The sequence below is a fragment of the Pelobates fuscus genome, chromosome 4, assembly GCF_036172605.1.
Source record: "Pelobates fuscus isolate aPelFus1 chromosome 4, aPelFus1.pri, whole genome shotgun sequence".
NCBI lineage: Eukaryota > Metazoa > Chordata > Amphibia > Anura > Pelobatidae > Pelobates > Pelobates fuscus.
Genome location: NC_086320.1, coordinates 389,990,645 through 390,134,823, shown reverse-complemented (window position 1 = coordinate 390,134,823; position 144,179 = coordinate 389,990,645). Strand labels below are relative to the sequence as shown.

Sequence of the window (144,179 nt, the reverse complement as noted above, 5' to 3'; positions counted from 1 at the left end):
CTCAGTGTTGATTACGAAGGTTAGGAATGAATCTGATGCAAGAATAGAGAATTATTTGGACGAGTTAAATGTAAAGGCAAGTGTGATTTGTTGCAATACTATGCAATGTGGATAGAGGGAATATGCAAAGTTGTTAAGTTAGTATGTGAAGTGATTAATGGCTGTAGGTAAATTGGTTGAATTCCGTGAGTTTATTTTGCATCATGCTATCTTAAAGTACATGTTTCCAGAGAGTCTGTTCATAGTTTAGTATTTCATTTTTGCATAACAGAATGTTGCTTCTCTGATTTATTTTGTTAGGCTGTAATATAGTGTAATGTATGTCACCTTTAACCCAACACAAGCCAGTACACTGATGAAGTCACTCCCTGACCCTGAAAAACAGCCCATGCCCTTTTACAGGGCAATAGTTCAGATCCAGCAAACTTACTCCGCCGCTTGGCGAGACTTACTGAGCCTTTGTGCCATTAAAGCTGGGGATGCCTACTGGCCTAGCATTGCCCGTCACCTCTGTACTAACTGGTTAGTAAGTGACACATGCTGTCCGGTATTGAGTTCTGTGATCAGCTTAAGACCTGGGCTAAGGATAAGCTTGCAGATCTAGCAGCAGGCCTTAACGACATTATTCAGGAAAAAGGTGAATCTGTAGAAAGATTTCATGCTAGGCTTTTCCAAGTGTTCACTGACCTAGGGTTTGAGCTCAGTAATAAAATACACGCTCAGATGCTTTCTGGTGCCTTCGTACAAGGCATCAAAGACTCTATACGTAAGGGTATTATTGCTGCCCGCCCAGAGTATAGAGTGGTTCCCCTTGATAAGCTGCTCCTAGTTGCCAGGGGCTTAGAAGCTGCACAGGTTCCAAGGAGACCCCATCCCACTCCCCTTATGGTATCACGTCCACCCATCCCAAAAGGCACTAAGCCTGCAGATGGAATCTGCTTCAATTGTGGAGAAAAAGGCCATTTTAGGAGTGACTGTCCTGCACCCCTTAAGCCCCAAAGATCAAACAGGCCTAAATCTGTCATGAATTCCCCAGCACCTCCTTCACCTGATTCATCCCAGGAAGACTAGGATATTGGCAAGCCTGTATCATTAACCCCTGATATGGCAGTATCTGCAGGGGAACAAGGGGGGGCATTAGCCACTGTCACTTTACCCATTGAAGGCCACCCCACCACATTCCTTGTTGATACAGGTGCAGCCCGAAGTGTTCTGCGAGAACAAGACCTGCCTGATTCTTCCTTTTTGTCCAATATTGATGTCTCCTGTGTGGGAGTGGATGGTCTTCCAAGACAAAGCCCATTAACTACTCCTTTGCGGGTTGGCAGCTGCCCTAGTCTGCTTGCCCGTTTTGTGGTGTCATCCACATGTCCCATTAACCTGTTAGGTGCTGATGTACTTTCCCGTCTACAGGCATCAATCACTTTCACACCTGATGGCCAAGTGGAATTATCTTCAGCCCTCTCTGATTCAGATACCTCAGCTTTGTGTTCCCTACCTTTGATGCTTCATCTAGAGACACCACAGGGTTATGCAGAAGGCATGAGAGAAAATTTTCCTGCATCCCTAATGAACAGTGTCCCTAAGACTTTGTGGTCCTCAGGCCCAGAGGACATAGGCCATCTGAAAGTCCCACCAGTGATGGTCAAACTCATTCCAGGGGCAAAGTTACCAAGAAAGTCCCAATATCCATTGAAACCTGCCCAAGCGGCAGCCATTACCAAACAAGTCCAAGCACTGCTGGAGAAAGGGGCTCTTGTTAAATGTGAATCTCCATGTAATACTCCTTTATTTCCTGTGAAAAAGAAGACACCCAAGGGTGAGCCAGAGAAATACCGAATGGTCCAGGACCTCAGAGCAGTAAATGAGGCAACAGTCCTGGACACCCCAATTGTGCCAAATCCGCACACACTCCTCTCTGGCGTTCCACCCTCTGCCAGATACTTCACAGTGATTGACCTGGCTAATGCATTCTTCAGTGTTCCCCTAGAACCGAGCTGTCAATACCTGTTTGCCTTCACACATGAAAAACAACAATATACATGGACTGTTATGCCCCAAGGGGCACAGAATTCCCCAAGCCAGTTTGCAAATGCAATGAGTATCATCCTTGACCCCTGGCAGTCTGACCATCCAGAGGTTGTCCTACTCCAATATGTAGATGACTTGCTCCTTTGTTGAGATGATGTCCCCATAACAGAAAAATGCTCTCTGGATCTCCTCTGTTATCTTGCAGATCAAGGATGCAAGACGTCTCTCATCAAACTTCAATTCTGTCAGCCTACTGTGATCTTCCTAGGCCACTGCCTGTCACATGGCACCAGACACCTCACACGTGACCGTGTCAGAGCAGTGTTGGCCATTCCACCTCCGAAGAGCACAAGTCCCTACATGCTTTCCTAGGCCTCATCTCATACTGCAGAGCCTGGATCCCTGAGGCCTCTCTACTCATGCAACCATTGTATGATCCTCTCAAATCTGACCCCTTCTGCCTGTCACCAGAGGCACTTGACAACTTCTACACTCTTCAGCGAGCAATTGCCTCTGCCCCTGCTCTTGGCCTACCAAATTATGACAAACCTTTCAAATTGTTTGTGTCTGAAAGACAAGGCCATGCTACGGGAGTCCTCACTCAACCACATGGTCCTGGCGGACGTCAGAGGCCTATTGGATTCTTCTCCTGTCAACTGGATATCGTGGCCAGAGGCACCCCTTCCTGCCTTCGTGCTGTCTTTGCAGCCCAAGAACTTATTGACTGTACTGGGGACCTAGTTCTTGGTCACCCTCTTACTGTTTTGGCACCTCATGACATTTCTGCAATTATTAACCAGGTCCAAATTAAACATGTCACAGCTGCCAGACACCTCCAAAGATGCCAGGTTTTAAACCCGTCCACTCTTCTGCCACTCCCTGAGGGGGGTACCTATTATGGATTCATCATGGACGAAGGATATGTCCTACTTCTTACACACACCCTGGCAAAACTGCTCCCCAATTTACCTCCCTGTGACGGGCCTGAATATGCTTTTTGCACCATGTGGTACAAACCAACCATCAGCCCTGAACCTCGCCATGAAGATGAACTTTTCCACTTGGTTGAGATAACACTCACCTTACAGGACTTCTACTATGATACTGAAGGTAACAGCATGACTTTAGTCCAACTGCCACATGAACTTAAACATCTGTACCATCATTGGGACACAGCCATTCCACATGTCCCTGTAACCAAGTCAAAGACTAAGTCATGGGGTGATCTTGGGCCCATGGCAAAATTATGGGCCACCATGGATGATTCACAACTTCAAGAAATAGGTGTTGCCAAGTATGCATCAACTGAACTGAACCTGTAAGAGCATGGCCACGTTACTTTCTGGAAGAAGAATTTGAAGACCTGGTCATACAGCATGACTATGATCCAGAAACCCCCCATGACTGCTTTGCACAGATGAAAATGGAAACAACGCACCTACCAACCGTGCATGAGGATCCACTAACAGATCCTGACATCACCCTGTTTGTGTATTGAATCATCATCTCTACCATCAACAAAGTCTGCACAAGAAGCTGAATTACAAGCTCTAACTTCAGCATGCAAGATCTCTGAAGGAAAACGCGCCAATATCTACACAGACTCAAGATATGCACTGGGCGTGGCTCATGACTTCGGACTGATTTGGAAAACAAGAGGATTTCTTACCACTGCCGGTACACCAGTCAAGCACAGTTTTGCAATCAAGGAGCTGATGGATGCCCTCCTACTTCCAGAAGAAGTGGCTGTTTTGAAGATAAAAGCACATGGGAAGTTGGACTCGGATGAAGCAAAGGGCAACCATCTAGCTGATCAAGCTGCAAAGCAAGCTGCAAGAGGACCACAGGAAGTGGAAAGAAGAGTGTCCAGAAATGAAGAAAGTCCAAGAAATGAAGAAAGTCCAAGAAATGAAGAAATTCCAAGAAATGAAGAAACTCCAATATTCACTCTGTAGACTCTTCCTACTGACCTAAGAATCCGACGGGAACAACAAGCTGCAATTGCCCCTGAGGAAATACAGAAATGGAAGAAGAAAGGAGCAGTCCTAAAAGATGGAGTATATTACAACAACCTCAGATTCTGTCTCCCTAAGAGTTTGTACCCAGCAGTTGTTCAATGGGCACATGGCCCTGCACACTTATCAAAAGATCTGATGAATGCCCTCATACAGAAGTATTATGAAGCTCCTGGAATTACCATGCTAATCAATAACTACTGCAAAGCGTGTCATCTGTGCTAAATGTAATCCTGGGAAAACAGCTAAAGTCCCCTCGAAACACCTGGCTAAGCCCATGTATCCATTCCAAAGAATCCAGATAGATCATATCCAGATGCCAAAGAGCGGCAATTATGAATATGCACTAGTGATAGTGGACATGTTCTCAGGCTGGCCAGAAGACTAACATGACCGCCAAAACAACAGCACGACGTCTACTTACAGAAATTGTGTGTAGATTTGGATTGCCGGAAGTCATTGAAAGTGACCAAGGTCCGGCCTTCACAGCATCAGTTACCAAATAAATTTGGACTGCTCTAGGAGTAACTCTTGCTTTTCACACCCCTTACCACCCACAGAGTAGTGGTAAGGTGGAGCGTATGAATGGTACCTTGAAAACTAGAATGCTAAAAATGTCACAAGAGACAAAAATGCCCTGGCCAGAAAGCTTGTCAATATGCCTGTTCAGTGTCAGACATACACCCAGGGGAAAGTCCTCATTGTCCCCTTATGAGATTCTATTTGGTACTGCACCCAGGCTAGGTTGCTATTTTCCCCAACAACTACAGCTTCAGACTGATGTCTTAGTAGATTATGTGACTGAACTTGCAAGTGCCTTAAACAAAATCCATGCCCAAGTTTTCTCTTCAATTCCAGATCCTGATTCTGACACAGGCAACCACAGTCTGCTACCCGGTGATTGGGTCCTAGTCAAGAAATTTGTGCGAAAACACACTCTGGAACCAAGATTTGAGGGACCATTCCAAGTTCTCCTGATCACCGCTACCTCTGTCAAGCTGGCTGGTAGGCCACATTGGATCCACGCTTCCCATTGCAAAAAGACACCCGCTCCAGAGGAAGCTGATTCCGCACAACCATGTACTTCTGGTACCTAATCCCCTTGATTGGTCTCCTTAAAGCCCAGCAGGTGGCCATCACTAAAGATGCTAGTGGGTACACCTTCTGGTATAATTCATCATGTACCCGTGTGGCCACCTTTACCTTTGATTACTGTGATATTGTAGATTGCCCATTTCCTAAATCACAGTTTCAAGCCATTTATAAAGATATACCACAAGCAAAAGACCCCTACATTTGTGTAGTTGACGAACAGTGGGGGCACGATTGTAACCATTGGGGGGCGGCGGGATGGAATACCGGGCCTGCCTGGGATTACAAACCAGAAAGTGCTTTATCAAAAGTAGATGATCATGGCAGATCCCTCCTCCAAAGAATGACTTTGAGAAAGCCTGGAGGAAGTACACCTATGAAGTTAATGATAAATATTGAACATCCTGGCCCAGAGGATGCTGGCCAATATGTAATGGGAATGTACTGGAAAAGGGGTTCCTATTATAAACTAGGACATTTCTACCTCAATGATATGTGCCACTCTCCAGAGTGGCAAGGAGCTGTACATATGGTCCCAAATCCGCTGAAACCACATATCCAGTCCTTTAAGGACATGATGGCCATTGCTAACCCCACTTTTGAAGACACCATGGCCGCTGAAACTGGATTTAATGACATTAATTTGTGGTTAGAGTGGATGAGATATAATGCCAACAAGCATAATAGAACCGCATGTTATGTGTGTGGTGGTGCCCGACCTCATCTTGGCACCGTTCCCCTAATCCTCCCTTTAGAAATAGAAGAGTGTTTCTTGAGCCTTTTTGCCTACCGCTATGATTTTAACAGGTCCCTCTGCGAAGCATGGACAGCAGAGTACCCTATCCTAGTAGGAGGTGTTAAACCCCCAGATGGATTTACCATCTATAAAGGTAATTACACTTGCTACACCATGTATGATGGGATCGGTAAATTTATGGGTAACTTTTCCAAGGGTTATTGTGCCACCTACAGAACTGTTCCTGTGCACCTGTTACAACACCATACTAGGTCACTAGGAGATATTTACTGGTTATGTGGGGATTTACAGTTAAGGTCTAGACTGGAGTCTGAGTGGTGGGGAGAGTGTACCTTAGTCAAAGTCATCATGCCCATCCACATTATTTCTGATAATCATCCTAACACTCATGATCCAACACACACATCAGCCAGAGTCAAACGTGAAACCCCAGTAAAAGGCAGTTTTGACCCACATGTTTACATAGATGCCATTGGGGTACCTAGGGGGGTACCTAATGAATTTAAAGCTAGAGATGAAGTTGCAGTGGGGTTTGAATCACTCTTCACTATAGTCACTGCCAATAAGAACCTTAACTGGATAAATTATATCTATTACAACCAACAGCGCTTTGTTAACTATACCAGGGATGCCCTCCAGGGTTTAGCCGAACAATTACAAGCCACATCCCAAATGACCTTCCAGAACAGACTGGCCTTAGACATGATTTTAGCTGAAAAGGGGGGTGTATGTAAAATACACCCCCTGTTTGCGTATCCATTTTTAGTTCCACGTGTTTACCGGCAAACACCGCTGTTCGTGCGCAAAATGGCCGCAAAGTCCCGAAATGGCGGCCACCTATTCAGCGCACAAAGAATTCGTGTGGAATAATACGAACGGCTGCATTCTCCGGTAATGACATTTCTCATGCAATATATATTCGTATAAATACACTGTGTTCGGTTATATTAACAGTCCAGACATACAGCATAGTCCTGTTACACCTGCTTTATTACCACTTGGATTACTGCTTGGGAATACTACAGCATTACTCATACTAGGTGGAAACCACATCTCTGGCGGAGGAAACCACTCTTCGCTCGGGATGGCCGCCACACCCTATTTCCCCTAGTCTGCTTCCCCCATTGTGTCCAGTCTCTATATCCCACAGTCTGTTCCACCCATTGTGTTCAGTCTCTATATGCCCCAAGAATCTATATCCACCAATTGTGTCCAGTCTCTATATCCCACAGTTTGTTCCACCCATTGTGTCCAGTCTCCATATCCCCCATTGTGTTCAGTCTCTATATGCCCCAAGAATCTATATCCACCAATTGTGTCCAGTCTCTATAACCCCTCATTGTGTCCAGTCTCTATATCCAGTCTCTATATCCCCCCAGTCTCTATATCCCCCCCGTCTGTATATCCTTCCAGTCTGTATATCCCACCAGTCTGTATATCCCCCTGTCTGTATATCCCCCCAGTCTGTATATCCCCCCAGTCTCTATATCCCCCCTAGTCTCTATATCCCCCCAGTCTGTATATCCCCCCAGTCTGTACATCCCCCAGTCTCTATATCCCCCAGTCTGTATATCCCCCCAGTCTATATATCCTCCCAGGCTATATATCCCCCCGTCTCTATATCCCCCCAGTCTGTATATCCCCCCAGTCTGTAATTCCCCGTCTGTATATCCCCCAGTCTATATATCCTCCCAGTCTATATATCCCCCCGTCTCTATATCCCCCCAGTCTGTATATCCCCCCAGTCTGTAATTCCCCCGTCTGTATATCCCACAGTCTGTATATCCACCCAGTCTGTATACCCCCCAGTCTGTATATCCCCCCAGTCTGTATATCCCCCAGGTCGTATATCCCCCCAGTCTGTATATCCCCCAGTCTGTATATCCCCCCCAGTCTGTATATCCCCCAGTCTGTATATCCCCCCTAGCCTGTATACCCCCCAGTCTGTATACCCCCCAGTCTGTATATCGCCCCCAGTCTGTATATCCCCCCAGTCTGTATATCCCCCGTCTGTTTATCCCCCCAGTCTGTATATCCCCCAGTCTGTATATCCCCCCGTCTGTATATCCCCCCCAAGTCTGTATATCCCCCCAGTCTGTATATCGCCCCCAGTCTGTATATCCCCCCAGTCTGTCCCCCCCAGTCTGTATATCCCCCCAGTCTGTATTTCCCCCAATCTGTATATCCCCCAGTCTGTATATCCCCCCAGTCTGTATTTCCCCCAGTCTGTATATCCCCCAGTCTGTATATCCCCCAGTCTGTATATCCACCCCAGTCTGTATATCCCCCCAGTCTGTATATCCCCCCCCAGTCTGTATATCCCCCCACAGTCTGTATATCCCCCCAGTCTGTATATCCCCCAGTCTGTATATCCCCCCAGTCTCTGTATCCCCCAGTCTGTATATCCCCCCAGTCTCTGTATCCCCCAGTCTGTATATCCCCCAGTCTGTGTATCCCCCCAGTCTCTATATCCCCCAGTCTGTGTATCCCCCCGTCTGTATAGCCCCCCCAGTCTGTATACCCCCCAGTCTGTATATCCCCCCAGTCTGTATATCCCCCCAGTCTCTGTATCCCCCCAGTCTGTATATCCCCCCACAGTCTGTATATCCCCCCCCAGTCTGTATATCCCCCCAGTCTCTGTATCCCCCCAGTCTGTATATCCCCCCCAGTCTGTATATCCCCCCACAGTCTGTATATCCCCCCAGTCTGTATATCCCCCCCAGTTTCTATATCCCCCCAGTCTGTATATCCCCCCAGTCTGTATATCTCCCCCAGTCTGTGTATCCCCCCGTCTGTGTATCCCCCCGTCTGTATAGCCCCCCAGTCTGTATACCCCCCAGTCAGTATATCCCACAGTCTGTATATCCCCCCAGTCTGTATATCCCCCCCCCAGTCTGTATATCCCCCCAATCTGTGTATCCCCCCAGTCTCTGTATCCCCCCAGTCAGTATATCCCCAGTCTGTATATCCCCCCAGTTTCTATATCCCCCCAGTCTGTATATCCCCCCAGTCTGTATATCCCCCCAGTCTGTATATCCACCCCAGTCTGTATATCCCCCCAGTCTCTATATCCACCCCAGTCTGTATATCCCCCCAGTCTGTATATCCCCCCAGTCTGTATATCCCCCCAGTCTCTGTATCCCCCAGTCTGTGTATCCCCCAGTCTCTATATCCCCCCAGTCTGTGTATCCCCCCGTCTGTATAGCCCCCCCAGTCTGTATACCCCCCAGTCAGTATATCCCCCCCAGTCAGTATATCCCCGCAGTCTGTATATCCCCCCAGTCTCTGTATCCCCCCAGTCTGTATATCCCCCAGTCTGTGCCCCCCAGTCTGTATATCCCCCCCAGTTTCTATATCCCCCAGTCTGTATATCCCCCCAGTCTGTATAGCCCCCCCAGTCTGTGTATCCCCCGTCTGTATACCCCCAGTCAGTATACCCCCCAGTCTGTATAACCCCCCAGTCAGTATATCCCCCCAGTCTGTATAACCCCCAGTCAGTATATCCCCCAGTCTCTATATCCCCCCAGTCTGTATAACCCCCCAGTCAGTATATCCCCCCAGTCTGTATAACCCCCCAGTCAGTATATCTCCCAGTCTCTGTATATCTCCCAGTCTGTATATCCCCCAGTCAGTATATCCCCCAGTCTCTGTATATCCCCCCAGTCAGTATATCCCCCAGTCTCTGTATATCCCCCCAGTCAGTATATCCCCCAGTCTCTGTATATCCCCCCCAGTCTGTATATCCCCCCAGTCTGTATATCTCCCCCAGTCTGTATATCCCCCCAGTCTGTATATCCCCCCAGTCTGTATATCCCCCCAGTCTGTATATCTCCCCCAGTCAGTATATCCCCCAGTCTCTGTATATCCCCCCCAGTCAGTATATCCCCCCAGTCAGTATATCCCCCCAGTCTGTATATCTCCCCCAGTCTGTATATCCCCCCAGTCTGTATATCCCCCCAGTCTGTATATCCCCCCAGTCTGTATATCCCCCCCAGTCTGTATATCCCCCCCAGTCTGTATATCCCCCCAGTCTGTATATGCCCCCCAGTCAGTATATCCCCCCAGTCTCTGTATATCTCCCCCAGTCTGTATATCCCCCAGTCTCTGTATATCTCCCCCAGTCTGTATATCCCCCAGTCTCTGTATATCCCCCCAGTCAGTATATCCCCCAGTCTCTGTATATCCCCCCAGTCAGTATATCCCCCAGTCTCTGTATATCCCCCCAGTCAGTATATCCCCCAGTCTCTGTATATCCCCCCCAGTCTGTATATCCCCCCAGTCTGTATATCTCCCCCAGTCAGTATATCCCCCCAGTCTGTATATCCCCCCAGTCTGTATATCCCCCCAGTCTGTATATCTCCCCCAGTCAGTATATCCCCCAGTCTCTGTATATCCCCCTGTGGCAGAAGCAGCCACCCGAAACTCGTATATTCAATGTTATGTGTCCCTAACTCCATATGTCAATGTATATTGTAGATTGTGCCAGCATGTTACGGAAGAACCGAGGTGCACATACCGTTATTGGGTCCGTGGGTGGCCGCCGTTCGCCTAATCTCCACGTGGCGGCGGCCATCTTAACTGCCGAACAGCGGTGTTTGGTCGTCGAGCGTCTGGAACTAAAATCGGACGCTCGACTACCCAGACACCGCTCAGACCTCCAGGATCCCCAAATCGTATGATCCAAACTGCCGAACGGCCCGCCGTTCGGTAGTTTGCATTCCCCAGTTTAGGGGATTCATCCGAACCAAAGATTGGGGTCGGATGGCTGAGCTATTCGGCACTTTCTAGGCAGTGAAGTAGACCGACTACAGGGCCAGAATCTATGGAGCCGTTTTCGGCTACTGTGTCCCTGCAGTCGGTCAAATCTTTAAATACCTGTAACTCCCGAACCCCTGGTCTGATCTGGGTGAAATTTGAATATGTTACTCACCCAGAGCAGACCTACCAGGGGACCCCTCGTGTATCCCCGTACCCCCCGTATTTAGGGGTCATTCAGAAACTGGGGAAAACTCGGTTCCCTCTAATTAATTTACCTGTTAATCTAAGGGGAGGAGAGGGAGGGGAGGTGATTGTGAGGTGATTGGTTGTTTTGAGTTACCTCCCTTGCATGGGAAAAAGCCATAAAAGAAATTGTGTGAATAAAGCTGACAGTTGACCTCCAAGCTATGTGTCGTCTAGTTCTTGGAGGGAAGGGATTGTAACCACGCTACCCGTTTGATACCTGTATTGGATTGCTGTTCCTGTCTACCAGCGGAGCTACTTTGGATCGTACCTCTACTCCGCTACAATTGGTGGCAAGCGACGGGATCGTACTACACAGCAAGAGGCATTCAGCAGGAATTAAAGGACTGAATGGAAACGGATTATACCCTCTTGAAACGGGATACGCTAAAAGAGTTACTGGAAGCGAGAGGGAGGATAGCAAGCAACAAAACAAAGGCTATCCTAATCGCAGAACTCATGGAAGGAGACAGAGTCGCAGCTGCTGCAGCTCCTCCAAGGGAGGGGGAAGAAACTGAGTTTACCAGAGAATATCGGGCCAGGATGGCTCTATTCTCACCAGCCATGGCAGCACAGAAAGCAGACCAGGTGTACAACGATGTACAGGCTCTCTTTATGCAGCGATCAGCGCAGGGAAGCGCAACATCAGCCCCCACCCCGCCAGCGAAAGCTAAAATACCGTACCAGGTATTCAAGGCGTTTAATGATACCGAGGGGGACATTGATGGCTATTTACAGAACTTTGAACTTTTGTGCCAGCTGCATGCCATTAGCCCTGAAGAACAGGTACGAGTGCTAGCGGGTAACCTATCCGGCCGCGCAGCAGATGCCTACCGAGCTATGCCGGCGGAGGATATCCGAGACTATCAGAAGGTAAAACAAACCTTGCTCGCACGGTATGCCATTACACCTGAAGCATACCGAACACAGTTCCGGGAATTACCCAAATCAGCAAAAGACTCGCATGCAGAATTTGCACACCGCCTACAACGGGCAGCTGACGGGTGGCTTGAGGCAGCCAAAGCCGTCACGGCCCAAGAGATCAAGCAGTTGATGATGCTGGAACAGTTCTACAACCGTGTGTCTCCAAAGTTACAGATCTGGGTAAGAGACCGTAAACCCCGTACTCTGCATGAGGCCGCTCAACTAGCAGATGAGCATCAGGACTCCCGGCGGGAACAGCAGTTCTCCAGTAGAGTGCAACCTACGCCCGCTGTTCCCCAGCTTACCCCAGCAAATCCACCCCGACCAGGGGGGACCTACCAGAACCAACCCCCCAGGTACAACAACCGGGCGTCTGTCCGGTGCCATGCATGTAACCAGCTGGGTCACATGCAACGAGACTGTCCCCAAAACCGGGCCAGGCCAGCCTGGACCCCTCAACGACCACCAACCAACCCCCGAGCGGCGGTACACTGCTATCAAGGCCGGCCCTGGGCTCAACCTTTCACCTCTACCCAAATAGAAGAACCCTTGGGCACCCTCCATGAGGTAAACCCCGTCCAGGCGGCCTCAGACAACCGCCAGGGCCACCGGCAAGTGGTCCATGTGGAGGGCAAGCGGCTGGAGGGGTTAAGAGATTCTGGGGCCACCATCACTCTGGTACGGAACCATTTAGTGGCCCCGAACCATCTCACTGGGGATTGTATTGCCGTTCGAGTGGCAGGGGGAGCTATCTACAAGGTACCCACTGCTAAACTACATTTGGACTGGGGAGCGGGGGCAGGACAAATTGAAGTGGGGATGATGCAGGATCTACCTGCCGATGTGATTTTGGGGAACGATTTGGGGGAGCTAACTTCCGCTTTTGTTACCCGGCCTCCTCCACAGGAAGCTTACCCGGTCGTCACCCGCCAACAGGCTCGCACCACGGCACCCCACCTTGACTCTGAGGCTCAGGTAAGCACAAACCCCCCTGATCACACTGTATTACCCTGGGCTGCCCCATTAGAATTTGGTAGCGAGGTCGCCCTGGACCCGTCCCTACAAGTTTACAAGGACAGGATAGATAAAGACCAGACTGGCAGAGAGGGGGAGAGATATGCTTGGGATAAGGGGTTATTATACCGGTATGCCGAAAAGGTAGTAGCCGGATCCATTCCTGTACCCATTAAACAGTTAATTGTGCCTCGAAAGTATCGACGAGAGTTAATGCGGATCGCCCACGACATTCCCATGTCCGGACACCTAGGGATCAGCCGAACCAAACATCGGCTATTACAGAACTTCTTCTGGCCCGGGATATCACAGGACATTAAGCAGTACTGTAATACCTGTGATACCTGTCAGAGAGTAGGAAAGCGGGGGGACCGATACAAGGCCAAACTACACACCCTGCCCATTATTGAAGAACCCTTTAGCCGGGTAGCGGTAGACATTATCGGACCACTGAGGCAAAAAAGCCCGTCCGGTAAGAAATACATATTGACCGTGGTAGACTATGCCACTAGGTACCCCGAAGCAGTAGCCCTGACGAATGTACACGCAGAGACCATAGTAGACGCCCTCATGCGTATATTTACCCGTATGGGGATCCCCCGGGAGATCATTTCAGATCAGGGTACCCAATTCACGGCTGAGGTCACGCAACAGCTGTGGAAAGTATGCGGGGTCCGAGCTATCCTTAATTCCCCATACCACCCCCAGTCCAATGGCCTCTGCGAACGGTTTAATGGGACCTTAAAACAAATGATCCGCACGTTCGTAGCCACTCAGAAGAACTGGGAGCGGTTCTTACCCCATCTCCTGTTCGCCTATCGAGAGGTGCCCCAAGAATCCACAGGGTTCTCTCCCTTCGAACTGTTGTTCGGAAGGAGGGTAAGGGGACCCCTAGACCTAATAAGGGAACACTGGGAGGGGGGAACGACCATTGACGGCACCCCTATCGTACCCTATGTGTTGGAGTTCCGGAACCGCCTGGAGGAATTGACCCGGGCTGTGCGCAACAACCTCCAGGCGGCCCAGACACGCCAGCGCCAATGGTATGATAAGGGAGCCAGGGACCGCAGCTTTCAGGTCGGCCAGAAAGTACTAGTCCTACGCCCTGTCCCTACTGACAAGCTGCAGGCTTCCTGGCGGGGCCCATTCAAGGTGGTAGAGCAGGTCTGCGATACCACCTATATAATCGGCCCCTGCGCCGGGACCGGGGACAGACGCATGTTCCATGTGAACATGCTGAAGCCCTACCACGAGCGCACAGAGGAAGTATCCGCCATCTGCGCCTCGGCTGCAGAGGACACAGATAACCTACCCCTTCCTGACATGCTGGCCCGAGGAACGCTACAAGAGGATCTCGCAGCCGTACAGCTAGGAGACCGCTTGAATCCCCAAGAAAAAGCTCAGGCCCAAACTTTAATTAGGGAAAAAGGAGCCACTTTTTCCAACCTCCCGGGGTATACCCCGTTAGCTACCCATCGGGTAGAAACCCTAGACCCGATCCCACTCCGTCAACCACCATACCGCATTCCCGAAGCAGTGAGGGGGAACATGTACAAGGAATTGAAGGAAATGTTGCAGTTAGGGGTAATTGAGCATTCCGATAGCCCCTGGGCATCCCCCGTAGTACTTGTGCCGAAGCGGGATGGAACTACCCGCTTCTGTGTAGATTACCGGAGGCTCAATGATAAAACCATATCCGATGCCTATCCCATGCCCCGGATAGACGAGCTATTAGACAAAATGGCTAGGGGGAAATACTTAACCACCATCGATCTGTGTAAAGGGTATTGGCAAATTCCTCTAGCCGAGGACGCCATCCCCAAGTCGGCCTTCGTCACCCCATTTGGCCTGTACCAATTCCGGGTCATGCCATTTGGGATGAAGAACGCCCCGGCCACCTTCCAGAGGATGGTGGACCGACTATTGGACGGGTTTCAGGAATATGCTTGCGCCTATCTAGACGACATAGCCATCTTTAGTTACTCCTGGACCGATCATCTAGACCATATCGGAGCAGTACTAGACCGCATCCGGGAAGCCGGACTGACCCTCAAGCCCAGTAAATGTCACATAGGGATGGCCGAGGTCCAATACCTCGGACACAGAGTAGGCAGCGGCCACCAAAAACCCGAACCAGCCAAAATAGAGGCCGTAGCTAAATGGCCAACCCCCCGCACTAAAACCCAGGTACTAGCCTTTTTGGGGACGGCAGGATATTACCGAAAGTTTGTACCTAACTACAGCGCCCTAGCCAAGCCCCTTACCGACTTGACCCGCAAGAACCTTCCCAAACTAGTAGTATGGGCCCCAGAGTGTGAGCAGGCCTTCCAACTCCTAAAAAATGCCCTTGTTAATGCCCCTGTGTTGGCTGCTCCCGATCCGACTAAACGCTTTCTCGTCCATACAGACGCCTCCATGTTCGGATTGGGAGCAGTACTGAGCCAGATCGGAGCCGATGGCGGTGAACACCCAGTAGCTTACCTCAGCCGAAAGCTTTTACCCAGAGAAGTAAGCTACGCCGCCATCGAAAAGGAATGCCTTGCCGTGGTGTGGGCCCTCAAGAAATTACAGCCCTATTTGTATGGACAAACATTTTCCCTGCTCACAGATCACAACCCGTTGGTCTGGCTGAACCGGGTGTCAGGAGACAATGCCAGGCTGCTGCGCTGGAGCTTGGCGCTTCAGCCCTTTGATTTCAATATCCAATATCGCCCGGGGAAGCTCAATGGAAATGCTGACGGGTTATCCCGGCAAACGGAACTAGACAAGTGATCTGTGGGTACTCCTCCAGACATCCCCAAGCCGATCCGTTGGGATCAGACTGTGTATGCTGGCTTGGTTCTGGGGGAGCATTGTGGCAGAAGCAGCCACCCGAAACTCGTATATTCAATGTTATGTGTCCCTAACTCCATATGTCAATGTATATTGTAGATTGTGCCAGCATGTTACGGAAGAACCGAGGTGCACATACCGTTATTGGGTCCGTGGGTGGCCGCCGTTCGCCTAATCTCCACGTGGCGGCGGCCATCTTAACTGCCGAACAGCGGTGTTTGGTCGTCGAGCGTCTGGAACTAAAATCGGACGCTCGACTACCCAGACACCGCTCAGACCTCCAGGATCCCCAAATCGTATGATCCAAACTGCCGAACGGCCCGCCGTTCGGTAGTTTGCATTCCCCAGTTTAGGGGATTCATCCGAACCAAAGATTGGGGTCGGATGGCTGAGCTATTCGGCACTTTCTAGGCAGTGAAGTAGACCGACTACAGGGCCAGAATCTATGGAGCCGTTTTCGGCTACTGTGTCCCTGCAGTCGGTCAAATCTTTAAATACCTGTAACTCCCGAACCCCTGGTCTGATCTGGGTGAAATTTGAATATGTTACTCACCCAGAGCAGACCTACCAGGGGACCCCTCGTGTATCCCCGTACCCCCCGTATTTAGGGGTCATTCAGAAACTGGGGAAAACTCGGTTCCCTCTAATTAATTTACCTGTTAATCTAAGGGGAGGAGAGGGAGGGGAGGTGATTGTGAGGTGATTGGTTGTTTTGAGTTACCTCCCTTGCATGGGAAAAAGCCATAAAAGAAATTGTGTGAATAAAGCTGACAGTTGACCTCCAAGCTATGTGTCGTCTAGTTCTTGGAGGGAAGGGATTGTAACCACGCTACCCGTTTGATACCTGTATTGGATTGCTGTTCCTGTCTACCAGCGGAGCTACTTTGGATCGTACCTCTACTCCGCTACACCCCCCCAGTCAGTATATCCCCCCAGTCAGTATATCCCCCCAGTCTGTATATCCCCCCAGTCTGTATATCCCCCCCAGTCTGTATATCCCCCCAGTCAGTATATCCCCCCAGTCAGTATATGCCCCCCAGTCAGTATATCCCCCCAGTCTCTGTATATCTCCCCCAGTCTGTATATCCCCCCAGTCTGTATAACCCCCCAGTCAGTATATCCCCCCAGTCTGTATAACCCCCCAGTCAGTATATCTCCCAGTCTCTGTATATCTCCCAGTCTGTATATCCCCCCAGTCAGTATATCCCCCAGTCTCTGTATATCCCCCCCAGTCTGTATATCCCCCCAGTCAGTATATCCCCCCAGTCTCTGTATATCCCCCCCAGTCAGTATATCCCCCAGTCTCTGTATATCCCCCCCAGTCAGTATATCCCCCCAGTCTGTATATCCCCCCAGTCTGTATATCCCCCCCAGTCTGTATATCCCCCCAGTCAGTATATGCCCCCCAGTCAGTATATCCCCCAGTCTCTGTATATCCCCCCAGTCAGTATATGCCCCCCAGTCAGTATATCCCCCAGTCTCTGTATATCTCCCCCAGTCTGTATATCCCCCCAGTCTGTATATCTCCCCCAGTCTGTATATCCCCCCAGTCTGTATATCCCCCCAGTCAGTATATCCCCCAGTCTCTGTATATCTCCCCCAGTCTGTATATCCCCCCAGTCAGTATATGCCCCCCAGTCAGTATATCCCCCAGTCTCTGTATATCTCCCCCAGTCTGTATATCCCCCCAGTCTGTATATCTCCCCCAGTCTGTATATCCCCCCAGTCTGTATGTCCCCCCAGTCTGTATATCCCCCCAGTCAGTATATGCCCCCCAGTCAGTATATCCCCCAGTCTCTGTATATCCCCCCCAGTCTGTATATCCCCCCAGTCTCTGTATATCCCCCCAGTCAGTATATGCCCCCCAGTCTCTGTATATCCCCCCAGTCTCTGTATATCCCCCCAGTCAGTATATCCCCCCCAGTCAGTATATGCCCCAGTCTCTGTATATCTCCCCCAGTCAGTATATCCCCCCAGTCTGTATATCCCCCCCAGTCAGTATATCCCCCCCCCCAGTCTCTGTATATCTCCCCCAGTCAGTATATCCCCCCAGTCTGTATATCCCCCCAGTCTCTGTATATCTCCCCCAGTCAGTATATCCCCCCAGTCTCTGTATATCCCCCCCAGTCTGTATATCCCCCCAGTCAGTATATGCCCCCCAGTCAGTATATCCCCCAGTCTCTGTATATCCCCCCAGTCAGTATATGCCCCCCAGTCAGTATATCCCCCAGTCTCTGTATATCTCCCCCAGTCTGTATATCCCCCCAGTCTGTATATCTCCCCCAGTCTGTATATCCCCCCAGTCAGTATATCCCCCAGTCTCTGTATATCTCCCCCAGTCTGTATATCCCCCCAGTCAGTATATGCCCCCCAGTCAGTATATCCCCCAGTCTCTGTATATCTCCCCCAGTCTGTATATCCCCCCAGTCTGTATATCTCCCCCAGTCTGTATATCCCCCCAGTCTGTATGTCCCCCCAGTCTGTATATCCCCCCAGTCTGTATATCCCCCCAGTCAGTATATGCCCCCCAGTCAGTATATCCCCCAGTCTCTGTATATCCCCCCCAGTCTGTATATCCCCCCAGTCTCTGTATATCCCCCCAGTCAGTATATGCCCCCCAGTCTCTGTATATCCCCCCAGTCTCTGTATATCCCCCCAGTCAGTATATGCCCCAGTCTCTGTATATCTCCCCCAGTCAGTATATCCCCCCAGTCTGTATATCCCCCCCCAGTCAGTATATCCCCCCAGTCAGTATATCCCCCCCCCAGTCTCTGTATATCTCCCCCAGTCAGTATATCCCCCCAGTCAGTATATCCCCCCCCCCCAGTCTCTGTATATCTCCCCCAGTCAGTATATCCCCCCAGTCAGTATATCCCCCCCCCCAGTCTCTGTATATCTCCCCCAGTCTGTATATCCCCCCAGTCTGTATATCTCCCCCAGTCTGTATATCCCCCCAGTCTGTATATCCCCCCAGTCTGTATATCCCCCAGTCTGTATATCCCCCCAGTCTGTATATCCCCCAGTCAGTATATCCCCCCAGTCTGTATATCCCCCCCCAGTCAGTATATCCCCCCAGTCAGTATATCCCCCCCCCCAGTCTCTGTATATCTCCCCCAGTCAGTATATCCCCCCAGTCAGTATATCCCCCCCCCCCAGTCTCTGTATATCTCCCCCAGTCAGTATATCCCCCCAGTCAGTATATCCCCCCCCCCCAGTCTCTGTATATCTCCCCCAGTCAGTATATCCCCCCAGTCAGTATATCCCCCCCCCCAGTCTCTGTATATCTCCCCCAGTCTGTATATCTTCCCCAGTCTGTATATCCCCCCAGTCTGTATATCCCCCAGTCTGTATATCTCCCCCAGTCAGTATATCCCCCCAGTCAGTATATCCCCCAGTCTGTATATCTCCCCCAGTCTGTATATCCCCCCAGTCTGTATATCCCCCCAGTCTCTGTATATCCCCCCAGTCTGTTTCCCATGCCCCTCATTCCCAGACAGTTCATATTGTGTTTGTTTCTGGAGGATTTGCTAATAAAGTTAAGCAATTCTCTCACTTGTGGGCGTTCCTTAGAGAATTAGTTTCTAGGCGTGGTCAGTTATGGAGCACATTAAGTATTGGTTGATTCAGCTGTCAATCAGATCGCTGATGACGCCTCCATCATTGCGCGGGCAGTGGGCGGAGGATTTCTATTGGCTGAGAACGAGTGGAATCTTTACCGTGTGGTAAACAAGGTATCAGCCAATCAGAACCTGGGAATGAATAGGGCGGGATTATCATGGTATGAGTGACAGATATAATGGCCAATCAGCGAGCAAAGGCGGTGGGCGAGTGTGAGGAAGTGAGTTTGGGGTCATAGGTAGTAACTGAGTGAGGCTTACAGTGAGAGTGAGTGGGCTTACAGTGAGAGTGAGTGGGCTTACAGTGAGAGTGAGTGGGCTTACAGTGAGAGTGAGTGGGCTTACAGTGAGAGTGAGTGAGTGGGCTTACAGTGAGAGTGAGTGAGTGGGGCTTACAGTGAGAGTGAGTGGGCTTACAGTGAGAGTGAGTGGGGCTTACAGTGAGAGTGAGTGAGCTTACAGTGAGAGTGAGTGGGGCTTACAGTGAGAGTGAGTGAGTGAGCTTACAGTGAGAGTGAGTGGGGCTTACAGTGAGAGTGAGTGAGTGAGCTTACAGTGAGAGTGAGTGGGGCTTACAGTGAGAGTGAGTGAGTGAGCTTACAGTGAGAGTGAGTGGGGCTTACAGTGAGAGTGAGTGGGCTTACAGTGAGAGTGAGTGAGTGAGCTTACAGTGAGAGTGAGTGGGGTTATAGTGAGAGTGAGTGAGTGGGCTTACAGTGAGAGTGAGTGAGTGAGCTTACAGTGAGAGTGAGTGGGCTTACAGTGAGAGTGAGTGAGTGAGCTTAGAGTGAGAGTGAGTGGGCTTACAGTGAGAGTGAGTGAGTGGGCTTACAGTGAGAGTGAGTGGGCTTACAGTGAGAGTGAGTGAGTGGGCTTACAGTGAGAGTGAGTGGGGCTTACAGTGAGAGTGAGTGGGCTTACAGTGAGAGTGAGTGAGTGAGCTTACAGTGAGAGTGAGTGGGGCTTACAGTGAGAGTGAGTGAGTGAGCTTACAGTGAGAGTGAGTGGGGCTTACAGTGAGAGTGAGTGGGCTTACAGTGAGAGTGAGTGAGTGAGCTTACAGTGAGAGTGAGTGGGGTTATAGTGAGAGTGAGTGAGTGGGCTTACAGTGAGAGTGAGTGAGTGAGCTTACAGTGAGAGTGAGTGGGCTTACAGTGAGAGTGAGTGAGTGAGCTTAGAGTGAGAGTGAGTGGGCTTACAGTGAGAGTGAGTGAGTGGGCTTACAGTGAGAGTGAGTGGGCTTACAGTGAGAGTGAGTGAGTGGGCTTACAGTGAGAGTGAGTGGGCTTACAGTGAGAGTGAGTGGGCTTACAGTGAGAGTGAGTGAGTGGGCTTACAGTGAGAGTGAGTGAGTGGGCTTACAGTGAGAGTGAGTGAGTGGGCTTACAGTGAGAGTGAGTGGGGCTTACAGTGAGAGTGAGTGGGGCTTACAGTGAGAGTGAGTGGGGCTTACAGTGAGAGTGAGTGGGCTTACAGTGAGAGTGAGTGGGGCTTACAGTGAGAGTGAGTGGGGCTTACAGTGAGAGTGAGTGGGGCTTACAGTGAGAGTGAGTGGGCTTACAGTGAGAGTGAGTGGGCTTACAGTGAGAGTGAGTGGGGCTTACAGTGAGAGTGAGTGGGGCTTACAGTGAGAGTGAGTGAGTGGGCTTACAGTGAGAGTGAGTGGGCTTACAGTGAGAGTGAGTGGGGCTTACAGTGAGAGTGAGTGGGGCTTACAGTGAGAGTGAGTGGGGCTTACAGTGAGAGTGAGTGGGCTTACAGTGAGAGTGAGTGGGGCTTACAGTGAGAGTGAGTGGGGCTTACAGTGAGAGTGAGTGAGTGAGCTTACAGTGAGAGTGAGTGGGCTTACAGTGAGAGTGAGTGGGGCTTACAGTGAGAGTGAGTGGGGCTTACAGTGAGAGTGAGTGGGCTTACAGTGAGAGTGAGTGGGCTTACAGTGAGAGTGAGTGGGCTTACAGTGAGAGTGAGTGAGTGAGCTTACAGTGAGAGTGAGTGGGGCTTACAGTGAGAGTGAGTGGGGCTTACAGTGAGAGTGAGTGGGGCTTACAGTGAGAGTGAGTGGGGCTTACAGTGAGAGTGAGTGGGCTTACAGTGAGAGTGAGTGAGTGGGCTTACAGTGAGAGTGAGTGGGCTTACAGTGAGAGTGAGTGGGCTTACAGTGAGAGTGAGTGAGTGAGCTTACAGTGAGAGTGAGTGGGCTTACAGTGAGAGTGAGTGGGGCTTACAGTGAGAGTGAGTGGGCTTACAGTGAGAGTGAGTGGGGCTTACAGTGAGAGTGAGTGGGGCTTACAGTGAGAGTGAGTGGGGCTTACAGTGAGAGTGAGTGGGCTTACAGTGAGAGTGAGTGGGCTTACAGTGAGAGTGAGTGAGTGGGCTTACAGTGAGAGTGAGTGGGGTTATAGTGAGAGTGAGTGAGTGGGCTTACAGTGAGAGTGAGTGGGGTTATAGAGTGAGTGGGCTTACAGTGAGAGTGAGTGAGTGGGCTTACAGTGAGAGTGAGTGGGTGGGCTTACAGTGAGTGAGTGGGCTTACAGTGAGAGTGAGTGGGTGGGCTTACAGTGAGAGTGAGTGGGTGGGCTTACAGTGAGAGTGAGTGGGGCTTACAGTGAGAGTTAGTGGGCTTACAGTGAGAGTGAGTGAGTGGGCTTACAGTGAGAGTGAGTGGGCTTACAGTGAGAGTGAGTGAGCTTACAGTGAGAGTGAGTGAGCTTACAGTGAGAGTGAGTGGGGCTTACAGTGAGAGTGAGTGAGTGGGCTTACAGTGAGAGTGAGTGAGCTTACAGTGAGAGTGAGTGGGGCTTACAGTGAGAGTGAGTGGGCTTACAGTGAGAGTGAGGGGTTATAGTGAGAGTGAGTGAGTGGGCTTACAGTGAGAGTGAGTGGGCTTACAGTGAGAGTGAGTGGGCTTACAGTGAGAGTGAGTGAGTGGGCTTACAGTGAGAGTGAGTGGGCTTACAGTGAGAGTGAGTGGGGTTATAGTGAGAGTGAGTGAGTGGGGTTATAGTGAGAGTGAGTGAGTGGGCTTACAGTGAGAGTGGGTGGGGTTATAGTGAGAGTGAGTGGGCTTACAGTGAGAGTGAGTGAGTGGGCTTACAGTGAGAGTGAGTGAGTGGGCTTACAGTGAGAGTGAGTGAGTGGGCTTACAGTGAGAGTGAGTGAGTGGGCTTACAGTGTGAGTGAGTGGGCTTACAGTGAGAGTGAGTGAGTGGGCTTACAGTGAGAGTGAGTGAGTGGGCTTATAGTGAGAGTGAGTGGGCTTATAGTGAGAGTGAGTGGCTTATAGTGAGAGTGAGTGGGCTTACAGTGAGAGTGAGTGAGCGGGCTTACAGTGAGAGTGAGTGAGCGGGCTTACAGTGAGAGTGAGTGAGCGGGCTTACAGTGAGAGTGAGTGAGCGGGCTTACAGTGAGAGTGAGTGAGCGGGCTTACAGTGAGTGAGTGAGTGGGGTTATAGTGAGAGTGAGTGGGGTTATAGTGAGAGTGAGTGGGGTTATAGAGTGAGTGAGTGGGCTTATAGTGAGCGTGAGTGATTAGAGTGTCATTACATGAGGCAGTGAGTGAATGTATACTAAGAGTGTGAGTATACTCAAAGTGAGTGTTGTACTAAGTGAGTGAGACACGGCTACAGAGTGCAATACGGAATGAGTGTGACAGACATTGAGTGAGTGTGATACTGAGTTAGTGCTATTTCATGTATGAGTTTGAGTGACATAAGCTTCTAAAGGAAGGTATAGGTTATCCAAACCACACTCCCACGAGTGACTGAGAAAGCATTGGAGATGGAGAAGGCTGCAGGACAAGGGGTGAGTGTGAGTGGTGGCTCACCGATTACTGGGGTACCCAGGGAGTCTGGGTGTGACCTACCGTGAGTGGGGATATAGAACATTTGTTCATTAAGTTTATCCAATAGGAGACTAACCTTTATTCACAGCCAAAGCAATAGTTTATTTCCTTGTTTACCACGTTAATGTGTGTGTAGTCTGAACTTAATGTCATGTGACTTTCACAACACGTTCACACTGCACCGTAGCAAATTGCACTGTGTCCCGGCTAACCACACTGCACCATGGCTAATAGAGGTGCATCTCAGTTAATCGCAGTCCACCTCGGCTAATCGCAGAGTGCCTTAGATGACCGCACTGCACCTCGGCTAATCGCAGAGTGCCTTAGATGACCTCACTGCACCTCGGCTAATCGCAGAGTGCCTTAGATGACCGCACTGCACCTCGGCTAATCGCAGAGTGCCTTAGATGACCGCACTGCACCTCGGCTAATCGCAGAGTGCCTTAGATGACCGCACTGCACCTCGGCTAATCGCAGAGTGCCTTAGATGACCGCACTGCACCTCGGCTAATCGCAGAGTGCCTTAGATGACCTCACTGCACCTCGGCTAATCGCAGAGTGCCTTAGATGACCTCACTGCACCTCGGCTAATCGCAGAGTGCCTTAGATGACCGCACTGCACCTCGGCTAATCGCAGAGTGCCTTAGATGACCGCACTGCACCTCGGCTAATCGCAGAGTGCCTTAGATGACCGCACTGCACCTCGGCTAATCGCAGAGTGCCTTAGATGACCGCACTGCACCTCGGCTAATCGCAGAGTGCCTTAGATGACCGCACTGCACCTCGGCTAATCGCAGAGTGCCTTAGATGACCGCACTGCACCTCGGCTAATCGCAGAGTGCCTTAGATGACCGCACTGCACCTCGGCTAATCGCAGAGTGCCTTAGATGACCGCACTGCACCTCGGCTAATCGCAGAGTGCCTTAGATGACCGCACTCCACCTCGGCTGATCGCAGAGTGCCTTAGATGACCGCACTCCACCTCGGCTAATCGCAGAGTGCCTTAGATGACCGCACTGCACCTCGGCTAATCGCAGAGTGCCTTAGATGACCGCACTGCACCTCGGCTAATCGCAGAGTGCCTTAGATGACCGCACTGCACCTCGGCTAATCGCAGAGTGCCTTAGATGACCGCACTGCACCTCGGCTAATCGCAGAGTGCCTTAGATGACCGCACTGCACCTCGGCTAATCGCAGAGTGCCTTAGATGACCGCACTGCACCTCGGCTAATCGCAGAGTGCCTTAGATGACCGCACTGCACCTCGGCTAATCGCAGAGTGCCTTAGATGACCGCACTGCACCTCGGCTAATCGCAGAGTGCCTTAGATGACCGCACTGCACCTCGGCTAATCGCAGAGTGCCTTAGATGACCGCTGTGGCGAAACCAACTTCGCCACTGTGAACTGGAGAAGCCTGGTTGCCCGCCTGCTGCCTTTGGACTATGGACCAGACTTTATGGAAATGTGATACCCCAGATAGCTATACCATGGAGCCTATTCATATAATGAAAGACTATGGGAAAGACTTTAGCTCCATGGCAATTGTACTGTGTGAATAGGATCTGCGCGCTATTCGGTAGTTTTGTGCGCTCAGATCCCAGCTATCTGGGGATATGTGAAATGTCTGTGTGTTATGGATAAAAAGTAACTTTCTGTATTTTAAAGTGGTTTTTATGTCTTTCTGTAACCATGTGGTTAATGGAGTCTGTCTCTGTGCTGGGAGGTAATTGGATTACTTCTCCAGCACAGAGAAGGAAGCTGGAAAGCTAGGGGTTTTAAAAGATACTTTACTAACTTTTGAACCCCTGGTCTGATCCATGCCATTTTTTAATATGTTGTTCCCCTGAATGGATTGATTGTGGATATGTATTTTTATGTGAATGTGATGTATGGTTTTAAAGTTATGAAAGTTGTGTAAAAGTATATTTTAAACTGTATGCAAAATGGGATTATGTGTCACACTAAGGTGAGGGGATGTGTGGGATGTAACATCTATGTCATTGGTTCTTTTATGCCTCCCCCTGGGTGTGGCCTGTATGTGTGAGTTGGAAATAAAAGCCAGGCTGGATGAGCCAGTCCTCAGTTCCTGTTTAACCCTCAAAATGAAGTGTCGTCTCGTTCTTGGGGGGAATTGGATTGTAAGCTGACTGCCAGGAGTGTAAGCGGATTGTATGCTTTTCTTGTTCAGCTGTTCCAGTTCGGAGTGTTATCTTGTATCCAGTTCGGGAGTTTGGTGTTCTGCAGTAGCTGTGCCTGTCTCTCAAAAAGAGGATTATCGCCTAAACGGATTTTATTCCCTTTTATGCTGAAACGGTCCGTTACAATTGGTGGCAAGCGGCGGGATCGTTCCTACAACCAGAGGGACAGCTACAGGCAACATCAATTCCTGGAGTACAAATTGAGGGCAACGCTAGTACCCGTACAGCGACCCTATCTACGAAGGAATTCGGAAAAATGGAGGAGAAGCTTCAAGATACAGTGTACAGTTACGTACTCCTGGGGTCTGGAGTAGTCCCAGAGGAGGACATGATGAGGTACAGAGATATGGCCAGAGCCAGATTGTGGGACGAAGCCCTAGAAGAAGTACAGTATTCACGAGGGGATCGGCGCCGCAGCAGAAGGCAGCGAAGTCTGGCTAGAATGGCAGAGCGGATGCCCCTCCTGAGAAAACAGACCACAGAAAAGTGGGTGACTAGACTCGAGATTCTAGTATATGCAGAACTGGCGCTAGACGACGCATACCAGGCGATACAATGGTACGCAGCTCAGTGTCTCCCCGAGATGGCAGAGTATGAGTTCCCAGAAGGCGGAGATTACACTGACCTTGGCCGATTTTGGGATAACATTGACGATGAGGACTTTGGGAAAGTGACCGACTCTCGTTTTTGGGACCTGTACTACGACCGAGAGGACATGCTGGGTCTCCCTAGCACTATTGACCTCGAGGCGGACCTACAGTATTTGGTCGCCGAGGAATGGAACCTGGAGGGGGATTACCTGCGACTCATCAATGAGGCCCGTGAAGCGACAACCGGTCCTCCTTCCCAACAGCAACCAGCGGTACCCGAGGTAGCAGATCTCCTAGACTGGTCCTGTGAGCAACCCCAGCAGCAAAGTGATATGCCAGGAGGGCAGTGTGAAGTGCAGGGAGAGGAGAGCAGCGTCCTCCCTCCCCAGCGGCAGGCTGAGTTACAGGGGGTAGAGGTAGTTGTTCCTGCCCCCCAGCAGCAAAGTGATATGCCAGGAAGGCAGTGTGTGTCCCAGGGAGAAGAAGGTGCAGTCCTTCCTCCCCAGCGGCAGTGTGTACCCCAGGGAGCTGATGGTGTCGTCCGTCCTCCCCAGCGGCAGTGTGTGTCCCAGGGAGCAGAAGGTGCAGTCCTTCCTCCCCAGCGGCAGTGTGTACCCCAGGGAGCTGATGGTGTCGTCCATCCTCCCCAGCGGCAGTGTGTAACCCAGGGAGCAGAAGGTGCAGTGCTTCCTCCCCAGCGGCAGTGTGTACCCCAGGGAGCTGATGGTGTCGTCCGTCCTCCCCAGCGGCAGTGTGTAACCCAGGGAGCTGATGGTGCCGTCCTTCCTCCCCAGCGGCAGTGTGTCCTGCAGGGAGCAGAGACAGTCAGTCTCGCACCCCAGCAGCAGGACAAGAGAATTAAAGAGGAGACCGCTGGTCTCCCTTTCCACCAGCAGAGAGAGTGGCAGGGAGAGGAGCCTGCTAACCCCCCTCCCCAGAGGCAGTTTACCGTCCAGAGAGAGGAGCTTGTTACACCCTCTCTCCAGCGGCAGCCTAACCCACCAAGGGGAGATGTTGAGCCCCGCAACTGTGCAGATGGGACCGTAGTCTCTGCACTTACAGCACCAGGGGTAGGGACGGTCGGTCCTGTCCCCCAGCCACAGAGCGATATATCCAAAGGGGAGACAGTCGGTCTCCAGCAACCAGGCTCCAACCAGACTACTCCCGTGGTAGTGCTGGCAACAGGACAGAGTACCGCTGGTCTCTGCCCCCTCAGCAACCCACCAAGGCAGCCTACCAGTCCCCCACACAGCCGTGGTGCGGCACCTGAACCTGGACAAGATTCTCCCTCACCCAGGTGTAGTAACTGTTTATTGTGGGTGGGCTGCTCTGCGGTTTCTGTTTTGTGGGTGGGTTGCTGGACTAACCAGGGCACTGACCGGCAGGAGGTCAGGTACCCTGTTAGTCTAATTGGTAAAGGGGAGAATTGTGGCGAAACCAACTTCGCCACTGTGAACTGGAGAAGCCTGGTTGCCCGCCTGCTGCCTTTGGACTATGGACCAGACTTTATGGGAATGTGATACCCCAGATAGCTATACCATGGAGCCTATTCATATAATTAAAGACTATGGGAAAGACTTTAGCTCCATGGCAATTGTACTGTGTGAATAGGATCTGCGCGCTATTCGGTAGTTTTGTGCGCTCAGATCCCAGCTATCTGGGGATATGTGAAATGTCTGTGTGTTATGGATAAAAAGTAACTTTCTGTATTTTAAAGTGTTTTTATGTCTTTCTGTAACCATGTGGTTAATGGAGTCTGTCTCTGTGCTGGGAGGTAATTGGATTACTTCTCCAGCACAGAGAAGGAAGCTGGAAAGCTAGGGGTTTTAAAAGATACTTTACTAACTTTTGAACCCCTGGTCTGATCCATGCCATTTTTTAATATGTTGTTCCCCTGAATGGATTGATTGTGGATATGTATTTTTATGTGAATGTGATGTATGGTTTTAAAGTTATGAAAGTTGTGTAAAAGTATATTTTAAACTGTATGCATAATGGGATTATGTGTCACACTAAGGGGAGGGGATGTGTGGGATGTAACATCTATGTCATTGGTTCTTTTATGCCTCCCCCTGGGTGTGGCCTGTATGTGTGAGTTGGAAATAAAAGCCAGGCTGGATGAGCCAGTCCTCAGTTCCTGTTTAACCCTCAAAATGAAGTGTCGTCTCGTTCTTGGGGGGAATTGGATTGTAAGCTGACTGCCAGGAGTGTAAGCGGATTGTATGCTTTTCTTGTTCAGCTGTTCCAGTTCGGAGTGTTATCTTGTATCCAGTTCGGGAGTTTGGTGTTCTGCAGTAGCTGTGCCTGTCTCTCAAAAAGGGGATTATCGCCTAAACGGATTTTATTCCCTTTTATGCTGAAACGGTCCGTTACAACCGCACTGCACCTCGGCTAATCGCAGAGTGCCTTAGATGACCGCACTGCACCTCGGCTAATCGCAGAGTGCCTTAGATGACCGCACTGCACCTCGGCTAATCGCAGAGTGCCTTAGATGACCGCACTGCACCTCGGCTAATCGCAGAGTGCCCTCGATGACCGCACTGCACCTCGGCTAATCGCAGTATGTCTTGGCTAATTGCAGTATGTCTTGGCTAATGCACAGGGAATTGAGCGAGTCAAATTATTTGGATATATCTGATAATAGTTGTTTGCAATTGAAAATGGGACAGTAAAAGGTCTCAAACATATGAGTATAAGCAGGGGCACAGTTATGGGGAGATTTGTAAGTGCTGAAGCTGAATGCAACTGGAAGATAGTTTAGAGACTGACAGAGGGGTGAGGTGTGAGAGTTGCTTTACATGAGGTAGTCTGGCAGTGGTGTTCATTACGGATCGTTGAGGGGCAATTTTGGGCACTTTTCAGACCAAATAAGCAGAGGGCTATAATAAGCAATATGGAAACAGAGACAAGCATCCTGGTGGCATCCTGAGAAATGGCAAGCACAAGGCATGTTTTAAGCGATAGGATTTGGTGATTAGATTTTATATAAGGGGTGAAGAAAAGATCAGAGTCAAAGAGCACACCAAGGCAACATGCCTTTGGGGTGGAGGTTATGATCGCTTTTTTTGACCTGTTTAAAAAAAAAAAAAAAGTAGGGCCAGATGAAGCCTTAGACAGTGGAAAGACAAGGAATACTGTCTTAGAGTTGAGATTTAGGACTCATGAAACCATCCAGTCAGAGACATGGTCCAGGTAAGAGAGATCAGATGAGTAGCGGTAGATCTGTGTATCATCAGTTTACTGGTGCTATTAAAGGCCATAGGATGATCTCCGGTCACCAGGAAAAAGGGTAAATTGAGAAGTGGTCCCAGTACAGGGCCTTTAGGAACTCCAACCGAGAGAGGAGGAAGTACCAGAGAAGGAGACATTGAAGGAGTGACAGAGAAATAGGAAGAAAAGCAGGAAATAGCGGTGTCTCCAAGGTCGTGAAGGGTAAGAAGGAGAAGCTAGTGGTCAGCAGTGTTGAAAGAGGCAGATAGATCAAGAAGAATAAGTAACCAATAATGGCCTTCATGGTTGTCTCTTGATCATCCAGTACATAGACAAGGATGCAGTATTTTCATTACCCAATATTGTTTCTCTTTGCAGACCATTGGGCAGCTGTTCTTGGCTCTTTATGAAATGGGCTTCGAGGAGGCGCAAGTCCAGGCTGCTTTGCGAGCTGGATGTTTCATGGTGCAGGACGCGGCAGACTGGTGAGCTCCACTAGTATAAGAGAGCCTGTTTTGGCAGAGTATTTCATTTAAAAGGACACTCTGGGCACCATTACCGGTACACCGTGCTGTAGTGGTTATAATGTTCGGATTCCCCAGATGTCTTCTTTCATCCCATTTAGGAACGTTTTAATGTAGTCGTTCTGGTATATATAGCCTGTCCCTGTAGGCTTTTTTAATTACTGTCTAGTAACCCCTCTAGTGGCAGTCACTCAGACGGTCACTAGAGGTGCTTCCTGAGAGACGTTCAACTTATTCACACTCTGCATGGAGGACCTGAATGTTCCTCATGATTCAATGCATTTCTATGAAGAGTTGCTGATTGGCGCGGTGTTTTGCCGTGCATGTGCAATAGCCTCCCGATGCTTTCCTCTGGGAACTTGATCTCTGTAAGCTCGTTTGAGCAGGGTCCTCTTCAACCTATCGTTCCTTCAAGTTTTCTTGTAATTGTCCAATTTATAGTTAAATCCCCCCTTATAATATTGTAAAGCACTATGGAATCTGTTCTAGCTATATAAAGGGGCAGAGTGTAGGTGGAGTAAAATCACCATTCCCTTTTCTGACAGGGGGGCCGGGGACTTAAGATGTGCTTTCTTAGCTAAAGTAACAGGAATACATACTTGTATTTGTGTCACTATAGTGTCCCTCTAACTGAGACTGGAAGACCCACGTGTTTTCAACAAAGCCAGGTTACTATCATACTGTGAATGATTTGACGGAGTAATGACACATGGAGCATGTGGCTGTCTACAATGTTTTTTTAATGCTGTCATCTCACATGAAAAGTTACTAATATCTAAATAAACAAATTCTACTCACCCCCACCAACTCCAAACATTTATTGGGGTGAGTAAAAGTGATTACTATGTGGACTGGATAGTGAGCTTGCACCTCAGTCCGGAGCTTACTTATACAGAGTTACACATATTAATGACTGTGATGGACCGCTGGCACTCCGACTGAGTACCTCCGCCAATCGATGCTCCTAGCACTTCACGAGGACTCCGAGCACTCCAACCGACACCATCAGCACTACGGACCCCACTTTGAGCGATGCAGCTGTGCCGGGGTCTCGCCGTGTCTCACCCACCCTGGATCCACGACCAAGATCCAGCTCCCAGTGGGTGAACAAATCAAGCTCTTACAAGAGCTTACTCTGGGAGTAAGTGATTATAGCAATCCCCAGAGTGTAGGTATCCCTTCTCCCAAGCATGTGCCAAGGCTTCAAGAAAGGTACAAGTAGGTCTGGTTTATTGAGGGCTACCTGCCCAGTATTTATGCAAGTGTCCACCAGGTGGACACTCCCCTAGGGGACCTGATGGAACAATGGGACACATATTGGATATCAGCCAATCACAGACAATACAAACAAAACAGTCCCACAGTGACATCACAATCCCTCCTCTCTATCCTGGAGATAATTGGGAAGTAATCAAATTATCTCCCAGGACAGACTCCATTAACCACATGGTTGCAAAAAGACATAAAATTACACAATGTTACAATTACTACATAAAACATATACATGCAACATATCCCCAGATAGCTTAGATCTGAGCGCACATTATTACCGAATGGCGTTCAGATCACCTGCATACAGTTCAATCGCCATGGAGCCAGTGTGGCTTCATATCAGTTATTCATATCTCCGTTTGAGTTTTTAATGATAAATATTAGGACAGCACAAAGAAAGTAGAAACACATGCTTTGACGTCAGATCCATTGAGTCTGCCCTTAAAGGACCACTATAGGCACCCAGACCACTTCAGCTTAATGAAGTGGTCTGGGTGTCTGGTCCAGCTAGGATTAACCCTTTTTTCTATAAACATAGCAGTTTCAGAGAAACTGCTATGTTTACATTAGGGTTAATCGAGCCTCTAGTGGCTGTCTCATTGACAGCCGCTAGAGGCGCTAGCGTGCTTATCACAGTGAGAAGATGTCAGCGTACATAGGAAAGCATTGTAAATGCTTTCCTATGAGACTGGCTGAATGCGCGCGCGGCTCTTGCCGCGCATGCGCATTCAGCCGAGGAGGAGGAGAGCTCTCTGCCCGGCGCTGGAGAAAGAGGTAAGTTTCACCCCTTCCTGTCCCTAGAGCCCGCCGGGCTGGATGGCGAGGAAGGCCTTAAACACTTACCTTTCTCCAGCGCCGGGCTCCCTCGGTGCTGGAGACTCTCCTCCCTCTTCTTCAGTCATCGGCTGAATGCGCATGCGTGGCAAGAGCCGCGCGCATATTCAGCCAGTCTCATAGGAAAGCATTCTCAATGCTTTCCTATGGACACTGGCCACTTCTCACTGTGAAAATCACAGTGAGAAGCGCGGAAGCGCCTCTAGCGGCATTCAATGAGAGAGCCACTAGAGGCTGGATTAACCCTAAAGTAAACATATAATAAAATCAGGAGAGAGAGTAAGCGCCAGATAACAAATAAGGCAGCAACCCTTGAAGGGAATCCCTCAAAAACCCTTCAGATACAAAAAGAGTGAAAAACAAAGATAAAGGTTGCACCAGAATAGACAACTAAAATATATAATAAAATATGGGGGAAATCCAAATGGAAAAACTCAAAGCTGGACAGATCTTACTTAGATCAGATAGTCTGTATAGTGCTTTATCAGGAACCGTGTCCTCGCTGTCCTTCCTCAGGGGAATCCAGTATTATGGAAAAAGATAAAACAAATAGAAAACCAAATAGTATGGTATGTCTAATAGGGTACAACAAATGATAAAAGAAGATAGTTGTAGCGGATGGCGTTGGACTGTCCTCAAGGGTTATGTTAAAAATGCAATTTGTGTGTTTATTTTCCTGTATAAATTAAATTGTATGTAGCATTCGTATGTTAGACCATCCCAGAGAGAAGTGTGTGCCTTATTAGGCTTTCACACTTCTCTAACCGCAGTTTAATTGGTCCAATCGGTACTTTTTAGATGTATCTGGGTGGCCGCCGTTCGGCATACGAACACGTGGTGGCAGCCATCTTACGCACGAAACCTCAGCGGTGTTTGGTTGTCGAGTGTCTGGAACTCAAATCGGACACCTTAATTACCCGAACACCGCTGAGACCTCCAGGGCTCTGTAACTCCCGAACGGAGGGGCCAACCAGCCCCTCGTTCGGTGAATTCAACGTACCGAACAAGGGGATTCATACGAACACCCTTTTATCAGTGGATGGCAAGGATTTATGTGTGTTTTATCTCCCGAACGGAGAACGACCGCAGGGCCAAAACGCACGGAACCCTTTTCAGCTACCACCTCATGTGCGGTCGGTCACATAACTCCCGAACCCCTGGTCCGATCTAGGTGAATTATATGTTAGTCACCCAGATCAGGGCTATCAGGGGGTGCCACTTAGATAATTGTACCTCACATTTTTAGGGTACATCCAGAAACCGGGTAAACCTGTGTAATGTGTAAGTGGATTATGTGTCACACTGAGGGGAGGAGATGTATGGGAGGTAACTACTGTACCAATTATTGTTAATCCCTCCCTTGCATGGGAGAAGCCTTTATAAGGAATATGTGTGATTAAAAGTTCAGTTCTGCTCCTGATGCTGTGTGTCGTCCAGTCATTGGTATTGATGTTGGGATATTGTTGGATTATTTTGCCTGCTGGAATTATTGACTTATGGATTTCTAATACTTGTTCCTGAGCCTCACTGGGATCTTAAGTGGAGATAACCTGTGTAATAGCAGCTCTCCGCTACAATGGTAATGCACTCACATGTGTTAGAGCTATGACTAGCTCTAGTGTGGAAAGCGTACAGCGGTATAATCCCCGCTTCTGGGATATAGTGCAGGCTTCTTCCTTCAGGGGGTATGTTCACCACTCAAAGAAAATAAAAAAGAGACGATCAATAGTGCTCTCTGGATAAAACAGTATTAAATAAAATATATAAAAAGGTACTCACAAAAGTGGAGCAGGCAAACTGCTCCCTGATAATAGCGTTGGTGGTATGATCCCCACCTCGGATTGCTTGGAGTCCAGGATAATAAAAATAGTAAAATGCCAGGTAAAAATATAAAGTATATAAAAGATAATTGGCACAATAAAAGGTGAACAAAAAATCTTTAATGAATAAAATACACAGTATAAAATATCCACAAACGCGTTTCGCCAAAAAGGCTTTTTCAGTATGGAATAAGACCGAATACCTGGCAAGGTGACTATAAATAAAAGGACAATAATTTAAAATTGTCGCCAAAACCTAAGGGCAACCAATAGGAATACAGTGGCTAATAAAATATATTAGAGCATTTTAAAACAAATTTTTTTTTTTTTTAATTCTTTATTTTTGTTATGTAACGATTAAGTAACAGGCAAGCAGATTTGGCCACGATAGCACAGATCAGCATATTAGAGGTTACATGTCTTGACAGAGACGTGGCATGCATGACAATTACACATTTTTCGTGAAGGTATAAGAGAACATTCGTTTGGTACAAACAATGAGTACTTATGTTATCGCTATGCTTAACAACCGTTTAGTTAATAAAAGAAGAGAAACATTACGCGCTAAGTATGTGCATCTAGATTGCTATTTGGGCACATAAGAGATCGTGCACAAGATTATCATTAGTTGTCAGGTTTATAAGGTACAGGCTTTTCTAGTCCTATGTGACAGTAGTCTGCAGTAAAGGTCATAACTGAATTACGTGCTAAACACATTAACATGTCTTTTAGATAGGTCTCTGAGTGTCTGATGGGGATGCACGTTTTAAAGGATCCAATAATGCTCAAGGGACACAAGTTAGCCCTGTGTGAGAGATCTCTAAGATGAGAAACACAATTGCTGAATCCTGGCTAGCATGAATAATTAATTATTACCGGCGGGTTGCCCGTAAGGCTAGGTAGGCAAGCCGATGTACAGCAGTGATTATGACATTTGGACAGACATAGTGTATATGGTTACCGGGTAAACTAACTGCGCTGAGTACATTGATTAGTGATAAGCTCTATTAAAAGAAAACACAAACGTACGCAGAGAGATCTATCACATTTTTTACCACTTGGCTTGTTAAGATGTTTGTATGGGTGGTGCAGAATGACAGTCCTGCCAACCAAAGTGAGTCTCTAAGAGGGCTGTACAGTCAAGTAAGTGTTCCAGCAGGGGTGGGTAGCCGGTGTTGCAGGTACTCTAGGGTGAGTCTCTCTCCCTCTGCGCCATTCAGCCGATGCCTCGTGTGGGTAGAGTGCAGACTTGCGCCAGTGGTTTGAGTGGGAGAAACGCTAGGGGTGCGTGGTTCTTTTTCTGGGTGCGGCATTCGGCTCGATATCCATGGAGAGGACTTCTTATGTGGTCTCCCCACCCTTCCCTGCTCCCAGCGCACACCCGATCACCTGATCTGTCAACTCCGCCGAGTGCTGCCGCCTGAGCTCGGGGTTCACCAGTATGTTGCCGTCTCCTGTTCGTCGTAGCGGCGGGGTAGTGCCACTTGAGTGTCTTCGGCGTTGGTCTGGGCCTGTGGTTTGGAGGCTTCTGCCGGATTGTTCTCCGTCTTCTTCCCGCCCTCCAGGCCGCACCATTGACCTGCTCAGGTGCTGCGGGTTGCCGTGTAGGTACCTGTGGGGTTATGGGTGGCAGGGCCATCTCTTCGGTGCCCCCGCGGGCCTGTATTTTGGCCCAGAAGGCTGTGAATAGACTTTCGAGCCTCTCCTCTAGAGGGGGCAGCGGGGATACAGGCTGTGAGTCACACGTGGTGTTCGCCATGATTCTCCCCTCCGGCCCGGCAGTGAAGCTTCGTTCCCACTGTGGTTCTGTTGCTGGGTTACAGGCTTTAGTTGCCGGGATATCCCTCACCGGCAGGGGGGGGGGGGGGAGAGAGAGTGTGTCGGGGGACCTTCAGGCTGGTGGACTCCAGCAAGCGGTAGGATCGGCCGTCTCCCCCGCTCTGTCCGGTTAAGCCTCCTATAGGCCTCAGGTCTAACCCCGGGATGGATCTGCCAGTTTAAGTCGCTGGGACCTTCTCTTTGTGTCACCATCGTGTATCTCCGTTACTGGGTCTTGTGAGCTAGTAATATGAGAAGCTTTCGCCGTGATTATGGCTTATTTTGAGTTTTTCAGCACGGAGCTCTCACGAAGTGCTACCGCTCGGCATGGCAGCCAGGCTCCGCCCCCCCCCCAAAAAAACAAATTTTATATATAGTACTTTTTACATAATGCTGCAATTGAATTTTAAAAACGAGCTTTATCTCGCTAGATTATTATAGTTGTATGCGGTCAAGTGACTTCCGTGACGCCGCATAGGAGCATGGGAAATGTAGTGTTGATAGGACACATGCGCGCGCCCACAGAAGGATATATAGAGTGCGTCGGCATGCACATTGCTGCGGTCGACGCCTGAAAAGTGGGCATGGAAAGGGGCGTTGATTCGCAGATTAATGCGACCAATGAGTGAATAGACAGGCAGGTGGAGGGAAGTTATCAAGCCATCGGCGCGCTCAATAGCCGCAGCCGACGGCAAAGCATTAAAAAAGACGGTGGCACATATATGGGCCGTGCCGTCGGATAGCCACCATATTGGTGGAACTACTGCCTGTGTGAATAAGGGGGGGGGGGGAATAAAATGAATATGAATATAAAATGGGTAAATAAATACATAAATACCTATAAAAACATAATGAACATATGAAACAAAAAAGAAACAGAAAATATAAGGAACATATATACCATAAAAAGGAGTAATAAAATCACAAAAAGTTAAATAAATTAAAGTCAGCATTTAAACCATGGGGTATAAGGGTCTGAAGCTTATACACCTATTCCATTTCTGTTCTCCCAAGAATGTTTTTTGTCTCCTCCTCTCCAGGGAGTAGTACATTTTTTTTATTTTTTTTTTATTCCTATACATTTTAACATTCTTGGATCTTTATTGAGCTTTAGTAAAATGTTTGGACACTGAATGATTCAGATATCCATTTTTTATGTTTCTGGGTGCCAGGTCCCTCTAGGATTAACCCTTTCTGCTATAAACATAGCAGTTTCAGAGAAACTGCTATGTTTACTTTAGTAAAAAACAAAGATAAAGGCTGCGCCAGAATAGACAAATAAAATATATAATAAAATATAGGGGAAATCCAAATGGAAAAGTCTTAGCTGGACAGATCTTCCTTAGATCAGATAGTCTGTATATCAGGAACAGTGTCCTCGCTGTCCTTAAGCTGAAGTGGTCTGGGTGCCTATAGTGGTCCTTTAACATGGTTTCCATCACTTTCCCCACTACTGCAGTAAGGCTTACTGGCCTATAGTTGTCCGACTCCTCCCTACTACCTTTCCTGTGAATGGGCACAACATTCGCTAACTTCCAATCTTCTGGGACTACTCCTGTTATCAATGATTGGTTAAATAAATCTGTTAATGGTTTAGATATTAAACCAGTAAGCTTTTTTAATAACCATTAGGACTGCACTTTATTACTTGATCTGTCTAGCTGCCAAATAACCCGGCACCTGGGTGTCATTTCTGGCTGTGTCTGTGAATACAAATTTGGGGTATTAAAATGGGTGTGTTTGGGGATCACAATTTTCGTAGGTGCAGAGATTACATTGGATACCACTTTTGTTTTGCAGGATTCTTCAAAAGGGCCAGCAACATGCCACATTACACACGCGTGTGGAAACCGAGGCTGAACATGGAGCTGTGACCGCTTTCAACTCACCGCTAGAAAGAGCACCATCTTCATCATCTTCCGGTTAGATACCCCAATACTAAGTGAACACAGAATTTAGAATGACACAGACAGAAGCAGCTATGGGACACAGAGTCTGTCCCTCTCACTGCAGGTTGACACAGACAGAAGGAGCTATGGGACGCGGAGTCTGTCCCTCCCACTGCAGGGTGACCCAAACAGAAGGAGCTATGGGACACGGAGTCTGTCCCTCCCACTGCAGGGTGACACAGACAGGAGGAGCTATGGGACACGGAGTCTGTCCCTCCCACTGCAGGGTGACACAGACAGAAGCAGCTATGGGACACAGTCTGTCCCTCCCACTGCAGGGTGACACAGACAGGAGGAGCTATGGGACACGGAGTCTGTCCCTCCCACTGCAGGGTGACACAGACAGAAGGAGCTATGGGACACGGAGTCTGTCCCTCCCACTGCAGGGTGACACAGACAGAAGGGAGCTATGGGACACGGAGCCTGTTCCTCCCACTGCAGGGTGACACAGACAGAGGGAGCTATGGGACACGGAGCCTGTCCCTCCCACTGCAGGGTGAGACAGACAGAAGGAGCTATGGGACACGGAGTCTGTCCCTCCCACTGCAGGGTGACACAGACAGAAGCAGCTATGGGACACAGTCTGTCCCTCCCACTGCAGGGTGACACAGACAGGAGGAGCTATGGGACACGGAGTCTGTCCCTCCCACTGCAGGGTGACACAGACAGAAGGAGCTATGGGACACGGAGTCTGTCCCTCCCACTGCAGGGTGACACAGACAGAAGGGAGCTATGGGACACGGAGCCTGTTCCTCCCACTGCAGGGTGACACAGACAGAGGGAGCTATGGGACACGGAGCCTGTCCCTCCCACTGCAGGGTGAGACAGACAGAAGGAGCTATGGGACACAGTCTGTCCCTCCCACTGCAGGGTGACACAGACAGAAGCAGCTATGGGACACACAGTCTGTCCCTCCCACTGCAGGGTGACAGACAGAAGGAGCTATGGGACACAGAGTCTGTCCCTCCCACTGCAGGGTGACACAGACAGAAGGAGCTATGGGATTTTTTATCTTTGCTGTCTGGTGTTTTTTCTTATCTCTCTGTTTCACATGTTCTCATAATCTTGTTTCCCAGTTCCTAGCACATCCCCAGAGCTGGAGTGTCATCCTCTGAGCAGTTCTAACCGCGCTATGCATAGAATGGCGTTTGAGAAGAAACAAATTGCCAGTTTGACTCGTGAAGTGAGGGAAGAAAAACGTTCTAAGAAAAAGGTGAAGGGAGATTTAAAGGACCAGAAAATGGGGGGCGGGGAAAGGGAAGGCAGTCAGAGAGAGACGGGGGGGAGAAAGGGAGGGCAGCCAGAGAGAGCCGGGGGAGAGAAAAGGAGGGCAGCCAGAGAGAGCCGGGGGGCGGGGAAAGGGAGGGCAGTCAGAGAGAGATGGGGGGGGGGGAGAAAGGGAGGGCAGTCAGAGAGAGATGGGGGGGGGGAGAAAGGGAGGGCAGCCAGAGAGAGCCGGGGGTAGAGAAAGGGAGAGCAGCCAGAGAGAGCCGGGGGGAGAAAGGGAGGGCAGCCAGAGAGAGGGGGGAGAAAGGGAGGGCAGCCAGAGAGAGGGGGGGAGAAAGGGAGTGCAGCCAGAGAGAGCCGGGGGGGTGGGGAAGGGAGAGCAGCCAGAGAGTGCCGGGGGGGTGGGGAAGGGAGAGCAGCCAGAGAGAGCCGGGGGGGGGGGGGAAGGGAGAGCAGCCGGAGAGAGCCGGGGGGGGGGGAGAAAGGGAGGGCAGCCACAGAGAGCTGGGGGGGGGGGGGGAGGGAGAGCAGCCAGAGAGAGCCGGGGGGGGGGGAGGGAGAGCAGCCAGAGAGAGCCGGGGGGGGGGGGGGAGGGAGAGCAGCCAGAGAGAGCCGGGGGGGGGGGTGAGAAAGGGAGGGCAGCCAGAGAGAGCCGGGGGGGAGAAGGGGAGGGCAGCCAGAGAGAGGGGGGGGAGAAAGGAAAGAAAGGAAGGGCAGCCGGGGGTGGGGGGAGAAAGGAAGGGCAGCCAGAGAGATGGGGGTTTGGAGAAGGGAGGGCAATCAGACAGAAATAATGGAGAAAGGTCATTTTATTCTGGAACATTAAATTTTTCTCCAGGATCGGGATCTGGTACTCCAGCGTATTGCAGAAGATCGTCAGAAACTGCAGGAAAAGGTGCAAAAAGCTGCAGCAGAGACAAATCAAGTTTCAAGGGGCACGGATCTTCCAGCACCAGAAACTGGCTGCGCTCTGATGGTGGGTTTATATGAAGGTATCAGCACCAGAAACGGGCTGCACTCTGATTGTGGGTTTATATGAAGGTATCAGCACCAGAAACTGGCTGCGCTCTGATGGTGGGTTTATATGAAGGTATCAGCACCAGAAACGGGCTGCGCTCTGATGGTGGGTTTATATGAAGGTATCAGCACCAGAAACTGGCTGCGCTCTGATGGTGGGTTTATATGAAGGTATCAGCACCAGAAACGGGCTGCGCTCTGATGGTGGGTTTATATGAAGGTATCAGCACCAGAAACGGGCTGCGCTCTGATGGTGGGTTTATATGAAGGTATCAGCACCAGAAACGGGCTGCGCTCTGATGGTGGGTTTATATGAAGGTATCAGCACCAGAAACGGGCTGCGCTCTGATGGTGGGTTTATATGAAGGTATCAGCACCAGAAACGGGCTGCGCTCTGATGGTGGGTTTATATGAAGGTATCAGCGCCAGAAACGGGCTGCGCTCTGATGGTGGGTTTATATGAAGGTATCAGCACCAGAAACGGGCTGCGCTCTGATGGTGGGTTTATATGAAGGTATCAGCACCAGAAACGGGCTGCGCTCTGATGGTGGGTTTATATGAAGGTATCAGCACCAGAAACGGGCTGCGCTCTGATGGTGGGTTTATATGAAGGTATCAGCACCAGAAACGGGCTGCGCTCTGATGGTGGGTTTATATGAAGGTATCAGCACCAGAAACGGGCTGCGCTCTGATGGTGGGTTTATATGAAGGTATCAGCACCAGAAACGGGCTGCGCTCTGATGGTGGGTTTATATGAAGGTATCAGCACTAGAAACGGGCTGTACATAGGAAAGTGTGTGTCCTAACTTTAAATATTGATGACCGTGCATGATGGGAGGGATAACGACACATTACTATAATGGGAGGGGTAATAGCACAGATGGGGTAACTGCAATTCAATAGAGCGGTTTAAGTAATAGCTGCTTTCCTACATTAATTTGAAGTGGTTTCTGATTTTCTCCACGGTTTTCCAGGTGCGTCTCCCTTCTGGGAACTCCATCCGTTTGCAGTTTGCTGCTGACACCCTCTTGCAGTGTGTCTGTGATCATGTGGACTGTATTCAACCATCTTTAGCACCCTGCAGTCTCTTGCAGACCTTTCCCACTAGACACTTCACCGAACAAGATCTGAGGTGTAGCTTGCAGGAACTCGGACTTACACCCAATGCCACGCTTTGTGTACGTCCCCAAGAGAAGTCATGCTCTCAGCAGCAACGTGACTCAACCTTAACGGATCCTTCCCCGGAGCCGGTGGACAGTATTTGTAGTCCAGATGATCTAATGGCACAGGGAAAGCGACTGCTGCCCATCATGGGTTCTCCTGCACACTCTGTGTCCCACAGCTTTACCATCAGAGATGAACTTCCCACCACCCCACAACACACTTGGGGTAAGGAGACTAGGCTGAGGACTGGTCAACTTCAAACACTGCAATCTTTCTGCTAACACCCTACTTTCTTATAGGTCGTGGACAAATTTTGGTCCATCGGGAGCAAGATGGAGTCGAGGGAGAGCAGGCTGCATCTCAAGGTAAAGCAGAGATACATGTTTAAATAGTATAAATGATTTTATATACATGCGTGTCCTTTACTGAGATTGTCTTTGTTCTGACTTGGATTTTAAATCCAAGGTTATGTTTCTTCTGTGACAGAAAATGTCTAGATTCCCTTGTCAAAAGTCCTTTTGGGTATTTTTTGTAGGTGCTAACATTTTTTTTTCATGACACAAAAGTTAATAAAATGAGAAATATATTAGTGGGGTGCTAAAGTGTTCACCTTATTGCTATGCAAACCCTAAATATGCTTTGTTGCAACCAAATCCCTTCAGAAGCCGCATATTTGTTTCAGTGGATGCCACAAGCTGTAAAAAGACCAACATATCGACATAAACAGCATTATGAAGATCAATGAACTGCAAAACAAGTCATGGATAAACCTCTGGAGCTTTTAACATCATCTAATGTCACGGCACACCAGGAGAGGCTAATGCACCGTGCTCACTTACCGGGCGTCCTAGGAGTGGGACAAACATGAAGCACTACTGGAACTAGCTGGAACCATAGCTCTTCAGCGTCGTGCCACGAGTTCAAGGCGCTCCGCACTCTCTCATCGACCACTGCCCCCTGCAGCATGGGTTGCAGTGTGCAGGGGAAGTGAGGCACTGACGGTCTGCCCTTAGCCCCGCCTGCCCTCCGGTGGGCATGTTGGGTGGTATATGCTGCTCCCCATGCTGCTCCAGGATCCCCTCAGGGTGACAAAGCCCTGGGGGAATCTAGCTCAGCAAGTGTGGGAGCAGCATGGGGAAGGGCAACTTAAATGAAGAAACTGACATAGTGTCCCGCCCACAAGGGGGTGTGAACAGCTACTCACCAATAGGGGCCTTCCAGTTATATAGGCCCAGAGACCCCCCTTTGTGGGAGTGCTCCTATTACCTCTTCCCTATTTAAACACAGACCACCCTGAGTTCTATGCTCCGTTGTTTTGTGGATTTCCTAAGGGTCACAACCATTCTAAACCTTTTTCTGCTTTGGTTAACCATTCCAAGCCTGTTTCAGCCTAGCTAATCCAGAACCAGTTGTAATTAACTCTTGCCCGACTGATCCAGTTGTGGACCATCTGGAAAAATCTTGTTTATTTGCTTATATAATATGATTTTTGTTGAATCTTCCTGAATTTTCAACCAAGACTTTACTTGTTTGCTGGTCCTTATTCTGGATTCTTTGATTTTGTACTGGGACTATTCAATTCTAGATTTTGCCTTATCAATAAAGACTTTAAGTTTAGTGAGTGTCTGTCCAAATCTCTACATACTGAGCCCGTTCACCACAAACCTGTGACAGAACAACTGGTTTAGTCACTGACCTTGCAGAGATTTCAGATGCTTTGAATAACCTGACCTACCAAATGAGAACCCTGGGCCAAGATCTGCAAAATGGGCATATGCAATTACCGTCACAGATGATGGCACCACCACCCTCCTATCCAGCACACCTGATTCCACTTCCAGATGATGAACCACTTGCTCTTGAGGAAAAACAGAATCAATATGACGATTTTGTCGTGTCTTGCCAGATATTGTTCATCCTAAATCCCTGCTCGTATCATAATGACCTTATGAAAGTCTACTCTGTCTGTCGGGAGAATCCAAAACCTGGGTCGATTATCTCATTTGCAAGCAAAGCCCTCTTCTGAACAACCGTGTTTCTTAGACTACCTCTATGAGGATACCAACAAAATTGCTACTGTTATACGGTCATACGGTCTGTTATACGGGCTCTTAAACAAGGAAAGAGGCTTGTAGAGGAATACATAAGGAACCGACCGGTTACCACCGCTAATTCCCTTCCTTCAGCCGATCAGGAACCACTTAAACTGCGACAAGACCCATTTCCCCCCCAGCCCGACCTCCACTATCCAGTTCCCAGCGCCCTAATCGAGATGACCCGAGCTGTGGATAGGCGGTGAACGGCTCCCCCTGCCACCCAGACAGCAACGGTTCCTCCGGTCTTGTCCTTCTCTGCGATTAGCTGGTGCTGCACAAGGGCTGGGCTGGGCGTCCGTTCAGCTAGACCGGTTGCCAGTGATGGTCCCGGTTATCTGTGGCTGCTTGTATAGGGTCTGCCTCATGCAGGGAGAGCCAGTCTTCCTCGTTGGGGTTAGGGGTGTGGGTGGGGGTTGCCTGATGACAGTGGGCAGCAGCTCGTGGTGTAGGATGGAGCCCTGGACAGTTGAGGGCACTCTCTCTTGTAGTGGCCCCACTGGGAACATTGGTGGCACTGGATGGTTGCCTGGTTGGGTGTCCTTTGAGGTGAACCGGTGCCGTGTGCGGGAGCCGGTGAACCTCTGGAGTGGGGGGCTGCAGGTGAGGTAAACTGGGGTGCCAGCCGTACAGGAGGTTGGAGTGGCAGCCGGACGTTGGGGTCGCCTGATATCCGTGTACTCATCGGCTTTTTGGGCTGCTTCGGTCAGGGTCTTAGGCTGTCTGTCCCTTATCCAGTATCTCGGTGGGTAGCTCATTGTAGAAATGTCCAACAGGAACAGCTGGATTACTTCCTCTGGGTCTGCATCCAACTTTGGGCTGCCATGCTCAGGCAGCAAGCCCATTCAGCGTGAGTCCTGGGACCCATTCTTCAATTCCCTGAACTTTCGGCGATATGCCTCTGGGGTGATGGCATACCTCGTCAACAGGACCTGTTTCACAGCGGCATAGTTCTGTAGGTCCTCCTCGGGCACAGCCCGGTTAGTATCCACAGCCTTCCCCGTGAGTTTCCCTGCCAGAATGGGAACCCAGTCTGCTGGAGCAATTTCATGTAGCAGACAGAGGTGCTCAAAGTCCTGCAAAAAGTAACTTCCACAAACATCTTGGACTTGGGTCGGTCCACCCGGGAACACTTCCCCAGCCCGCTGTTCATGGATGGGCGCGGGGTTCGCCTAAGCTCTCTGAGCCAGGACATACACTTGTGCCTCGGCAAAGATCCTGGTCATAATTCTCTGCGTAGTATGCCAAGCGACGATCCATCTCCTTTTCCAGGGCATCTTTCCCCTGGTTGCTGTACCACGGCCGCGCTGCTTAGTAGGTCGCCCTCCGTGAGCGATCAGTTCTGCCTTGGGTCAGTTGCTGGCTGATTCCCCTCTAGCCTCCTGCAACGTCTACCTCTTTAAATTGGAGTAGTCCATGGGCTGGTTCAGTTCACGAACGTTGGTTCCGCACGGCTGGGAAGCACCATCCCACAGCTGATGTAGCGGTCTCCGGGTAACCTAACCAGTTACCACCGCTAATGCCCTTCCTTCAGCCGGTCAGGAACCACTTAAACTGCAACAAGATACTCGGGGTGAACTGGCAAGAGCCGAAAAGCTGACTCCACGTCCACCTTAGCCATAAGTGCGTTAGGTCCAGCTGTCTGAACTAACTCCACAGCGTGGTCGAACAACACCTAGTAGACTGTGCAAAGCTCCTTGTCGAGGTGCTGGATAAGGCGAAATTTGAGAGGCGAATGAGAGGTGATGGATAAAGCTAAATTTGCCTGCTCCTTCTTAGGCACCACACCTAACGGAGATACCCTCAAGTTAACAAAGGGAGGAAAAAAGGAAAATGGACCGTCCATCCTACCCAGAAGCACCTCCTTTTCAAACTTATCCCGCACCACCTCGAAACTCCACCACCGACCTTAAATTACCCTCTAGGAATTACTCCCGAAAAGGAATAAAAAAAACCTGCTCAAAACCCGCCCGCAACAAGTCCGCAGCGCCCCTATCACCGTAACAGTCTAGCCACGGCAGCATCGTGTCAGTCTCACCGGCGTTCTGCCCCGTTGCAGTGTTGGTGGCCCCTGCCGCAGTAGTCCCTGTGGGGGCCACACCGCGCCCCCTGCTTAAAACATCTGTTGAGGCCATGGGAACCCCCGCATCCCGAGCATTCATGCTTGAACCGACAAGTTGATCCCCATTTACACTGGCCCTTGTGAAAGAGCCAGCACACGCACTTCTTAAAGGCGACTGAGGCGGCGGACTGTCCCCCCGCATCAGTCGCATGCTGAAAGGGTGGCGCCTTTTGTGCCATCATCAGCTTCATCCACAGTCAGGTCCATTTGGTCCCACCTCATACCAGGGTTCGCAGAAAGCCACTGCCCAAACTCCTCGTCATATTTCCACCATGCAATCCCACTATAGGTGCGATACGCTTCCCATATCCCATCCTGATAGCAGAATAAAGATGAACAGAGCCCTGGCAACTTCTCCCCCAGCACACTCACGCACATACAAAATGCCCTCAAGTCAGTTCCCAAATGTTTTTGGTATCTTGCGATAACTCTTACGCTTTTCCTCCTCCTCCTTCTTATCATCCTTTTTATCCTCCTCCCTCAAGTCGATGTATTCCTCCAATGGGAGGAGAGACAATTTCGCAAAATTCCCCCTTCCACAATTTTTCCTTCACCTCTGGCTTCAAATTAACCCCTAATGGCCCCGCAAAAGAGACTTACACGTTATGCCCAACCAATTCGACCTCTCAGCACCTGTGCAGGCCCGACCTTTAGCAGTGCACCCGCAGTCGCTGGCCCCCCTACTCCGGACCTAGCATCACCTTATACCCTGGGCCCACACCCGACCCACGTCTGTCCTTGGTACCCCCTGTGCCCCAAGCATCAGTTAATTGCTGTAACTTGTTGACTAAACCCTGAGACTGTAAAGTAGTATCCAAGTCACCGACCAAGCCCCCGCCTGCGAAGGCCACTGGGCTGCAACCGAATAGTCCTCATATCAAGGACACGGCACTTCCGCCAGCTGCATGCCAACCGAGGATGACACTCAATGCCAGGAAGGCATGGAAGAAAATCTGCTCTGTGACCTAAAAACAGAAGGTCCTGGGCAGGGTGTACTATTTGCCAGATGTCCCCCCGTCACGACCCTGTGGGTACCTGCTCGGTACCAAAGCATCCCGCTTACCATCACGGCAACCACTTGGACAGGAGGCCCCGGTGACCCTACCCCTTGGGCTCCTACTCCTGCGATCCGACCTGGGGGACCTGCTGTGCGACACCCTGCCGGAACCCTCACCGAACAGCCCCTCCTAGGAACTGACTGCCTTAGACTGCGGCTCTGAACCATGCGCCTGCAGGGGCTCGCCGCGGCCCACACTTGGCCTGCCCCTCCTGGTCTCGGTGACATCCCACCTCCGTTACCGGACCTTGGAGGGGGGGGGGCTCCTGCGCTTTGCGCCACCCTCAGGGGAAAGCTCACCACTCGCCGAGTTACGACCCACAAGGTCTACCTGCCGATCCCTGATCCCGCTGCTGTGGGCAGTATCCCACCCAGCAGGCAACCATCCCTTCACGCCAGGCCGCCGCGGGCTACCAACAGGGGAAATGACTGGGGTTAAGAAACGATGTCGTGGCAGCCACCCCATGAGGAAGAGGGGTTTCGCCACCTGAGATGTTCTTTCCCCCTATTCAGAGTGATGCTACAATAATCCCAAGCACTATAATCCAAATCACGGTATAGCTGGTATAGCTGTTCCCTACAAACAAGAGATGAGACTCTATGTTGAGGGTAAGCAGGAACTAATTTATTGGAAGCCAAAACTGCCCTTATATTCAAGTCCCCATGCAAGGGGTTTCTGTTTACATATTTCAGAGACATTCCCCACTGGACCTGAGAGGGGACTGTGACAAAATACACACAGTACTTACATTGGCTCTCAGGTCCAAGACACTCCTACACAAAACAGGGTAATCCCTCCTCTGTGCCTGAGAGATAATTGAGTCAGGCACTGTACTAAACTCCATTAACTCCAGGCACATAAAACATACATTTTACATTTTGCTCAGAGCACAAGCGTCAGTGGTGGGGGGTTTCTCCTATTTCTTAATCAACGGGAAAGAGCACCCGCAGGGAGTGTGGGAGGTGAGAGCTAGCTTCCGCTTGTTGATGATGCTCGGCCTGCAAGGAGAACATTTTTACGTCTGTTGACAGTGTGCAGTATGCACTGATGACAGACTTTTTTTTTTTTTTTATGCCCAGAATTGACATTGACCGCTCCGAACAGAGCTCTGGGCTGCCAGCGTCACATGTCCTGGAATTGCACATATATACTACCAGCATGACCACTTCATGTCATTGAAGTGGTCATGTTGGTTGGAGTAACTCTTTAAGACAGGGCTCGACAAATCCCAGGTCGCCATGGCGACTAAGAATTTTGCCCTGGAGCCTGGAATTGGTCGGCCCGTTATCTCCTTCCTCCCGCAGGGAAATTGCAAGCTTGAAGGGCAGCATTTAAAGACTGCCAGCTTGCTGCCTGCCCTCCGCATTCGTCTGAGCCTGCCCACCCACATTGCGCAAAGCTGGTCCGCCTGCTCCCATTCCACAGAGCCGGCCTGCATCCCTCAGATCCGGGCTCCAGCCCGCCCCTTTATGCAGAGCCGGTTGCCCGCCCTTTCCCCTGCACACTGGGAGGAAGTAATTACAGTCCCTTCACTTCCTCCTGGTGCACAGAGATCTGCACAAGGCTGAGGCGACAGGAGGAGGGGGAGTCTGGAACAGCGGCAGCAGCCAGCCCCCACTAACCTATTGTCATTTGCTCCTGCCCAGTCCCACTGGACCCAAGGGAAGCCACCCCCCTGAGCCCAGGAGGGTGGCTAAAAATGTGTTTGTTTGTTTTTTATTTTTTTGTGTGTATATATGTTATGTCTGTTTGTCTGTGTGTATCTATGAATCTTTGTGTATGTGTGTGTATCCATTTGAGTGTATCAAATAATACTTTGTGACTGTGTGAGAGAGTGTGTCTGTCAGCGTGTATTTGTCTGTCTGTCTGTGTGTGTGTCTGTCTGGGTGTGTTTGCGTTTAAGTCACCAGCCCCCTATGATCGCATGGGAATGGTGTTGTTACTCACCTTTTTTCCAACGCTATGCCCTTCTCGCTGCAGTTGGCCAGCCTCCATAGCGAAGTTTATTAATTTCCTCATAGATATCAGTGCATCTCTATGGGGAACGTTCAGCGCCTCCATGCAGAGCGTGAAGACGCTGAATGTAGGTCGGAGACACTTTAGGGGCGGTTTGAGTGACAGCCACTAGAGGTGTTACTAGGCAGCATTGTAAACACTGCCTTTTCTCTGAAGAGGCAGAATTTACTTTGAAAAGCCAGCAGGGACAATCTATAGACACCAGGCCACTACATTAAGCGGATATGCAGGTAAGACGGCGGGGGCGGATATGGAGGTAAGACGGCGGGGGCGGATATGGAGGTAAGACGGCGGGGCGGATATGGAGGTAAGACGGCGGGGGCGGATATGGAGGTAAGACGGCGGGGGCGGATATGGAGGTAAGACGGCGGGGGCGGATATGCAGGTAAGACGGCGGGGGCGGATATGGAGGTAAGACGGCGGGGGCGGATATGGAGGTAAGACGGCGGGGGCGGATATGGAGGTAAGACGGCGGGGGCGGATATGGAGGTAAGACGGCGGGGGCGGATATGGAGGTAAGACGGCGGGGGCGGATATGGAGGTAAGACGGCGGGGGCGGATATGGAGGTAAGACGGCGGGGGCGGATATGGAGGTAAGACGGCGGGGGCGGATATGGAGGTAAGGTGGCGGGGGCGGATATATTAGTAGAAGGCGGGAACGGATATAGTGGGTGTATTATGATAACACTGAATGCCTTTCTCTCCGCCTCTGCACTGTCATTGAAGATTCCACCTGTGTGGTATGTTACTTGGATGGATCTGGTCCATATAAATGGAGCAGTTTAAAGGCTTCACCAAGAAACACTAAACATTTCCTCATCTGCATGTTTTCTCAATGCGTTTTTTTAGGTACGGATTTGACTCCCCCTGTTTCAAGGTCACTGAGCCCAAGATCGCACCAGTGGCCATCCAATGGAGTGAGACTCAGGTTAGCTGGTTCTATGTTTGGAGTTGGTTTGTGTGTTTTTGTTATACTTGGTGAGATATTCAATTTTTACCGTCAGACCATCAGATCAGAGCAATGAGTTGAGGTCTCCAGGATCTCCACCAGCTCAACCAGGACTCCCAAATCTCAGGGCAAGAATGGCAGCTGAACTTCGACAGGAGAGTGCAGAAAGAGTGCCCACTGTTAGCAGAATCTCTAGAGTCTCCTCTGTTCCAAGCTTGCACCATCTGGCCCTGCAAGGCGCACTTGTTCTTATCACTGGTAACATTTAATTAGTCTTGCTAATGCTCCACTAGACTTACTCTCTGTCACTGCTGACTACCTGCTCTCCCCAATTCCATTACCACCTTATCCCCACATATCCATCACTACCATCAGAGGTGGCTCTAGACTTTGAGGCCTTAGACGAAACTCAAACATAAGGCCCCACTATCACCAAAAGTGGGAAAAAAATAAAAGGGTTGCATTTTATGTGACTGGATTAGAGGCATTAATTGACAGGATAAGTTTGGCAGAGTTGGGGGGAGAGTGTGACAGAGTGAGAGAAAGTGAGTGTGACAGAATTAAGGGGTTAATTTGACAGGATGCGCGTGACAGAATTAGGGGGTTAATTTAAAAGGGTGAGGGTGGCAGAACGAGGGTAGGTGCAGTTTGAGGGGGTGAGATAAACAAGATTAGGAGTGGTTAATGTGAGTGTTTGATTGCATAAAGGGACTGAAAGTGTGGGGTGGTGACAGTGTGTGAGGGGAGGCTGACTGTGTGAGAGTATGGTGACATTTCATTGTGGGGGTGATAATGTAAGAGAAGGGGTTGATACTGTGTGAGAAGGGGGTGATAGTGTGTGGGACAGTGGGTTGATACTGTGAGTGAGGGGATGATTAAATACCTTGTTTCTCTCCCTGGTTTGTCCGGTGGGCTCCCTGGTGGTACTGTGGCCATGGTCGCCTGTCTGCAGCTCTGCAGTGTGCAGAGCTGCAGACCAGGTATCTAGCGAGATCCAGTCAGAGCGTCGCCGCGGTAACCCACGGCAACACTCTGATTGGTCAGAATTTGCGAGACACAATGTCTGCAGCTCTGTGTCTGCAATCGGCGCTCTCCTCCCGGGCAGACACAGTCTGCCCTAAGTAGGTTTAGATGACCGCGAGGCCCCAAACAACACAAGGCCTTAGGCAGCCGCCTAAACCACCTAATTAGAGAGTCGCCTCTGACTACCATCTCCCACCTAATCCATCACTGCCATCTCCCACCTAATCCATCACTGCCATCTCCCACCTAATCCATCACTGCCATCTCCCACCTAATCCATCACTGCCATCTCCCACCTAATCCATCACTGCCATCTCCCACCATATCCTTCACTGCCATCTCCCACCATATCCTTCACTGCCATCTCCCATGACTGCCATCTCCCACCATATCCGTCACTGCCGTCTCCCCCCATATCCATCACTGTCTATTCTATTCTCTCATATTAATTACGAATTCCACTGGTTCCCCCTTTTATCTTTGTATCCTGTACTGTACTCTGTTATTGTCTACCTACCTTACCATTACTGCATTTCTTTATTCTCTACCTACCTTACCTACCTTACCATTCCTGTACTCTCGGTTATTATTTATTTACCTTACCGTTACTGTACTCTGTCATTATCTACCTACCTTACCGTTGCTGTACTCTGTTATTTTCTACCTACCTTCACATTACTGTACTCTCTCTTTTATTTACCTACCTCACCATTACTGTACTCTGTTATGATCTACCTACCTCACCATTACTGTACTCTGTTATGATCTACCTACCTCACCATTACTGTACTCTGCTATTATCTACCTACCTCACCATTACTGTACTCTCTTATCTACCTACCTACCTTACCATTACTGTACTCTCCCAGTTATTCTCTACCTACCTTTGCTCTGTACTGTACTCTCTCTGTATTAGTAGCTACTTACCCTTTCATGTTTTCTTAGCTCCCTCAATGCAGTACTCAAGGTCCCTCTCTGGTCTCACTCCGGAGTTGGCTGAATTCATTGTTGATCACATGATTAAGGAGCGAGTCCTGAGACCAAGGACACTTGAATTATTTACTGGCTGCCCTATAAGAAGCCTAACCCTCAACTGCTACCCGTACTGTACCAATGATCTCATCCGACACCTCCGGGGCTTCCCGAACCTTAGGACTCTCAGTTTGAGCTCGTGTACACTTATCACTGGTATGTACAAAGACTAGCCGTCCCTATATTCTCAGCTGTGCTTACCTACATACAGCCCGGAGTATTTACTGACACACATGGTATTCATACCTACACACATACCTCCTGTGTATATAGCCTGCGTACTATCCTACACACACAGCCTGCGTACTATCCTACACACACACAGCCTGCGTACTATCCTACACACACACAGCCTGCGTACTATCCTACACACACACAGCCTGCGTACTATCCTACACACACACAGCCTGCGTACTATCCTACACACACAGCCTGCGTACTATCCTACACACACAGCCTGCGTACTATCCTACACACACAGCCTGCGTACTATCCTACACACACAGCCTGCGTACTATCCTACACACACAGCCTGCGTACTATCCTACACACACAGCCTGCGTACTATCCTACACACACAGCCTGCGTACTATCCTACACACACAGCCTGCGTACTATCCTACACACACAGCCTGCGTACTATCCTACACACACAGCCTGCGTACTATCCTACACACACAGCCTGCGTACTATCCTACACACACAGCCTGCGTACTATCCTACACACACAGCCTGCGTACTATCCTACACACACAGCCTGCGTACTATCCTACACACACAGCCTGCGTACTATCCTACACACACCCTGCGTACTATCCTACACACACAGCCTGCGTACTATCCTACACACACAGCCTGCGTACTATCCTACACACACAGCCTGCGTACTATCCTACACACACAGCCTGCGTACTATCCTACACACACAGCCTGCGTACTATCCTACACACACAGCCTGCGTACTATCCTACACACACAGTTTGCGTACTTTCGGAAACAGCCTGCGTACTTTCCTACACACACACACACACAGCCTGCGTACTTTCCTACACACACACACACACAGCCTGTGTACTTTCCTACACACACACACACAGCCTGCGTACTTTCCTACACACACACACAGCCTGCGTACTTTCCTACACACACACAGCCTGCGTACTTTCCTACACACACACAGCCTGCGTACTTTCCTACACACACACACACAGCCTGCGTACTTTCCTACACACACACACACAGCCTGCGTACTTTCCTACACACGCGCACACACACAGCCTGCGTACTTTCCTACACACACACACAGCCTGCGTACTTTCCTACACACACACACAGCCTGCGTGCTATCCTACACACACACAGCCTGCGTACTATCCTACACACACACACAGCCTGCGTACTATCCTACACACACACAGCCTGCGTACTATCCTACACACACAGCCTGCGTACTATCCTACACACACAGCCTGCGTACTATCCTACACACACAGCCTGCGTACTATCCTACACACACACAGCCTGCGTACTATCCTACACACACACAGCCTGCGTACTATCCTACACACACACAGCCTGCGTACTATCCTACACACACAGCCTGCGTACTATCCTACACACACAGCCTGCGTACTATCCTACACACACAGCCTGCGTACTATCCTACACACACAGCCTGCGTACTATCCTACACACACAGCCTGCGTACTATCCTACACACACAGCCTGCGTACTATCCTACACACACAGCCTGCGTACTATCCTACACACACAGCCTGCGTACTTTCCTACACACACAGCCTGCGTACTATCCTACACACACAGCCTGCGTACTATCCTACACACACAGCCTGCGTACTATCCTACACACACAGCCTGCGTACTATCCTACACACACAGCCTGCGTACTATCCTACACACACAGCCTGCGTACTATCCTACACACACAGCCTGCGTACTATCCTACACACACAGCCTGCGTACTATCCTACACACACAGTTTGCGTACTTTCGGAAACAGCCTGCGTACTTTCCTACACACACACACACAGCCTGCGTACTTTCCTACACACACACACACACAGCCTGCGTACTTTCCTACACACACACACACAGCCTGCGTACTTTCCTACACACACACACACAGCCTGCGTACTTTCCTACACACACACACAGCCTGCGTACTTTCCTACACACACACAGCCTGCGTACTTTCCTACACACACACACAGCCTGCGTACTTTCCTACACACACACACACAGCCTGCGTACTTTCCTACACACACACACACACACACACAGCCTGCGTACTTTCCTACACACACACACAGCCTGCGTACTTTCCTACACACACACACAGCCTGCGTACTTTCCTACACACACACGCACACACACAGCCTGCGTACTTTCCTACACACACACACAGCCTGCGTACTATCCTACACACACACAGCCTGCGTACTATCCTACACACACACACAGCCTGCGTACTATCCTACACACACACACAGCCTGCGTACTATCCTACACACACACAGCCTGCGTACTATCCTACACACACAGCCTGCGTACTATCCTACACACACACAGCCTGCGTACTATCCTACACACACACAGCCTGCGTACTATCCTACACACACACACAGCCTGCGTACTATCCTACACACACACACAGCCTGCGTACTATCCTACACACACACACAGCCTGCGTACTATCCTACACACACACACAGCCTGCGTACTATCCTACACACACACACAGCCTGCGTACTATCCTACACACACACACAGCCTGCGTACTATCCTACACACACACACAGCCTGCGTACTATCTTACACACACACAGCCTGCGTACTATCCTACACACACACACAGCCTGCGTACTATCCTACACACACACACAGCCTGCGTACTATCCTACACACACACAGCCTGCGTACTATCCTACACACACACAGCCTGCGTACTATCCTACACACACACACACACACACACATACACAGCCTGCGTACTATCCTACATACTGGTATTTTAGAGTGCAATATTTTTGACTGCAGTTTTCTTCCTCAGATCATAGTCTCTCGGTCATACAGTATTTGCACAAGTTGCAATACCTGAATCTCAGCTCCTGTGTGAAGCTCACAGATTTGTGTCTGGTTTATCTGAAAGGTGAGTTCTCTTTTAATTTTACTACACACCACATTATATCTGGTACCAGGCACTGAGCACCACATTATGTCTGGTACCGGTCACTGATTGCTACACTTTGTCTGGTACCAGTTACTGAGTGCTACACAATGTTTGGTACCGGTTACTGAGCGCTACATGATATCAGGTACTGGTTACTGAGCTATATGCGATGTCTGGTACTGGTTTCTGATACCGGTTACTGCGCACTATATGATGTCTGGTACTGGTTATTGAGTGCTACACGATGTCTTGTACTGGTTGCTGAGCACTCTATGATGTCTGGTATTGGTTATAGAGTGCTACACGATGTCTTGTACCGGTTACTGAGCACTACACAATCTCTGGTACCGGTTACTGAGCACTATGTGATGTCTTTTACCGGTTAGTGAGCGCTACACGATTTCTGGTACCGGTTACTGAGCGCTATGGGATGTCTGATACCGGTTACTGAGCACTATATGACGTCTGGTACCCGTTATTGAGTGCTACACGATGTCTGGTACTGGTTACTGAGTGCTGTACGATGTCTGGTACCGGTTACCGAGCGCTGTACGATGTCTGGTACCGGTTACCGAGCGCTGTACGATGTCTGGTACCGGTTACCGAGCGCTGTACGATGTCTGGTACCGGTTACTGAGAGCTGTTCGATGTCTGGTACCGGTTACCGAGTGCTGTACGATGTGCACCATGTCTTGTTAGGCTCTCTGAGAACCACATTTGCACTCTTTTGCTATTATTAGCTGTAACGGCACCCCAGACATAAAAGGGTTAAACCGCCGTTTAGTAGATCTTCCCTTCCAGAGACACAGGCACAGCTACTGTAAACACCAATACAGCGAACCAGAGAAGCATATGAATGCCGTAAACAGCTGAACCGGAACCATACGAATGCTGTAAACAGCCGAATAGGAAAAACCATACGAATAGGTTTACACTCCTAGCAGTCGAACTGGAACAGCATACAATAAATCTCCCCAAGAACGAGACAAGGCTCCGTTTTGAGGGTCAAGCAGTGAACAGACAGAGCTGTGGGTTTATTGTTCTTATATATACATTAGTACCACCCACAGGGTTTTGGAAAACAACCAATAAACATGTACAATACACTCAGACACTCCCACACAAAATCCTCCCCTCTGCCTGTGATACAATTACCTTACACAATGGGTAATGTAATTATCACAGACAGAGAAATACGGTTTTTCCACATTTATTCATAACTTTAAGTATGCATCACATTCACATTTTCAGAATCAGCATACTCCAAATACAAACATACGTCAAAATCATACAAATTTGGCCATTGGTTTAAAAGATATATTGTAGTCCTTTGTGACCAAAGGAAGCATGGCTCTTCTGCCCAAAACCAGTTCCACAGAGTCTTCTATCCTGGAGATAATTGGGAAGTAACCCATTATCTCCAAGGACAGAGGCAAAACTCCATTAAGCACATGGCAGTAGAAAGACAGTAAAATACAATAAAATACACAAGGTTACATTTATTACATAAAATACAGACATGCAGCATATCCCCAGATAGCTTAAGTCTGAGCGCACATTATTACTGAATGGCACTCCGATCACATTCATACAGTTCAATTGCCATGGAGCCAAAGTCTTTTATTACACGAATAGGCTCCGTGGCATAGCTATCTGGGTTAAATGAGTTCATTCAGTAAATCTGAGAATCTACCGAACGCCAGAGCAGAAATACATGAATAGACCTTTCTGCATAGGAAAATAAAGTATTTAAATGCCGGTCCATAGTCAAAAGGCAGCAGGCAGGCAACCAGGCTCCTCCAATGCACAGTGGCGAGATTGGTCTTGTCACATCTCTCCCCTTTTCCAGACAGACTAACAGGGTATCTGACCTCCTGCCGGTCAGTGCCCTGGTTAGTCCAGCAGTCCACCCACAAAGCACGAACAGTAAATAGTAAACTTTCCTGGTAAAATATTTTATAAATAAATAAATAATACAGCCCACCCACAATAACTGGTTACTACACCTGGGTAGAGGAGAAACTTGTCCATGTCCAGGTGCCTCACCATGGCTGTGTGGGGGACTGGTAAGCTGACATGGTGGGTTGCTGAGTGGGCAGAGACCAGCGGTACTCTGCCCTGGTGCCAGCACTACCACGGGAGTAGTCTGGTTGGAGCCTGGTTGCTGGAGGGGAAGACCGACTGTCTCCCCTTTAGATACACAGCTCTGCTGCTGGAGGAGGAGACCAACTGTCTCCCTTTTAGATACACAGCCATGTCAGAGACCAATTGGCTTTTTACCAGGGTTATGGTGGCTCCTGAGTCTCGAAGCCCCTGCACCGCTTTTCCTTCCAGATATAGTTTGCCTGTGGTGTTGGCGATTATCTGCATTGGCTTGTAGCGGGTTGGCGTCATGTAGTACCTCCCACTGTTCTATTGTAGTGACGGGGACTGCCGAGCCATAGGCGGCGGGTGTCTCCTCCTGGTAGTGGTGTGCGGCGGCTCTCGGTGGTGGTGGACCTGGCCTTATCCAGGTAGATCGGTCTCGCAGCTGAGGGCACTCCCTCTTGTAGTGTCCCCACCTCTGGCACTGATGATACTGCACTGAGCTAGGCTGACGAAATTGCGGTTGTGCAGCAGGTGGTGGTGGTGGTAGTTGTCGTGGTGGTACTGTGGGGTAGTTTGTCCCCCCAAAGGATTTTACTGGGATCTTTGGGACTACCGTTTTTTGTTGCCTGCGAGCATCCAGGCAGTCGTCTGCTTTCCTAGCAGCCTCCGTGAGGGATGTAGGGTTACGGTCCCTTACCCATTCCTGTACATCTGTTGATACCCCATCATAAAATTATTCCATCAGAAACATTTGTATTACGTCCTCCATGGACCGTCCTTTGCTAGCTTGTACCCATCCGAGGGCCGCCCGCTGTAGTCTACAACCCCACTCGGCATGCAAGTCTTTCTCGGCTTTCTTTAATTCCCTGAACCGCCTTCGGTATGCCTCTGGTGTGATGGCATACCTGGCCAGTATAATTTCTTTTACTCTACTGTAGTCCCAGATTTCCTCGTCTGGTACAGTACGATAAGCTTCTGCTGCTCTCCCAGTTAATCGCCCAGCCAAAATGGGAACCCAATCTTCTGCACTGATCTTATGCAAGGCACACAGTCTTTCAAAATCCTGGAGGAATGCATCTATGTCTTCCTCTGCCTCTACATACATTTTGAATGCTTGGTAAGGTATTTTTGGCTTACCCTCTTGTACCATGGTTACTGCAGTTCTGCGTTCTGGGGTTGACGTTGTCCTTTGCCTCAGTACAAACTCCTGGACCTCCATCATTGTCCTGGAGATGATCTCTGCTGGTGGATTCTCCCTATAAAAGGACAACCTGAATTGTAGCTGCCTTTGAAATTCCATTTGTTCTTGTCCTTCCACTGCATCACTACGTTCAGGAACTGAACTTCCATCTGTGCGGTATTCTGCCATGACTTCAGCAATAAGAACAGCTTTAGTTTTGTTGCTGGCTGGAATACCCCTTGCTTCCAGGAGATCTTTTAGCGTGGAGCGTTTTAGTGTAGAATAGTCAATCTCCATCCGTACTCCATTGGCACTTGTTCCTCTGTGAGTCTGGATCCCACCGCTGCCACCAATGTAGCGGAGAGCTGGTCTTTCACAGGTTAACTCCACTAAAGATCCCAGTAAGGCTCAGGAACAAGTTATAAAATACCATAGAATAATAATTACAGCAAGCAAGGTAATCCACGAATATCCCAATGACTGGACGACACACAGCATCAGGAGCAGAACTGGACTTTTAATCACACAACTTCCTTATAAAGCATTCTCACATGCAAGGGAGGGATTTACAATCATTGGTACAGTATCCAATCATACCTGAGTAGCCGCCCACACATCTCCTCCTCTTAGCCTGACTCATAATCCCATTATACAGGACACAAATTCCCTGGATTTCTGGATGTACCCCTAAACATAGGGGTACCCCTTTAAATATTGCATCCCCTGGTAGCCCTGATCTGGGTGAGTGACCTATCCAAAAATCACCCAGATCAGACCAGGGGTTCGGGAAATTTGTGGAAGTAATAAAAAGACCGACTGCGCTGGAGGGAAAAGCCGAAATTGGTTCCATGCGTTTTGGCCCTGTGGCCGGTCACAGAAAAAGGGAATAAACTGCACGAATGACTTGGGCTGTGGAGACTGGAGAGGATTCGAATGAATCCCCTTGTTCGTGTGTTTCTGTCTACCGAACGGGCAGCCGTTCGGTAGTTTGCATACAAATTGGCGGCAGTGTGGAGGTCTCAGCGGTGTTTGCCTAACCGAGTGTCCGATTTGGGTTCCAGACACTCGACGGCAAAACACCGCTGTTCGGGAGTTTAAAATGGCTGCCGCGACGTGTTCGTCTCCCGAATGGGGGCCACCCACACCACAAAGAACCCACTACACGAACCGCCAATTAACCGTTTGCAACATTGTTGCGAACAGTAATTGGAGGCACACTTACTTCTGGGGTGGTCTGATTGTTCGGTAGTTTCACTCGCATAATAACTGGAGTGATTTTACCGAACAATCAGACGAATGCTATATACACTTCACATATACAGGTTACAATTCAACCGAACACATAGACATAAATGCAATTTTTAGGACAGCCCAATGCCATCCGCTACATATGCACATTAGTACCACCCACAGGGTTTTGGAAAACAACCAATAAACACGTACAATACACTTAGACACTCCCACACACAATCCTCCCCTCTTCCTGTGATGCAATTACCTTACAGTTTTTCCACATTATTCATAACTTTAAAAGTATGCATCACATTCACATTTTCTTGGGAAGTAATCCAATTATCTCCAAGGACAGAGGCAAAACTCCATTAAGCACATGGCAGTAAAAAGACAGTAAAATACAATAAAATACACAAGGTTACATATATTACATAAAATACAGACATGCAGCATATCCCCAGATAGCTTAGGTCTGAGCGCACATTATTACTGAATGGCTCTCAGATCACACACATACAGTTCAATTGCCATGGAGCCAAAGTCTTTTATTACACGAATAGGCTCCATGGCATCGCTATGTGGGTTAAATGAGTTAATTCAGTAAATCCGAGAATCTACCGAACGCCAGGGCGCAGAAATACATGAATAGACCTTTCTGCATAGGAAAATAAAGTATTTAAATGCCGGTCCATAGTCAAAAGGCAGCAGGCAGGCAACCAGGCTCCTCCAATGCACAGTGGCAAGGTTGGTCTTGTCACATTAGCTTTTCCTAAAGTTTTAAGAGCGTCAGATTAGCAGCCCCCGGCCAGCAGACAAATGGCTGAGATAGCAGTGTTCATTACTTACCGAACAGAATAATGGCAAATCTGTATTTCATTTGCTTTTAGTTCATACTGTGTTTTTCTGTGATATTAGGTTTGGATCATCTATCACACCTTGTCTTGGATCAGACCAAAGTGAGCGATGATGGAATGTATGATTTTCTGGTCCATTCTCGGTGTTCACTTACTCACCTGAGTGTAAATCAGACTGCTGTGACTGAGCGCACGCTCAACCTGTTGAGTCATCGGATCCCAGATCTGAAACTATTGAGTATCAAAAACACCCAGGTATTGATTTCCAGTACTACGTAATTCTTCATATGGAGTGACACTGCAGAAAGACACAAACCTTACTAGTTTTAGTTGATCTGTATCACGATAGTCCCATTTATGCATTCTCTAGGCTTATGGGAAGTGATCTGGTCAGTTTGGATGTACTGATTTCCTGGGCTCTTACATCCTTAAGGATGGGATAGCAAACCCCAAAGTTAATGTATCTTTAACCATCTCTTTGTGAAGCTGTCACTTTTCATTGTACTCTGTGGTGTCAGTCTATCTTTTCATTGTACACTTTGTGGTCTCTGTCTGTCTTTTCCTTGTACACTGTGTGGTCTCTGTCTGTCTTTTCATTGCACTGTGTGGTATCTTTTTTCATTGTACTATATATTTGTTATATTGTTTTATTATTATTATGATATTTATAGAGCGCCGTCAAATTCCGCAGCGCTTTACAATGGGTGGACGAACAGACATGTAGTTGTAACCAGACAAGTTGGACACACAGTCCAAGAGGGGTTGAGGGCCCTGCTCAATGAGCTTACATGCTAGAGGGAGTGGGGTAAAATGACACAAAAAGGTAAGGATAGTATTAGACTAGTGACAGTTGCAGAAGAGGAATCAGTTGGGAGCTATTAACAGTTTAATTGATACGCTTTTATGAAGAAGTGGGTTTTTAACAATTTTTTGAAGGAGTGGAGACTGGGTGCGCATCTATGTTGTACTATGCTATATTGTTTGTTGTACTCGTCTGACTATGTTTTGTTGAATTCTCTAATGTCTTTATTTCAGATCTCGGATGTTTCTTCTCTCAGTGAACTTAAACAGTTAAATTCTTTGCATTTAGACAACACAAAGGTTACAGAGCAGTCTCTCATTGCTATCCGTTCACTAGCTACACTTTCATTGCTCTCACTTTCTGGAGTGCAATCATTGACTTCAGACCGTGTACTTGAATTGCTGTCAGGTGAGTGTGCTTTCTGTGTTTTGTAGTGATATTCTGACAGATAGACCTAGATAGCTGTCTCTGTGTTAGGGTTATTGTGGTAATTGTCTGTCTGTGCTGTGGGTCTCAAGGTGAGTCGGTCTATGTTTAGAACTAAAGATTTAGGTGTAGGTCTGTTTGTGTTTTGATTTGGTGATTGCGTTAAGGGTTTGTCTGTGCTTTGGGTTATAATAGAGGTGAGGGACTGTCTTTACTTTGGGTTATAATAGATGGGAGGGACGGTCTGTACTTTGGGTTATGATAGAGGGACGGTCTGTACTTTGGGTTATGATAGAGGGACTGTCTGTACTTTGGGTTATGATAGAGGGACTGCCTGTGCTTTGGGTTATAATAGAGGGACTGTCTGTACTTTGGGTTATGATAGAGGTGATGGACTGTCTGTACTTTGGGTTATAATGGAGGTGAGGGACTGTCTGTACTTTGGGTTATGATAGAGGGACTGTCTGTACTTTGGGTTATGATAGAGTTGAGGGACTGTCTGTACTTTGGGTTATGATAGACGTGAGGGACTGTCTGTACTTTGGGTTATCATAGACGTGAGGGACTGTCTGTACTTTGGGTTATGATAGAGGGGAGGGACTGTCTGTACTTTGGGTTATGATAGAGGGACTGTCGTACTTTGGGTTATGATAGAGGGACTGTCTGTACTTTGGGTTATGATAGAGGGACTGTCTGTACTTTGGGTTATGATAGAGGTGAGGGACTGTCTGTACTTTGGGTTATGATAGAGGTGAGGGACTGTCTGTACTTTGGGTTATGATAGAGGTGAGGGACTGTCTGTACTTTGGGTTATGATAGAGGTGAGGGACTGTCTGTACTTCGGGTTATGATAGAGGGACTGTCTGTACTTTGGGTTATGATAGAGGGACTGTCTGTACTTTGGGTTATGATAGAGGTGAGGGACTGTCTGTACTTTGGGTTATGATAGAGGGACTGTCTGTACTTTATGTTATGATAGAGGTGAGGGACTGTCTGTACTTTGGGTTATGATAGAGGTGATAGGTTTTCTTTGCTTCTCTCAGGTCTTTCTCTGACCCGGTTGGTGCTTCCTGGAAGGCGCTGTCTCACAGTTAATGGTCTCTCATATCTACGCCATCTGCATCTGCTGGTGGAGTTGAATCTGACAGATCACACACACATTACAGATCAAGGTGTCCAACATATCTCACACCTGGCCAGGTATACGTGACATTCTACAATTTTAACGTAACAAATGTTGACAAGTAAAATTCTAATTGGAAATTTACCTTAGCATGCTGGCAGTTCTCACTAGCAATCATCAACTGTTCCCATACAACCAGATATTCATGTTGCATCAACTTTTATATTGTATACGATGATATGTTTAAAAATAATAAATAGCCAGTCTCCATTACGACTGGGAACCACAAGTCTTTCTGCCCAAAAGGACTCTGGTTCAAGAAAATCTGTAGCTTGGCCATGGATATATTTTTTTAATTGTATTCGCATAAAATAAATGCTTGGTGGGGGGCGGGGCCTAGCCGCCGACGGGATCAGGCGTGCACTATCTGAGCTCCCGCTCAGAGACCCGAAAACGGCGCAAATTGCAGGTTAACTGAGCCGGGCAAACTACACAGAAGAACACACAGACCCCCGCCCGCTGTGGTGAGCGGAGATACCGCCCAAGACCCGGTTCGGAGCCGGCAGTAACCTGACAGGGGCACGGAGCCTGGTGGGGCTTGACCTGGGAAGAGACGGACGCTCTCCTGGATTTCCAGCCGGCGGTGTGCTTTCCCCCCTCCCCCCTCTGGACCAGAGGGGTCATCCCGGTCTGCAGGAGCATAAACCGGCGCACCAACCTGAACCTAAACAACCGCCCTGGCGAGGACAATCCGCCGGGCGACAACACGCAAGATGGCCTCCGCAAGCCAGCCATGTGCGCGGGCCGCCAGTGGGGCCTACCTGACGCTTACCCAGAAGTGAGGAAATTAACAGAGCACATGGGAAAAGGGCCCTCTATCAATCCACCAGCTTCCTACAGCGAAGCAGGGTTTATGGAGGCGGCAAATGAAATCCTGTTGCACCCTCGTGGAAGATGGAGATGGAGAGCAGCTGGGAAGAATACTGATCCACGGTCTGAAAATCTTGGGACTCACTTGCTAATCTCCCTGCTGTGGCCCACCTGTGGAATTGGGCGACAGCCAGACTAAGAAACTCCTGCTAACACAGAGCAAGACCATCCCCAGTAACGTAATGACTCTCATCACTCTTAGTCCCTGCATCACCTTTCAGGACTCAGGGGTATTGATAGCCTGTCTGCTCTAACAACAGTTAACAAGGACTACCTTAACTAAGCAATCTAATCTCTTGGTGGCCTGACATGTCTCCTAGCACTGTTTTAATTGTTTTTATTTTCTTATTCAAGCATTTAACCCATTGTGCCTACTCAGTTCCCAGCGTAACATATTAAGCTAGCGAGTTGAAGTATGTATATCCTAACCTATAATCAGACTTTCGTCTGAACGCCACTAGGGATATACACCAAACGTAGACACCTCAGGTCTTACACTCAGGGCACCCACTGGTTTAAACATACCTGCGTAACCTGTTTATTGATGTTTAACTCAACCTAGACTCGTACTATTTAAGCCTGTAAAGACATTTATTTTTGCACAACAACCCGTATATTTGTTTTAAAAGCTAACATTGTACCAAAGGATCCTGCAAGCGGCACAATCTGTCCTGCCTTGCACACATAGCGATGAAACTTGTTATATAAAAGCCACACGTCTATAACCCAAAGCGCACCTAGATATGCTTGTGTCCTAGCATGTTATAATATATAAGTGTTGCCCACTATTCTGTTATTTTTCACGATTATACAAAAATGTGCTGATCAACCTGCCACACTGTAAAATGTCTTGAAAATGCTGTTGGGCTCCACATGCTTGTTGTCATTGCAAGCACAAGAAAAATAAAGAATTAAAAAAAAAAAAAATTAATAAAATAAATGCTTGGTTTTCAATATAGACTTTGTTCAAAGTCAAGTTACCAGCCGTCCACACACGGCCCTCATGGAAGAGCCAACATTATGCTTTTAAACCACCTGCCATCTTGTCTTTGTTTGCTGCAGGCTGCAAGTTCTTTCCCTCTGTAACACATCCGTGACAGATGCTGGACTGCTCTACTTGCGGGGACTCCGGCACCTGGAGGAACTAAGTTTGGACCGGACTAAGGTGACAAGCAGAGGAGTTTCTCAGTGCATTCCCACGCTACCACACCTGCAGGTGAGCCCTTAGTTTTGGTGTATCTCAATGCAGCCAGTCTGCCTATCTGGTGAGCATATCACATAGTCATCCAGTCCATACGCTGAGCGTTATATATTAATATATTGTATGATATCCAGTCTGTGTATTAATATATTATGATATCCAGTCCATACGCTGAGCGTTATATATTAATATATTGTATGATATCCAGTCCATACGCTGAGCGTTATATATTAATATATTGTATGATATCCAGTCCATACGCTGAGCGTTATATATTAATATATTGTATGTTATCCAGTCCATACGCTGAGCATTATATAGTAATATATTGTATGATATCCAGTCTGTGTATTAATATATTGTATGTTATCCAGTCCATATGCTGAGCATTATATAGTAATATATTGTATGATATCCAGTCTGTGTATTAATATATTGTATGTTATCCAGTCCATATGCTGAGCGTTATATATCAATATTGTAGCGGATGGGATGGGGTTACTCCAATGGCTCTCCGCTGGGAACAAAGATTCAGCATACAAAATCACAGGAACACAGCATAATCCACCTCCCCAAGGACTAGACGACACATAGTCTGGGAGTCAACTGTCAGCTTTATTCACAAGTTTGCTTTTATGCATTTCTCCCATGCAAGGGAGGTAACTTACAGTACCCAATCATATCGTGGTCACCTCCTCTCCCTCTCCTCCCCTTAGATTAACAGTTAAACTTATTAGTGGAGACAGAGTTTTCCCCACTTTCTGGATGTCCCCCAAATACAGGGGGTACGGGGACAATTAAGGGGTCCCCTGGTAGGTCTGATCTGGGTGAGCAACATACTCAAAATTCACCCAGATCGGACCAGGGGTTCGGGAGTTATAGCCAGTTAAAGTTTTGACCGACCGCAAGGATTTAGTAGCCGAAAACAGCTCCATGAATTCTGGCCCTGCGGTCGGTCTATTTCAATGAACCAAAAGTACCAAACAGCTTAGCCATCCGGCTCTATCTCTGCGTTCGGATGAATCCCCTAGTCTGGGGGATTCATCCTACCGAACGGCGGGCCGGTCGGCAGTTTAAATCGAACTCTTCTGTTGTTCTGGAGGTCTGAGCGGTGTCTGGGTAGTTGAGCATCCGATTTGAGTTCCAGACGCTCGACGACCAAACAGCGCTGTTCGTGAGTTAAGATGGCCGCCGCCACGTGTTCGTTATACGAACGGCGGCCACACACGAACCCAATTACTCCTGTTTGCAACATTGTTGCCTTCCACTAATGGGAGGCACACGACCACAGCAGGGTGGTCTCTCTTTCGGTATTTCAATCGGTTCCCGAACCGGCTGAGAGTTCTGGTTCGGGAACCGATTACATTATTCACATATAGTTAAAATAAATGCAATAGTCAATTGTACAAGTCTCTTGTGGCTGCTTCTGCCACAAATATATTGTATGATATCCAGTCCATACGCTGAGCATTATATATTAGTATATTGTATGTTATCCAGTCCATACGCTGAGCGTTATATATTAATATATTGTATGATATCCAGTCCATACGCTGAGCGTTGTATATTAATATATTGTATGTTATCCAGTCCATACGTTGAGCGTTATATATTAATATATTATATGTTATCCAGTTCATACGCTGAGCGTTGAATATTAATATATTATATGTTATCCAGTCCATACGCTGAGCGTTATATATTAATATATTGTATGTTATCCAGTCCCTACGCTGAGCATTATATATTAATATATTGTATGTTATCCAGTCTGTGTATTAATATATTATGATATCCAGTCCATACGCTGAGCGTTATATATCAATATATTGTATGATATCCAGTCCATACGCTGAGCGTTATATATTAATATATTGTATGATATCCAGTCCATAAGCTGAGCATTATATATTAATATATTGTATGATATCCAGTCTGTATATTAATATATTGTATGTTATCCAGTCCATACGCTGAGCGTTATATATTAATATATTGTATGTTATCCAGTCCATACGCTGAGCATTATATATTAATATATTGTGTGGCAAACCTAGCCACTTCTGGACTTTACATGTAAAAAGGTTGTCTGTATTTTTTTTTTTTTGTGTGTAATATATTTTATTGAGTTTTCATTCTTTATACATGTTACACATTTCCAGGACACAGTTAAACATACAGAAACCATAATCACAGTATTACATGAGTTCGGTTTAACATTTATTCACACATTATATGCATAGATTGTATCATAAGAGGGTGTGCCGCATTCCCTATAATAAGCATCATTTTTGTAGTTGTGTGTATCAGTTCTTGAACAGAAGGTCAACTATGTGACACCTGCTGTGCCGTCAATGATGTCCTTCTTCTATTCCCTTATGCGAACTCTATGGCAGTCTTTGTCTGTGTTCCTGGTCTACTATAACTCAAACTAGTATTTAACAGTGGGGTGGGGAAAAATAGGGGGGGGGTATGAGTGTACCAGGGTATCAGAGTTATTGGTCGGTTTCGGTCGGGGATCTGCCTTCATTGTTATCTGCTAGTGGGATACTCTTTGTTTGTTAATCTCCAGGCGTCCCATTTTTCCCAAGCTGTCTGCCAAAATTGTTTCCCTTTTTTTTTCTGCCTTGCGGCTGTTTCATAGGATTTGGTGGTTTCCACCATATCTAAGTATGTGCCAATAACTGGGGTGTTTACCTTTAGCCACATTTTACTTATAGATGTGAGAGCTGTGACAATTATATGGTAGATGAGGTATAGGTCAGTTTTTTGTAGGTCTTGGGGTAGCATTATTAGTAGGAAGAGTTCCGGGGAAATTTGTATGTCATTACTGATGAGTTTCTTAATGATATTTGATATGTCTTCCCAGAAGGGTTGTACTTTTGGGCAAGTCCACCATATATGGAGCATTGTGCCGGGTTCTGTAAGGCACCTCCAGCAGTTCCCCGACTGTCTTTTATCATATTTGTGTAGTGTTTGTGGTACTATATACCAGCGATAGAGTACTTTCCTACTCGTTTCTACATGTGATGTGTTTAGCGTGAGATGTTTGTGAGCCCACATAATTGTTAGCCAGGTGTCGTTGGGCATATTCAAGTGTAGGTCTCGTTCCCAAGCCCGTACAAAGGGCAAAGATTTAGGTAATGTTTGGGGTCTAGTTATCTTATATAAAGTAGATAATAGCTTTTTCGGTTGCTGGTTAGCTACACATATTTTCTCTAGCGGTGACAAGGGGAGTCCCTGGTTGTGTAATTTGCCCTCCATGGTCTGTTTCCGCACCCATGAGTGCAGTTGTAGATATGCGAAATATGCTCTTTTGGGTAGTCCAAATGTTTCGGAAAGTGATTCGTAGGGTGGAAGGCGTCCCTCTGGCATGATCTGGAAAAGGCATTTGATGCTGTGGTCATTCCATAGACCACTATCGAATCCAGGGATAAGCACATAGAGTGCCCGCATTTGCAATGCTGGGGATATATAAGATGCCGGGTAGTGTTTTGTCACATGTTTATCCCATGCCTTGAGGGTGGCAATGGTCGTGGGACAGGTTTGCGTAGATTTTGGCCTTTGATGTTTAGGGATCCAGGCCAGGACTGGCAATGTTAACCCGCCCGTGTTTATCCTTTCAATCTGGTGCCATGGTGGCATTGTGTCGTGATGGAAAGTCCCTATAAGGGTACTCATGAGGGCTGCTGTGTAATAACTTGCTATTTCTGGCGCTCCCATTCCTCCATCTTTGAAAGGTTTATACATGGTGGTCGCTGCCACCCTAGATCTTTTACCTCCCCATATATAACTATTTAGTGTGCGTTGAGTTTCAGTAAAAAATTCTTTTGGGATGCAAATTTGGAGTGTCCTGAACAGATATTGTAGCTTGGGCAGAATCATCATTTTTATTGCAGCTATCCTGCCCGTCCAGGAGACATATTTCCCTTTCCACCCCTGTAACTGCTGTTTGATGTTGCGTAGTAGTGGGAGGTAGTTTGCTTTGTACAATTTCTTGGTCGTTGGTGTGAGGTGTAGCCCCAAGAACGTTAAGTGGTCCCGTCTCCAGTCATATGAGTAGTTATTTTGTAGGTTAGTGAGTTGGGTTGTCGTGAGATTGAGGCCCATCGCCTGCGTCTTACTGACATTGAGTTTATAATAAGAGCATTGACCGAATTTTGTCAGAATATGTTGCAGGTAAGGCAGGGAAGAGTCAGGGTTTGATATGGTTAGCATCACATCGTCAGCAAATAATGTTATTTTATGTGTTTTCCCCCCTATTGTTATCCCCTCTATGTCCGGTGAATCTCTTATTCGCTGAGCTAATGGTTCTAGTGCTAATATATACAAGAGTGGTGAAAGTGGGCAGCCCTGTCGCGACCCATTGGAGACCTGGAAGGACTTGGAGACAAACCCGCCATTGGTTATTCTCGCTGTAGGGTTATCATATAAGGCAGATATCAACATTATTAGAGTCTCCGGGAAGGCAAACTTCTTTAATACAGCTGCTAAGTATCCCCAGTGTAGCCTGTCGAACGCTTTCTCTGCGTCTAAGGACAAGGCCACACTGGGTTCTCCCGACAGCTGAATGTTATGGAAGATGTTAATTAGCTTCCTAGTCCCGTCGGTACCCAGTCTGCCCCGCACGAACCCCACTTGATCATCTCGAACTAGTTTAGGTAGGATTGTTCCCAGTCTATTTGCATAGATCTTAGCCAGTATCTTTAAATCTGTGTCTAGGAGTGAGATGGGTCTTAGGTTTTGGCATTTATTGGGTGGTTTCCCGGGCTTGGGGAGAGTAGTTATATGAGCTAATAACATTTCCTGTGGTATTTTGCCTGACTGGATGATTCCATGGTAGAGTTTTTCTAAGAAGGGGGTTAGTACGTGAGAGAAGGTTTTGTAATAGGCGTTGGTAAAGCCATCTGGGCCTGGGGATTTCCCCTTCGGGAGAGTTTTGATAACTCCTGCTATTTCAGTCTGGGTGATGGGTGTCTCCAAAAAGGAACGGTCTATCTGTGAAAGTTGTTGCGTGTTCACATCTGCTAAGAATTCGTCAATGTCTGAGGGAAGTGGCTGATGTGTATGAACATCTTTTTTAAGGTTATATAACCGATCATAGTAGTCTGCAAGCGTGTCATTGATGTCTTGAGGGCTATACACTTTATTTCCCAGTTGGTTAACAAGAAACGGTATTTTTGAGTTTAGTCTCTTCTGCCTCATGAGGTTTGCGAGGGCCTTTCCCGCTCTATTTCCCTGTGTGTATGTGCGGAGTTTTAGCCTATAGGATATAGTAGCTGACGTGCGGATTTGAATATCATTTAATTGTTTCTTAGTTTGGTCTATGCGCTGCTGAGTAAGCGTTGATGGGTTCGTTATTTGTGAGTGTGTGTCTTCCCTGAGTCGTCTCATGAGTGTTAAGTAATGCGCTTTCGCCTGTTTGTGTAAATATGATGCTTGACTAATTAGAAGCCCTCGGATATAGGCTTTATGTGTCAGCCACGTTGTGGCTATAGAAACCTCCGGAGTGTGGTTTATATCAAAGAACTTTTCAAGTTCCTCAGTTAGTTTAGTGACCAGTTCAGGGTTGTGTAGGAGAGCCTCATTTAGGCGCCACGGTGATGTGACACGGGACTGGAATTGGTCTGGTAAGGATACCATTACCGGTGCGTGATCCGACCACACAATGTTACCTATTTCACTGCTTAATGCAGTCGGCAATAAATCTCCTGAGACAAATATAAAATCTATTCTAGAATAGGTTCTGTGGACCGAGGAATAAAAGGTGAACTCCTTGTCATTCGGGTGTTGCGCCCTCCATATGTCATATAAGTTATGTTCCATAAGAGTTTTTACTAATGTTACAGCCTGTTTGCTCAGTGTTTTGCATCTTGATGAGTCAGCTGTTTGCGTGGTATCTAGTCTAGGTTGTAAGGTGTGATTTAAGTCTCCGCACAAAATAGTGGAGGAGGGATACGTCTGGGGTATTCTATGTAAGACTTTCTGGAGAAAATTTCTCTGTTCCGAGTTAGGGCTGTAAATCCCCACCAACGTGTACAAAGCATTATTGATTTTACAGTGTACAATTAAAAAACGTCCTTGTGTGTCTTTTTTGAGATGTAAGAGTTCAAATGTGATGGTATTGTGTATGAGTAGTGATACTCCTCTTGATTTAGATGAGTTCGTGGAGTGGTATTGTATAGGATATTCTTTGCTCGCAAATGCAGGCACCCTATTGTGTACAAAATGTGTTTCCTGCACACATAGTATGTCTGATTTATTACTTTTTGCATCGTCAAGGAGGAGTCTCCTTTTATGAGGTGTGTTCAACCCTCGGGCATTAATTGACATTATTTTCAACATTTGTGTTTAAGTGTAGATCAATGCAGTAATAACAATACAGGATATGACTAGATTTCCTCTTCAAACATTTGGTAGAACCATTGCAGTGATCCCTCAGCAGATATGCTAGATACGACCTGAGACCAGTGGTTATCCGCCCTGTTAATTTAAGGGAATATTGGTTGTGGGTTCGTTTCAGATTTAACCCTGTCAGGGTATGCGACTGATCCCTGGAGTTTGGGGAAGGGAAATGTGAACTGGGAGGGGGGTCTGTAACTATATACAGAATGTCTCGTGCAGAGACAGTATGTGGGTATACCACATCTGGGGGATAGAATAGAAAACTTTCTATCATAACGTGGCTATTGGGCACCTATTCGCGCCATAATAGGGTACATCCACTACAGAGTATTTCGTTATATAATGCCTTGCTTGCCGTTTGTCATCTGCGTATAGATGACTTATATAGTCTTCGGGGATTCTCATGTCTTGTAATTAACTTTAGTCGACCCTTCCCTGTCCTGATCGGGTGTTGTTACATGTCTGGTTCAGGTTTGGGTATACCTTATTTTATCGTTTTACTGTGCCCTTCCCTCCTCCCGACATTAACAAATATGCATGTAACTGTATACAGTCTAAGTCTTATTACTTTTCCCATCGCTAGCATCTTCCCCCCTCCATTAAGCCCTCTATATGACAATCTTTATATTTCATCGTCCATATACTAGGGGCCTGGGTCTCAGGTCCCCTTTACCTCGTGGGCTGATAGAGTTCATAGGGTCAGGAGCAGTGGGCACCATCTTATTATGGGTCAAAGTGCACAGTCCGGTTCTCGGTGTTGGAATACTGCCCGGTAGGTTGCACGTACATCTCCTGATGGGAGTAATAATCCAGACACTTGGTCTCCCAAGCTGAAGGTCGCGGAAGAGGTTTCGGGTGGGTAAGTTCGGGGATTTATCTCCTCGGCAAACAGTCCAGATCGGGCCATCCCGCGGTATGTCACTGCTCTGCGTACGCTTCGTCACAGCGATGGCGGGAAAACCCGATCCAGAGTCTCACCGCCACATAAGGTAGTCCAGACAGGAAAGGGAGCTTGCTTCACAATGAGTCGCCCTGTGTTTGGGCTTCCCTTGGAGTTTAGTTCGAAGCTGTTGAATGTTTATAGTGTCCATTTATTAATTATTTTCTTAATATCCATGTTTAAACAGGGATGGACGGTCTTAGACCGGTATTCGTCCGGTTCAGTGCTTGTCTCGAGGTTTTTCCCATTCCCGTTTCAATGTGCCTGTTTGGTTTGTGGAGGTGGTCAGCGGCTCCATCGGCAAGGCCCAGGCTAGCAGTTTTGTCACTCCCGCCTCGGGGGTGTTCAGCACCGTCGTGGTTCCATCTTTTGTGACTATCAATTTAGTGGGGAAGCCCCAACGGTATCGAATACCGTGCGACCGCAGGGTGTTGGTTACTTGGGAGAATTCCCTCCTTTTCTCTAGAGTAACGGCTGATAGATCCGCATATATCTTGACTGTTGGGTAGTCCGTCGGAGGTTTTGCTCGCGTTCTGCTGTTCTTTAATATGTGTTCTTTAATATGAAAGTAATGAGCCCGGAGTAGAACATCTCTTGGTATAGCTTGTGGAAGGTGCCCGGGCTTGGGTATCCGGTGCACCCTGTCTACCAGCAGCATGTCTGCCGGTATCTCTGGGGCGTGAGCATGCAACAGATTCCTCACATAGGCCTGCAAGTTATCATTTGTGATTTCTTCTGGTACTCCCCGCAGGCGGAGATTATTTCGCCGTGAGCGATCCTCCATATCTGCTAGTTTGCTCTCCAATTTGTTAATTTCTGTGGCCATTCGTTCCACAGTCGTGGCCAAGTCATTATGTGCCGTGGCGAACTCGTCACATTTATCCTCCATGTGCGACGTCCGTTTACCTAGTTCTTGTAGGTCTTTTCTTAGTGAATCCGCCGTATGTTGCCATGTGGTTACAAGTTTTTCGGAGAGAAGCTCCAGGGCCGCATTCAAGTCAGCTTTTGTGATTTGTGCTGCATCTTGCGCCTTAGTTCGGGTAATAATTTGTGCGTTGTCGGCCATTTCAGAGATCATGGATTCCGTTGGGGCCTGTTCTACCGGAGACGCCGGAGATGATTTCTGGTTGAAAAAATTGAGCTTGTCCGGTTTTGCCGAGCTCCTCTTGTTCTTGGGTTGAGACATCGCTAGATAATAGTAGTGGATGTTGCTGCTTTATTCAGGATTGCATTAGATTAGGTGTCCTGATGCCGGAGCAAATTTTCATGCGGCCATCTTGCTCCGCAGTTAGCCACGCCCCCGGTTGTCTGTATTTTATGCTGTATTCTGTATGTATTTTTCTGGGACCATTGTAATTCGTATGCTAACAGCCGTAAGCCACTAGCATGCGAGTACTTCGGTTCACAAACAGCGACTATCCGGGCTGTTCGTGAAACGAATGTGGGCTCCCCTGATAGACCACACATTAAGGGACGTGTGGCGCTTGTTAACCGATTGCAACAATGTTGCAATCTGTAATTAGAGGCTCTCCTAGGTGGCTGTCGTTCGACTACCGACCACGCGGCGGTCGGCCATCTTAGATCCTTTTGTCTCTTCAGCGGTGTTTGGTCGTCGAGTGCCTGGAACTGAAAACGGCTACTTGACGGCACGAACACCGCTGGACTTCCAGAGCGTTCGGGAGTTCCGCTCGCATCACATTATGTTCCCCATCGGTGTTCGGTAGTTTTAAACCGAACTCGATGGTTAAATGTATTTCGTGCGGCGTTCGGATAGTTTAGCTGGGAGCTGAGCGGTATTCCCACGAAATGTACCCGCAAACCCCAGCTATCTACCGAACGGCTGTTCGTGCAAAATAGACGAATATTGTTCAAGTTACAGATTTTAATGTGAGATGTCGGTTTTGCTGCACGAGGGGATAATCCACTTAACTGTATATTCTAGTGGGAGTATCCCTCTCGTGCAGCGGTGCCTGATGGGAGAAATGCAATGCCTGATGGGAGAAATCCCCTGAAATATCTGTAGGGAACCCCCTTGCATGGGGAACTGTATAAATATGGAAGCCTGTGAATAAAGCCCTCAGTTGACTCCCATACTGTGTTTCGTCCGGTTATTGGGAGGATTGGGAAATTGCCTTACTTTTCAGCGCTGACTGTGGATTTACCTGTATACCAGCGGAGATCGTGGATTATAATACTGCCCTCCGCTACAATTGGTGGCAAGCGACGGGATCCAACCTTACAGCCCGAAACGCGCAATTCGTGCAATTGAAACTGCCGAATAAGAAAAGGGAATGGCAAGTAGAATACAGCAAAAGAACCGACTACCGAAGTGAATGGAGACGGATTATTCTACACTAAAGCGGCAGACATTAAAGGAACTGCTGGAAGCCAGGGGTAAGATAGCCAGCAACAAATCCAAAGCTGTGCTAATTACCGAGCTGATGGAAGGAGACAGAGCTCGCAGCACTACACCTCCAGCAGCCATGGAGGAGACCCTATACCAGAGGGAAATGAGGACCAGGCTGGAATTTTTACCCCAACCTGTACCACGGGACATGCTATCCCTGGTGATGGCGGATGTGCAGGAGTACGTGATGGCACACAGTCCGCGGAATGCACCCTCCTGAGCCGAATCCATTTCTGAGTCACTCAGCAACCCAGTAAAACCCAAAATCCCATACCATGCCTTTAAAATGTTTTGTGAGGAGAAGGACGAGATCGATGGGTATTTACAGGATTTTGAGAGACTGTGTGAGTTACATAATTTGGAACAGACGGTATGGGTTCCGGTACTAGCAGGCCGGTCGGGCAGCAGAAGCATATCGCACTGTACCCAGAGAGGATAGCAAAGATTACGCTAAAGTTCAGAGAGCGATATTGGAAAGATATGCCATTACCCCAGAAGCATACCGGCGCAAGTTTAGAGGCCTGCGCAAGCCAGAAAGAGATTCCCATGCAGAATGGGCACACAAGCTGGATCAGGCATCCCAGGGGTGGATACAAGCCAGCCAAGCTACCACCATGGAGGAGTTGCGACAACTGATGCTGTTGGAGCAATTCTTTAACGGCTTGTCCCCAGAGGCACAAGAATGGGTGAGAGACCGAAAACCTCTCACCTTAACAGAAGCAGCCCGATTGGCGGACCAACATTTTGATGCAAGGAGGCACCATGGACTACTACCTAAGGCGTACGCTCGACCCACGGGACAATCGAGTCCTCTACCGCCTACCACTCCCACAGCGACACCTTTCCGCCCAGCTCAGGGGAATCCAGCTCAGGGGAATATAATGGACGGGCTAATATACAATGCCACACCTGCAAGCAGTGGGGACATATGGCACGTGAGTGCACCCAAAATCGGAGCAGACAAGCCTGGAACCAAGTCAGGCAGAACCTGGCACCAAGGGCTGCTGCTCACCATTACCAAATGGAGCCAGCCGCTCACGAGGTGTTGAGCACACAAGCCGAGGAACCCCTGGGAATTCTGCATGAGGTGATGTCTGTTCGAGCCACAGATAACCGGCAGCATCACCGCCAGCTAGTGACCTTAGAGGGGAAGGAAGTCCAGGGGCTCCGGGATTCAGGAGCTACTTTAACCCTGATAGCCCCCCATTTGGTTCCTGATACAGCACACACTGGCGGATCCGTGGCAGTACGAGTGGCAGGGGGAGCAGTATACTGATTACCCACTGCTAAAATTCATTTGGATTGGGGTGCGGGGGAGGGCATGGTAGAGGTGGGCCTGATGCAGAACTTACCAGCGGATGTTGTACTAGGGAATGACTTGGGTCAGATGACCTCTGCTTTTGTACCCCAGGCTCCACATCAGGAGGCCCATCCAGTAACCACCCGGCAGCAGGCACGCACCACGGCCCCACCAGCACACACCGAGGCTCAGGTAAGAGACCATGACACCCCCTTGACGCGTATGACCTGGGATACCCCCACCCAATTTGAGGCAGAGGTAAAAGCCGACCCCACGCTGCAGGTATACCGGGATAAAGTGAACACCGATCAGGCCGGGTTAGAGGGGGAGCGGTACACCTGGGAGAAAGAGCTATTATATCGCATAGCAGAAAGGGGGGTAGGAGGGTCAGTCACCGTGACCACCAAACAGCTGGTAGTACCCCAAAAGTATAGGCAGGAGCTGCTTAGGATAGCTCATGACATTCCCCTGTCCGGCCACCTGGGAATGACACGCACCCGATACAGATTAACCCACGCCTTTTTCTGGCCCGGGATCTCTAAAGATGTACGGCAATATTGCACCTCCTGTGACGTGTGCCAACGAGTGGGCAAACAAGGTGACCGCCGCAAAGCTAAATTATGCCCGCTACCCATTATTGAAGAACCCTTTAGCAGGGTAGCCGTTGATATCGTAGGGCCTCTACCCAAGCCCAGTCTCTCAGGGAAGAGATATATCTTAACCGTGGTGGACTACGCCACTCGGTACCCAGAGGCCATTGCCCTCTCCAACATTCATGCGGAGACGGTAGCCGAAGCCTTAATCAAGATATTTTCCCGGGTAGGGTTTCCCCAAGAGATAATATCCGATAGCTACCCAGTTCACCGCAGAGGTTACCCAGCAACTTTGGAGGGTATGTGGTATTAAGCCGATAGTCCACTCTGCCTACCACCCCCAGTCCAATGGGTTATGTGAGAGATTTAACGGGACGCTAAAGCAGATGCTCCGTACGTTGGCGAGACTCATAAAGACTGGGAGCGCTACCTACCCCATCTGCTTTTCGCATATAGGGAGGTACCCCAAGAGTCGACAGGTTTTTCCCCCTTCAAATTGCTATTTGGGAGAAGGGTGCGAGGACCATTAAACCTTATTAGGGAACATTGGGAGGGAGAGAGTAGCTCCGATGGTAACCCCATTGTATCTTACGTGCTGGAGTTCAGGGACCGACTGGAGGCATTAACCCAGGCTGTACGCACCAACCTCCAGACGGCTCAACAACGCCAGCGCCGCTGGTACGATAGGGGAGCCAGAGACCGCAGCTTTCAAGTGGGACAAAGTTTTCATTTTGAAACCTGTCCGCACAGACAAGCTGCAGGCCATCTGGCAAGGCCCATGCCAGGTAGTAGAGCAGCGATGCGACACTACCTATGTGATCGGCCCCTGCTCAGGGGTAGGGAAGAGACGCATGCTTCATGTGAACATGCTCAAACCCTACCATGAGAGGATAGAGGACGTGGCGGCAATATGCGCCTACGCAGCGGAGGATCAGAAGAATCTGCCCCTACCTGACCTATTAGAATCAGAGGAACAGATAGAGCCCTCCAAGGGCGTTCAGCTGGGGGAGCGGCTACGCCCTCTGGAGCGTGCCCAGGTACAAGAGTTGATCATAGCTAAAGGGGCTATCTTCTCCAATTTACCTGGATACACTCCGCTGGCCACGGGACAGCCCCGGGAAACCCCGGGACAGCTACCTATGCGGCAGACCCCATATTGTGTCCCTGAAGCAGTCAAGACACATATGAAAACTGAAATTGATGAGATGTTGCAACTAGGGGTTATCGAACATTCAGACAGCCCCTGGGCATCGCCGGTAGTGTTGGTACCAAAGAAGGACGGCACGACACGCTTTTGTGTCGACTACCGGAGGCTAAACGACAAAACGGTGTCTGATGCCTATCCGATTCCCCGAATAGACGAGTTGCTAGATCAAATGGCTAGGGGTCAGTATCTCACTACCATAGATTTATGCAAGGGATACTGGCAAATTCCGTTAGCCGATGATGCCATCCCCAAGTCGGCGTTTGGCCTGTACCAATTTCGGGTCATGCCTTTCGGGATGAAAAACGCCCCGGCGACCTTTCAAAGGATGGTAGATCGGTTACTGGACGGGTTCCAGGAATATGCATGTGCATACCTGGACGATATTGCCATATATAGCCAGAGCTGGGCAGAACACCTACAACATATAGGAGCCGTTATTGACCGATAGGGGAGGCAGGGCTGACCCTGAAACCTAGTAAGTGCCATATCGGGATGGCAGAGCTGCAGTATTTAGGTCACCGGGTGGGGAGCGGACACCAGAAACCCGAACCGGCCAAAATTGAAGCTGTTGCCAAGTGGCCCACTCCTAGGACCAAGACCCAAGTACTGGCGTTTCTAGGTACGGCGGGGTACTACAGAAAATTCGTGCCCAATTATAGTGCCCTAGCCAAACCCTTGACTGACTTGACATGTAAGAACCTCCCCCGACAGGTTACCTGGGCCCCAGAGTGTGATCAGGCATTCCAACAACTAAAGACTGCTCTAACTAATGCTCCCGTACTCGCTGCTCCTGATCCAACTAAAAGATTTCTTGTGACACTTCAATGTTTGGATTGGGGGCAGTGCTGAGCCAAGTTGGAGCAGATGGCAGGGAACACCCAGTAGCTTACTTGAGCCGAAAGTTATTGCCACGTGAAGTAAGCTACGCCGCCATCGAGAAGGAGTGCCTGGCCGTGGTGTGGGCCCTCAAAAAGCTGCAGCCGTATCTGTATGGACAACCTTTTTCGCTGCTCACAGATCACAACCCGTTGGTGTGGCTGAACCGTGTGGCGGGGGACAATGCCGGGCTGCTGCGCTGGAGTTTGGCGCTGCAGCCGTTTGACTTCACAATCCACTACCGCCCAGGGAAGCAAAACGGTAACGCCAACGGGTTATCTAGACAAACTGAACTTGAGAAGTGATCTGTGAGTACTCTCCCGGACATCCCCAAGCCGATCCGTTTGGATCAGACTGTGTATGCCGGCTTGGTTCTGGGGGAGCATTGTGGCAAACCTAGCAACTTCTGGACTTTACATGTCAAAAGGTTGTCTGTATTTTATGCTGTATTATGTATGTATTTTGCTGGGACCATTGTAATTCGTATGCTAACAGCCGTAAGCCACTAGCATGCGAGTACTTCGGTTCACGAACAGCGACTATCCGGGCTGTTCGTGAAACGAATGTGGGCTCCCCTGATAGACCACACATTAAGGGACGTGTGGCGCTTGTTAACCGATTGCAACAATGTTGCAATCGGTAATTAGAGGCTCTCCTAGGTGGCCGTCGTTCGACTACCGACCACGCGGCGGTCGGCCATCTTGGATCCTTTGTCTCTTCAGCGGTGTATGGTCGTCGAGTGCCTGGAACTGAAAACGGCTACTCGACGGCATGAACACCGCTGGACTTCCAGAGCGTTCGCATCACATTCTGTTCCCCATCGTGTTCGGTAGTTTTAAACCGAACTCGATGGTTAAATGTATTTCGTGCGGCGTTCGGTTAGTTTAGCTGGGAGCTGAGCGGTATTCCCACGAAATGTACCCGCAAACCCCAGCTATCTACCGAACGGCTGTTCGTGCAAAATAGACGAATATTGTTCAAGTTACAGATTTTAATGTGAAATGTCGGTTTTGCTGCACGAGGGGATAATCCACTTAACTGTATATTCTAGTGGGAGTATCCCTCTCGTGCAGCGGTGCCTGATGGGAGAAATGCAATGCCTGATGGGAGAAATCCCCTGAAATATCTGTAGGGAAACCCCTTGCATGGGGAACTGTATAAATATGGAAGCCTGTGAATAAAGCCCTCAGTTGACTCCCATACTGTGTTTTGTCCAGTTATTGGGAGGATTGGAAAATTGCCTTACTTTTCAGCGCTGACTGTGGATTTACCTGTATACCAGCGGAGATCGTGGATTATAATACTGCCCTCCGCTACATATTGTATGATATCCAGTCTGTATATTAATATATTGTATGTTATCCAGTCCATACGCTGAGCGTTGTATATTAATATATTGTATGTTATCCAGTCCATACTCTGAGCGTTATATATTACCGTATATACTCGAGTATAAGCAGAGTTTTTTCAGCCCATTTTTTGGGCTGAAAAACCCCAACTCGGCTTATACTCGAGTCAGAGTCTGTATTATGGCAATTTGCATTGCCATAATACAGACTGGGGGGGGAGAGGGGGGCTGGCAGAGCTGTACTTACCTTTCCTGCAGCTCCTGTCAGCTCTCTCCTCCTCCGCGCCGTCCGTTCAGCACCTCGGTCAGCTCCCAGTGTAAGTCTCGCGAGAGCCGCGGCTCTCGCGAGACTTACAGTGTGAGCTGACAGAGGGAGCTGCACGGACGGCGCGGAGGAGGAGAGAGCTGACAGGAGCTGCAGGAAAGGTAAGTACAGCTCTGACAGCCCCCCTCTCCCCCCCACTGAACTGCCACTGGACCACCAGGGAAGGAGAGCCCCCCTCCCTGCCATATATCAAGCAGGGAGGGGGGACGAAAAAAACAATATAAATTAAATAAGAAATAAAATAATAAAAAAAAAAATAATAATAATAAAAAAAAGGGGTATAAGGACCACTATGGGAGGGGGGGGGGGGTGGGTTAAGGACCACTATGGGAGGGAGGGGGGTTATAAGGACCACTATGGGAGGGAGGGGGGTTATAAGGACCACTATGGGAGGGAGGGGGGGGATAAGGACCACTATGGGAGGGAGGGGGGGGGATAAGGACCACTATGGGAGGGAGGGGGGGGATAAGGACCACTATGGGAGGGAGGGGGGGTATAAGGACCACTATGGGAGGGAGGGGGGGATAAGGACCACTATTGGAGGGAGGGGGGTATAAGGACCACTATGGGAGGGATGGGGGTTATAAGGACCACTATGGGAGGGGGTGGGATAAGGACCACTATGGGAGGGAGGGGGGTATAAGGACCACTATGGGAGGGAGGGGGGTATAAGGACCATTATGGGAGGGAGGGGGGGGGGGTATATGGACCACTATGGGAGGGATGGGGGGGATAAGGAACACTATGGGAGGGAGAAGGGGGATAAGGACCACTATGAGAGGGGAGGGGGAAGTAAGGACCACTAGGGGAGGGGAGGGTAAGGACCACTAGGGGAGGGGTGAGTCAGGACCACTGGGGGGGGAGTGAAGGAACACGGGGGTGGGGAGGTAAGGACCACTGAGGGAGGAGGAGGGGAAGTCAGGACATATGGGGGGGGAGGGGGCGGCAAAAAATGTTTTGCCTACGGCGGCAAATATCCTTGCACCGGCCCTGCACACACTGCATTCACACACTGCATTCATGCACACACACACTGCATTCATGCACACACACACTGCACTCATACACACACGCTGCACTCATACACACACACATACGCACACACTGCATTCATTATACACACACTGTAAATAAATATTCAATTAATATATTTTTTTTAGGATCTAATTTTATTTAGAAATTTACCAGTAGCTGCTGCATTTCCCACCCTAGTCTTATACTCGAGTCAATAAGTTTTCCCAGTTTTTTGGGATAAAATTAGGGGCCTCGGCTTATATTCGGGTCGGCTTATACTCGAGTATATACGGTAATATATTATATGTTATCCAGTCCATACGCTGAGCGTTATATATTAATATATTGTATGATATCCAGTCCATACGCTGAGCATTATATATTAATATATTATGATATCCAGTCCATACGCTGAGCGTTATATATTAATATATTGTATGATATCCAGTCGGTATATTAATATATTGTATGTTATCCAGTCCATACGCTGAGCGTTATATATTAATATATTGTATGATATCCAGTCGGTATATTAATATATTGTATGATATCCAGTCGGTATATTAATATATTGTATGATATCCAGTCTGTATATTAATATATTGTATGTTATCCAGTCTGTATATTAATATATTGTATGATATCCAGTCCATACACTGAGCGTTATATATTAATATATTATATGTTATCCAGTCCATACGCTGAGCGTTATATATTAATATATTATATGTTATCCAGTCCATACGCTGAGCGTTATATATTAATATATTGTATGATATCCAGTCCATACGCTGAGCGTTATATATTAATATATTGTATGATATCCAGTCCATACACTGAGCGTTATATATTAATATATTGTATGATATCCAGTCCATACGCTGAGCGTTATATATTAATATATTGTATGATATCCAGTCCATACACTGAGCGTTATATATTAATATATTATGTTATCCAGTCCATACGCTGAGCGTTATATATTAATATATTGTATGTTATCCAGTCCATACACTGAGCGTTATATATTAATATATTGTATGTTATCCAGTCCATACACTGAGCGTTATATATTAATATATTGTATGATATCCAGTCCATACACTGAGCATTATATATTAATATATTGTATGTTATCCAGTCCATACACTGAGCTTTATATATTAATATATTGTATGTTATCCAGTCCATACACTGAGCGTTATATATTAATATATTGTATGTTATCCAGTCCATACACTGAGCGTTATATATTGTATGATATCCAGTCTGTATGTTCATATATTGTATGATATCCAGTCTGTATATTAATATATTGTATGATATCCAGTCTGTGTATATTAATATATTGTATGATATCCAGTCCATACGCTGAGCGTTATATATTAATATATTGTATGATATCCATTCTGTATGTTCATATATTGTATGATATCCAGTCCATACACTGAGCATTATATATTAATATATTGTATGATATCCAGTCCATACACTGAGCGTTATATATTAATATATTGTATGATATCCAGTCCATACACTGAGCGTTATATATTAATATATTATGATATCCAGTCCATACACTGAGCGTTATATATTAATATATTGTATGTTATCCAGTCCATACACTGAGCGTTATATATTAATATATTATGATATCCAGTCCATACACTGAGCGTTATATATTAATATATTATGATATCCAGTCCATACACTGAGCGTTATATATTAATATATTGTATGATATCCAGTCCATACACTGAGCGTTATATATTAATATATTGTATGATATCCAGTCTGTATGTTCATATATTGTATGATATCCAGTCTGTGTATATTAATATATTGTATGATATCCAGTCTGTGTATATTAATATATTGTATGATATCCAGTCCATACGCTGAGCGTTATATATTAATATATTGTATGATATCCAGTCTGTATGTTCATATATTGTATGATATCCAGTCCATACACTGAGCGTTATATATTAATATATTGTATGATATCCAGTCCATACGCTGAGCGTTATATATTAATATATTGTATGATATCCAGTCCATACACTGAGCGTTATATATTAATATATTGTATGATATCCAGTCTGTATGTTCATATATTGTATGATATCCAGTCTGTATATTAATATAGTGTATGATGAGTGTATTATAGAAATTAAGTTCTATAGGTTTTATTTTACTTTGTGTGTAACTGTCTCTCCTGCAGGTTCTTGGTCTTTCAGATACAGGTGTTGGAGATAATGTTTTGAAATTTGGCATCCGACACTGCAAGAATCTTCTGAAGGTTAATCTCAGCCGTACTCGAATCACAAACAAGGGTGAGTTATGTGATCTGCAAGGAGAAGGTTTAAAGGGACACTCTCGCCTTGACCACTGTAATCCCCTTCTCAGTGGTCTTACGTGTTCCCAACTTGACCCGTTACAGTCTATAATGAATGCGGCGGCGAGGCTCATCCTTCTGTCTGTCGGCACCTCCCAAGCCTTACCCTTCTGGCAGTCCCTCCATTGGTTTTCAGTAAGATATAGGACTCAATTTAAGATCCTGATACTGGTTGTCAATCAAACAGGACTCCTGTTGCTCCTAGGCTCTTCTACCTCACAATAATAGCACTTACAGATGACTGTGGCAGATCCAGTAAGGCAGAAATTTCACAAACTGACTAATGGAGAAGGTGGCATCCTATTACAGTCCAAAGTTTAACATCACCAATCTCTTCACTACGAGCTTTTCAGTACCCACTGTACTGCCAGTCTATGGAGATTTCATGTGCTGGATTTTATGCATCTGTTGGCAATGGGTAAGGATGAGACATCTGATCTCAATAATTGGTGCCCACATACTGTGTATCTTAAACTGATATGTTTAATGCGGCACATCCAGTGATGTAAACCCAGTATTAACCTTAGAACAGCACATAGGTTGTCAAAACAAGATGACCTCCCCAATGTAACTTCATGCTAGGGAAAGCTATCAGTCTGTACAATGCAACCTACCCAATGTAACTTCATGCTAGGGAAAGCTGTCAGTCCGTACAATGCTTCAAGATGATCTCCCCAATGTAACTTCATCCTAGGAAAAGCTGTCAGTCCGTACAATGCTTCAAGATGATCTCCCCAATGTAATTTCATGCCAGGGAAAGCTGTCAGTCTGTACAATGCTTCAAGATGACCCCCCCCCCCCAATGTAACTTCATCCTAGGGAAAGCTGTCAGTCTGTACAATGCTTCAAGATGACCTCTCCAATGTAACTTCATCCTAGGGAAAGCTGTCAGTCCGTACAATGCTTCAAGATGACCTCCCCAATGTAACTTCATCCTAGGGAAAGCTGTCAGTCTGTACAATGCTTCAAGATGACCTCTCCAATGTAACTTCATCCTAGGGAAAGCTGTCAGTCCGTACAATGCTTCAAGATGACCTCTCCAATGTAACTTCATCCTAGGGAAAGCTGTCAGTCTGTACAATGCTTCAAGATGACCTCTCCAATGTAACTTCATCCTAGGGAAAGCTGTCAGTCTGTACAATGCTTCAAGATGACCTCTCCAATGTAACTTCATCCTAGGGAAAGCTGTCAGTCCGTACAATGCTTCAAGATGACCTCTCCAATGTAACTTCATCCTAGGGAAAGCTGTCAGTCCGTACAATGCTTCAAGATGACCTCCCCAATGTAACTTCATCCTAGGGAAAGCTGTCAGTCTGTACAATGCTTCAAGATGACCTCTCCAATGTAACTTCATCCTAGGGAAAGCTGTCAGTCTGTACAATGCTTCAAGATGACCTCTCCAATGTAACTTCATCCTAGGGAAAGCTGTCAGTCCGTACAATGCTTCAAGATGACCTCTCCAATGTAACTTCATCCTAGGGAAAGCTGTCAGTCCGTACAATGCTTCAAGATGACCTCCCCAATGTAACTTCATCCTAGGGAAAGCTGTCAGTCTGTACAATGCTTCAAGATGACCTCTCCAATGTAACTTCATGCTAGGGAAAGCTATCAGTCCGTACAATGCTTCAAGATGACCTCTCCAATGTAACTTCATCCTAGGGAAAGCTGTCAGTCCGTACAATGCTTCAAGATGACCTCCCCAATGTAACTTCATCCTAGGGAAAGCTGTCAGTCTGTACAATGCTTCAAGATGACCTCTCCAATGTAACTTCATGCTAGGGAAAGCTATCAGTCCGTACAATGCTTCAAGATGATCTCCCCAATGTAACTTCATCCTAGGAAAAGCTGTCAGTCCGTACAATGCTTCAAGATGATCTCCCCAATGTAATTTCATGCCAGGGAAAGCTGTCAGTCTGTACAATGCTTCAAGATGACCCCCCCCCCCAATGTAACTTCATCCTAGGGAAAGCTGTCAGTCTGTACAATGCTTCAAGATGACCTCTCCAATGTAACTTCATCCTAGGGAAAGCTGTCAGTCCGTACAATGCTTCAAGATGACCTCCCCAATGTAACTTCATCCTAGGGAAAGCTGTCAGTCTGTACAATGCTTCAAGATGACCTCTCCAATGTAACTTCATCCTAGGGAAAGCTGTCAGTCCGTACAATGCTTCAAGATGACCTCTCCAATGTAACTTCATCCTAGGGAAAGCTGTCAGTCTGTACAATGCTTCAAGATGACCTCTCCAATGTAACTTCATCCTAGGGAAAGCTGTCAGTCTGTACAATGCTTCAAGATGACCTCTCCAATGTAACTTCATCCTAGGGAAAGCTGTCAGTCCGTACAATGCTTCAAGATGACCTCTCCAATGTAACTTCATCCTAGGGAAAGCTGTCAGTCCGTACAATGCTTCAAGATGACCTCCCCAATGTAACTTCATCCTAGGGAAAGCTGTCAGTCTGTACAATGCTTCAAGATGACCTCTCCAATGTAACTTCATCCTAGGGAAAGCTGTCAGTCTGTACAATGCTTCAAGATGACCTCTCCAATGTAACTTCATCCTAGGGAAAGCTGTCAGTCCGTACAATGCTTCAAGATGACCTCTCCAATGTAACTTCATCCTAGGGAAAGCTGTCAGTCCGTACAATGCTTCAAGATGACCTCCCCAATGTAACTTCATCCTAGGGAAAGCTGTCAGTCTGTACAATGCTTCAAGATGACCTCTCCAATGTAACTTCATGCTAGGGAAAGCTATCAGTCCGTACAATGCTTCAAGATGACCTCCCCAATGTAACTTCATCCTAGGGAAAGCTGTCAGTCTGTACAATGCTTCAAGATTACCTCCCCAATGTAACTACATGCTAGGGAAAGCTGTCAGTCTGTACAATGCTTCAAGATGACCTCTCCAATGTAACTTCATCCTAGGGAAAGCTGTCAGTCCGTACAATGCTTCAAGATGACCTCCCCAATGTAACTTCATCCTAGGGAAAGCTGTCAGTCTGTACAATGCTTCAAGATGACCTCCCCAATGTAACTTCATGCTAGGGAAAGCTATCAGTCTGTACAATGCAACCTACCTAATGTAACTTCATGCTAGGGAAAGCTGTCAGTCTGTACAATGCTTCAAGATGACCTCCCCAATGTAACTTCATGCTAGGGAAAGCTATCAGTCTGTACAATGCAACCTACCCAATGTAACTTCATGCTAGGGAAAGTAGTCAGTCCGTACAATGCTTCTATCATCTCGTGGACCCCAGTCACATTTGGTATAGATCCAATTTGATCTTTGTTATATTCAGGGGAACCCAAATTGAATCAAGTGCACTTGAAGAAGCGTGAATCAGACACCAAACACGTGTTAGTTATCAAAATAAGCCTTTTTTTGTCAGTTGTGTTTTTATACATTAAAAAGTAAGTGCTTACGTGCAAATACTCATAGGACAGTAGTAGGAAGAGAGTGAAAGGAGACATAGGGATGAGCATCATGTACATATAAAAGATAAGTTCAGGGAAAAAGAAAGAACAGACTGATTTAGAAGAGACAGCTCAGGTGGGGGCTCTTTGCTCCCGGAACTAGACATATATGGTCTTAAGTGTCGTTTTAAGCATCAAGCATTTCCTGAGTCCAAGTTAGCCAATTTTAATATAGGATATCATTATATGACACTTATAAGCTTAAGCCTTGGAATCAAGATAAATTATTTCACACATTTCATTAATGCACTTGCTAGACTGGACTTTGAACTCATTATCAGACATTCCAGTAAGACATAGAGAGCATAAAAAAGGGGGAAATCACCCAGTACACATATAGAATTAGAACATAACCTGGAGGGGTGAACCAGGATGCTTGGATCGGTGTAGATCTATAATAATAAAATTAAACAGCACATAGCATAATATAGTTACATATAAACAGAGTGAGTGATGTTTATATTAAACTCACAAACATAAGATGAAACAGGCTTCTCACCCCACCAGATGTTAAAACGAATCAGAAAGCTGGTGGATCTCAGCAGTGGGAAATCCTCATATATTCCTTGGATAAGTGGAGGAAAAAGAACCATACATAGTGAAGTACAATTAAAACCAAAAAGGAATTTATTAAGTTTCACTTACAAACAGGAAGGAAATCTGGGTATATCTCCACATAGAGTGGAACCAAGCAACAGCGTGTTAGATCTTGAGATGCCAAAGGATTCCAGCAGTTAAAAATTAAAACAAAATAAAAGTCCATACAAAGTCTTGCATTGTCCAACGCATTTTGTCCAATAGGGGACTTTTTCAAGGATCTGAAACCATTCCTCTTTGTGGGGACTTCTTATAGCGCCAGTAATCTTCGTCCATCCGTGTCACCTGATGGCGTACGTTTCAACTGTGGAACGCGATGATGCGTATTCTGTGCCACTCAGGGACGGGTGGATGACATGGTAACAAATCATCCAGGCATAATTGGAAGAGCGCGTGCGCATGCGTGAAAAAAAAAACGAACACCATGTGCACGCACAAAGCGTGATCTTCCAAGATCCCCTATGTCTTCTGTAAACCAGTCAGATTGATTATATTAGAGCTGCCGGTGTGGTTACACAATGTGCATCACTGAATGCTGTCCATGCTCCTCCTGTCGGAAGACATCCTTACGGTATTCTTCCTGATCAGGGTTGCTATTACTTGTTTTGGGAGAGTAAGTCTCTTAATAGGCCAGCTTGGTACCTCTGCCAAGGACCGCTTCCTGTCTGGAACCGGGGAAAATGGTCACTCTTCTGCCCCAGTCGCCGTGGCTTGACTGGGTCCTCCTGGACAGACAGGCGTCTGAAAACAGGAGATAAAGTGCTGGATCAAGTCCCTAAAAAAGAAAGAGTCAGAGGAGACCTACAACTAGCCCCATGGGAGAAGCAGAAATGCACAGATGCACACCAAGGAGCAAGCCTAAAAGCATAAATAGTCGCAATAACCATATAAAGCAATATCAACCATTATAAAAATTCCAAATACAAAGCGTAAGGGAGAGACTGAAACTCTGACCTGACTGTTGTGGAGCAGCAAAGAAAGAGTAAGTGTTTATGTGTAGCATAGCTTATATAGTCTCACTGGGATCTTTATTCTGTACTTTCTTTGCTGCTGTAGAGTTGAGAGAGTAATGCAAAGTATGAGGCCTCCTGTCATGTTGTAAAATTGTTCCTTTCCCCGCTTCCAACAAATATGCTCCTTCCGTATCACATCTTCCCCTTCCTAGCATGCTACTGCTATTCCCCATCTCACATCATCACCGGTCTCCCGTCTTCAGTTACACTTCTTCGTTATCCCATACCTTCCTTATATGTGTTTACTCTCCTCCTTCCTTTTCCAGTCTCACATCCAACCCTTCCCATATTAGAAATATTCCTTCTGTTCCCAGTTTTACAGCCTCTCCCTCTCTTTCCCATTAGGTCTCCGGTATCTGAGGGTGGTTTCTGTAGTGCAGTTGAACCTCGATGGTACTGGGGTAACAGCACAGGGAGTGTCTGACCTGATGGCATCATGTGGTTCTATTATTAGTGTGAGAGCGAACAACCTTCGACAGATCCCAACTGCGGATGTTTCTGATGAGGAGGAAGAAATGCGCTGAACCGTGTCCTGGTGCTCTAAATCCTACGCAGCCTGGAACAGGCATCTTAAAGTCCAGCTCCCAAGATAAGAGCTTAAAGCTTTTTATCTTTGAACTGAATCTCCTTTCCTTCATTTGGTTCTGACTGACCGGAGGCCATGCCTGGATTTCTTGATTAAAGCAGGTGTTTGTGTGCCATACTGGTTACAATGTATTCTGTGTTCTGAGCAACAAATATAGCTGCATTAGGAAGTCCAGAAGACGAGGAGACACCTCCAACTACATTGTGGATGCATGACCAAGAGAGAGAGATTTCCCCAATAATCTGCAAATATTATGCAATTCATTAAAGAATACCTCGACAACCACCAGTCACCAGGTCACCTAATCCCAACAATGCTGTCCCTTACCCAACCCATCAATTACTAACCTCCCCAATTAATAATGCAACACAGTCTTGGTCAGAAAGCACAAACATATATTTTATGCAAGATAAAAACTGCATTTAACAAATCCTATTTTCATAGTTTTATTTCTGGATCCACGCAGCTATGTGTCCTTACAATAGTGTATGTATTACAATTTATGTCTGTACAGCAGTGTGTGCATGGTACATAGTGTGTCTGTACAGCAGTGTGTGCATGGTACATAGTGTGTCTGTACAGCAGTGTGTCTGTACAGCAGTGTGTGCATGGTACATAGTGTGTCTGTACAGCAGTGTGTCTGTACAGCAGTGTGTGCATGGTACATAGTGTGTCTGTACAGCAGTGTGTCTGTACAGCAGTGTGTGCATGGTACATAGTGTGTCTGTACAGCAGTGTGTCTGTACAGCAGTGTGTGCATGGTACATAGTGTGTCTGTACAGCAGTGTGTGCATGGTACATAGTGTGTCTGTACAGCAGTGTGTGCATGGTACATAGTGTGTCTGTACAGCAGTGTGTGCATGGTACATAGTGTGTCTGTACAGCAGTGTGTCTGTACAGCAGTGTGTGCATGGTACATAGTGTGTCTGTACAGCAGTGTGTCTGTACAGCAGTGTGTGCATGGTACATAGTGTGTCTGTACAGCAGTGTGTGCATGGTACATAGTGTGTCTGTACAGCAGTGTGTGCATGGTACATAGTGTGTCTGTACAGCAGTGTGTGCACGGTACATAGTGTGTCTGTACAGCAGTGTGTGCACGGTACATAGTGTGTCTGTACAGCAGTGTGTGCATGGTACATAGTGTGTCTGTACAGCAGTGTGTGCACGGTACATAGTGTGTCTGTACAGCAGTGTGTGCACGGTACATAGTGTGTCTGTACAGCAGTGTGTGCATGGTACATAGTGTGTCTGTACAGCAGTGTGTTTGCTTGGCACATTGTCAGGTTAATTTAGAACTGTTGGTATTTCAAAGTCAATTCAAAGTAGATTGGTTTAAGGCCAAAAAAGCCATACCAAGCCAGTAATGTTTTCAGTTTGGCTATTTTGGCCTTTATTTGGAACGCCATCTTAATTTCAGACCATTCTCACTTTAGTGAATAACTCTGCCTTTTTGAATGTTACACTGTGTGTGAATGTTATAGTGTGTCCATATAATAATAGTTGTGTGAATGTAACACTGTGTGTGAATGTTATAGTGTGTCCATATAATAATAGTTGTGTGAATGTAACACTGTGTGTGAATGTTATAGTGTGTCCATATAATAATAGTTGTGTGAATGTTACACTGTGTGTGAATGTTATAGTGTGTCCATATAATAATAGTTGTGTGAATGTAACACTGTGTGTGAATGTTATAGTGTGTCCATATAATAATAGTTGTGTGAATGTAACACTGTGTGTGAATGTTATAGTGTGTCCATATAATAATAGTTGTGTGAATGTTACACTGTGTGTGAATGTTATAGTGTGTCCATATAATAATAGTTGTGTGAATGTTACACTGTGTGTGAATGTTATAGTGTGTCCATATAATAATAGTTGTGTGAATGTAACGCTGTGTGTGAATGTTATAGTGTGTCCATATAATAATAGTTGTGTGAATGTAACACTGTGTGTGAATGTTATAGTGTGTCCATATAATAATAGTTGTGTGAATGTAACACTGTGTGTGAATGTTATAGTGTGTCCATATAATAATAGTTGTGTGAATGTAACACTGTGTGTGAATGTTATAGTGTGTCCATATAATAATAGTTGTGTGAATGTAACATTGTGTGTGAATGTTATAGTGTGTCCATATAATAATAGTTGTGTGAATGTTACACTGTGTGTGAATGTTATAGTGTGTCCATATAATAATAGTTGTGTGAATGTTACACTGTGTGTGAATGTTATAGTGTGTCCATATAATAATAGTTGTGTGAATGTAACGCTGTGTGTGAATGTTATAGTGTGTCCATATAATAATAGTTGTGTGAATGTAACACTGTGTGTGAATGTTATAGTGTGTCCATATAATAATAGTTGTGTGAATGTAACACTGTGTGTGAATGTTATAGTGTGTCCATATAATAATAGTTGTGTGAATGTAACACTGTGTGTGAATGTTATAGTGTGTCCATATAATAATAGTTGTGTGAATGTAACACTGTGTGTGAATGTTATAGTGTGTCCATATAATAATAGTTGTGTGAATGTTACACTGTGTGTGAATGTTATAGTGTGTCCATATAATAATAGTTGTGTGAATGTTACACTGTGTGTGAATGTTATAGTGTGTCCATATAATAATAGTTGTGTGAATGTAACGCTGTGTGTGAATGTTATAGTGTGTCCATATAATAATAGTTGTGTGAATGTAACACTGTGTGTGAATGTTATAGTGTGTCCATATAATAATAGTTGTGTGAATGTAACACTGTGTGTGAATGTTATAGTGTGTCCATATAATAATAGTTGTGTGAATGTAACACTGTGTGTGAATGTTATAGTGTGTCCATATAATAATAGTTGTGTGAATGTAACACTGTGTGTGAATGTTAGTGTGTCCATATAATAATAGTTGTGTGAATGTAACACTGTGTGTGAATGTTATAGTGTGTCCATATAATAATAGTTGTGTGAATGTAACACTGTGTGTGAATGTTATAGTGTGTCCATATAATAATAGTTGTGTGAATGTAACACTGTGTGTGAATGTTATAGTGTGTCCATATAATAATAGTTGTGTGAATGTTACACTGTGTGTGAATGTTATAGTGTGTCCATATAATAATAGTTGTGTGAATGTAACACTGTGTGTGAATGTTATAGTGTGTCCATATAATAATAGTTGTGTGAATGTTACACTGTGTGTGAATGTTATAGTGTGTCCATATAATAATAGTTGTGTGAATGTAACACTGTGTGTGAATGTTATAGTGTGTCCATATAATAATAGTTGTGTGAATGTTACACTGTGTGTGAATGTTATAGTGTGTCCATATAATAATAGTTGTGTGAATGTTACACTGTGTGTGAATGTTATAGTGTGTCCATATAATAATAGTTGTGTGAATGTAACGCTGTGTGTGAATGTTATAGTGTGTCCATATAATAATAGTTGTGTGAATGTAACACTGTGTGTGAATGTTATAGTGTGTCCATATAATAATAGTTGTGTGAATGTAACACTGTGTGTGAATGTTATAGTGTGTCCATATAATAATAGTTGTGTGAATGTAACACTGTGTGTGAATGTTATAGTGTGTCCATATAATAATAGTTGTGTGAATGTAACACTGTGTGTGAATGTTATAGTGTGTCCATATAATAATAGTTGTGTGAATGTTACACTGTGTGTGAATGTTATAGTGTGTCCATATAATAATAGTTGTGTGAATGTTACACTGTGTGTGAATGTTATAGTGTGTCCATATAATAATAGTTGTGTGAATGTAACACTGTGTGTGAATGTTATAGTGTGTCCATATAATAATAGTTGTGTGAATGTAACACTGTGTGTGAATGTTATAGTGTGTCCATATAATAATAGTTGTGTGAATGTAACACTGTGTGTGAATGTTATAGTGTGTCCATATAATAATAGTTGTGTGAATGTTACACTGTGTGTGAATGTTCTAGTGTGTCCATATAATAATAGTTGTGTGAATGTTACACTGTGTGTGAATGTTATAGTGTGTCCATATAATAATAGTTGTGTGAATGTAACACTGTGTGTGAATGTTATAGTGTGTCCATATAATAATAGTTGTGTGAATGTAACACTGTGTGTGAATGTTATAGTGTGTCCATATAATAATAGTTGTGTGAATGTAACACTGTGTGTGAATGTTATAGTGTGTCCATATAATAATAGTTGTGTGAATGTAACACTGTGTGTGAATGTTATAGTGTGTCCATATAATAATAGTTGTGTGAATGTAACACTGTGTGTGAATGTTATAGTGTGTCCATATAATAATAGTTGTGTGAATGTTACACTGTGTGTGAATGTTATAGTGTGTCCATATAATAATAGTTGTGTGAATGTAACACTGTGTGTGAATGTTATAGTGTGTCCATATAATAATAGTTGTGTGAATGTAACACTGTGTGTGAATGTTATAGTGTGTCCATATAATAATAGTTGTGTGAATGTTACACTGTGTGTGAATGTTATAGTGTGTCCATATAATAATAGTTGTGTGAATGTAACACTGTGTGTGAATGTTATAGTGTGTCCATATAATAATAGTTGTGTGAATGTAACACTGTGTGTGAATGTTATAGTGTGTCCATATAATAATAGTTGTGTGAATGTTACACTGTGTGTGAATGTTATAGTGTGTCCATATAATAATAGTTGTGTGAATGTTACACTGTGTGTGAATGTTATAGTGTGTCCATATAATAATAGTTGTGTGAATGTAACACTGTGTGTGAATGTTATAGTGTGTCCATATAATAATAGTTGTGTGAATGTTACACTGTGTGTGAATGTTATAGTGTGTCCATATAATAATAGTTGTGTGAATGTTACACTGTGTGTGAATGTTATAGTGTGTCCATATAATAATAGTTGTGTGAATGTAACACTGTGTGTGAATGTTATAGTGTGTCCATATAATAATAGTTGTGTGAATGTTACACTGTGTGTGAATGTTATAGTGTGTCCATATAATAATAGTTGTGTGAATGTAACACTGTGTGTGAATGTTATAGTGTGTCCATATAATAGTTGTGTGAATGTAACACTGTGTGTGAATGTTATAGTGTGTCCATATAATAATAGTTGTGTGAATGTAACACTGTGTGTGAATGTTATAGTGTGTCCATATAATAATAGTTGTGTGAATGTTATAGTGTGTCCATATAATAATAGTTGTGTGAATGTAACACTGTGTGTGAATGTTATAGTGTGTCCATATAATAATAGTTGTGTGAATGTTACACTGTGTGTGAATGTTATAGTGTGTCCATATAATAATAGTTGTGTGAATGTAACACTGTGTGTGAATGTTATAGTGTGTCCATATAATAATAGTTGTGTGAATGTAACACTGTGTGTGAATGTTATAGTGTGTCCATATAATAATAGTTGTGTGAATGTTACACTGTGTGTGAATGTTATAGTGTGTCCATATAATAATAGTTGTGTGAATGTTACACTGTGTGTGAATGTTATAGTGTGTCCATATAATAATAGTTGTGTGAATGTTACACTGTGTGTGAATGTTATAGTGTGTCCATATAATAATAGTTGTGTGAATGTTACACTGTGTGAATTTTATAGTGTGTCCATATAATTGTAGATTATACTAGCGTTAGTGTAACTATAATCTTAATTTTATTAATGACAGGAGGTGAATATTTGCGTAAGTTTCTCTTTGCTAGAAATCCAAAGCAGCAGATTAACATACAGAGAAAAAAACAATCACAAAAAAGTAAGGAAACCATAAAAGGCCCCTCCCAACCAACTATTTCCTCTTTCAAGTTGCGACAAAATAAAGTACATGAACAATATACAACACAATAATAAAATAACAAATCAAACATAATAAGTCGATGACCGCCATCCGAAACTTGTAACGTGGGACCAGTGGATGCAACCTTGACCTTTATCCCGAAGAATATCCGGATCTAAGAACCGTAGTCGAACCATTAGACTGAAACAAGATAAACAGAGTCGAAAACTCTGATTAGTGAATGAAATGTACTGTGAAAACATGAATACCCATCATCAAATACTGACAGTACAAAGTCCCAGACAAACACCCTACTCCCCCTAGGAACACAATTACCAGACCTATCTACCACAGCCCAGGAGAACAGGCTAACACTAAAAGTAGGTCAACCCAAACAAACAAAGAACAAGGGGAGGGAGAAACTGGGAGGGAATTATTCGCCTCTTGTCATTAATAAAATTAAGATTATAGTTACACTAAAGCTAGTATAATCTAGAATTTTATAGCATGACAGGAGGCTTCATATTTGCTGTTTTAATGCTCTGACAGCAAAACAAAAGAAGCTTGATCCGACAGTCTAAAATAAAATTGGCGAAAGGTATCTTCTTGGGACGCATGATGTCCTGAAGGGAAGTGCTCGCCATGAAGGCTCCAGAAGCTGCCGCGCCTCTAACCGAATGTCGAATTCGCCAACGCCAATAACCACTTTTTCCATCCCGCCAGAGTAGGAGACAAGACCGGTCTGTGGGGTCTGACATTAGAAATCAACAAATGTCCGGAATGAGAAGAGCAGAGCGGTAATTGCTACATAACGAGACAGTCTTAGCTACACAGAGTTTAGGCGAGTCACGGAAATATGGGTAAAAAATAGCCGTCGAATCTGACTTGGTACGTCTAGATATCCTAGACCTCTTCCGGAGAGAAAGAAAAAGCGTTGACATAGTAGTAAGAGGGCAAATTTGGCCGAAAGCTGATGAAGGAAAAGGTCTTGATTATCAGGCTAATCCCGGAGAAACAAAAAAACACACGTATATCCCAGAGGGAGGAATACTTTGGCAGAGGTGGTCGCGAGAGCCTCATACCATGAATAAGTCTGCAGACTAGCGGAACCTGGCCAATGGGTAAACCTCTAAGCGGAACATGGGCCGCCGACCTCGCCACATTAACCGAACGATATGATCGGCCCAGATCAAACAGATGAGATAGAAAATTCAGCACGCTAGTTACAAGGCCTGTAAAGGGATCGGTATCCCATTCCAGACACCGACACCAGGAACCACATGCTGATAGCATCTTCTAGTCCCGGGAACCTAGGTATCCCAGAGGAGGTCTTAAGACGACTGCGATAACGCCTCGACATTCCAGGTTCCCCTGAAACCAATAGCAGGTGGCCATCCCTCACGAGGGGATGCGGATTGCCCCGGGAGTCCGAAAGGAGCATCAGAGGGGACGGCAGGAGTACAGGATCTCGATGGGAGAGATCCAGGAACTCCAGTAAACAAAGGCCTGACTCTGCCATAGAGGAGTCAGCAACACCTAGCCCAGGGCCTTTTCCACGGAGGCAGCTACTGCCGCATTTATCAGGGCCTGCAAATTCTGCTCCTGAGTAGACGTGTCCATGGTCAAGGAGATGTGGGAAAACGTGACACCTAAGGATATAGAAGACAGGTGTCACCAGCAGGCAAACAGGGCAGCACCCCTAACAGTGGCAGAGGCAAGTCAGGTAGCGCATGCAGGGCCCAAAGCCAAGGACGTCCAGAGTACGGAGCTGCCAGGCTAGGTATACACAGAGAATGGCACAGACAGCGCAGGCCAAATCAGTGGGCACAGACAAAGCAGGCCAATCACGGGGGCACAGACAAGGCAGGCCAGTTTTGTGGGCACAGACAGAGCAGGCCAAATTATGTGGTACAGCCAAGGCAGGGCAATCAGCGCTAGCAGGTCACATGCTGAGTGTATGTGTACAAACATGCAGGAATGAGTAATAGTGGGGTCCACAGAAATACAATAGGCCAGCAACTGGGGAAAACACATGCAAAGCAAAATCAGTATGACTGAAAACTGAAATGGACTTTAATGCACACAGCAGGACAAAGAAAAATCAATACTAACATATACTGTACACGTGCCTTTAAATAATCAGATAGGCACAACTGCGGCATGACCACGCTGTTGCGGGAAGGTGAGTGCCCGGAGGCTGGGAGCAGCCGCTCCCCCGTGACCAGCTAACCGCCTCACACCCACCCACGCCGCTCCAGCCACAGGGAGAACTTACACCGCGAGTGAAAGCGTGGGTCGGGTGAGGGAGACAAGAGGCGAATCCCGCTCGGTGGACTGAGCCGGCGGGCGGGGTCCAACACGTGGGATCATCGGAGTCTTATCAGAGGACCGCAAACAGACGAGCGAGGGGGGAGAGTGCAAGGAAAAGGGGGGGGGTGGCGAAACCAGCCTCGCCACTGGGCATTGGAGAAGACTGATTGCCAGCCTCCTGCCCTGTGACTATGGCCCCATGTTAAAATGCTTGATTTTCCCCTGCAAAGACCCAAAAGCAAGGTCATTCTGTACTTTCCCTATGTGAGCAGTGTTACCCCAAATAGCCATGGAGCCCATTTGTATAACGAAAGACTATGTGAAAGACTTTGGCTCCATGGCAATTGAACTGTATGTATGTGATCTGAGCGCCATTCAGTCATAATGGGCACTCAGATCTAAGCTATCTGGGGATATGTTGAATGTATATGTTTTATGCAATAGCTGCACAGTTATATACTTTTATGTATTTTATTGTATTTTGCTACCATGTGGCTAATGGAGTTTTGCCTCTGTCCTTGGAGATAATTGGATTACTTCCCAATTATCTCCAGGATAGAAGACTCTGTGGAACTTGTTTTGGGCAGAAAAGCCATGCTTCATTTGGTCAAATAGGACTTTCCCTTAACTTTTTAACCCCTGGATGGAATTGGCTGAATTTTGACTATGTTTATAATTCAAGTGTGCTGAGTTCGAATATGTGATGTTTATGTTTGTGGCATGTATATTTTGGAAGTTATTAATATTTGGTAAAAACTGTATTTCTCTGCCTGTGCTAATTATATTAACCATTGTGTTCAGTAATCATATCACAGGCAGAGGGGAGGATTTTGTGTGGGAGTGTCTGTGTGTATTGTACGGATTGATTGGTTGTTCTGTAAAACCCTGTGGGCAATACTATGTTTGTGGATTGGGAATAAAAGAGGCTGTATGTGCCAGTACAGTCAGTTCTGCTTGACCCTCAAAACGAAGTGTCGTCTCGTTACTGGGGGAATCTGCTACAAGGGATTGTTATGCTAGTCATACTCCCTTGCTATATCACTACTAAGCTCTTGTAAGAGCTTGTTCCTGTCTTGGTCTCTGGAGGAGTCTACAGTGGTTATGGTGTCGGCTGGAGTGCTTGGAACCCTCAGGAAGCGCTAGGAGCATCTTTCAACGGAGGTACCCAGTCGGGGTGCCAGGTGATCCTTTAAATTGGTGGCAACCGTGGGATGGCGTCCTAGGGCGAGGTAAAGCAGCTCAGAGACACCGTTTGTGGAGTTACAAATTGAGGGCAACGCTAGCACTCGTGCAGCGCCCCTGGGAGCAGAGGTATCCAGCGACTTGGAGCAGACAGGTATGGAAGGCTCTGGCTCTGAAGATGATTGGCTGGCCGAGGTGAGGCAGCAAGTGGCCCAATATGGGGATGTACCAATGGAGATACGCCGGGTGATCTGGAACCAGGTCACGGCCGAGCGAAACACAAGGCTGGACCGAGAATTCTGGCTGGCGAAAGAGAGAGAGTATGCTCAGCGGAAGGAGTGTCACAGCAGCCGAGTAGAGGCTGCATCCGAGGAGGCTAGCCGTCTTCCCTTGAGGCGGCCGGAGGAACCCGAAGTAGGGGTCCTCATAGACTGGTCCTGTGAGGAACCCACAACAGGCAGGTGGATGGGGCTGAGGCAGACACGCAGATGGGGCCGAGGTCTCTCTACCAGGCCCACCGGGATGCTGGGCAGCAGGCCCAGATCCCCAGCAGCAGCCGGTGTTGCAAGGTGCCGAAGCAGGTGGACCTTACTCACAAATGTTGAGAGATCTCACAGACTGGTCCTGGGAAGACCCACAGATAGCAGGTGGAGATGGGACAGCATTTGTGACGAAGTGCCCTTCGCCACTTGTGCCTGGAGGGGACTACTGGCTAGCCTCCTGCCTTCCGACTATGGTCCCTGTGCTGGTAGCTGTATTTTACCCTCCAATAAGGTTTATTTGGGTATTTCTGCCGAGTTGTTCGGGACTTTCAGTATGTGAGTAGTGCTACCCCAGATAGCTATGCCATGGAGCCAATTTGTGTAACGAAAGACTATGGAAAAGACTTTGGCTCCATGGCGATTGAATTGTATGTATGTGATCTGAGCGCCATTCAATAATAATGTGCACTCAGATCTAAGCTATCTGGGGATATGTTGCATGTATATGTTTTATGTAGTAATTGTAACATTGTGTAATTTTATGTCTTTTTGTAACCATGTGTAGCGGTACTTACCCTCTCCAGGGGCCGGCCGGGGTCCTCTCTTCTCGCCGCGCGCGGTCCTGCTCCTGCACGAGCCGCGTGCGGCTCAGCCAACGATAAGATCAGTCAGGCGGGCAGTGACCGCGAGAAGCGGTCACGTGTCCCGCCCGACACTAAGAGCGCGCCGCGCGTCTCGGGCGCGCTCTTAAAGGGACAGTGGGAGACTAAATTAGAATCCGTCTCCCATTGGCCCCTGTCATGCCACGTTCCCCATACACTCACGTTTTGGGGGCGTGGATATGACAGGGGCCAATCAAAGTGAACATTAGGGTATTTATACTCACCTGTTTCCTTTGCTCCTTGCCCTATCGTGGTTTCTGTCCAGTTCCCTTTAGTGCTTGTATCGTTCAGTTGGTTTTTTGGTGCTTGACCTTGGCTTTGTTCCTGACTCCGCTCTCTCTTTATCCTTGCTTGCTTATCCGCTGTTTTGTCCTCTGTGTACCAGTCCTCGGCTTGTTCTACGTTACGCTGTCTCTCAGTTCCCTTGACCTCGGCTTGTTCTAGACACTGTCTTTCTTTACTCGTCCAAGTCCGGCCATTCTAAGGTCCGGTAAGACGAACCCTGGTTTCTTGTCTCTTGACTATCTGAACTATTCCTGCGTGTTGGGGTATATTACCGTGACACCATGTGGTTAATGGAGTCTTGCCTCTGTCCTGGGAGATAATTTGATTACTTCCCAATTATCTCCAGGATAGAGAGGAGGGATTGTGATGTCACTGTGGGAGTGTTTTGTTTGTATTGTCTGTGATTGGCTGATATCCAATATGTGTCCCATTGTTCCATCACGTCCCCTAGGGGAGTGTCCACCTGGTGGATACTTGCATAAATACCAGGCAGGTAGCCCTCAATAAACCAGACCTACTTGCACTTTTCTTGAAGCCTTGGCCCATGCTTGGGGTGCCATGGTACCTTCCACTCACACCTCCTTCTTCTCCAGCAATTTCGGCACTATGGACACCAGCCGCAATAGCCCCGCCCCCTTTTATGACATGGCGCTACTCCGCCGACGTCATGACGTCAATGACGTCACGACCCGCGTGAAATCTCAAACCAGGACGTTCTGGGGGTGTGGATATCAATTAAAGAGACAGGGTACAAAAGGTACTCACTTACTGTGAGTCATTGCCCTGTTGTGGTTTCAGCTTGCCTGTCCCTTCAGTGCGTTTATATTCTCTTAGTATTCTACGTTTTTTTTTTTGTTTTTTTTTTAATTCTTTATTTTTGTGTGCATATGAGTAACAAAGATTCTTGCAATGCCCCAACAGCGGTGGCAAGATATTTAACTGTACATTGCATAACAAGTACAAGGCAATGGAATGTTTTGCACTTCTTTTTTTTTTTTAAAGGAAAACAAAAAATAAAAATAAGAAAAATAAACGATACAAGATTTGTCTGACATGTCTAGTGTTGATTATGAAAGTCAGTTCCTGTGTTATTAAGCTAGGTCATAGACATGGAGCACTGAATGCTATAGTAAGTGATAGAACTCACTTTTGGCAATAGTTACACTGTGTATTTAGATGTAATGAACTATGTTTAAATATGATTAATTCTTCTCTGTAATGAGTTTGGGTCGCTTAAGTTCGCAGTAGATAGCAACTAGGGGCTATGGGCTGAGCGCATTCCCCTCCAATGAGTGGTGGGCTATCTGTATGGGAAAGCCTGGTCTCCAGGGGTTAATAGGTAGGGGAGTGAAGGATCTGAGTTCCGGTCAGGGAAATCCGCGCTTTGGGTTTGCAATTGACCTAGGAAGCTAGTTTGCAATTGACCTAGTTTGCTAACTAGCAAGGGCCCTTCCATGTCATGGATTGGCATGAGTAGCCTGTCGTTCCAGCCTGACTGACGTGTAAACACATTGGTAATTAGATGTATAGCCAAGTAATAATAGAAAACAGAAACAGTAATGTCAAAAAGCATATTGTCCATTATAATTAAATGCAGTGTCATATAGAGATACTGCTAGGCTAATAAGGAGAGTGCTGCTTCTTCTAGGTATCGCTTACCCTATGCCTATCAATGGCATCCAGTCTGCCCCATGTAACAGGATTGTAACTTCGAGCCCCCCACCCCGAGTCCCATGGCAGTCCATAGAGCCCATATCCCATGTCGCTGCTCTAAGGGCATGTTTGACTGGTTGTCGTGGTTGAGTTTGGAGCTTCACACGTTCCCGAGTATGTGCCTTTCGATATGTTCGTGGAGGTAAGACCTTTCGTGGGTGTGAGTCGTGGTTATGAGGGCGACCCCCCCTGAGCTGTAGTGCTAATAGCTCCCGGACTCTTGCCGGGTCCGGTCCTCGAGAGTGGTGTTGCTGCGGAGGTTCCTGCTTTTGGCTCTCTCCCTGCCGTGTTGCGCCCGGGTCTCGATTGTGTGGTCGTGGCGTGGCTGTGTCTCGCTGTGGGTCTGGGGTGAGCTTTGTCACTCGGAAGGGTGCCCTCGAGTGTTGTCGGGATCGGGCCGCAGTAAGCCGGGGGCTTCTCTGGGCTAGAGGACGCCGGGCTGGCTTCCGCGTTGAGCAGGCCTTGCGCCTGGTTGGAGGTACCTTAGCCTCCGTTGTCGTTAGGCTTTCGCGTTTTGCATGAGAGGTTGGTCGGTGTGCCTGGGGTTTCATGCGGAGCCAGAATGCCTGCCAGAACTTTTCAAAGGCAGTCTCGAAGGGCTCATTTTCTCGATTGCCCCTTAGACCATCCGCCATCTTTGGTGACCATGCGGTCCTAGGGTCTTTACTCCTTCTTGTCGACCCTGCTGAGGTGAGGTGGCACTCAGAGGGGACCGGATATCCCCCGCCGGTCCAAGGGGGGGGAACAGGGCTGTGCAGACTTTTTTGGCCGCCTGGAGTCCGGGGTCGGGAGATCGGCCGTCTCCCCCAGCACCCTGACCGTCGACCGTAGTAGGCCGCAAGCTGAGGCTCCTTGTGCTTCCATCGGGTCACCCAAATTCAAGCTTAGGGAGTAGTCGAGTGTAGTGAGGGTGCTCCCTTGGTTGCCTAGGGCCGAGTTTCTCAGGTTTTGCCGCAGTTTTTAGCCGTTTTAACGTAGTTTACCAGGAGCTAGTAGCAAACACGTCTGGCCATCTTGGCTGTCAGGCCCCGCCCCCCGTATTCTACGGTTTTGACTTGGCTTGTTTCTTGACTTTGCTTACCTCTCCTATCCTTATACTCGTCCCGGCTTACGCTTACCTGTCTTCTCCTTCCCTCGACCTCTGCTTGTCCCTGACCATTCCTTGTTTGCTTGACGTTAGTCCGGCCACTCTAAGGTCCGGTATACGTCTTTATAGTTTTAGTACACTGCGTGTTGGATCCCTGTCTTGATCCTGACATTACGACAGGGCCATGGATCCTGCAGGTACTAATTCCCAGGGCTCCTCTCAGGACTCTAGATTTGAAGCCATGGACCATAGAATGGACCAAATGGCTATGGCTTTACAGTCACTATTATCTCGGCCAAATCTGCAGCCTGAGGAGACTCGTACTTCTTTTATTGCTCCGGTTAACACAGGCCTAGAGGTAGCTACGGTAGGGGCTTCCTCCCGGGTTACTTCACCACTACGTTATGGAGGTTCACCAGAGACTTGTCGGGGTTTTTTGAACCAGATTAGCATTCATTTCTAATTACAACCACGGGCCTATCCTACTGACAGACCTACGGTCGGATTTATCATAACCTTACTGATAGATAGGGCGCTTAGATGGGCTAATCCGTTATGGGAAAATGATAACCCACTAGTGTATAACTATAATGCTTTCGTGGAAGCATTTAGGAGAACTTTCGATCCTCCAGGAAGAAGGGCTAACACCGCTAAAGCGTTGCTACGTCTCAGCCAAGGAACCAATACTCTGGTGAATTACACATTAAAAAATTAAGATCATTGGCCTTTGAGGTAAAATGGAACGAACAAGCCTTTATGGATGTTTTTCTAAATGGCTTATCTGATTAAATTTTAGATGAGGTGGCCACTAGAGAACTTCCTGAGAATTTGGAAGATCTGATTTAGTTTATTTCTCGTATAGACTAACGTATGAGACAAAGACAGAACACCAGAGAGAGAATCCGTAGACCATCCATTAGATTAGCTCCCTCATTCCAGAATTCCGATTCTATGGCACTAGCACTACCTGGGCCAATGCAATTAGGGGTTACTCGCTTAACTGAACAGGAGAGACAATACATGAGAAGGGAGGGTCTTTGTTTATATTGTGGACAGAGGGGTCACCTACGCCTTACATGCCCCACTAGGCCGGGAAACGCTCGCACCTAAGTACCTCCAGAGGACAGGCCTTGGGTGATGCGATCTCGTCCTCTATAAATAAACAGAAAGATCATAGGCTTCTAGTCCCTATCTCGTTGATCTGGGAGAAGAGTTCAGTTAAAACTTTTGCCCTGATAGATTCTGGAGCAGCAGAAAGATTCATGGATCTCACCTTTGCCAAGAGACAACTCCTTCCTTTTCATTTAAGAGAGACACCCTTGGCCGTTGAGGCCATAGATGGTAGACCACTATCAAAGCCCGTGATTTCTCATGAGACCATACCAATCAATGCTACGATTGGCGCATTACACGAAGAAATTATATCCTTACTGTTAATTTCTTCACCTTCATTCCCTGTAGTTTTGGGGTACCCATGGTTAAGAAAACACAATCCCGTCATTGACTGGGAACTAGGAGAGATAACGTCATGGGGTTTAGGTTGTAAGGGCAGATGCTTGCAACGGATCACTCCAGCTCCCAGAGCAGACATACCTACAAACTCTTCCCAGTCTTTGATAAGGGGAGAGCTGACACCTTACCTCCCCATAGGTCATTTGACTGCACTATTAAACTTCTACCTGGCACAATGCCTCCCAGAGGTACTCTGTATCCATTATCTACTAAGGAGAACCAAGTACTAGAGGCATATATCGAGGAAAATTTGAACAATGGCTTTATCAGAAGGTCTACATCACCAGCGGGGGCTGGATTTTTCTTTGTCACTAAGAAGGATGGCACTCTGAGGCCATGCATAGACTACCGGGGTTTGAATAAAATAACAATTAAAAATGCTTATCCTATTCCTCTGATTACCGAGTTATTCGATAGACTCAAGGGTTCCAAAGTCTTTACCAAGTTGGACTTACGAGGAGCGTATAACTTGGTTAGAATCCGGCAGGGTGATGAATGGAAAACTGCATTCAATACCCATTACGGTCACTATGGATACACAGTTATGCCATTCGAGCTATGTAATGCCCCAGCTGTCTTTCAGGAGCTAATCAATGAGGTGTTGAGAGAATTCCAAGAGGACTGTATAGTATACTTGGACGATATACTAATACATTCCAGAGACAAGGAGATTCATCACAGACAAGTTAGAAAAGTGTTACGCAAACTTTTACAACACGGGTTGTACTGCAAATTGGAGAAGTGTAGTTTTGACCAATCCCAGATAGATTTTCTGGGTTATGTCATTTCCGATGAAGGTTTCAAGATGGACCCTGGTAAACTTCAGTCTATTTTAAACTGGCCTTTGCCCACTGGACTCAAAGCCATACAAAGGTTTATCGGATTCTCCAACTATTATAGGCGCTTCATTAACGGGTTTTCTTCCATAATAGCACCCATTACTAACATGACTAAGAAGGGTGCCAATACCAAAGTTTGGTCTACGGAAGCTTTGGCTGCCTTCAAGACTCTCAAGGAGACTTTTGCTTCTGCCCCGATTTTGTTTCATCCAGACACTTCTCTACCTTTTTTGCTAGAGGTTGATGCGTCTGAGATTGGTATAGGGGCTGTACTGTCGCAAAGACAAGGTTTGGACAAACCTTTGCATCCTTGTGTTTTTTTTTCTAAAAAATTGTCTGACACGGAGAGAAGAAATGACATTGGAGACAGAGAACTATTGGCTATAATATCGGCCTTAAAGGAATGGAGGCATCTGTTAGAAGGAACACTACATCCAGTTGCTATTCTAACTGATCATAAGAATCTATCTTTCATCGGAGAGGTCAAAAGATTGTCCGCCAGACAGGCTCGTTGGTCCCTGTTCCTTGCCCATTTTAATTACATACTTACCTACAGACCATGCTCCAAGAATACCAAGGCTGACGCTCTCTCATGCCAACACGAACCTGCCACTTTCGCGGAAGTCCCTATGTCGTCTATTGTTCCCAAACAGTATATTATAGCTAACACCAGTCTGAAAGTGCACTCTCCGTTGCTACTAAAGATTGAAGGGGTTCAATGCATGGCACCTATGCCTTCTCTGGAGGGAAAGTATTTTGTGCCCCTCAATCTCCAGAGCGAATTACTTTCATGCTTTCATGACAGTAAGATTGCCGGACATCCGGGCATTCATAAGACCCATTCTCTAATTTCCCAAAGTTTTTGGTGGCCTTCCTTGCGTAAGGATGTTAGGGAATATGTTATGGCTTGTGTGGTCTGTGCTAAGAATAAACAACCTCACGCCCTTCCTTGTGGTCTACTTCAACCTTTAGAAATTCCTAAAACACCATGGTCCAGTCTGGCTATGGACTTTATTGTTGAATTACCAGTATCCAATAAACAAACAGTTATTCTCACGGTTGTTGACAGGTTTACTAAAATGTCTCACTTTATCCCCTTACCCAAGCTCCCTTCTGCACCCAAATTAGCTGATATTTTTGTTAGGGAAATCTTTCGCTTGCATGGTATCCCTGCAGATATTGTCTCTGACAGAGGTCCCCAGTTTGTCTCTCGTTTTTGGAGATCCTTCTGTTCCCAGTTGGGTATTAAATTGAATTTCTCTTCGGCCTACCATCCCCAATCTAATGGGGCTGCCGAACGTACCAACCAGAAGATCGAACAATATTTGCACTGTTTTGTGTCTGAACATCAAGATAATTGGGTTGATTTGATTCCTTGGACGGAGTTTGCGCACAATAACTTGGTTTGCGAGTCCACTCATAATAGCCCCTTCTTCATGAATTATGGCTTCCATCCTACCATTCTTCCGTCGGTGTCCTCTTCACAGGGTATACCGATGGTCGATGTCCATGTCGCCAATCTGAGGAAGTTGTGGGATCAGATTCACAGTGTTCTTGGTCACACTTCAGCCTTATTTAAACAACATGCTGATAAACGCAGAAGGCCTGCTCCTATTTTTTGCCCGGGGGATAAGGTATGGTTAAGTACCAGACACATAAGGTTGAAAGTTCCTTCCATGAAATTCACCCCTCGTTACATTGGACCTTACAAAGTCTTACGGAGGATTAACCCAGCTGCTTATCAACTTGCTTTGCTCCTGAAGCCTCTCGTTTGTGATAGATACACCTCTGCCCCGACTCCTCCCTCTTCTGTTCAGGTTGAGGGTCAGGAAGAATTTGAGGTTAATTTTATTCTTGACTCCGTATCTCTCGTGGGGGCTTACAGTATCTCGTTGACTGGAAAGGTTATGGCACTGAGGAAAGGTCCTGGGTTTCTCATGCGGATATCCGCGCTCCTCACCTTCTCCGGGCGTTTCATGCCCGTTTTCTGTCTCGTCCTGGTCCTTTTCGCCCGAAGGGCGTTCCTAAGAGGGGGGGTACTCTCATGGTACCTGCCACTCACACCTCCTTCTTCTCCAGCAATTTCGGCACTTTGGACGCCGGCCGCGATAGCCCCGCCCCCTTTTATGACGCGGCGCAACTCCGCCGACATCAATGACGTCACGACCCGCGGGAAATCTCAAACCAGGACGTTCTGGGGGCGTGGATATCAATTAAAGAGACAGGGTATAAAAGGTACTCACTTACTGTGAGTCATTGCCCTGTTGTGGTTTCAGCTTGCCTGTCCCTTCAGTGCGTTTATATTCTCTTAGTATTCTACGGTTTTGACTTGGCTTGTTTCTTGACTTTGCTTACCTCTCCTATCCTTATACTCGTCCCGGCTTACGCTTACCTGTCTTCTCCTTCCCTCGACCTCGACTTGTCCCTGACCATTCCTTGTTTGCTTGACGTTAGTCCGGCCACTCTAAGGTCCGGTATACGTCTTTATAGTTTTAGTACACTGCGTGTTGGATCCCTGTCTTGATCCTGACATGGGGGATGGGATAACTACACTCTGGGGATTGCTATAATCACATACTCCCCAGAGTCAGCTCTTGCAAGTGCTTGTTTTGTTCCTGGTTCCTGCTCTCTGGATTTAGGAGAGGTTCACCCACTGGAAGCTGGATCCTGGCCTTGGATCCAGGGTGGGTGAGAGACGGCGAGACCCCGGCGCAGCTGCATCGCTGGAAGTGGGGTCTGCAGTGTTGAAGGTGTCGGTTTTAGTGTTTGGAGTCCTCGGCAAGCGCTAGGAGCATCCATTGGCGGAGGTACTCGGTCGAGGTGCCAGCGGTCCGTCACAGCAGTCTCTCTACCGGCCCTACAGGGATGCTGGGCGGTCGGCCCAGATCCCCAGCGGCAGTATGTATCACAAGGAGCTGAAGGTGCTGTCCTTCCTCCCCAGCGGCAGTATGTATCACAGGGAGCCGAAGGTGCCGTCCTTCCTCCCCAGCGGCTAAAAGTGTGTAAGGGAGAGGAGCTTATTACCCCCTCTCCCCAGCGGTAGCATAGCCCACCAAGGGGAGACACTAAGCCCCCCTACCAGCACAAATGGGTCCGTGGTCTCTGCGCCCAAGCTACAGGGAGTACGGACGGTCGGTCCTGCTCCCCAGTGGCAGTGTACCTTGCAGGGAGAGGAGAGTAGCGTCCTCCCTCCCCAGCGGCAGGGTGAGCTAAAGGGATGCTGGGCAGTCGGCCCAGATCCCCAGCGGCAGTGTGAAGTGCAGGGAGTGGAGAGCATCGTCTCCCCTCCCCAGCGGTAGTGTACATTACAGGGAGGAGAGACCACCGGTTTCTCTCCCCAGCGGCAGAGTGTATTACAGGAAGGGGAGACAGTCGGTCCCACTCTCCAGCAGCGCAGAGAGTGTCAGGGAGAGGAGCCGGTTACCACCTCTCCCCAGCGGCAGCTTATTCCCCAAAGGGGAGACCTTATTCTCCCAGATGGGGCAGATGGGACCGCGGTCTCTGCACCCGTTCTACAGGGGTGTGGGACAGCCTGCCCAGATCCCCAGCAGCAGGACTGTTTATCAAAAGGGGAGACAGTCGGTCTCCCCCTCCAGCAGTAGCACCGGGTCCAGGGAGAGGAACCTGTAACGGATCGACGGGCACCCTAACTGGGTACCTCCGATGAAGGAGGTAACGCTTCCTGAGGACTCCAAGCACTCTAGCCGACACCATAACCACTGTAGACTCCTCCAGAGAGCAAAACCAGAACAAGCTCTTACAAGAGCTTAGCAGTGATTTAGCAAGGGAGTATGACAAGCATAGCAATCCCTTGTAGCAGATTCCCCCAATAAGAGACAGCACTCCAAATTGAGGGTGAAGTAGAACTGATGTTTAATGACAGGGACTCTGCTTTTATGCAGTGCTCCCCTGCAAGGGAGCCGCCCACAGGTAATTAGGCATTCACCAACCAGATAGCGTTTACATCCCACATATTCCCTCCCCTCTGCTTGGGAGATAATTGAGTTTCTTACTGTATCTCCTCAATTATCTCCAAGCTAAAACTTATACATTTTTATACAATCTTATAACTTTATGATTTTGTATCACACAGGAATAAAACTTGTATTTTTATGAACCACACAACTTGGGGGAAAAACATATTAAAAATTCGTACAAATCGGTTCAGTGGTTCCAGAGATATTGAAAAAGTCTCTTTGGACCGACCGCACGCCTGTTTGCATGCCCAAAACAGTTCCACAGATTTAGGCTGTGTGGTCAGTCTATTTCTGCCTTGAAAATTGACAAAGTCCTGTGACAAACTGCCATTTTCCACTGGGCATTGGAGAGGACTGATTGCCAGCCTCCTGCCCTGCGACTATGGCCCTGGGATGTATTGCCCTTTAAGAACTGTATTTGGGCTTATGGACTTTTATTGTACAGTGCTGGCCCTTTTAAAAACAGTGTATGGACACATGGAAACTTTTTGGACACTTTTTCTTACCCTTTGAATCCCTGGGAAAGTGTGGCTCTTCCCCTCCCCCAGCTCCATTGTTCTCCAGCAGGGCGTTGTCCCAGGGGCACTGCCAGACCAGTGGGAACTGGTTTGGGCAGGAAAAGCCATGCTTGCAATTGATAATAAAGGGACCTCAACCTTTTTAACCCCTGCACGGATTCATGTGATTTTTACATATGTTGCTCCCCAAGTTATGCTGATCACTTAAATAGTTTTATTCGTATGTGATGTAAAATCAGGAAGTTATAAAAATGTATAAAAAGTATAAGTTTTAGCTTGGAGATAATTGAGTAGATACAGTAAGAAACTCAATTATCTCCCAAGCAGAGGGGAGGGAATCTGTGGGATGTAACCGTTATCTGGTTGGTTAATGTCTAATTGCCTGTGGGCGTCTCCCTTGCAGGGGAGCACTGCATAAAAGCAAAGTGTGTGCCATTAAACCAGAGATCTTCTTGACCCTCAATACGTAGCCTTGTCTCGTTATTGGAGGGAACAGCTATATCACACTGGGGATTGCTATGCTCTGCATACTCCCTTGAGCTTTAATCACTTAGCTCTTGTTCCTGATACGCTCTCCTGGAGGAGAGGTCTTCCCCACACGGGCCTGGAGGACAGAAGCTGATTCCAGGGTGGACGGAAGACGGCGAGGCTCCAGTTAAGCTACGGCGGTTGTGGAGTCTGCGGTGGTTGTGGTGTCCAGTGCGGTGCTTGTGGTCCTCGGCGCAAGCTAGGAAGCGTCCATTAACGGAAGGTGTCCGTTACAAGTCCCATCCGAAGGCGGCGTTCGAATAGTCGAACGCACTTTGACTTCTGTCGAAGTGTCGAAGTAGAACGGGGTTAAACTTCTGCGGTGGTCGTTAGTCGAGTGGCAGTCTATTTCCTATGAAAAAGATGACAAAGTCCCATTCGAACGGGTGTTCGAATCTTCGAACGGGACTTAGTCTCCAGCCGCGGTGTCGAAGGGTAGGGGAAGGTACAGGTCAGCGGTGTTTGTTCAGATGTGTGGCCGATTTCCATTCCAGGGATTTGACGGCACACACCGCTGACCGCGTTTCGCCACGTGTTCGATTGTCTAATGGCCTTATCAAACGTACCCATTCTTTGCACAACACAATTAAAGGGCCAGGAACAGCATTATACAAATCTATTATGCCCAAATACCGTTCTTAAAGTGGTAATACATCCCAGGGCCATAGTCGCAGGGCAGGAGGCTAGCAACCAGGCTCCTCCAGTGCACAGTGGCGAGGTTGGTTCCGCCACAGGGATGCTGGGCGGTCGGCTCAGATCCCCAGCGGCAGTGTGATTTGCAGGGAATAGAGAGCAGTGTCTCCTTTCCCCAGCGGCAGTGTGAAATGCAGGGAGTGGAGAGCAGTGTCTCCCCTCCCCAGCGGCTGAAAGTGTTACCCCCTCTCCCCAGCGGCAGCTTAGCCCACCAAGGGGAGACACTAAGTTCCCCACCGGCGCAGATGGGACCATGGTCTCCTCGCCCAAGCTACAGGGAGTATGGACAGTCGGTCCTGCTCCCCAGCGGCAGAGTCATCTACTGGGAGGGGAGATGATAAGCCCCACACCGGTGCATATGGGACCATGGTCTCTGTGCCCAAACCACAGGGGGTAGGGACGGTCGGTCCTGTCCCCCTGCAGCAGGGCTGTTTATCCAAAGGGGAGACAGCCTGTCTTCCCCTCCAGCAGGGAGGTCCAGAGGGAGGAGCCTACTAACCCTTCTCCTCAGCTGAGCTCCAACCAGGCTACTCCCGTGGTAGCGCTGGCACCAGGGCAGAGTACCACTGGTCTCTGCCCACGCAGCAACCCACCGATCCAGAGGGCTAGTACTCCCCAGACCCATGGTGGAGCCCCTGGACATGGACAACCCACTACCCCAGGTACAGTAACTTTTCATTGTGGGTGGGCTGCACTACTGACTATGTTTTGTGGGTGGGTTGCTGGACTAACCAAGGCACTGACCGACAGGAGGCCAGATACCTTGTTAGTCTTTTTGGGAAAGGGGAGAAATGTGGCGGAACCAACCTCGCCACTGGGCATTGGAGAGATTTGACCCTTTAAATACAGGATATCGGCATGTTGTATTGTATTAGAAACAAGAAAGGAAAACTAAGAAGTGGACCGAGCCCACATCAAAATTCCTGAAGGGTTACAGAGATATCAGGGGGCATGAACCCCATACACTAGTAAAGGAAAAAGACTAAAGTGAAATGGTTGCTCCACTAAAGATGAAAAAATTGGGCATCCATTCCACAAGATGATATCTCTAAAATATTTAGAATAATTATGGGGTATACCCTTTATTAAGCCGCTTACGGACAAAACAAAAACAAAGTGTAATAATAGTGAAACACTCGTGAAAATACAGGTGAATTAAAAACTGGGTGGATGCAGTATGGATATTCTACACAGGTAATGAGGGTGGCAAAAAATATCTGAAATGAAGTATAAAGTAAAGAGTACAATATATAGTACAATCTATGTTCAGTCAGATATCTTATACACCCTAACCCTACAAGAATGGAGGGCTTTGTAGATATCCCGGCTTTAGGCGTGGATCTACAGCTCCTTTCTACAGACTCTGGTATATTTTTGGTAGAATTAGACAATTTGGAACAAATACAAGTTATCCATGTGTAGTCATATGGTGTTCGTCCAAATTGTTATAAGTCATACAGAGTCTAGAATGAGCTAGAGGAGAGTGTGTATTTATGATGCCACTCTGTGTTTAAGACAGAATGGTGATACATAGGGAGCTGCTCAGTTAATAGAGAACAGATATCCGCAGCCGTGTATCTATATACATCATAATGGATAAAGTTAAAGGGACTCTATAGTCACCATATAAAAGCAAGAAAGACAGGTCCCCCAGCCTTCCTTCTTGCTTTTATATGAACTTTCATTCATTAAAAAAAAAAAAATCGGTGTTTTTATATTAAAAACTTACCTCCGTTCCAGCGCCGAGCTCCCCGCTAGGCCGCGCCCCCTTTTTCGTCAAAATGACGAAATCGCGGGGCCCAATGGGACGGCTTCGCGCTGGACCAATCGCGTTCTTCATAGAGCGGCATTGAATGCCGCCCTATGAAGAACCTGAGCGCTTTACCGCGCATGTGCGCGGAATGCGCGTTCGCGAGCTGAGCTGTCTGACTGACAGCTCAGCTCGCTTTCTAAAATTATCAATAATAATTTAGGGCCCCCACCCGCCCTGTGCGGCGGGTGGGGGCCCTAAAATTATCAATGAGGGGGGGGACCTACTGTCCCCACCCCGGCCCCCACCCCTGTGCGGCGGGTGGGGGCCCTAAAATTATCAATGAGGGGGGGACCTACTGTCCCCCCCCGGCCCCCACCCCTGTGCGGCGGGTGGGGGCCCTAAAATTATCAATGAGGGGGGGACCTACTGTCCCCCCCCCCCGGCCCCCACCCCTGTGCGGCGGGTGGGGGCCCTAAAATTATCAATGAGGGGGGGACCTACTGTCCCCCCCCGGCCCCCACCCCTGAGCGGCGGGTGGGGGCCCTACAATTATCAATAAGGGGGGGGACCTACTGTCCCCCCCCGGCCCCCACCCCTGTGCGGCGGGTGGGGGCCCTAAAATTATCAATGAGGGGGGGGACCTACTGCCCCCCCCCGGCCCCCACCCCTGAGCGGCGGGTGGGGGCCCTAAAATGATCAGTAAGGGGGGGGGACCTACTGTCCCCCCCCCGGCCCCCACCCCTGTGCGGCGGGTGGGGGCCCTAAAATAAACAATAAGGGGGGGGACCTACTGTCCCCCCCCCCGGCCCCCACCCCTGAGCGGCGGGTGGGGGCCCTAAAATGATCAATAAGGGGGGGGACCTACTGTCCCCCCCCCGGCCCCCACCCCTGAGCGGCGGGTGGGGGCCCTAAAATGATCAATAAGGGGGGGGGACCTACTGTCCCCCCCCCGGCCCCCACCCCTGAGCGGCGGGTGGGGGCCCTAAAATTATCAATAAGGGGGGGACCTATTGTCCCCCCCCGGCCCCCACCCCTGAGCGGTGGGTGGGGGCCCTAAATACAAAGGGGGGGGGGGACCCTAGTTAACCCTCCCCCCCCCCAAAAAAAAATATCTCCCTACCTACCCCCCTCACCCTAAAAATAATGAGGGGGGACCATTAACTAAAAACCTGTAAAAAAATGAGATAAAATCAACTTACCATTCGATGTTTTCTTTCTTCTAAAATCTTCTTTCTTCAGCCCCAAAAAAGGCCAAATAAAAATCCATAATAACCGACGCAATTAAAAAAAAAAAAAAAAAAACCGAGCGCAAAAAAAAATAATCCATCTTCACCCATGGAGGGCTCCGCGCAGACTGAGCTCCGCAGGGCGGGGGAAGGCTTATAAAGCCTTGCCCCGCCCTGCAATTAGGCTAAGAACACTCTGATTGGTGGGTTTAAGCCAATCAGAGTGCTCTTTGTCATTTTACAAGCGTGGGAAAGTTCTTTGGAATTTTCCCACGCTTGTAAAATGACACAGAGCACTGTGATTGGATGGATTTCAAGCCATCCAATCACAGTGCTCTGTGTCATTTTACAAGCGTGGGAAAATTCCAAAGAACTTTCCCACGCTTGTAAAATGACAAAGAGCACTCTGATTGGCTTAAACCCACCAATCAGAGTGTTCTTAGCCTAATTGCAGGGCGGGGCAAGGCTTTATAAGCCTTCCCCCGCCCTGCGGAGCTCAGTCTGCGCGGAGCCCTCCATGGGTGAAGATGGATTATTTTTTTTGCGCTCGGGTTTTTTTTTTTTTTTTTTTATTGCGTCGGTTATTATGGATTTTTATTTGGCCTTTTTTGGGGCTGAAGAAAGAAGATTTTAGAAGAAAGAAAACATCGAATGGTAAGTTGATTTTATCTCATTTTTTTACAGGTTTTTAGTTAATGGTCCCCTCTCATTATTTTTAGGGTGAGGGGGGTAGGTAGGGAGATAAGTTTTTTTTTTTTGGGGGGGGGGGGGGGAGAGGGTTAACTAGGGTCCCCACCCCCTTTGTATTTAGGGCCCCCACCCACCGCTCAGGGGTGGGGGCCGGGGGGGGGCAGTAGGTCCCCCCCCCTTATTGTGAATTTTAGGGCCCCCACCCGCCGCACAGGGGTGGGGGCCGGGGGGGGACAGTAGGTCCCCCCCCTATTGTGAATTTTAGGGCCCCCACCCACCGCTCAGGGGTGGGGGCCGGGGGGGGGGCAGTAGGTCCCCCCCCTTATTGTGAATTTTAGGGCCCCCACCCGCCGCACAGGGGTGGGGGCCGGGGGGGGACAGTAGGTCCCCCCCCTATTGTGAATTTTAGGGCCCCCACCCACCGCTCAGGGGTGGGGGCCGGGGGGGGGGGGCAGTAGGTCCCCCCCCTTATTGTTTATTTTAGGGCCCCCACCCGCCGCACAGGGGTGGGGGCCGGGGGGGGGACAGTAGGTCCCCCCCCCTTACTGATCATTTTAGGGCCCCCACCCGCCGCTCAGGGGTGGGGGCCGGGGGGGGGGCAGTAGGTCCCCCCCCTCATTGATAATTTTAGGGCCCCCACCCGCCGCACAGGGGTGGGGGCCGGGGGGGGACAGTAGGTCCCCCCCCTTATTGTGAATTTTAGGGCCCCCACCCGCCGCACAGGGGTGGGGGCCGGGGGGGGACAGTAGGTCCCCCCCCTATTGTGAATTTTAGGGCCCCCACCCACCGCTCAGGGGTGGGGGCCGGGGGGGGGGCAGTAGGTCCCCCCCCTTATTGTGAATTTTAGGGCCCCCACCCGCCGCACAGGGGTGGGGGCCGGGGGGGGACAGTAGGTCCCCCCCCTATTGTGAATTTTAGGGCCCCCACCCACCGCTCAGGGGTGGGGGCCGGGGGGGGGGGCAGTAGGTCCCCCCCCTTATTGTTTATTTTAGGGCCCCCACCCGCCGCACAGGGGTGGGGGCCGGGGGGGGGACAGTAGGTCCCCCCCCCTTACTGATCATTTTAGGGCCCCCACCCGCCGCTCAGGGGTGGGGGCCGGGGGGGGGGCAGTAGGTCCCCCCCCTCATTGATAATTTTAGGGCCCCCACCCGCCGCACAGGGGTGGGGGCCGGGGGGGGACAGTAGGTCCCCCCCCTTATTGTGAATTTTAGGGCCCCCACCCGCCGCACAGGGGTGGGGGCCGGGGGGGGACAGTAGGTCCCCCCCCTATTGTGAATTTTAGGGCCCCCACCCACCGCTCAGGGGTGGGGGCCGGGGGGGGGGGCAGTAGGCCCCCCCCCCCTTATTGTTAATTTTAGGGCCCCCACCCGCCGCACAGGGGTGGGGGCCGGGGGGGGGGCCAGTATGTCCCCCCCCTTATTTTTTATTTTAAGGCCCCCACCCACCGCACAGGGGTGGGGGCCGGGGGGGGACAATAGGTCCCCCCTTATTGATAATTTTAGTGCCCCCACCGGCCGCACAGGGGTGGGGGCCGGGGGGGCAGTATGTGCCACCCTTATTTTTAGGGCCCCCACTCACCGCTCAGGGGTGGGGGCCGGGGGGGGGGGGAGGAGAGTAGGTCCGTCCCCCCCCCCCCCCCTTCAACCACTATTGTGGCCAGACAGCATCCCTGTGGGTTCGGGCTTCAGCTGTCAGCTGAAGCCACGCCCACAGCAGTGCTGACAGGCTGTCAGCACACAAAGCGCGTTCACAGTGCTTTGTGTGCTGATAGCCCGTCTGATGCATTCACCCAGAATGCATCGGACGGGAGGCCTTTTTAGGGCCTCTGAACTCGGAAGTCCCTCTGGTGGCCGTCTGATTGACTGCAACAAGAGGTGTTCCAAGCTTCCAATGTAAACACTGCATTTTCTCAGAAAATACAGTGCTTACAAGAAAAAGGCTCCGGGTAGCTGTAGCACTCACCTAAACAACCTCATTAAGCTGAAGTTGTTCAGGTGACTATAGTGTCCCTTTAATTTCAATTATCCAGATATCGCCTTACAGGGTTAAAGTGCCTTAGAGACTATGCTCTATTATGCTGCTACTGGCCCTTTAAGAACCATCTGGGGACATACTGTGGAGTTACTGGGTGACCACCATTTCATGTATCAGAGGCACATGGTGAGAACAATGGATGAAGCACATGGTGAGAACAATGGATGGCGGCCATTTTAACTCACAGACACTGTTGTGACTTTTCTACACGGTGCTATCTCGCCGGTATTTGGTGCACAAAGACATCGTGCAGTAGTTTTAAACTATACAACAGGGGACACATTATACAGTAATTATTTTTTATATAATCTGTATATGTTCTGCGGAATCTGCATTAAACTGTATCTTCCAAACTACTGAACGGATCTGGGTGAATTTTGGATATGTGGTTCACCCAGATCCCCCGGTTGGGGTTATTGCATGTTTTGGGGTCCCTGTGATATGTTTTATAAAACTGTATCTGTTTCTCTATCTGTGATAATTATAATACCCATTGTGTTCAGTAATCATATCACAGGCAGAGGGGAGATTTTTGTGTGGGAGTGTCTGTGTGTAATGTACGTATTGATTGGTTGTTCTGTAAAACCCTGTAGGCAGTACTATGTTTGTGGATTGGGAATAAAAGAGGCTGGATGTGCCAGTACAGGCAGTTCTGCTTGACCTCAAAACAAAGTGTCGTCTCGTTATTGGGGGAATTGGATTGGATGCTGATTGTATGCTTTTCCTGTTCAGCTGTTTACAGCATTCATATGCTTGAGAGCATTCATATGCTTCTCCGGTTCGGTGGTTGTGGTGTCTGCTGCAGGGCTTGGAGTCCTCAGGAAGCGCTAGGAGCATCCTTCAACGGAGGTACCCAGTCGGGGTGCCAGGTGATCCGTTACAGGGACTTAGTCATTTTCTCGGTGTAAAAATCCATGGAACTGTTTTGGGCATGAAAATGTGCTTGCGGTCAGTCAAAAGTGACTTATACCTATCTCCCGAACGGCTGAACGGATTCGAATGATTTTTGGGTATGTTTGTATTTGGAATGTGCTGATTAATAATATGTAATACGGATAATTGGGTTACCTCTCAGGCTAAGGGGAGGAGATGTGTGGGATGTAACCAGTGTGTGATTGGGTAATGTATAATTGTATGTGGGCGTCTCCCTTGCAGGGGAGAATTGCATAAAAGCAGAGTGTGTGCCATTAAACCTCAGTTCTACTTCACCCTCAATTTGGAGTGCCGTCTCTTATTGGGGGAATCTGCTACAAGGGATTGCTTAGCTTGTCAGACTCCCTTGCTAAATCACTGCTAAGCTCTTGTAAGAGCTTGTTCCTGTTTTGCTCTCTGGAGGAGTCTACTGTGGTTATTTGTGTCTGCTGCAGTGCTTGGAGTCCTCAGGAAGCGCTAGGAGCATCCTTCAACGGAGGTACCCAGTCGGGGTGCCCATCGATTCGTTACATTGGTGGCAAGCGGTGGGATAGCGTCCTGGTGTGAGATGAACAGCACCCTAGAGACACCGGAATTACTATGGAGCGATATAGAGCCAGCGAGTCCCTGGACAGCGCTACAGGTGGAAGATGAGTTTAACCGGAGGTTACAGAGCATCTTGGCCCCACTGGATAAGCCTATAGCAGAGGCAACCAGGTTGGCATGCAGAGAGGATGCCCGACAGGAGATGTGTGAAGAAACCCTAGAGGGTGTCCAGCATTGGCGGGGTGAGCGTCTCCCCAGCAAGTAGCACCGACTACAAGCCAGAGTGGCCCTACGAGTGCCTATGCTGGGAGACCAGCCCAGGGAGGAGTTGGTGATCCAGCTTGATTCACTGGCATGGAGGGAACTGGGTCTCGATGATGCCTATCAAGTGCTACGTTGGTACGCGGTTCAGCGTGTTCCTGGACTGGCCAAATTTGACAAACCAGAGGGCAAGGATTACAATGGCCCTGGTTTATTGTGAGGGTCCTTTGCAGAACCGGACTTTGGGAGTGCGGCCGAGTCACGACTTTGGGACATATTTGCCTACAGAGAGGCCATGCTGGACCTCCCTATGGCTGAAGACCTAAGGCCAGACCTGATTGAATTGGCTGTCCAGGAATGGGAACTGGAGCAGGACTACCAGCACCTGATCAGCTCCAGTCAGTCACCCTATACCCTGCAGGTACCACCAGAGCAGTGGGAGTTCGAACAGGATTATGCCCTTTTATGTGATGCAGTAACACCGCCTGGTTCTAACCTGATGGGGCTTATGGACTGTACACCATTGGGAGCGTTGAGTTTTGTCCCTCCTCCCCAACAACTAAGCCCGTCATCAGGAGACCTGGGGTCTGTACCACCTACCCCCCAACCAGACCCAGAGGTAGGAGACCTTATCGACTGGTCCTGGGAAGACCCTCAGCTGACAGGTGGAGGGAAGACTGCAATCTCTCCACCGGCCCTACAAAGATAATGGGCAGCCGGCCCAGATCGCCAACCACAGATAGATATGATAGGAGTAGGGACAGTCGGTCCCTCTCCACAGTGTGCAGACCTGGGAGAGGAGAGTGCTGTCCTCCCTCTCCAGCAGCGAAAGGTGTTATTGGGAGAAGGGACAGGCGGTCTCTCTCCCCAGCGGCAGAGTGTGTTACAGGGAGCTGAAGGTGCCGTTCTTCCTCCCCAGCGGCAGTGTGTATCCCAGGGAGCTGAAGGTGTCGTCCTTCCTCCCCAACGGCAGTGTGTATCCCAGGGAGCTGAAGGTGCCGTCCTTCCTCCCCAGCGGCAGTGTGTACCCCAGGGAGCTGAAGGTGCCGTCCTTCCTCCCCAGCGGCAGTGTGTATCCCAGGGAGCTGAAGGTGCCGTCCTTCCTCCCCAGCGGCAGTGTGTATCCCAGGGAGCTGAAGGTGTCGTCCTTCCTCCCCAACGGCAGTGTGTATCCCAGGGAGCTGAAGGTGCCGTCCTTCCTCCCCAGCGGCAGTGTGTATCCCAGGGAGCTGAAGGTGTCGTCCTTCCTCCCCAACGGCAGTGTGTACCCCAGGGAGCTGAAGGTGTCGTCCTTCCTCCCCAGCGGCAGTGTGTATCCCAGGGAGCTGAAGGTGCCATCCTTCTCCCCAGCGGCAGTGTGTATCCCAGGGAGCTGAAGGTGTCGTTCTTCCTCCCCAACGGCAGTGTATATCCCAGGGAGCTGAAGGTGTCGTCCTTCCTCCCCAGCGGCAGTGTGTATCCCAGGGAGCTGACAGTGCCGTCCTTCCTCCCCAGCGGCAGTGTGTATCCCAGGGAGCTGAAGGTGTCGTCCTCCCTCCCCAGCGGCTGAAAGTGTTCCAGGGAGAGGAATCGGTGAACACCTCTCCCCAGCGGCAGCTTAGTTTACAAAGGGGAGATCCTATTCTCCCAGATGGGGCAGCTGAGGCAGGCAGTCTCGGCCCCCAGCAGCAGGACGAAATATTGAAAGGGGAGACAGTCGCCCCCCCCCCCCCTCAACAAGCAGAGAGAGTGTCAGGGAGAGGAGCTTGTCATTCCCTCTCCCCAGCGGCAGAAGTAAACTCTCATCCTAGCCCACCAAGGGGAGATAAGCCCCACACCTGTGCAGATGGGACCTCTGCACATGCCTCACGGGGGCTAGGGATGGTCGGTCCTGTCCCCCAGCAGCAGGGAGGTTCATCCAAAGGGGAGACAGCCTGTCGTGCCCTCCAGCAGCAGTACCAGGTCCAGAGTGAGGAGCCTACTACGACATTTTCTCAACTGGGCTCCAACCAGGCTACTCCCATGGTAGCACTGGCAGCAGGGCAGAGTACCGCTGGTCTCTGCCCACTCAGCAACCCACCGGAGCGCCAGTAACCACCAGAGCCGACATGGACAAGCTACCCACTACCCCAGGTGTAGTAACTCTTTACTGTGGGTGGGCTGTACTGCTGATTGTGTTCTGTGGGTGGGTTGCTGGACTAACCAGGGCACTGACCGACAGGAGGTCAGATACCCTGTTAGTCTGGATGGTAAAGGGGAGAAATGTGGCGGAACCAACCTCGCCACTGTGCACTGGAGAAGCCTGGTTGCTAGCCTCCTGCCCTGCGACTATGGCCCTGGGATGTATTACCCATTTTAAGAACTGTATTTGGGCATAATGGATTTGTAGAATGCTGTTCCTGGCCCTTTAATTACTTTGGAGCAGTGTTACAACTTTCAAACTGGTACTTCGGATGCAGTCGAAGTGCTGAAGTCGTCAAAGTGCCGAAGTGGCCGCCATTCGAGAAACTAACAAGTGGCGGCGGCCATTTTAACTTATTCAAACGCGGTCAGCGGTGTGTGCAGCCAAATCTATGGAACTGTTTGCGGCTACCCAATTGCACAAACACCGCTGACCCGTACCTTCTTCGACACCGCGGCTGGAGACTATGTCCCATTCGAAGATTCGAACGCTCGTTCGAATGGGACTTAGTCATTTTCTCGGTGTAAAATAGACCGACCGCACAGCCCAAATCCATGGAACTGGGCATGAAAATGTGCTTGCCGTCGGTCAAAAGTGACTTCTACCTATCTCCCGAACGGCTGAACTGATTCGAATGATTTTTGGGTATGTTTGTATTTGGAATGTGCTGATTGATAATATGTAACTAATATTGTTTATTAATATTGGATGTATAGTTTTAGTGTTATGAAAGTTGGGTAAAAAGTATGTTTAAACTGTACGGATAATTGTGTTACCTCTCAGGCTAAGGGGAGGAGATGTGTGGGATGTAACCAGTGTGTGATTGGGTAATGTATAATTGTATGTGCGCGTCTACCTTGCAGGGGAGAATTGCATAAAAGCAGAGTGTGTGCCATTAAACATCCCCAAGGGATTGCTATGCTTGTCATACTCCCTTGCTATATCACTGCTAAGCTATTGTAAGTGCTTGTTCCTGATTTGCTCTCTGGAGGAATCTACGGTGGTTATGGTGTCTGCTGCAGTGCTTGGAGTCCTCAGGAAGCGCTATGAGCATCCTTCAACGTAGGTACCCAGTCGGGGTGCCCGTCGATCCGTTACACAGTGTGTGTGTTAGTGTAGTGTGTGTGTTATTGTAGTGAATGCAGTGTGTGTGTGTGTTAGTGTAGTGAATGCAGTGTGTGTGTGTAGTGAATGCAGTGTGTGTGTGTGTCTGTGTAGTGAATGCAGTGTGTGTGTGTCAGTGTAGTGAATGCAGTGTGTGTGTCAGTGTAGTGTATGCAGAGTGTGTGTTAGTGTAGTGTGTGTATGCAGTGTGTGTTAGTGTAGTGTGTGTATGTTAGTGTAGTGAATGCAGAGTGTGTGTTAGTGTAGTGAATGCAGTGTGTGTGTTAGTGTAGTGTGAGTATGCAGTGTGTGTGTGTTAGTGTAGTGTGAGTATGCAGTGTGTGTGTTAGTGTAATGTAAATGGAGCATTTCAAAAAAGTTATTCCCCCTCCCTGATTCTTACCTGGTCCAGGGAGGGGGGAGATTCCAAGATCCCTGGTGGTCCGGTGGCATTGTGGGCCCCCCGGCTCCCTACACTTGCAGAGGGGGCCCAGCGGACTGCAAGTATATTTACAAGCTCTTCCCTCTCTGTAACTCCCGCAAGCGCGGCGTGTTGCCATGGTAAACCATGGCAATGCTCTAACGGCCGCATGTCTCGCGGGAGTTACAGAGAGGGAAGAGCTTGTAAGTACACTTGCAGTCCGCTGGGCCCCCTCTGCAAGTGTAGGGAGCCGGGGGGCCCACAATGCCACCGGACCACCAGGGATCTTGGAATCTCCCCCGTCCCTGGACCAGGTAAGAATCAGGGAGGGGGAATAACTTTTTTGAAATGCTCCATTTACATTACACTAACAACGGGAGGGCCCGCGGCTGAACATATATATAGCGCTATATATATGTGGAGAGAGTAATTGTGGGGCCCTGGACTGCCAAAGCAGTCCGGGCCCCCCAGGACCGCCGGACCCGTGACAACCATTATGATTGTCACCCCTTGATGGCGGCCCTGAGCGGCAGCATCCTCTCCCTACACTAAGACCGCATGTGCGTGCGGCGCTGCGCAATTCCAGCTTATATATAGAGGCTGGGTCACATGCTGCACTGGCCAATCACAGCCATGCCATCAGTAGGCATGAGTGTGATGGCTTCTAAGGGCACACGAGTCAAACGCTTGTTGATTGGCTGCCCTGCAGCCTTTCAAAACGTGCCATTAAATCGCCGAACTCCAACCCGAAGATACAGTGATATGTCCGTGTTCGGGTCCAGGGTCCAAAAAACCTAATGTTCGGTACGAACCCGAACTTTACAATTCCGGTTCGCTCAACTCTACCTCTGACCTTTATGTTGTCAGTTGTGTTTTTATACATTAAAAAGTGCTTACGTGCAAATACTCATAGGACAGTAGTAGGAAGGGAGTGAAAGGGTGAAAGGAGTACAGATAAGACATAGGGATGAACATCATCTACATATGACAGATAAGTTCCGGGAAAGAGAGGGAACTAATTGATTTAGGAGAGACAGCTCAGGTGGGTGCTATCTGCTCCCAGAACTAGACATATATGGTCTTAAGTGTCGTTTTAAGCATTAAGCATTTCCTGAGTCCAAGTTAGGCAATTTTAGTATAGGCTATCTAATATGACACCTATAAGCTCGAGCTTTGGAATCAAGGTAAACTCTTTCACAACAGCGAGAATCCAACCAAACTGCAGCGGTTTGTGGGGTTTGCGGTGGTTATGGTGTCCGATGCGGTGCTTATGGTACTCCTGGATTACTAGGAAGCAGCGATTGGCAGAGGCACTCGGTCAGGGTGCCAGGCGGTCCGTCACACCTGTGGGTGATGGTTCTAAAAATGACTTTACAGACTATCTGCAAACAGAGTCAGGTTCAAAATCTTTTAAGCAGAAGATGCCAGAATCATGACTGTGGTCATTTTGGGCTTCAGACCAACAAAGGCCCTAATCCCCACACCAACTTCTCTGGAATCCCTCCAGGGTCCTCTGCCTCTCTCTCTCCCTGAGCAGCTACTTATCCATCTACTACTGACTCTCCCTATATCCCAGCCTATCTCTCCATACCTGTCTCTTCCTATCTCGCAGCCTGTCTCTTCCTATCTTGCAGCCTCTCTCACTTTCTTGCAGCCTGTCTCTCCCTCTTCCTGCCAGTCTCTTCCAATCTCTCTGCCTATCTCTCCCTCTTCCTGCCAGTCTCTTCCAATCTCTCTGCCTATCTCTCCCTCTTCCTGCCAGTCTCTTCCAATCTCTCTGCCTATCTCTCCCTCTTCCTGCCAGTCTCTTCCAATCTCTCTGCCTATCTCTCCCTCTTACTGACAGCCTCTTCCAATCTCTCTGCCCGTCTCTCCCTCTCGCAGCCTGTCTCTCCCTCTTACTGACAGTCTCTTCCAATCTCTCTCTCTTGCAGCCTGTCTCTCCCTCTCTCTGTGCCTGTGTCTCTCTCTTGCTGCCTGTCTTTCCCTCTCGCAGCCTGTCTCTCCATGTATGTCTCTATATAATAGATTTTATATACCGGAACAAGCAGAGTATTGCAGAATGTAATTTTAATTTTATTGGACTAGCATAATATTTAAAAGACAAGCGCTCCACAGTTTTCCATCTCTTCCCCTATATTTGTATATATATATATATATATATATATGCTTTCTCCCATCCAGTCCCTTCCCTGTCTGTCTCTCCCCTCTCTCTGCATGTCTCTCCCCTCTATCTGCCCGTCTCTTTCCCGTCTGTCTCACCCCTCTATCTGCTTGTCTCTCCCCGTCTGTCTATCCCCTCTATCTGCCTCTCCCCTTTAACTGCCTGTCTATTCCCGTCTGTCTCCCCCCTCTATCTGCCTGTCTATTACCCTCTTTCTGCCCATCTCTTCCCCTGTCTGTCTCACCCCTCTATCTGCTTGTCTCTCCCCGTCTGTCTATCCCCTCTATCTGACTCTCCCCTTTAACTGCCTGTCTATTCCCCTGTCTGTCTCCCCCCTCTATCTGCCTGTCTATTCCCCTGTCTGTCTCTCCCCTCTATCTGCCTGTCTCTCCCCTCTATCTGCCTGTCTCTCCCCTTCTATCTGCCTGTCTCTCCCCCTCTATCTGCCTGTCTCTCCCCCTCTATCTGCCTGTCTCTCCCCCTCCCTTTCTCTCTGTTTGTCTCCCCCTCTCCCTGCAGCCACATCCCATGATGCATTGCTGCACAGGGCTGTCTGTCTGACTGCAGGGGAGGGGGATAGAACAGGAAGAGAGAGAGCGAGAGAGAGAGAGAGAGAGAGAGAGACAACCCAGGTTAGGATCACCAGGCCCTCCATCATGTCTGAATAACACTCTCTATCAGTCCATACTCCCTCTGTCTGTCTCTATACTGTAACACCGACTGTCTCTCTATCAGTCCATACTCCCTCTGTCTGTCTCTTTACTGTAACACCGACTGTCTCGCTATCAATGCATACACCCTCTGTCTGTCTCTATACTGTAACACCGACTGTCTCTCTATCAGTGCATACACCCTCTGTCTGTCTCTATACTGTAACACCGACTGTCTCTCTATCAGTCCATACTCCCTCTGTCTGTCTCTTTACTGTAACACCGACTGTCTCTCTATCAGTCCATACACCCTCTGTCTGTCTCTATACTGTAACACCGACTGTCTCTCTATCAGTCCATACTCCCTCTGTCTGTCTCTTTACTGTAACACCGACCGTCTCGCTATCAGTCCATACACCCTCTGTCTGTCTCTTTACTGTAACACCGACTGTCTCTCTATCAGTCCATACACCCTCTGTCTGTCTCTATACTGTAACACCGACTGTCTCTCTATCAGTCCATACTCCGTCTGTCTGTCTCTATACTGTAACACCGACTGTCTCTCTATCAGTCCATACACCCTCTGTCTGTCTCTTTACTGTAACACCGACCGTCTCGCTATCAGTCCATACACCCTCTGTCTGTCTCTATACTGTAACACCGACTGTCTCTCTATCAGTCCATACTCCCTCTGTCTGTCTCTATACTGTAACACCGACTGTCTCTCTATCAGTCCATACACCCTCTGTCTGTCTCTATACTGTAACACCGACTGTCTCTCTATCAGTCCATACTCCCTCTGTCTGTCTCTATACTGTAACACCGACTGTCTCTCTATCAGTCCATACTCCCTCTGTCTGTCTCTTTACTGTAACACCGACCGTCTCGCTATCAGTCCATACACCCTCTGTCTGTCTCTTTACTGTAACACCGACTGTCTCGCTATCAGTCCATACACCCTCTGTCTGTCTCTTTACTGTAACACCGACTGTCTCGCTATCAGTCCATACTCCCTCTGTCTGTCTCTTTACTGTAACACCGACCGTCTCGCTATCAGTCCATACACCCTCTGTCTGTCTCTATACTGTAACACCGACTGTCTCTCTATCAGTCCATACTCCCTCTGTCTGTCTCTTTACTGTAACACCGACCGTCTCGCTATCAGTCCATACTCCCTCTGTCTGTCTCTATACTGTAACACCGACTGTCTCTCTATCAGTCCATACACCCTCTGTCTCTATACTGTAACACCGACTGTCTCGCTATCAATGCATACTCCCTCTGTCTGTCTCTTTACTGTAACACCGACCGTCTCGCTATCAGTCCATACACCCTCTGTCTGTCTCTATACTGTAACACCGACTGTCTCTCTATCAGTCCATACTCCCTCTGTCTGTCTCTTTACTGTAACACCGACCGTCTCGCTATCAGTCCATACACCCTCTGTCTGTCTCTATACTGTAACACCGACTGTCTCTCTATCAGTCCATACTCCCTCTGTCTGTCTCTATACTGTAACACCGACTGTCTCTCTATCAGTCCATACACCCTCTGTCTGTCTCTATACTGTAACACCGACTGTCTCTCTATCAGTCCATACACCCTCTGTCTGTCTCTTTACTGTAACACCGACTGTCTCGCTATCAGTCCATACTCCCTCTGTCTGTCTCTTTACTGTAACACCGACTGTCTCTCTATCAGTCCATACACCCTCTGTCTGTCTCTTTACTGTAACACCGACCGTCTCGCTATCAGTCCATACACCCTCTGTCTGTCTCTATACTGTAACACCGACTGTCTCTCTATCAGTCCATACTCCCTCTGTCTGTCTCTATACTGTAACACCGACCGTCTCGCTATCAGTCCATACACCCTCTCTGTCTCTATACTGTAACACCGACTGTCTCTCTATCAGTCCATACTCCCTCTGTCTGTCTCTATACTGTAACACCGACTGTCTCTCTATCAGTCCATACTCCCTCTGTCTGTCTCTATACTGTAACACCGACCGTCTCGCTATCAGTCCATACACCCTCTCTGTCTCTATACTGTAACACCGACTGTCTCTCTATCAGTCCATACTCCCTCTGTCTGTCTCTATACTGTAACACCGACCGTCTCGCTATCAGTCCATACACCCTCTCTGTCTCTATACTGTAACACCGACTGTCTCTCTATCAGTCCATGCACCCTCTGTCTGTCTCTATACTGTAACACCGACCGTCTCTCTATCAGTCCATACTCCCTCTGTCTGTCTCTATACTGTAACACCGACTGTCTCTATCAGTCCATACACCCTCTGTCTGTCTCTATACTGTAACACCGACCGTCTCTCTATCAGTCCATACTCCCTCTGTCTGTCTCTATACTGTAACACCGACTGTCTCGCTATCAGTGCATACTCCCTCTGTCTGTCTCTATACTGTAACACCGACTGTCTCGCTATCAGTCCATACTCCCTCTGTCTGTCTCTATACTGTAACACCGACTGTCTCGCTATCAGTGCATACTCCCTCTGTCTGTCTCTATACTGTAACACCGACTGTCTCTCTATCAGTCCATACACCCTCTATCTGTCTCATTACTGTAACGACTGTCTCTCAGTCCATACACCCTCTGTCTGTCTCATTACTGTAACGACTGTCTCTCAGTCCATACACCCTCTGTCTGTCTCTATACTGTAACACCGACTGTCTCTCTATCAGTGCATACTCCCTCTGTCTGTCTCATTATTGTAACATCGACCGTCTCTCTATCAGTCCATACTCCCTCTGTCTGTCTCTATACTGTAACATCGACTGTCTCTCTATCAGTCCATACACCCTCTGTCTGTCTCTATACTGTAACACTGACCGTCTCTCTATCAGTCCATACTCCCACTGTCTGTCTCTATACTGTAACACCGACTGTCTCTCTATCAGTCCATACTCCCTCTGTCTGTCTCTATACTGTAACACCGACTGTCTCTCTATCAGTGCATACTCCCTCTGTCTGTCTCATTATTGTAACATCGACCGTCTCTCTATCAGTCCATACTCCCTCTGTCTGTCTCTATACTGTAACATCGACTGTCTCTCTATCAGTCCATACACCCTCTGTCTGTCTCTATACTGTAACACCGACTGTCTCGCTATCAGTCCATACTATCTCTGCCTGTCTCTATACTGTAACACCGACTGTCTCTATCAGTCCATACTATCTCTGTCTGTCTCTATACTGTAACACCGACTGTCTCGCTATCAGTCCATACACCCTCTGTCTGTCTCTATACTGTAACACCGACTGTCTCTCTATCAGTCCATACTCCCACTGTCTGTCTCTATACTGTAACACCGACTGTCTCTCTATCAGTGCATACTCCCTCTGTCTGTCTCATTATTGTAACATCGACCGTCTCTCTATCAGTCCATACTCCCTCTGTCTGTCTCTATACTGTAACATCGACTGTCTCTCTATCAGTCCATACACCCTCTGTCTGTCTCTATACTGTAACACCGACTGTCTCTCTATCAGTCCATACTCCCTCTGTCTGTCTCTATACTGTAACACCGACTGTCTCGCTATCGGTGCATACATCCTCTGTCTGGAGCAGGATCTATTGGACACAGTTTGTCCCTCCCACTGCAGGGTGACACAGACAGGAGGAGCTATGGGACACAGAGTCTGTCCCTCCCACTGCAGGGTGACATAGACAGAAGGGAGCTATGGGACATGTAGTCTGTCCCTCCCACTGCAGGGTGACACAGACAGAAGGAGCTATGGGACACGGAGTCTGTCCCTCCCACTGCTGGGTGACACAGACAGAAGGGAGCTATAGGACACGGAGTCTGTCCCTCCCACTGCAGGCTGACACAGCCAGAAGGAGCTATGGGACACGTAGTCTGTCCACCCCCACTGCAGGGTGACAGACAGAAGGAGCTATGGGACACTGCAGGGTGACACAGACAGTGGGAAGTTGTAGAGCTTAATCGAGAAAGGGGCAATGCGAAATAGTTTGACCATCTAGTTGCTCGGTCATGCTGTAGTATTTCTTTAGGTTTTGCTGTTTGATAATACGGATTGTTTTTTGTTTTGTGTTTTGGTATAGAATCTATGATGAATGGAGAGTATCTGTCTCAGGCACCAATCACTGAAGGGCTCATTTTATCTACTGGTTGGTCGGAAAATCCCATCAACCCCGAAAGGAAATGTCAGCTTCCTGAAGTGAAATACATGTATGATTCTGAGTGGAATAGCAAGACTATTTCTGACATATCCACCATATTCCCTGCAGAAGTAAAGATGCCATTTCAATGCTTTGTCTGCGGGAAAGGATTTGGACATAGACATAACTTAGCAAAACATCAGCGCATCCATACAGGAGAGCGTCCATATAGCTGCACGCAATGTGGAAAAAGCTTTATCCAGAAACAGCACCTCACCAAGCATCAGAGGCTGCACACTGGTGAGAAACCGTATACATGTCCGGTATGTGGCCGTGGTTTTAGCTTGAAGCACAATCTGACGACCCACCAGAGAATCCACACTGGGGAGAAGCCATACGCATGTGCTAAATGTGACAAGACCTTCAGTCGCAGGGAGAACATGCTCATCCACCAGCGAGGCCATGAGAAAATCAAAGAGACCAGAGATTTTCAACAAGTGGATCCTCCGCTCTGTCATTACCCTGTAGGTCCACTGTCCTTTCCAGTAGTCCAAGAGGAGGATAATAAGACCCATTTGAATTTGCCAAACAGGGAATCTTCAGTGAATGCCAAACCTTTTATATGCCCTCAATGTGGAAAACGCTTTGGCAATAAACAGACTTTTGTCAATCATTACAGGATCCACACTGGGGAGAGGCCATACTCCTGCCCTCAATGTGAGCGTCGCTTTGTACAAAAGCAGCATCTGACTAAGCATCTTCGTGTTCATACAGGGGAGAAACCATATACATGCAGCCAGTGTGGACGCAGCTTCAGCGTGAAGCATAACTTATTTACTCATATGAAGACCCACACTGGAGAAAAACCATATACCTGTTCTCAGTGTGGAAAACGCTTTACTCGCCGGAACACTTACCATTTACACCAGTCCATCCACTGCAGGAATAAACCTTCATTACTGCAAACTTTTGACACTGTGCATGCAAAATCACCACAGACCCTGCCAGAGGTAAATATTGCTCCAAAAACCTTAAACTTTAAAAATGGACTTCTTCCACGGAGGCTGCAGTCTGGTTTAGGAATATATACCTGTAACATCTGTTTAAAAATGTTTAAGCACAAACATACTCTCATAAACCACCTGAGGATCCACTCCGGAGAGCGACCATACCCCTGTGAGGTGTGTGGAAAAGCATTCATCCAGAAACAACACTTGACTAAGCATCAAAGGCTACACACTGGGGAGAGACCATATCTCTGCAACCACTGCAATAAGAGCTTCAGCGTCAAGCACAACCTGATGGTCCATCAAAGGATCCACACTGGGGAAAGGCCCTACACCTGCACTGAATGTGGCAAGAACTTTAACCGCAGGGCGATCCTTACAGTACACAGAAGAACACACTGCAACAATAAACCTAAATCCATACCTCCTACCTCCCACATGACAGAACCTGGAGACCCAAATATTTACCAAGAAAAGTGTCTGCTAATTGAAGATAATGGTGAGAGCATTACTTTACAAGATTCCACAGTGACATCTCTAGTGGCATCACCATTCACATGTTCCAGCTGTAGCATGCGCTTCAGGACAGAATTAAGTTTGCATAGACATGAAAAATCTCATATTGAAACGCAACATTTTTCCTGTATAAAGTGTGGCCAAAGCTTTTCACAGAAAGAGCAGCTCTTGGAGCACCAGGATCTTCATTCCAAGGAGACGGCCCACGACTGTGATCAGTGCGGAAAAACATTCCTTCAGAAAACACATTTAACCAAGCACAAGAAGATGCATACTGGACACAAAGCTTACACATGTGATACATGTAAACAAAGCTTCAGTTTCAAGCACAACCTTCTCACTCACCGCAGAACACACACTGAGGACTATCCATACCCCTGCACTAAATGTGCCAAGAGCTTTAGCCGCAAAGAGACATTGCAAATTCATAAGCAGAGTCACCAAAGACGTTTCACTCATAGTAGCACCTCGGTGGAGATGCATAATAAGCATGAAACAAGAACAGAGTACAAATATTTCCACGATCAACCACACAACCAAGGCTTCAAATGTTCAGTGTGTGACAAAACATTCACCCAGAAGAATAACCTTATGAATCACCTGAGAATCCACTCTGGGGAGAGGCCATACCCTTGTCAGGTTTGTGGAAAAAGCTTTATTCAAAGACAGCATCTGACAAAGCACCTTCGACTGCACACTGGGGAAAGACCCTATGCCTGCCACGAGTGTGGGTGGAGTTTTAAACTAAAGCACAACTTGAAAACCCATCTGAGAATTCACACTGGAGAAAGACCATATGCCTGTGGCCATTGTGGCAAGAGTTTCAGCCGTCGTGGTATCCTACTCTCTCATGAGAGAACACATCACCAACAGACTACTCCAAGCAGTACTGAGGAGGGAGCCCAGATTGTAGTAGTAGTGGAGGAAGATGAAGAGGAAATAAAAAAGATCATGCAACAAGAGAAAAGGAGGCCATATCAGTGCAACCAGTGTAAAAAGAACTTCAGCCATTTGTTCACCCTGATCAACCACCAGAAAATGCACTCAGGAAAAATGCCTTACATCTGTACTGACTGTGGGAAACACTTCACCCAGAAGCAGCACCTGACCAAGCACCAGTGTGTTCACACAGGGGAGAAGCCTTTCACGTGCAAGCAGTGCGGCAAAGGATTCAGATTTAAACACAATCTGACAAATCACCAGAGATTGCACAATGGAGTCAAACCCTTCAGGTGTGCACACTGCAGCAAGACTTTTAGCCAGAAGGTCAACCTGATTTGTCATGAGAAGAAGTGTTGTCCCAGCATATGTAGCAAGAGTGACAACCTCTGCCATGATGATGGAGGTCATATCTCAGTCTGAATGAGAAGCTCTTGTGAGTTGATGGAGCATTTATATGGGTCTGACTGGAGAACTCTCACAAGATGATGGAGATTTTCGTTGGTTCTGTAAAAGATAATGGATTGTAGGGAAGAACTTCTCAAGGGATGGGGAGTAATAGTTAGCCTTATTTATAGCTGGAGAATGTACAACTTCAAGACATATAAGACATGAACTACAACATCAGGATCAATTAAATAAACTGGTAGAAACCATGGATAGAGACCGTTATGCATTTCATGATAGGGGGCCCTACGATAGCTGAATTGATGGTGACAAGAACCTACACTGTGGAGAGGTCGTACTCTTGTGGAATATTAATGCCACTCATGCACAGTGTAACAATGTTTGCACTGAATCCAGGAAAGGCTGCATGAAGTTACGGCACAAGTGACATCAGTATCAGTGCCACCCTGTTTCACTATGTCATTCATTTTAATATCAGACTATAAAACTAATGAATTGATTACATTGACTGTTGAAGTCTGGAAGGTTTTGGTGCATTAGAAAGACAGGTGTGTCTAGCAGCACCAGTTAAAGAATAAGTGCTTTAGGATCTGTATGTAGATACAGGAGGGGGTTGGTCCTTCACCATAGAAATGTTGGAGCAATATTCATAAGTCCCAGTTCCTATGTGGAATGCAATAACAGCAGGTAGGTCAGCATTTAGTGACCCTCATTGTGAATGGTTAGAAGAAGCCCGCAAAATCCATTAAACTTCTGCAGAGTGTGTGCATTGACTGTGACTTGTAATATACTGCACCTAAATTGCTGACATAAATATAATAGGATTCTGAGCCTGTTTTGTTTATAAAACAAGTGGATTTGGTGTAAAAGACGTGTAACACGTTTGCTGGGTACGTCACATATAAATGGCCCCAAATGGCTAGTGAGAGGGGTCCATGTTAAAGCTCTCAGCGAGGTATCTGTTCGCTTTGCCACCATACCATTCTCATAGTGAGTCATTGGTGGCAGTCCAGCAATATATTGGCAAAGGCTATCATTTGACATGCTGTGGCAGTGTCCCCCGATCCAGTCCATGCCGTCTGTCTACCTGCTTGCTGTGCACAGAGAGCTGCATGCACCAGGCTGTTGATTGGCTTTCAAGCTGTCTGAATACTGTGTCAGTTAGCCTAGTAGAACATTATAGGAATAGGGGTTATAGGTTTGGAACTAGTGTTGGTTCAGTTCTGCCAGTTTAGTAACACAGATTCCTTCACTAAGGAGGACAAAGATAAATCTGCTAATTTGAACTCTCCGAAATCCTGGAAAGGGTATAGCTGTGGCGGTTTTCTGTATCTGGGAGATGAAGCAGGATTCACTTCTAAGATCTTTGATGTAGTAAGACACACAGACCTGTGAAATGTGTACTTAAAATTCAATATGTATGTGAAGAAATTACTGCAGTGAGATGGTCTAGTGGAAAGAATCAAAATGCCCGATATTAAGTAGCCTAAGTTATCTACTTTTGAAAATGGTATGCGGATGCCACGATGGAGGTAAAGTGCATTTGGGGGTCTGATAATTTTGCAATGGTGGGACACACACAGTCTGCAATATAATAAAAACTAAATCTAATAAATTTTGGCAAGGGCCATTTTTTTATGTGAATGTGGTCTTGGGCAACTTTGCCTTTCAACTACAAATTTGAAATTCACTTTGATTTCCTGAGAATTCCCACTTTAGTAAATAACGCTGTTACGAACCCTGATGTGGTAGCCATCAGTTTGTCTGTTTCCACCCGAACTGCTATGAGCATGAGTGATTATAGCTTGCAGTTCGGGTTTCCATTGGTCTCTTTCTTCCGATCAGATACAGCTTTCCCAGCAGATTCTCCCAATGCAGTGAACAGGTACCCAAACATCAGCCAAAACTTGATGAAGGGTGTAACGGATCACCTAGCACCCCAACTGGATACCTCAGTTGAAGGGTGCTCCTAGCGCTTCCTGAGGACTCCAAGCACTGCAACACCACAACCACCGAACCAGAGAAGCATATGCATGCTCTCAAGCATATGAATGCTGTAAACAGCTGAACAGGAAAAGCATTCAATCAGCTTACACTCCTGGCAATCAGCATACAATCCAATTCCCCCAATAACGAGACGACACTTCGTTTTGAGGTCAAAGCAGAACTGACTGTACTGGCACATACAGCCTCTTTTATTCCCAATCCACAAACATAGTACTGCCCACAGGGTTTTACAGAACAACCAATCAATATGTACAATACACACAGACACTCCCACACAAAATCCCCCCCTCTGCCTGTGATATGATTACTGAGCACAATGGGTAATATAATTATCACAGACAGAGAAATACAGTTTTATAAAACATATCACAGGGACCCCAAAACATGCAATAACCCCATATTCACCCAGATCCGTTCAGTAGTTTGGAAGATACAGTTTAATGCAGATTCCGCAGAACATATACAGATTATATGAAAAATAATTACTGTATAATGTGTCCCCTGTTGTATAGTTTAAAACTACAGCACGATGTCTTTGTGCACCAAATACCGGCGAGATGGTACCTGGAGTAATATAAGAAATATATATAGTAAAATGGTATTGATAGTATTGCTTATAAGTCAATATTGATAAAACACAGTATACATATGCATTACATCTGCAAATATTACACCATACAATAGCCTTAATATATGCAAAATGTAAAAGTACTGGTTGATAAAAAAGTGAGTTTTTTTTATCTCTTCTATCACTATAATTCCTCAGATACCTCGATATAGATTAATATAATCTCTCAGATACCTTGATATAAATTAATATAATTCCTTAGATACCGCGATATAGATTAGTATTATCCATCAGATACCTTAATATAGATTAATATTGTAGCGCTGATTTCCCACAGCTGAACTCCACCAATGTATCCATAGGATGCAGGAACAAATACAAATCCAATAGGGTAAATGGCACGATCAGCAATATAATCCACAGATATCCCATCACCTTTCCCAATAACTGGACGAGACACAGTATCAGGAGCAGAACTGAAACCTTTAATTACACAGCTTGCTTATAAAGGGTTCTCCCTTGCAAGGGAGGGATTTACAGTAATTAGTACATTAGCCAATAGTACAGTAGTTACCTCCCATACATATCCTCCCCTCAATGTGACACATAATCCACTTATCACTTATTCACTTTTACCACGATTCTGGATGTACCCCAAAACAGCCTGGTACAGTTATCTAAGTGGTACCCCTAGGTAGACCTGATCTGGGTGTGACAGTTACCTCCCACACATTTACTCCCCTTAGAGTGACACATAATCCCATTAAATGTGCTGTACTTTTCCCCAAAACCTGGATGTACCCTAAAACAAGCAGATAGCCTAATACTTAGGGTACCCCCTGGTAGCCCTGATCTGGGTGACTAACATATCCAAAATTCACCCAGATCTGACCAGGGGTTCGGGAGTTAGGTGGAGGGTGTAATTTGACCGACCGCACACGAGGTGGTATCCGAAAAGGGTTCCATGCATTTTGGCCCTGCGGTCAGTCTTTGTTCGGGAGGTAAAATACATAAAAAATACTGCCATCCACGATTAACTTTTCCTTCATACGAATCCCCTCGTTTCGGTACTTTAAAACTACCGAACGGGGGTTTGATTAACCTTCCCGTTCGGGAGTTATGGAGCTCTGGAGGTCTCAGCGGTGTGTGGGTAATCGAGTGTCCAATTTGAGTTCCAGACACTCGACGACCAAACACCGCTGAGATTTTAGTGCGTAAGATGGCCGCCGCCACGTGTTCGTATACCGAACGGCGGCCACCCAGATATCTCCACAAAGTACCTATTAACTTGCGGTTAGAGAAGTGTGAGCGATTAATAGGCGACACACTTCTCTCTGGGGTGGTCCATTAGTTCGGTAGTTTCTATTCGTATAGAGTACGGATGGAAAATACCGATTAACATACGAATAATACATATAAGTTAACCATAGCAATGGGAAAAAGAACACACGAATCACAATTTCACCACAGTCTTTCAGGACAGCCCTAATGCCGTCTGCTACAAATATAATCCCTCAGATACCTCGATATAGATTGTAATGGATCTCCCTGTACTCCGGCTGGATACCTCCGCCAAAGGACCGCTTCCTATCTGGAACAGGGGAAAAACCTCAGCGCTTCTGCCCCGAGTCGCCGTGGCTTGACTGGGGTCCTGGAACCGAATAGGGGACTAGCTCTATCCACACCCAGGGACTGGACGACACTCAGTCTTGGGAGCTCTAGTCCTTACAAGGACCCCTCTGAATCCTCCACGCTGGAACAGCAATTAGCCCTTTCCCCTCCCAGTTACTAGACAACACATAGTTCTGGGAGTACAAGCTGGAATTTTTTAATCTGGCCAGATGGCCTGCTTTTATAGAATTTCAGGACACTCCCACACAAACAGAATAATCCCTCTCCTGTACTAGTTACAAGTTACAAACTCCTCCTCTGTGCCTTAGAGATAATTGGGTCAGGAACTGAACTAACTCAATTATCTCCAGGCACAGAAAACCATACAATATTACAAAACACCAAAAATACCTTTAACACACATAAAATCCCCACAAACTTACATTCCCTGATCTGGGTGAGCAGCATATCCATAAATCACCCAGATCGGTTTAGGGGTTCGGAATTTTGACCGACCGTGCACATGGTCCTATGCCCAAAACAGTTCCATAAAATGAGTGCTAATGGTCGGTCAAGTTCGGTAATTTAAAAACGAACAAACTACCAAACAGAATCCATAGTTCTACCCTGGAGATTGTTCACCTTGCTCGTGGGAACGTTTCCACTGAACAGTGCCCGTCTAAGTCGTATAGAACCGAACATTCATATAATCCCCTCAGATACCTCGATACAGATTAATATAATCATCTCAGATACCTCGATATAGATTAATATAATCCTCTCAAATACCTCGATATAGATTAATATAATCCCTCAGATACCTCAATATAGATTAATATAATCCCCTCAGATATATCAATATAGATTAATATAACCCTCAAATACCTCAATATAGATTCATATAATCCATTAGATACCTTGATATAGATCAATATAATCCTAATAATCCTACAAACACCTCGATATAGATCAATATAAACCTCTCAGATACCACGATATAGATTAATATAATCCTCTCAAATACCTCAATATAGATTAATATAATCCCTCAGATACCTCAATATAGATTAATATAATCCCTCAGATACCTCAATATAGATTAATATAATCCCCTCAGATATATCAATATAGATAAATATCCCCTCAAATATATCAATATAGATTAATATATTCCCTCAAATACCTCGATATAGATTCATATAATCCATTAGATACCTCGATATAGATTCATATAATCCATTAGATACCTCGATATAGATTCATATAATCCCCTCAGATACCTCGATACAGATTAATATAATCATTTTAGATACCTCGATATAGATTAATATAATCCCCTCAGTTACCTCGATATAGATTAATAAAATCCATCAAATACCTCGATATAGATTAATATTGTGATGGACCGCCTGGCACCCCGACCGGGTACCTCCGTCAGTCGCTGCTTCCTAGCACTTGCGAGCACCATCAGCACTGCACTGGAACACCATAACCACCATAAACCCCACAAACCGCCTTGGTTGGGGTCTCGCTGTCCTCCACCCACCCTGGACCCAAGACCAGGATCCAGATTCCAGTGGGTATGTGACAAAATGCCTTTTGTCACTGGGTTTATTGGTGACAAGCTGCCCTTTACCCCTGGCTGTTGGAGGAGCCTGATTGCCAGCCTCTTACCTGTTGACTATGGTCCCTGGGAGATTTGGCCCTTCGGGTGCAACATTTGGGCATATTGGATTTGTATGGTGCTGCTGCTGGCCCTTTAAAAAACATCCGTGGACATATTATGACTTTTAGGAACAATGTCCCTTTAAGACTGTGTAGCAGATTGCATTCAGGCTGTCTTCAATATTATGTATGCTATTATGTGTTTGGTAAATTGTTAATGTGTAGGTTCTATGTGATAAATGTAACAGTATGTATTTTTATGTCTTTTATTGTCCTTTGTCTGCCATGTGGCTAATGGAGTTTTGCCTCGGTCCTTGGAGATAATTGGATTACTTCCCAATTATCTCCAGGATAGAGACTCTGTGGAACTTGTTTTGAGCAGAAAAGCCATGCTTCATTTGGTCACAAAGGACTTTCCCTTAACTTTTGAACCACTGGTCTGATTCGTGCCATTTTTTAATATGTTGTTCCCCTGAATGGATTGATTGTGAATATGCTTTTAGAGTATGGTTGTATGGTTTTAGAGTTATGAAAGTTGGGTAAAAAGTATGTTTTAACTGTATGTGTAATTGGGTTACCTCCCAGGATAAGGGGAGGGAATCTGTGGGTTGTAACTGAGATGTTATTGGTTGTTTTATACCTCCCTGTGGGCGGTCCTGTATTGGCAAAGATTGTAATAAAAACCAGACTGGGTGTGCCAGCAGCTCAGATCATCTTGGACCTTCATGAAGTTTCGGCTCATGTTTGGGGGATTGGAGAACTACACTCTGGGGATTGCTATAATCACTATACTCCCCAGGGTATAATCACTAAGCTCTGCTAAGAGCTTGTTTTTGTTCCTCCTCTCTGGAATTCGGAGAGGTCCACCTACTGGAAGCTGGACCCTGGTCTTGGGCCCAGAGTGGGTGGAGACGGTGAGACCCCAACCAAGCTGCAGCGTTTCGAGGGGTCTGCAGTGGTTATGGTGTCGGGCAGAGTGCTTGGAGTCCTCGGAAAGCACTAGGAGCATCGGTCAGAGGAGGGTACCCGGTCGGGGTGCCAGCGGTTCCGTTACAGGGTAGACCTCTCCTAGTCCAGAGAGCGAAGCAGGCTGCTCTTATAAGAGCAAGTGTTGTGATCCAAGGGAGTATAGTGATTATAGCAATCCCCCAAACATGAGCCTAGACTTCGTGAAGGGTAAAATTAATCTCAGTTTAATGGTAGCCACAACTGGCCTTTTATGATAGTCCCCATGCAAGGGGCACTCCTCCCTTTACCGGAGAGTAAACCACAGTAGAAATAAATACATAGGTCCAGGACACTCCCATACAAAATCAGATAATCCCTCCTCTGTGCCTGGGAGATAATTGGATCAGGAACTGTACTAAACTAATCAAATTATCTCAGAGCACAGAAAAAACATAAATTTTTACAAACCCCCAAAAATACCTTAAAACGCACAAAACCCTCCAAAACATCCCTAGATAGCCCTGATCTGGGTGACCAACATATCCAAAAATCACCCAGATCAGTTCAGGGGTTCAGGAATTTCCTGGAAGACATAGTTTTGACCGACCGCACGCATGGTCACATGCCCAAAACAGTTCCATGAAATCAGTGCTAACGGCCGGTCAACTTCGGTAGTCTTTTACAGGTTTCCTTGCAGGGCCCATAGTCTCTGGGCAGGAGACTGTCAAGCAAGCTCCTCCAGGAGCTCGTGGCAAACTTACGTGGGAAAGGGAGTTTGTCACAAATATAATCCGTCAGATACCTCGATTTAGATCAATATAAACCCTCAATATAGATTAATATAATCCATCAGATACCTCGATATAGATCAATATATAATCCATCAGATACCTCAATATAGATTAATATAATACCTCAGATATCTCAATATTGATTGATATAATCCCTCAGATACCTCGATATAGGTCAATATAATCCCTCAGATACCTCGATATAGATCAATATAATCCATCAGATATCTTGTGTGTCACGCCGCCCGCCGGCACTGCTCCTGTCAGAGGGCAGCATGAATCCCCACAAACAAAGGGGAATACTGCCAAACACTTACCAGAGGTGACATCTCCTCTGCTCAACAGCCGGGTCTGTATCATTAAGGGCGCCACCCGCTTCTGCTGTGAATAATAAAGGGTTTCCTGTTTAACCCTTAAAGGGCCAGATCAATTAATTTCATATGGATGTGTTACACACATAGCTTGATCACATGTTTCCCTACAGCCTATCAGGTAACGCCGTTAGCTATTTAAACCTAGTTTGTCCATTTATCAGTGCCCTGTCGTGGTTTCCAGTTGGTTATCCGAGAGCACGTTCCTTGTATTGATTTCTTGTGTATCTGACCTTGGCTTCCCTTATTGACTATCCGATCTCTGTATTCTTTGACTTTTGGCTTGGCTCCTGACTATTCTGATATCTCCATTCCTTGACCTTTGGCTTGTTTATCGTTTGTGTTATCCTTTGTCTTTGCTTTTCCCTATCTTGTGTCTTTTGCCTTTAACCCCTTAAGGACCAAACTTCTGGAATAAAAGGGAATCATGACATGTCACACATGTCATGTGTCCTTAAGGGGTTAAACTTTAAATCCAGCCATACTAAGGCCCGGTAATACGTCTTAGGTATTTACTTTATATCTACTTAAATTCTGCGTGTTGGGCATCTACAGTAATCCTGACACCTTGATATAGATTAATATAATCCATCAGATAACTCGATATAGATAAATATAATCCTCTCAAATACCTCGATATAGATTTATATAATCCATCAGATAACTCGATATAGATACAAATAATCCTCTCAAATACCTCGATATAGATTGATATAATCCATCAGATACCTTGATATAGATTAATATTATCCCTTAATATAGATTAATATAATCCATCAGATACCTCGATATAGATTGATATAATCGCTCAGATACCGCAATATGAATTAATATAATCCCTCAGATACCTCAATGTAGATCAAATTAAACCTCTCAGATACCTCAGTACAGATTAATATAATCCATCAGATACCTTGATATAGATTAGTATAATCCCTCAGAGAACTCGATATAGATTAATATAAACTCTTGATATAGATTACCCTCAGATACCTTGATATAGATCAATATAAGGCTCTCAGATACCTCAATAGAGAGTAATATAATCCCTCAGATACCTTGATATAGATTAATATAATGGCTCAGATACCTCGATAAAGATAAATATAATCCCTCAGATAACTCGATATAGATAAATATATTCCTCTCAGATACCTCCATAAAGATTAATATAATCCATCAGATACCTTGATATAGATTAATATTGTAGCGGAACCCCTTTTTGGCTGTCCCATCTGTAACAGATCCCCCTGTTTTGCATTTGATCTGCAATCTATTTTGCATCAGCCACCTACCACGTTACCTGGGAACCTCTACCCTTTGTTTTATTGCCATCATCTACCTTGCCTTGCACTTAAAGACAAAAACTGTTTCTGGCCCTTTAATTGTGTTGTGCAAAGAATGGGTACGTTTGATATGGCACTTCGGATACAGCCGAAGTGCCGAAGTAGTCGAAGTAGCCGCCATTAGACAATCGAACACGTGACGGCGGCCATTTTAATGCAGTCGAACGCGGTCAGCGGTGTGTGCGTCAAATCCCTGGAACGGAAATCGTCCACACATCTGAACGAACACCGCTGACCTGTACCTTCCCCTACCCTTCGACACCGCGGCTGGAGACTGTCCCATTCGAAGATTCGAACACCTGTTCGAATGGGACTTTGTTATCTTTTTCATGGGAAATAGACTGCCACTCGACTAACGACCACCGCAGAAGTTTAACCCCGTTCTACTTCGACACTTCGACAGAAGTCGAAGTGCGTTCGACGATTCGAACGCCGCCTTCGGATGGGACTTTGTCAATTTTCAAGGCAGAAATAGACCGACCACACAGCCTGAATCTGTGGAACTGTTTTGGGCATGCAAACAGGTGTGCGGTCGGTCCAAAGAGACTTTTTAAATATCTATGGAACCACTGAACCGATTTGTACGAATTTTTAATATGTTTTTCCCCAAGTTGTGTGGTTCATAAAAATATAAGTCTTATTCCTGTGTGATACAAAATTATAAAGTTATAAAATTTTATAAAAATGTTTAAGTTTTAGCTTGGAGATAATTGAGGATATACAGTAAGAAACTCAATTATCTCCCAAGCAGAGGGGAGGGAATATGTGGGATGTAACCGATATCTGATTGGTGAATGCCTGATTGCCTGTGGGCGTCTCCCTTGCAGGGGAGCACTGCATAAAAGCAGAGTACCTGCCATTAAACATCAGTTCTACTCCTGATGCTGTGTGTCGTCCAGTGATTGGGAAAGGTGATGGGATATTATTGGATTTTATTGCTGACTCTGCTGGATATTCTCTGGGATTTATTACTTGTTCCTGCATCCTCTGGATATATTGGTGAGAAATCAGCTCTCCACTACAAATATAATCCCTCGATATAGATTAATATAATCCATCAGATACCTCGATATAGATTAATATAATCCTTCGATATCGATTAATATAAACCCTCGTTATAGATTAATATAATCCCTCAGATACCTCAATCTAGAATAAACGAATCTCTCAGATACATAGAAACATACAATGTGACGGCAGATAACCATTCGACCCATCTATTCTGCCAATTTTCTAAATACTTTCATTAGTCCCTGGCCTTATCTTATAGTTAGGATAGCCTTATGCCTATCCCACGCATGCTTAAACTCCTTTACTGTGTTAACCTCTACCACTTCAGCTGGAAGGCTATTCCATGCATCCACTACTCTCTCAGTAAAGTAATACTTCCGGATATTATTTTTAAACCTTTGCCCCTCTAATTTAAGACTATGTCCTCTTGTTGTGGTAGTTTTTCTTCTTTCAAATATAGTCTCCTCCTTTACTGTGTTGATTCCTGTGGCAAATCCAGCCACTCAGAGACCGTAAATTGTAGTTTAAACTGACTTGTGTAATTTTCCTGCTATGCTTTGTATTTTGCAATGTATGCGGCATTCGTATGTTACAACACACGAATACCGCTAATGTTAAACCTACATATCCACGAACAGTGAATTCCCGCACTGTTCGTGAGTTAAGCAAAGTACCAAATGGGAGACCACCCATAGACGGTCGTGTGTCTCCAATTAGGTACTTTGCAACATGGTACTTTGGTACTTTGCAACGTGGTGGCCATCTTTGTTTGCGGAAAGCTAGCAGGGTTTTCTCATTGAGTGCCTGGAACTAAAATCGGATACTCGGCAACACAAGCCCCGCTGGACTTCCAAGCCATTCGGGAGTTTACCGTTTTCGGTATTTTCATTCCCTCAGTTCAGGCAATCGTTTAAACGAATTGATCCTGATAAAGGAAACTGAACGGCGTTCGGTTAATTGTGCTGGGATCTGGGCGCAAGTTCACTTAACTGTGCGTCCAGGTCCCAGCTATGTAATAAAGGGTTAAACAGCTGTATGACATAAAAATTGTGTGAGTTATGGATTTTAATACAAAAACTGTATTCCTCTGTACCAAGGGATACTCCCATTAGCAATGCATTCTGTGATAAGTATCTCCTTGGTACAGCAATGTATGATGGGTAAAATATGTGTAAAACCCAGTCCCCCATGTAGTCCCCTACTGGACAAACCCTGCATTGGGACTTGGGAAACCCTGTACATCTGTCCACATAAATACTGTGCCTGTAATTAAAAACCTGTTGACCTCCAAGCTATGTGTCGTCTAGTTCTTGGGAGGAAGGGATTGTAACTACGCTACCTGCATTTTGCTTTTTTGGGATCTGCTTATCCTGTCTACCAGCGGAGATGCCGTGGATAATACTACTACTCCGCTACAATTCCCTTTATGTATTTAAATTAGGCATGTGCATGGGGAAAATTTTCGGTTCGGTTCGGCATTCCGAAATCCGGGATATTCGGCACTTCAAGACTTCGGAACTTCGGCAATTTTGGAATTTCGGGACTTCGGCACTTTGAGACTTCTATTGCAGCCGCTTAGTAGATAACTCCCTAATTCCCACGGTATTAGGGAGTTATCTACCAAAAGGCTGAAAGACCTTTGAAGGTCCTCCCCCCTTATTTTACTGTAGGGCCCCCACCCACCGCTCAGGGGTGGGGGCCATGGGGGAGGATGTTAGGTCCCCCCCCCTTTTTAGTATTTAGGGCCCCCACCTGCTGCTCAGGGGTGGGGGCCAGGGGGAGAACAATAGGCCCCCCCATTGGTATTTAGGGCCCCCACCCGCCGCTCAGGGGTGGGGGCCAGGGGGGAGGACATTAGGTCCTCCCCCTTATTTTACTGTAGGGAGGACCTCAGGGACCTCAGGGGTGGGGGCGGGCAATTTTTTTTTGTTTTGTTTTTTTTAACATTGAGCAGCCTAGTATTAGTAAATTTCAGCCTTTTAGCAGATAGCTCCCTAATACCGTGGGAATTAGGGAGTTATCTATGTAGCGGAGGCCTGATCTTTCACAGGTTAACTCCACTATAGATCCCAGTGAGGCTCAGGAACAAGTAGTAAAACACCATGAAGCAGTAATTCCAAATAAAATAATCCACGAATATCCCCATACAGATCCCAATGACTGGACGACACACAGCATCAGGAGCAGAACTAACTTTTAATTCACACAGCCTCCTTTTAAGACATTCTCCCATGCAAGGGAGGGATTTGCAATAATTAGGACAGTAGCTAATGAAGTGACAGTTACCTCCCACACATTTACTCCCCTTAGAGTGACACATAATCCCATTAAATGTGCTGTACTTTTCCCCAAAACCTGGATGTACCCTAAAACAAGCAGATAGCCTAATACTTAGGGTACCCCCTGGTAGCCCTGATCTGGGTGACTAACATATCCAAAATTCACCCAGATCGGACCAGGGGTTTGGGAGTTAGGTGGAGGGTGAAGTTTCACCGACCGCACACGATGTGGTATCCAAAAAAGGCTCCATGTGTTTTGGCCCTGCGGTCGGTCTCTGTTCGGTAGTACAATCACATAGTAATCCTTGCCATCCACAGCTACTATTACATTGCCTTTATTCCCCTGTTCGATACATTGTTTGTACATTAGTTATGGAGCTCTGGAGGTCTCAGCGGTGTTCGGTTGTTCGAGTGTCCGATTTGAGTTCCATACACTCGGCGACCAAACACCGCTGAGATTTTTATGCGTAAGATGGCCGCCGCGCGTGGTTCGTATGCCGGACGGCGACCACACAGGCACTTAG

At 47.4% G+C, this 144,179-nt stretch overlaps 2 protein-coding genes across 3 annotated transcripts; both read left to right on the top strand.

Moving 5' to 3' along the window:
• The first annotated feature begins 22,796 nt into the window (after positions 1-22,796).
• Positions 22,797-88,978, top strand: LOC134609283 (F-box and leucine-rich repeat protein 13-like). Of its 2 annotated transcripts, XM_063452946.1 has the most exons (17): positions 22,797-23,084; positions 29,501-29,607; positions 37,191-37,312; positions 38,416-38,552; positions 39,405-39,542; positions 40,558-40,972; positions 41,047-41,112; positions 48,886-48,964; positions 49,041-49,243; positions 50,954-51,196; positions 54,111-54,209; positions 59,647-59,840; positions 60,621-60,795; positions 61,857-62,013; positions 63,929-64,082; positions 82,707-82,818; positions 88,308-88,978. In XM_063452946.1, the coding sequence occupies exons 1-17, from the start codon at positions 23,061-23,063 to the stop codon at positions 88,484-88,486; spliced, it is 2,604 nt and encodes an 867-aa protein (XP_063309016.1). In that variant the 5' UTR covers positions 22,797-23,060; the 3' UTR covers positions 88,487-88,978. The 2 variants fall into 2 exon arrangements, with proteins under 2 accessions (XP_063309016.1, XP_063309017.1); XM_063452947.1 differs by lacking the exons at positions 22,797-23,084; positions 29,501-29,607; positions 37,191-37,312; positions 38,416-38,552; positions 39,405-39,542 and adding an exon at positions 40,273-40,326.
• Positions 88,979-123,947: 34,969 nt separating this feature from the next.
• Positions 123,948-132,663, top strand: LOC134609282 (zinc finger protein 585A-like). The gene is made up of 2 exons (XM_063452945.1): positions 123,948-124,026; positions 128,132-132,663. Exon 2 carries the CDS (start codon positions 128,137-128,139, stop codon positions 131,071-131,073), a length of 2,937 nt encoding a protein of 978 aa, XP_063309015.1. The 5' UTR covers positions 123,948-124,026; positions 128,132-128,136; the 3' UTR covers positions 131,074-132,663.
• Positions 132,664-144,179: the final 11,516 nt, after the last annotated feature.

Coding starts and splice junctions, on each gene's coding strand:
- LOC134609283 (XM_063452946.1), top strand. CDS start 23,061: ATGGAGAAGGCTGCAGGACAAGGG. Junction 49,244..50,953: donor CGCACTTGTTCTTATCACTG/GTAACATTTAAT, acceptor ATGTTTTCTTAG/CTCCCTCAATGCAGTACTCA. Junction 60,796..61,856: donor TGTACTTGAATTGCTGTCAG/GTGAGTGTGCTT, acceptor TGCTTCTCTCAG/GTCTTTCTCTGACCCGGTTG.
- LOC134609282 (XM_063452945.1), top strand. CDS start 128,137: ATGATGAATGGAGAGTATCTGTCTCAGGCACCAATCACTGAAGGGCTC.